The sequence below is a fragment of the Rhinolophus sinicus genome, linkage group LG14, assembly GCF_036562045.2.
Source record: "Rhinolophus sinicus isolate RSC01 linkage group LG14, ASM3656204v1, whole genome shotgun sequence".
In the NCBI taxonomy this organism is placed as follows: Eukaryota; Metazoa; Chordata; class Mammalia; order Chiroptera; family Rhinolophidae; genus Rhinolophus; species Rhinolophus sinicus.
Window position 1 is genome coordinate 45620432 of NC_133763.1, and position 110962 is coordinate 45731393.

General features: G+C 33.8%; 2 protein-coding genes across 3 annotated transcripts; both read left to right on the forward strand.

Moving 5' to 3' along the window:
- The first annotated feature begins 206 nt into the window (after nt 1–206).
- Nucleotides 207–81250, forward strand: SYCP1 (synaptonemal complex protein 1). The gene is made up of 32 exons (XM_019730552.2): nt 207–331; nt 1599–1683; nt 1868–1911; nt 2079–2135; nt 3238–3402; nt 4105–4172; nt 7653–7726; nt 12109–12167; nt 14010–14079; nt 14660–14733; nt 17241–17349; nt 25966–26060; nt 26553–26737; nt 27999–28066; nt 33913–33974; nt 44641–44745; nt 45673–45776; nt 47234–47351; nt 48156–48226; nt 50819–50900; nt 53261–53323; nt 54669–54731; nt 54900–54962; nt 58026–58142; nt 58566–58676; nt 59810–59902; nt 60994–61068; nt 71214–71273; nt 74718–74897; nt 79827–79970; nt 80649–80738; nt 80827–81250. Exons 1-32 carry the CDS (start codon nt 224–226, stop codon nt 80962–80964), a joined length of 3000 nt encoding a protein of 999 aa, XP_019586111.2. The 5' UTR covers nt 207–223; the 3' UTR covers nt 80965–81250.
- Nucleotides 81251–95220: 13970 nt separating this feature from the next.
- TSHB (thyroid stimulating hormone subunit beta) lies at nt 95221–106615 on the forward strand. 2 transcript variants are annotated; one of them, XM_074318832.1, is made up of 3 exons: nt 95221–95924; nt 105666–105828; nt 106281–106615. In XM_074318832.1, the coding sequence occupies exons 2-3, from the start codon at nt 105667–105669 to the stop codon at nt 106533–106535; spliced, it is 417 nt and encodes a 138-aa protein (XP_074174933.1). In that variant the 5' UTR covers nt 95221–95924; nt 105666; the 3' UTR covers nt 106536–106615. The 2 variants fall into 2 exon arrangements, with proteins under 2 accessions (XP_074174933.1, XP_019586108.1); XM_019730549.2 differs by lacking the exon at nt 95221–95924 and adding an exon at nt 102706–102757.
- Nucleotides 106616–110962: the final 4347 nt, after the last annotated feature.

Consider the following 110962-nt stretch of genomic DNA (forward strand, 5'->3'; position numbering starts at 1 on the left):
GATGGGGGGATGGGGGATGGTGGGGAGGGATGGGTGGGGTGGGGGATGGTGGGGAGTGGGGTGGTGGGGATAGCAAAGGTTCCATGCATTCCTTTAGATGGTTACTGAGTATACAAACATCACCTCTTAAAAAACAAAACAAAAAACAGTGTATTAATGAAACACGTGAAACACTTTTTTTGCCCCTTTGGAGCAATAGGTCCTCACATCTGGAAGAGAGAAAATGGAAAAGCAGAAGCCCTTTAAATTGTTTGTACCACCGCGATTAAGCAGCAGTCAAGTGTCCGCAGTGAAACCTCAGACCTTGGGAGGAGATGCTAATTCCTTCAAGGTAAATTTGCCTTTGAGTCTTCATTTCACTATTCTTAGCTTTAGGTAAATGAGGCAAAACGTGCTTTCTTACCGGTGATATTTTCTAAGTATTTCTTTTCAGTAAGTGTGGTCTGATTTACCCAAGAATTTCGAATAACATTGCTTGGAATAAATACTGAGCATATTTAATGTACATAGGCACCATTCATTTAAAGAAATAATCATTTTGGCTTTAGAACTTTGCATATATACCGTGTTTCCCTGAAAATAAGACCTAGCCGGACAATCAGCTCTAATGTATCTTTTGGAGCAAAAATTAGTATAAGACCAAGTCTTATTTTATTATAATTTAAGACCGGGTCTTTATAATATAATATAATATAATATAATATATATATAATATAATATAATATAATATAATATAATATAATATAATGTAATACTGGGTCGTATATTGATTTTTGCTCCTAAAGATGCATTAGAGCTGATTGTCCGGCTAGGTCTTATTTTCAGGGAAACATGGTACTAAAATATAAATTAGGAGAATATTAGGATCGAGGAAAATTAAGAACATTGGGACTAAAATGTTGACACACTGGTAAAAATTAGTGTGTGACAGCTTAAAATTGAACTCTGAGCTTCCTGGTCAGCAGGATAAAAAGGGAAATTCACTTGTATAATAGAGTTCTTATGGGAAAGGAGGAATTACACCAAGTTACTCAGGCAAATCAGCTTTTTCTACTAAATTATTTAAAAACTTTTTCATGTTGAACTTTACATTGGAGATGGAATGAAGCAATAAATATTTAAATTTTATATGCTGTAGAAAAATTCTAATGTCTCTAGCCAAGAGTATAACATTAAAATGCTATTCAGTAGATTATTCTCAGTTTTATCAAGGGAAAAATCGTAATGAAGTAGAAGAAAACTAGTACTTTATGCTACTACTTAAAATTACTAATGTTATTCTTGAATATTTACAATGCATGTATTGCATAATTTATAGTTTAGTTTCATCTTGTAAGTGAAAATACCTAATTAAAAATTTTTTGCTTTGTTTATGTAGAAAAAGCATTTGCTATTTTATATATATATTTTTTCAGTTACAGTTGACATTCAGTATTATTTTATATTAGTTTCAGGTGGCATTTGATATTTTGAATACTATATATAAATTACAGGGTTTACAATAGTCACTTCTTTAATCAGACATATATATGTAATTACATACTACACTGCATGTTATCAGTGGGACAGTATGTTTAAGAACTTCTTTGTGTTTCTAGAATTTCAGCAAAAGTGTTGAAGATGATTTTGGTTTTCCATTTGCAATGACTAATCTCTCCAAAAATGTGGAAAACATTGATTCAGGTAGGAGACTGGAAAAGCAATATATCACATTACATAGGAGCATTTTAAAAATAACCCATTGCTAGATACTGAAAAATATAACATAGGTACTATATTGATAGCCTTGTCATAAAGCTAGATGTCATCCTTAATATGAAAAATAAAATGTTGATATGTTTAATACCAGTTGTCTTTTATCTTGCAGATCCTGCTTTACAGAAAGTTAACATTTTGCCCATGCTTGAACAGGTTAGTTAAGTGTGTATCGATATAATCTGTCCAGGTGTTGAATTGCTTGCTTGAAAAAGAAAAATAATTCTTTAGTTGTTGGATTATTAGTTTTCAGTATTTAATTGTTATTATTTGAAACTCATCAGAAATATTTTCTTATAGAAATCATTTATTCATGTTTTTAGGTTGATAATTCTGACAGTTGTCACTACCAGGAAGGACTAAAAGACTCTGATTTTGAGGTCAGAAGATTTCCCATCCATATGAAATTTCTAGTCATTAGAGTACCATTTATTATTATTTGCATATATTTTTCTTTTGAAGCTTCAAAAGGATTAATATTTGGTTAATGTTTTAATTATATCCTTTAAAACCTTTTCTTCCTCTTTGTTTTTCTTTTAAAATTGCTGAAACCCTAGGCCTCTGTATTTTCCTGGGTTATAAAAGCATCCCTTCTTTAGGGGCAATTTAATTTTAAACCACAGAAATCAAGAATGGAAGAGCAGAGATAGATGCAATATGTGAAAAGGCTGAGAATCAAACCAGTATTTTACAAACAATTTTTTAAAATTAATGTATAGGTATGATTGTTTGGCTTGTTTACAGTCTAAGAAATTTGTAGGACATGTTATATTTTTGATTTTCGTTATAAAAAATATTCTTACTAATAGCACATAGGTATCTTTAAAATGAGGAGAAATTCTGTGGCCTGATACACTTCTGTATGGTTGTGGTTTTAGTATCACAGAATTTAAAAATATGGAACTTATTCATATATTTTGAAATCAGTGTGATTTTCTTTTTAAATAAATTCCAACATTTACCTTATAATGTGGAAATGGATAATACAGGAAATGCAAATAAAATCCAAATAAAACCTCAGACTAAATGAAAGTTAGATCTTGTGTTCACTATTGTTTTTCTTGTTATCATATTTTAAGCTTCATGTCATTTAGTTAATCTTCAAACTGTTTATATAAACAGAATGTCTCAAGACCATTGTTAAAATTTATAGATTTCTTATAGATTACTTTAGCTTTTAATGAGCCAGAATTACTCATTGACTAAAATATTTCTAACTTCTGGATTAAGTACATTTTGAAGTTATTTGATTTTATTCTGCAAGGTATAATTTAGTCAAGTGACCAATAACTTTAGTGAAGTAGCTAGTACTGCCTTAATAGTCTAAAAAAAAAGTGTAGCTTTCAGTATGCTATTAGGGTATAAATTGAGAGATTTGGTCTTAACTATCAAGATACTATTACTCATGGATATTTTCAATAGGCCGATGTAGTTTGGTTATACTAAAATTTTGAATAATTAACAATCTTTGATTGTTAATAGAATTCAGAGCCAATGAGCAGACTATATTCAAAACTGTATAAAGAGGCTGAAAAGATCAAGAAGTGGAAAGTGAATGTAGAATCTGAACTGAAGCAGAAAGAAAATAAGTTGCAAGAAAATCGAAAGATAATTGAAGCACAGCGGAAAGCCATTCAGGAACTACAGGTATGAGGAGATTTGGAATTGAAAAAGCAGTATAGTAAATATTATAATACTTTTTAAAATAGAGTATTATTTCAGGGTAAGTTGTGTTTATTTTGTTTCTGTGATGTGGATTTTAAGGACAGTGGTTTTTTGAAGTTATATTATTAGTTGCATTTCAACTTTAGAACGAGCAGAGAGGGCAAGTTGCACAAAACAATGCAGGTGATTAGGGAAATAATAAATTACTTTAGATAAAGATTGATTTAATGACTAATTTATTGAGTTTCATTTTTATTATCGATGATGTTTTGTTTAATATAAATAACTTACTATATTGGAATATGATATTTATAGATAAAACTTGACATTTGAAACTGTTTAGTTTCCATTTTATGGCATAGTGACAAAAAACGTTGAGAAAATGCAGCATTGGGTTAGGACAAAGATACAACATCATTTCAAAATGTTTAGGGACGATAATACTACATTAAAATACTGTTGGATTTTTTTTTTTGGAAATGATTCAGCAAACTTGATTTTAGATTGATGAAAGTAAGACCGATATTCTTATCGGAAATCCATACGCTGTGACTAAAAAGTTCTTATAAAGAATTCTTATAGACCATTGTAGCATGTTAGCAAAGAAATGCTGCTTAATGATTATACTCATGTTTATTTTGCTAAGCAAAATGTGATGAACTGTTCTTCTGTTTTGTAAATTAGTTTGAAAATGAAAAAGTAAGTTTGAAATTAGAAGAAAGAATTCAAGAAAATAAAGATTTAATAAAAGAGTAAGTAATAATTTAATGAATTTGTTCTTTCCAAATTTATTATTAAAATAATTTCCAAAAATATATTGTCTGTTACACAGTACTAACTTATATGTGGGATTCTACTTGGGTACTGTGGAAAATGAAGACATACTTTTTTTCAAATTCTTGCATTTGGCAAACTGTGGTCACTGACTACTAATAATGTCTCCATTTTAAAAATGTCAAGAAGGAGATACCATAACGTGTGAAAAAGGTATCTGATAATCCTATAGCTATAGCTGACCACATCTATTGTCTACCTTTCTGTTTGACTATTGTTTTAGGTGCAGTACTTGCAAAATAGGGCTCAACTTAGTTCCAAGCTAATTCTCACTCTCAAATTCCTGTTTTTGCCAGTGGCCCAGTGATTCCTCCATTTACTTTCTTTTTTTTGTTTTTTTCCCCGTCTTCTGCCTCCCCTCCCTCCTACTCCGGTTCAAGCCGTTGTTTCTCAGTCCAGTTGTGTAGGACACAGCTCCCTGGCACATGCTACTATTATGAGCCTTGCCCCCCAGGTAGTCGGTCACTGGTTTTTGGTCGGCTGCTCACGGCAGCTTTTGCCAGCTGCCGGCCACTCATGGCAGCCCACAGCAGCACACAGCAGCCCACAGCAGCACTCGGTAGCCCACAGCAGCTCACGCCAACCTCTGGCTGCTCATGGCAGCCCAGCTCCAGGGAGAGCTATTGTTCACAATCTTAGCTGTAGAGGGTGCATCTCACTGGCCCATGTGGGAATCGAACTGGTGACCTCGGTGGCTCCAACCACCTGAGCCACTGGGCCGGCCCCCATTTACTATCACTTAAAACTTTAGTATCATCTTTGACTTTTCCTTCCCTTTGTTCTAGGCTTTAGCTATGCCTTATTTTATACATTTATCACCTCATTCAGATTATATCATGCAGAATTTAATAGAAAATGTAATTATTTAATACATCTGCCAAGTAAATATTGAATAGTTAGAATGTAATGTATGGATGGGTCCACATAGAGTGCCAAATTTGTTTATTACTACTTGCTTTAAGTTAAACATAATGCTAAACATAGTTCCAGAAGCCGATCACTTTGTTAGTGAAGTTTCTAAGTGAAAAATGCTATTACAGTGGATTGTTTTAGCCCAATTGAAGGACAACTTGTGACTTCCCAGATAAAATTTAAATGTTACACCTTAATTTTTTTCCTGCCTAAATGAGGTTTAGCTATTAGGGGGACAGGAGAGAGAAGAGGAAGTTTCTAATATTGTGTGCCTATTGTGTGTTTGTTACTTACTGGTCACTTTTATGTGGGTATGTGATTGAGTTCCTATACTACTATCTTAGATCCTGACTCATCCCTCCATACCCTTGGAATTTCCTATGTGTTGAGAGTGACAACGTTTGTTGTCACTTTTCTTGTTATTTTGTTGAGATGACTTTTGGACCCCACCTAAGGATGGGTGCTGAATGCCAGGAGAATCTACCATGTAATTAGAGGTTTGGAACTTTCAGTGACCCCTCTCCCCACTACCCCCTCCAAGGAGGGGAGAGGACTTGGAGGTTGAATCAGTCACTGATGGCCAGTGATTTAATCAATCATGCCAATGTAGTAAAGCTTCCATAAAAACCTAAAAGGACAGTGTTCACAGAGCTTCCTTTTTGATGCATTTGTAAATGGGATTATTTTCTTAATTTCTCATAGCTTGTTATTAGTGTTCAGAAATGCAGCTGATTTTTGTATATTGATTGGTGAACACATGGAGATTTGGGGAGAGTAGTGAACTTGGAGAGAGCATGGAAGCTCCTCATCCTTTCCCCATACCTTGCCTTATGCATCGTTTCCATCTGGCTGTTTCTGAGTTATATACTTTTATAATAAACTGGTAATCTAGTAAGTAAATTGTTTCTCTGAATTCTGTGAGCTGTTCTAGGAAATTAATCAACCTCAAGAAGGAAGTTGTGGGAACCTCTGATTTATAGCCACTTGGTGAGAGGTACAGGTAACAACCTGGGCTTGTGACTGGTTTCTAAAGTTTAAGGAGTGGGTCATGTTTATTGAAGAGGCTGTCCTTTCTCCACTGTATATTCTTGGTTCCTTTGTCATCAATTAATTGACAATATATGCTTGGGTTTACGAGTCTTATTGGGCTCTATTCTATTCCATTGATTAATGTGTCTGTTTTTATGCCAATAAATACTGTTTTGATTACTATAACTTTGTCATATAGTTTGAAGTCAGGAAGTGTGATGCATCCAGCTTTGTTCTTTCTCAGGATTGCTTTGGATATTCAGGGTCTTTTGTGTTTCCATACAAATTTTAGGCTTGTTCTACGTATTTCTGTGAAATATGCTTTTGGAATTTTGATAGGGATTGCACTGAACCTCTAGATTGCTTTGGGTAGTATGGGCATTTTAACAATATTAATTCTTCTAATCCATGAGCACAGAATGTTTTTCCATTTATTTGTGTCTTCTTCAGTTTCTTTAATCAGTGTCTTAGAGTTTTCAGTATATAGGTTTTTTACCTCCTTGGTTAAATTTATTCCTAAGTATCTTATTCTTTTTGATGCATTTGTAAATGGAATTGTTTTCTTAATTTTCTCTTCTAATAGCTTGTTATTAATGTACAGAAATGCGACTTATTTTTGTATATTGATTTTGTATCTTGCAACTTTACTGAATTAATTTATTTTAACAGTTTTTTGGTGGAATCTTTAGGGTTTTCTATATATAATATCATGTCATCTGCAAATAGTGACAGTTTTACTTCTTACTTTCCGATTTGAATGCCTTTTATTTATTTTTGTTGCCTAATTCCTCTGGCTAGGATCTCCAATACTATGTCGAATTAAAGTGGCAAGAGTGAGCACCTTGTCTTGTTTCCTGATCTTAGAGGAAAAGCTTTCAGCTTTTCCCCCTTGAGTATGATGTTTACTGTAGGCTTGTCATATATGGCCTTTATTATTATGAGGTACATTGCCTGTATACCCACTTTGTTGCGACGTTTTATCATAAATGAGTACTGAATTTTATCAAATGCTTTTTTAGCATCTACTGAGGTGATGAGGTCTTAGTATTCACATAATGAATGGGTAGTCAGAAATTACCTATTTATGTTCTAAAGGTAAGACAGAGTGTTTCTGGGGATAATTAGTAAACGAAAAGCCCAATCATCTCTTCTAATTTTTTTCCTTAGGCACGTCTGGAACTGTTTACTAAAAGGTTGTTGATAGCTACTTGGGTAGAAACTTGTTAATGAGTTATACTTTTTACTTTTGAAGAGAGGCAGCTACTAATTCATCTTTTCTAATAGTAAAGTCAACCCATTTTTTCTTCATATAGTCATTTAGGAGCAATATGTAATATATACAAAATATAATGTTTAAGAATTTCTTTTAAAATGGTAACAATAATATTCATAACTTTTATGTATGATTTTGCTTTGTAATCAGATAACACTTAGGCAGACTCTTTCCTTTGTTTCAGGAATAATGCTACAAGGCATTTATGTAATTTACTCAAAGAAACCTGTGCCAGATCTGCAGAAAAGACAAAGAAATGTAAATATCTTTCTTATTCTATGTGATTTTTAAAATCAGTTTATTATTTATTATTTTAATGGTGGGGGTGGAAAGGGGAAGAAATTGTCTTTTTACATTTTGGAACCAGTTTTTATTTAAACAAGTTATATGTGCCTCATATGTCATTTCTTTATATATGTGTAGTAACTAGGTTTCCAATTTTTTGAGCTTTCAAAGCTCAAAGCTTTTTGAAAGATAATATATTTCAAAGGTATATACTTGGCATTTGTAGTTAATTTCCGTTAAATGTGATCTTGAGACTAACCTTCTCATTTGTCTGGAACAACCAGGAAATTGAATCAAGAATATTGTATGTAGTCATGTTCAAGTAGAAAATACTGGTGGAGGGCTATGCCGAAGTCGTAGAACTTAAGAATAGCGGTGCAATATTTATTTCCAATCTAAGTAGAATTCTTAAATTTCTCTTAAAGAAACATTCTTTATTATAATAAGGTTATGATATATACTTATGTAAAGTGCACATTTTATTTTATGCATTTTTAATTTTAATTGTAAAGTAGGAATTTTTTTCATTTTGAAGAAAATAAAAAAATCCGATGTTCAAAAATAGTAGTTTTTATCTTTGTTATTAATTTGGCACTAGCTCTGTTTTGTTTGTTTTTGCCAAGAATCTATTGGGAAATACTCTCTACCTGCTTTTTTAGAATAGCGCTATGTTTCTTAGTTAAAAATGTTAATTGATATTACATCTCTTACTGCTTAAGAGTTTGGGATTAAGAGTTAGACAGCCTATGCTCAAATTCAGACTTTCAGTTGCTGTCTGCTTGACCTTGGATAATTGAATAAATTATGTAATCTTTCTAATCCTCTGTTTATTAATTAATAATTATTGGTCCCTGCCTGTAGTACTTGCTTTTAGAACTATATATATTTTCTAGTATGTACGGCACCACTACCAGTTCCTCCACTATGTCCTATTTATTTAACTTTCAAGATTAAGTTTTCTGTCTAGATATAAAAAGTGGTCAAAAGTATATGGATAGGGTTAGAGGGATAGTATATATTGACTGCCCTGACCAAAGTAACCGGGGCTACAGACACAAGTCTGTTAGTTCTTTCCTCCGTTTAGTTTTAGGCTCTTGAGGTCAGCAATCAGATGGTGGTTTGAAAAATATTTTAAACATTTTTAGGTGATTTCTTAAATGAACTAAATAGCATATTTTGATGTGACACTTAGATTTTTATTTCTTAATCGTGTTTCCCCGAAAATGAGACCTAGCTGGACAATCAACTCTAATGCATCTTTTGGAGCAAAACTTAATATAAGACCTGGTGTTATGTTATGTTATATTATACAAGACCCAGTCTTATTTTACTGTAAGACTGGGTCTTATTTCATTTTATTAAAATAAGACTGGGTCTTATAGTAAAATAAGACTGGGTCTTATTATAGTCAAATAAGACTGGGTCTTATGTTAATTTTTGCTCCAAAAGACGCATTAGAGCTGATTGTCCGGCTAGGTCTTATTTTTGGGGAAACACGGTAAAAATCTTAATACTTACCTTATTATATGTGTGGCCTGTTCTTTCATTATGACTGTATCTCCCTCTTTCATTGACACCAATTTTTCTTGGTTCTGTTTAGAATACCAAGTAGTTTTTTGAAATGTCTATATGGATTCTCTAGAGTTCATTTTCAGAGATAGGCTGTTCTTTTGAACATCTTTCATGTTGTTTCCTTTCCTTTGTTTGACATTATTTTTCCATAGCATCATGTAGGCTTTCTCCCCATATACATCAGTGAAAAAGTCAAGAACTAGCCAGACTAAATAAAAAAAAAACTAGGTGATAAACTGACAGGTCCTAATTTATCTCCCTTGGTTCAGTGGTTGAATCCCTTTTTCATGTTTACAATTGTATGGTGGGTCATTGAACAGATTCTAAAGTTTTCACCTTGAATAACTCATCTTATCATGGCTGAATCTTCTTTCTGTCCCTTCTGCATGGTTGTCTGGGGCTCTGATAAATTTTGTAGAATGCGTAATTTTGAATAATTTTAATCAACAAACTCAATCATGCACAAAATTTTTGTGTCTTAAAAATGTTTTAAAAAATCTTCATGTTTAAAAATCATAAAGCCTTGATTCTTCTGCTGGCATGGAAAAACTTAATCTGAGTAAATCTGGGAATTTTCCTCCTTTCCCTGGGGTTGTATCTAAATTTTGAGGTACCCATATAGTACCATGTGGTAGAGAGGGATGTTTGTTTCTCAGTCATCTGTCCATTGAGACTTTCATCATTTCGATTGGTATTCAGTTATTGGTCCACATTAGCTACTGTTGACTTGTTCCTCATTCCTGTCCTCAGGCCCATTCAGGTCCACTGTGCTTTATTCCACCACGCTCAGTTAGTTGTGCAGGATGTTGGGACAAGGGAAACTGTGACGCTCTCTAAAGCCCCATCTGTCTAGGTATATTTCACAGCCATTTCTTCTCAGGTTTTGTCATCTTCCTTGAGCCCTACTGAATTTAAAAAAAGCGCAGTCTTATTCTGCTCTTGGTTTTCCCAAACTATCTGTGGTCTCTGTGGTCCCCAACCCTGAAGCTTAGCCTGGTGAGTGCAGAAGACACCCCTTCTTAAGTATCTGCCAGAATCTAATAAGCTCTCTGAGCTTCCCCTTCTAAAGGCCTTTTCACAAACTAGTAAATATTTCTTAGGTCTAGAGGATGGGAAGCTTTGTTCTGATCCATATATTTTTAAAATCTATTACTTGTTTATGTCTTGGATCATTTTCCCAACCCCAATCTGGGCTTTTGAAACTTTTTCTTTGCTTTTGATTGAATCATCTCTTCTTTAAGGCAATGAATCCTGCAAGATATAGTTGCCCCAGTTGGGGCAAAGTAAGGTTTTGTGTGTGTGTGTGTGTGTGTGTGTGTGTGTGTGTGTGTGTGTGTCAGAGAGAAGAAGGAGGAGGAGGGGGAAGGGGAGGGGGAGGGGGAGGGGGTAGGGAAATAGATAGATAGATACATGGATTGATGGATAGATAAATAGAAAGAAAAAAACCCAAAAAGGTAGGCTTATATTTTTACAGTGTTATGTCACCACATTAGAGCACTGCTGCCAGAATCCCTTTCCTGTGCCACCTGTAGCAGCTTGCTCCTGACAATTGCAAAATATATCTACATCAGTTTCCTTTCTTTTCTATAGTCTTATTTATTTGATTCCCAGTACCTGCCTGTTGAAAGAATGGCTGGAGGGTATTTAAGAAGTACTGGTGGTGGTGGTGGTGGGAATAGTGGAGGTGTTGACAAGAGAATGCAGTTCTTTAGTGCAAATAGTTTCTGAGGAATTAAGGTTTGTTGTTAAGTGTGTTAGATAGTGAAAATGAGAGTGAACAGATGGAGTAAGAAGTATGAACTGTCTTTCTATTGAAATGCTAATGTGTTCTGCTTCTATTTCCTTAAATTTTCCAGCCCTTTAATATTCAAATACAAATGGTTCAGCTCTTGTTCCATGTGCTGTAAGTCCAGAGTGCTCTCCAGGTTTTCTGAGGGGTTAGGATACTTGTATTCTTCCAGAGCCAGTTCATGTGCCCTCTTTTTGGCTGTTTGGCGCCTCATTGACATTTGAGTCTGTAATAGCTGCCGTTCTCTGGTTTTGCAAATTGTTACTGAGAATCTGGGACTAATACCCTCCAATTCAATGTGGTTTCCGTGATGCTGACCTCATTTGGGGGAATGATAAAGGGACTGACACATTTTCTTTTACTGCCTTGTACCTTGATCCGTACAGCTCTTCCTACCAACACTAAGTTTTACTGACTTTACAGAAGGCTGGAGTATAGCAGAAGGAATCATTGCTCACATAAAAAACCTAAAAAAAAAAAAAAAAAAAAAAAAAAAATCATAGAGGTTTCAAAAGGGATTTCTCCCTGGGGCCACACCTATTCTTAACCTTGCTCTTCCTGTCTTGATGCTTCTTTTCCTTTCTGCCTCCTCAGGGATAGAGCAAGAGACAAGAGCAAGCTTTACCTTTCATGAGTACCTCATGAATCTGATATATACAAAGGGAAAAATACTTTATAGAGTAGTTGTTAAATCCCTACTCCTGGTAAAGGCTAAAACTATAAATATAGTTTTCAAAGTTTGAATAAATTCATGAGTAGTAATTCTATAAAAGGAAATTAGAGCTAATTGAACAGCACCATGCTTTGAGGTTGATATCATGAAGTACAATCATGCCTTACTATGAAACTGCTTTTGATGCTATTTTAAAAGACTGAAAAGATATGCCCTTCACTCACCTAGAATTTTAAATATTTTTATGTTTTTTTGAGGTATTTTGGGTATTGTTGACATAATTATTTTAAAATTTAATTTTGAAATATTTTATATTAATAGATGAATATGAACGAGAAGAAACTAGACAAGTTTATGGGGATCTAAATAATAACATTGAGGTAAGTGGTGATGAAAATTTGAATATTTTAAACAGGCATTTTTACGCAAAGTAGAATGATAGCTACAGAGATGGAAAACTGTTCTTGCTAAGGGATTATTATTTATTTGTTGACATATGAATTACCAATAAAATTACCAAGATTCTGTACTGAGTGTTAATGTTTTGTTTACTAGCTTTTGAATTTACATGTTAGTGACACCATTTAACTTAATTTATCAAATATTTATTAACTCTTGTCAAAGACTAGCACACTGTGACATATAACCATGAATTTGAAAAACATACAAAGTATTTTAATCTGTGTCTGGTTTCTACTTACCTGTCTTATCCCATCCTATATTGTTCTCCACTTTCCTTCTCCGCTATAGTTGCTCTTTTCTTTTTTATATTTCTCAAACTTGCTATGCTCTTTCTGATTTTGGTTCTTTGAATTTGTCCCTTTTGTCTAGAAATTTTGTTTCTCCAAGATCTTAGCCAAATTCATAAGCTTCATTCTGCTTTTTTATTATCTCCTTTACTACTTTATGTAAAATATCTTTTCTGAAGAGCATTTAACTTTTCTGAAGCGCACTTCAGAAAAGTTAAATGAGATGAGGAGATAAAGAATATTGAACAAAGAGATATTTTAGATAACGTAGTAAGGGTGGGGTAATAAAAAAGCACATTGAAACTTTTGAGTTTGCCTAAGATCTTGGACACACAATTTTTAGACAGAGGGAGCAATATTACATGGCCATAAGAGAAGATGAAATACTGCCATTTGTGACAACATGGATGGATCTTGAGATTATCATGCTAAGTGAAATAAGTCACACAGAAAAAGTAGAGAAGTCATGTCACAAATGGCAGTATTTCGTCTTTTCTTAATGGCCATGTAATATTGTTCCCTCTGTCTAAAAAATATGACTTCACTCATATGTGGGATATACCGTAAAACTGAAAGCAACAAATGAACAAACAAGCAATAAATCGTAGACACAGACAACAGTTTAGTGGTTACCAGAGGGTAAGGGGGTAAAGGGATGGTGGAAGAGGGAAAAGGGGGCCAAATATATAGTGATGGAAGGAGAACTGACTTTGGGTGGTGTGAACACACAATGCAATATATAGGTGATGTATTATAGAATTGTACACTTGAAACCTATATAATTTTACTAACCAGTGTTACCCCAATAAGTTTAATAAATTAAAAAAAAACTACATGACAATTATTTGTGTGTGTGTGTGTGTGTGTGTGTGTGTGTGTGTATTCGTATTCTTACACTGGAATGTAAGTTAGTTCCAGTAGGATAAAGACTTTATCTTATATCCTAAGTGCCTAAAACATTGCCTAGCACACAGTAGACATTCAGTAACTATTTATTAATTATGTAAATGAATTCATCCAATTTTGCAAATCAAAACTTGTTGAATGTTGAATGAACTCATGCTGCCAGATGGTGCATATGTAATCTACACTCCTGTGGGAAGAGACCTCATAGAGAGTTTATGCTTTAGTGGGGAAGACAGATATTAAATAAGTAAAAATAAAGAAAATTATAGATTTTGATATAGGCTATTAAGTAAATGACTAGAATACTAACAATTGTTTTGTTGCTGTTAGATGATAGATAACATGTCTCCAGTACCTTTAAGTGTTTGAAAAGCTAACATAATAGGCACTTTTAATAAGTTTTTAGAAAATTCAGTTATTCAAAGTAATAGAATTTTCATTATTCAAAATTGTGTGGTTTTAAATCTAATGACCATATGAAACAAATTTATTAATATTTTTATAGTGTGAAGAAATTTATTTAAAAAGTCTAAGTATGATTCTTAAAAGTTAAACTTTATATTTCAGAAAATGATAATAGCTTTTGAGGAACTTCACATGCAAGCTGAGAATTCCAGACTGGAAATGCATTTTAAATGTAGGGACCTGTTTAATTTTTATAGTATTCTTCTGCTGTTTATACTTTTATTAGATTCTGTTAATGTTTTCATACCTTCAGTTTGATGTCTGAGCTATTTTAAATTTTGTATTGTATGTGGTTTTATAAGCCCCTCCATCTTGTGGAATGTGGCAGGGTATTGAATTATGCTAAAAATACGTTTTTGGCTTCAAAGCTACATTTTCCCTGAAATCAGACTTATTATGGTTTGTATTTAAATATTTAGAAGTGTGATTTGGTGTTATTTTTATATTTCTTGGTGAAATTACATGTAAAGATAACTATATTTAAAGGTTGTTATTTCAGATTAGTGTGTTATAAATAATAAACTTTTATATATGTTATTACAAAAATTAAAGAAATTTAAGTTATTGTAACTTTGATATTATTTAAGTTCACTATTTTACTGAAGTTAGCAATAAAATTGCAATTTTAGTTTGTTAGAAACCTTTGGGGTTTAATATCTAGATAAATAAGAAAGTGAAATAAAATACCAGAAACTTTAAATTTTGTTTGTTATACAATTATATTAAAATATTAAAGTATATTGGTTTTATAGTAAAGGAAGATTATGAAAAAATCAAGCACCTTGAAGAAAAATACAAGAAGGAAGTAAATGACAAAGAAAAACAGGTATATTTTAAAAATCAACTCTCTGTATACTTTGTGCTGATTTACAAAATATTTAAAATTTCAAAAAATTTATATTTGCTGACTGCATGATAAATTTCTACTAGATAATCTTAATATTATACATATCTAAATATTGAGTCTTTTGCCTAGCAGAATTAATTTTCCTTGACTCAGATATGCACACACAAAGAATGCTAGCGTTTTTTTTTTTTTTTGAATGCTAGCGTTTTTTTAAAAAAAATCAATGAGTCTTCTGCAATATTTATATTAGTGGGTAATAGGACATTGCTGCAAAAATGTATCATTTTGTGAGAACTGTTTTTCAGACAAAAACCTCATGAAATGTAAAGATGATCATTGACCACTCAACTCACATTTCATAGTTTATTTTGAAATATACTATTCATGACATAAATGAAGCTGAACTAAAACACTCTTTTGTTACTTTCTATTAATGTCACATAATGTAAGACTTGAAAATGGTGAGTCTGTGTTCTTTGATAGTCACAAGAATGTTGGTTTCAGATTACTATTATGCCACCTTTATCGGTTTCTGCTTCCCAAGTGGAAATCAATATGTAGAAAGGAATCCACTTCTCTCTGTTTTCCTGTTTTTTCAGTTTTTCTTTTCTAATTTGCCACAAGATACCTTGTAACGGTACATAACAAGGATATATACTTAAACAATAATACAGAGAAGATAGAGTTTTCTTTAAGTTCTGGTTAAATGATAGAATTCTAATTTATGTGTTATGCTTAGATATTTTGAAAGAGTTAACAATTTTCTGTATTTTAACTAAATTTTAAACCTAATTTCTGAAAGGAGGTCTTTTAAAAAGTTAACGTGTGCTTTAATATAAAGAACACAAAAATAGAATATAGTGCTAAAAAGCTTGTTGGAATTCTGGGTGCATGGGCAGAACTTACAGATTTGTTGTTCCCTGTAACATGATGGTGTGGCCAGTTAGTGTTTTTGCTGGGGGCTCCTAATGTCATTATTTTTAAGATTTTTTTTTTTTTTTTGGAGTTCTCCAGGTTTCTGCCTGGGGATATAGACTTGGCTGATGGCATTTTGGAGCTGAGTTGGCAGGGTAGGAAGACAGGCTGCGTCTCTTCGTTCCATATGCTGTCTTTTTGGTTATATCCTCCTCCCCACCCCCCACTCCTGTGCCTGAAATACCCTGTTTTAAAGATTCTCTTTTTCAATTTGACTGTGCCTGTTTCTCTTGCAAAGATAGAGTAGGGTTAGTTTTCTGCCTACATTGGCTATCAGGAAGTAAGAGTCCAGGAAAGGAGGGTTAAGTGAACCTGGGAGGTCTTCCACTCTTTACAAACTTTCAGATACTCTCCTTATCTTTAGTTTCCTTTTTCATACTTACCCTCCACAGTATCTGTTGCCTCTAATTCTTAAAACATTTTGGAGTTCTTTGGGGGTGGACTTACCTTGCTTCTCATTAGTATCCTTCCTTGTGCAGGCTTTGGGTTTGACCTTGGGTTTCTATACTAAATCATTTTCCTTTCCTTCCAACTGCTTTCCTTCTTTATATATTGTGGTTTGGATTATAGAGCCGCGTGGTTTCATGGAAGATGAAGTCTGCCTTTGTTGTTTTCTTGGTTATTTTTTGGGTGGTTTGGAGATGAAAATAGGACAGAGAGGCCTTTCTGCCATTTTGAATCTGCAAGTCTTTAGGTAATCTTTGTTAAGTTTATCTTTTACCTTTCTTCACATGCACTCTATATTCTAACCATCTGAGTATTTTCAGTTTTCTTAATGATCTCTTGACGCTTTGTGTTCTTATATGAGTCTAAAATGTGTATTTTCTCATGTTTGCCTGCTTAATTTCTACTTGTCCATCAAGACTTGATTCAGTCTTCTGAGAAGGATTAGTTTTTGATTATATCCCCCAAGAGTGACATAGGTGTTCCTTTCCCAATCCCTGTGACATTTTTGTCCTTTTACTAATATTCGAGTAGAGTCTAGGCTACGGGTTTCTTGAAGGTGAGTTCCCTCATCTCTGTATAGTTAATACTCATTATGGTTTCTGGAAAGGTGTAGGTACTCAATATTATTTATGGTATAAATGAACAAAGTAGATTTTATTATATAATCTCAGTAATAAAATGCATACTATAATATTGGGTATATCACATTACAGTAAGTCCTCAATGTCATTGATAGGTTCTTGGGACTACAGTGAAACAATGTATAATGAAACCAATTTTACCATAGGCTAATTGATATGAATTAAAGTTAGGTTTCTACAGCATCTTATCAAAGTTATAATGAAACAACATTGAAAGAAATAACGTTTTTGAGGACCTGCTGTAGTTTGTTCATTCATTCATTTAATAAAAGTTTATTGTGCAAGCATGTACTAAATGCTGACCACAGCCAGCTGAAAAGCATATAAACAAGTACATGAAATAATTGTAAGTGATGATAAATGCTAAGGTGTCGTATTTAATTTTTCATATCTATAATGTGTTATTTAAATATTTTACTTTAGGTATCATTGCTATTGATCCAAAGCACCGAGAAAGAAAATAAAATGAAAGATTTAACATTTCTACTAGAGGAATCTAGAGATAAAGTTAATCAATTAGAAGAAAAAACAAGTAAGAATTTATATAAGAAAATATAACAGTGTGTCTTATGTATTCCTCTTGTTATGTTTTAATTTTTGGCTTCATTACAATTTTGTTGTAACATTTTCTAGTCCTACAGTTCCCAACTGGTGAACGAGTTCAAGGAGGACATAACAGTCATTTAGGGAGCTTTTTCAAAGAACATATGCTCTTCTTTTCCCTTTTCATACTCTAACCTTCTTGAGTTTCAGCAACGTGCTCTTTGAAAACAGGGATCTATGTCTGTCTTTTTTTTTTCTGTTGTTGTTGTTCACTGATGTATTCCAGGAACAACACCTGGCACATATTAGGCACTCAATACATATTTTATGAATGAATGAATATTCTGGGAGCATGATGGAGGGAATTATTACTTATTCCTGGAACAAGACATTTGGAAAGGCATTAGGGAGAAACTATGTTGAACTAGACCTTAGGTCACTAAAGGTTCACTAGACTGTATATTGGAGGAGTGAGTGTACACAGAAGAAATGGCTTGTGCAAATCATGGAAGTGTGAAAATTAGGATACATTTGAAACACTGATTGGTGTGCCTATATCTTGAACTCAGGTAGAAGAGATTGGAAAAGAATGTTAGGTCAGACTATGAAGGATCTTGGATGTCAGTTACGTTTAGACTTTTTTTCTTTAAGTTTTATTAAATTTATTGGGGTCACATCGGTTAGTAAAATTATATAGGTTTCAAGTGTACAGGTTTATAATACATCATTTATATATTGTATTGTGTGTTTACCACCCAGAGTCAGTTCTCTTTCCATCACCATATATTTGACCCACTTTACCCTCTTTTACCATCCTCATTCCCCCTTACCCTCTGGTAACCACTAAACTGTTGTCTGTGTCTATGATATTTTGTTTGTCTTGTTCCTTTGTCGCTTTCAGTTTTATATCCCACATATGAGTGAAGTTATATGGTTCTCAACTTCTTCTGTGTGACTTATTTTGTGTAGACTATCTTATAGAATTTTTTCGAATTTGTTCAAGTGGCAGGGCACTTGGTAGGTATAATACACTTTGTGAAACACTGCACCTTTCAGAACATCATAGGGATCTTGTGGCATTTGTCACTTTTCTCTTAAAAAACTTCTTCATGTAGCAAATAATGAACTAGTTCTTGCTAACTTATGCCTATTCATTTCACATTACTGTCATTACTATATTCTATATGCCAGATATATTGAAATTGTTTAACTTCCTCTACGTTTTATGTTTTTCCTATCTCACCATCATGCTCTTGGTTACATTTTCTGTGGTGTTAGGTTGTTGTAGAGTCTTCCAAAGCTGCCCCTTTTCTTGTCCTTTTGCTAGAGAGAGTGGACTTCTTTTGGAGCTTTTCACGTCTGTTCCCGTTGGTGTTTCCAGGTTGCTAGCCTCTTCAGCTCTAAGTCTGGGATGTGCAAGGCAAACAAACACAAAATAAAACAAAATCCCAAACAAACAAACAAAAAATTGAAACAACTCCCTACCCTCAGGGGTCATACCACTTGTTTCTCAGGTCCAGAGGCCCGTAATCTGGTCTTCTTTCTCTCAACCTTTCAAAGTCTAATATTTCATTTGCATATAATGTTGAGGATTTTGTTGTAATTGGGAGGAATAGGGAAAAGTATATCTATTTCATCTTCCCCAAAGTGGATGTCCTAGTTTTATTACTTTTTATTATTCCAATTTTATCCTTGACCACTTTGAAAGCTATTAATCTGTTTCTGTTTTTTTTTAGTGATTATTAGAGATATTACAACATTGATTGATTGCTCTTCAATATATAGAGTTAATCAGTACATTTACCTTCTTGGGTTATTCAAGACTTTAGAACATTAATTACATTTAGTTCTCCTATTTTTGTTTTGTATTTAAATTCTATAAACAAGACATTATTATTATTACTGTTTTATGTAGACAGTGTTTATTTGGTTTTACCTATGTATTTTCCTCTTTCTTTGCTCTTAATTTTTCTTTTTTTGTATGTCAGACCTTTCATTCAGATCATATCCTTTCTGCCTTAAAAAGGAATACTCAGAATATCCATTAGTGAAAATATGCTTATGATGATCTCCCATTTTATTTGTCTAAAAATTTGGTTATTCTCATCTGTAAAGGATATTTTTGAAGAAGACATATTTCTAGGTTGGTGCACTATTTGTTATCTCTAGAAATTTTTTTTTTAGCACACTGAAGATATCATCTTGCTTTCTTTGGGCTTCCTTTTGATTTGAAGAAGTCAGTTGTCAATCTCACTGCTGAACCTTTGAAGATAAGGTATCTTTTGCCCCTCTTGTGGCTTTTCAGATTTACTTCACCTTTGATTTTTAGCATTTTCAGTATGATATAGTCACATATGGGTTTAATTTTATTTTACAGCTTCTTGAATCTTTAAATTAGTATCTTTTATTATTGCGTTTCTTTAAATGTATTTGGTCTAGTCTCTGTTTCCTCTTTTCCTGGAACTTGGAGTAAAACCATATGTTAATTTTCTAACTGTATTCTGTGACTCTTAACCTGTTTTCCATATTTTCAGTTTTGCCTTTCTGTGCCTTATTCTGGATTTCTTTTGACATTTCTTGTTGTTCACTAATTGTCTGTTTATTTGTTCTCATCTGCTAGGAACATTTCTATTTTATTTTCAGTTATTAAGACGTTTAAAGTCTTATTCTAACTTATTTTTCAAATCTGTTGTTCTACTTTATGTGGTTTTCTGTTTCTTATTATTTTCAAGGTTTTTTTTTGTTTTGTTAAACATACTGAGAATATCTGCTTAAAGTTCCTTTCTGATCATTCTTCATCTTAAATGTTTGTAAGCCTCATTCTGTCTTTTCTTTTTGATACTTTTTAGTCAAAGTGCCTTGTTTTCTTGTGTGCCTTGTTGTCTTTGACTCCGTGCACATGACTTTTCTTGCAAAAATTATTTGTAGGAGTAATTTAAGGTCTGCCTAGAGTGTAGGTAACTTAACTAAATGGGAATCCTTCCAGGAGAAAGTTTTGCCATGTACATGGTGGATTATCTGGTACAACCTTAAATTAGTTTCAAAGCTTGGGGTTTCTTGGACCAATCAGGTGATGTGAACCTGGGCTGCAAATCTCCTTGAGAGTTGGTTTACTTTTGCTTCCTTCTTACATAAAGAGTGCCCCAGCTTATTGTACAAAGGCTTAATTCTTGACTCTCTACCTTACATATGAGATGTGATAAAAAACTATGGTGAATATTTAAATTTAAAAAATTTATTACAGTAAAAGACACATTGCTATTAATCCCCCTCAAAATTCTACCCCTTGCTTCAAACACACTTATCCCATAGTTCTTTCCACTTTCTGAAGCAGTTCTGGAAGTCCTCCTTCATGAGTCTCTTTAATTGCGCTGTCGTGACTGCCTTGATGTCCTGAATCAACTCACAATGTTTACCTTTCATGGTCATTTTGACTTTGGGGAAGAGCCAGAAATCTCATGGCACCAGATCTGGTGAATAAGGTAAATGAGGATACACCATAATGTTTTTATTTGACAGAAATTGCTGTACTGGAAGCAATGTGTGACATGGAGCCTTTCCATTGTGTTCAAAAACTACGGTGAATGCTGCTGCTGAGTGCCATCCAATGGAAAGGCAGGAGGATCTTCAATACGGGAAGTGGTACATCAAACCTTAGAACAGTGTGTGACAAGCTTCAGCTTGTTTGGTGCAGTCAGTTGGGTGTGAGCTACGGTTGAGAGAAGGTGTGTTTTAAAGTGTATGGTAAATTATCCTCTATCATGACAACGCATTTGTGTCACACGTCACTCTGGTATATAGCAGTTTCTGTCAAATAAAAACATTATGTTCTCATCCACCTTATTCACTGGATCTGGCACTGTGCGACTTCTGGCTCTTCCCCAAAGTCAAAATGATTTAGGACATTGAGGCAGCCACGACAGGGCAACTAAAGACACTAACAAAAGAGGACTTCCAGAACTGCTTCAGAAAGTGGCAAGAATGGTGGGATAAGTGTGTTCAAAATGAGGGGGAGTATTTTGAGGGGGATTAATGGCAATGTGTCTTTTACTGTAATAAATTTTTAATTTAAATATTCACTGTATTGTTTGAGCACACCTCATAGTCTTGGGATGTTCATTTTCTTTTTCTCACCCCACTGTGATTTCAAATTGAAAGTCCAATTTTTCCAGGATCTGGAAATGCCTGCAGGGTAAAAGCAAGTTCTGTGCTTATCTTACTTCTCCAGGTTTCTATTTTTTCTTCGCTTTTGGCCTGGTAATTTTTTCTTATTTTGTCAGGAGTTTAATGATTTTAATATTCTTAATATTTGATCCTGAATTTTCATTTCTTTTTAGAGGAGTGTTTGAGTGACATACCTCACCCATTACTCCAATGGGGTTTTCAGTTTCAGTTTTATATGTCATTTCTAGAAGTTTTATTTAGTATATGGACATCTTCCTTACCTCTTTTAGTATTTAAAGATTGATATAATATTTATTTTTAAAAATCCATAGGCAGTAATTCTAACATCTGAAATCTTTGAAGGTCCAAGTCTACCTTTTGTTCATTCTTCTGACTCTGCTTATGGTGTTTTGTTTCCTCTTGTGATTTTTGATTGTGAGGTCATGTAACTTCATCTGCAGAAACTTTTTAAGACCTGGGTTGCAACTATATTTTTATATGAAAATTTACATTTGCACCTTCTGGGATCCTGGGGGAACTTAGGGGCACTTCATATTAAGTTTTGGCTTGGAGCTTTTTTTAGAACATTCAGGCAGCATAAATTCAGTTCCTGCATGTGCCAACCACTAATCTGTGATTATGATTTCTAGAGGAGACATTTATTACCAGACTATGATGAATAATATAGTGGATACCACAGTGTTATCATTTTCCTCTCTCCAAATTTGCGTTCCCTATTTTTTCTCCAGAGTTGGACCACTATACAAATTTTTCTACACAAATTTTTCAGAATGGAATTTAAAAAAATATAACAAGATCATTCTGTTACTAAACATACTTTATTTTTAATGGTCTTCCTGGCTTATGAAGCCTGCACCTCGCAGCAAGTCGTGTAAACCCTTTTATGATCTTGTCCTTATTATCTTTCCAATCATATGTGCTATGATGCCTCTCTCATACTTTATTTTATCCTATTGAAATACATTTCCTTTAGACCCCGGAATGTGTCATTCTCTCTCTCCCATGTTTGCCTTTGTACATGCTCTTTTACCTGTCTGTGGTCTTCTTTTCTCCTTCTGGCTCCCATAACTCTTGTTAATTCTTATTGGCATTCAGATGTTTCAATTCAGCTGTCACTTTCTGGAAGCCTTCCTTGAATTTTCCCTCTCTATGTCTGTCTCCCTTTATCTCTAACACTTGCTGATCCTATTTGGCTTAGATATCCCCCTGTGTATATTTCCAGAACTCCTAGTGAATACCCATCAGCACTTATCATTGATTATTTATTTGCCTGCCCAAGTATGTTGTAAATACCATGAATTTTAAGGTTCATTTTGTAGCATACTCCTCCTCTTCCATCATCATCATCGTATTTAACATTTACTGACTATGTGCTAGATGCTGTGGTTAAACATCTTAATTTGCATTATCTTGTTTAATCCTAACAGCAGTCCTTCAAGATATGAGTAACTATTATTCTTATTTTCCAGTAGGAAAAGTAGAGTCAGACTGGTTGAGTATCATGTTTAAGGCCAGGTAACTATTAAGAGGAAATAGAATAATTTGAACCCGTGACTTTTTTTCCCCTAGTGGTTTTATGGTGTTTAAAAGTGAATGCATATTTAAATCTTTAACATATTTTTAGTTTATTTATATGGTGTAAGAGAGTGGTCCAGTTTCATTTTTTGACATGTGTCTGTCCAGTTTTCCCAACACTGCTTGTTGAAGAGACTGTCGTTATCCAGTGTATATTTTTACCAATCTTTGTCATGGATTAGTTGACCATATAAATGAGGGTTTATTTCTGGGCTCTCTATTCTGTTGCATTTATCTATGTGTCTATTTTTGTGCTGGTATCATACTGTTTTGATTATTATAGCCTTGTAGTATAGTTTGAGATCAGGGACTGTGATACCTCCAACTTTGTTCTTCTTAAAATTACTTTGGCTATTTGGGGTCTTTTGTAGTTCCATATAAATTTTAGGATTATTTGTTCTAGTTCTGAGAAGAATGACATTGGTATTTTGATAGGAATTGCATTGAATCTAAAAATTACTTTGGGTAATATGGTCATTTTAACAATATTAATCCTTTTAATCCATGAGCATGATACATCCTTCCATTTATTTGTGTCTTCCTCAGTTTCTTTCTTCAGTGTCTTATACTTTCAAGAGTATAGATCTTTCAACTCCTTAGTTTTTTCCTAGGTATTGTATTTTATTTTTTTGATGCAATTGTAAAAGGGATTGTTCTCTTCATTTCTCCTTCTAATTGTTCATTAGAAGGAATGCAATGGATTTCTGTATATTAATTTTGTGTCCTGCTATTTTACTGAATTCTTTCAAACAAGGAAAACAAAAGCAAAAATCAACAAATGGGACTACATCAAATTAAAAAGCTTCTGCATAGAGAAGGAAACCTTCAACAAAACAAAAAGGCAACCTACTGAATGGGAGAATATATTTGCAAATGATATGTCCGATAAGGGATTGATATCCAAAATATCTAAGAAACTCATACAGCTCAATAACAAAAACAGTAATTTGATTGAAAAATGGGCAGAGGACATGAAAAGACATTTGTCCAAGGAAGACATATACATAGCCAGCAGACATACAAAAATATGCTCAACATCACTAATCATCAGGGAAATGCAAATCAAAAGCAGAACAAACTACTCCCTCACACCTGTCAGAGGGCTATTATCGAAAAGTCAACAAATAACGTGTTGGCAAGGACATGGAGAAAAGGAACCCCTTATACACTGTTGGTGGGACTGCAAACTGGTGCATGCCCTATGGAAGACAGTATAGAGATTCCTCAGAAAAACTAAAAATAGATGTACCATGCGACCCAGCAATCCCAATTCTGGGTATTTATGCAAGGAAAGCAAAAACATTTATTCAAAAAAGGTAAATGCACCCCTTTGTTCATTGCAGCATTATTTATAATAGTCAAGATATGGAAGCAAATTAGGTGTCCATTGATAGATGAATGAATAAAGTAGAGGTGATATGAGTGTGTATATATGTGTGTGTGTGTATATATATATGTGTATGTATATGTGTATATATACACATACATGTTTTTTAATGTTTATATATATGATATATATACACACACACATATATACACATACACCCCCCCCATATACACACGCATATACACACACAATGGAATATTGTGCAGCAATAAAAAAGAATGGAATGTTGCTATTTGTTACAAAATGGATAGATCTAGAGGGTATTAGGCTAAGTGAAATAAGGCAGAAAAAGAAAGACACATACCATATAGTTTCACTTATATGTGGAATCAAAAAAACCAAAAACCAAAAACAATGAACAAAACAAAACACAAACAGGCTCATAGAAACAGAGACCAAAGGTCTGGTTACCAGAAGGGAGGGTGTGGGATGATGAGCGAAAAGGGGGAAGGGAACAGTTAATTGTGATAAGATTACATGGTGCCAGATAATTACTATAATTAGTGAGATGATCACATTGTAAGGTATAAAAATGTCAAATCGCTATAATGTACACATGAAATTAATGTGACCAATATAAGATTGTATATCTACTTAAATAAAAACATGAATTTAAAAAAAAACTGAATGCACACATAAAAGCACAGACTAGTACCTGACACTTAGTATTTAGTAAAGATTAGCATTAATTGGAGTCAAAGCTTTTTATTTTATTTTATTTTTTTTTTAAACTTTTATTTATTTTAAGTGTGTTTTTCCAGGACCCATCAGCTCCAAGTCAAGTAGTTGTTTCAATCTACTTGTGGAGGGCAGCTCACACTGGCCTATGCAGGGATCAAACTGGCAACCCTGGTGTTACGAGCATTGTACTCTAACCACCTGAGTTAACCGGCTGCCCCAAAAGCTTTTTAAAATAATATTTAAATAAATGTATTTTAGAAAATCTAAAAATCAAGATAGCAATAATGAAAACAAAATCATGAATAATTTCATAATTAGGAGATAAATTTTAATATTTTTGCACATATCCTCTCCTTTCATATGCAGTATTTATATAAGTACTGTTTTTAACTTGCGCTTTTTATTCTATGATATTTTATAAATATCTAAATTAGTAATCAATAAATAAAGTCTGTATAGTTACAGTGGCTACATGTTATACCATTGTATGTGTGTGCCACTATAATCTATCTCCTGTTGGATAGTTAGGTTGTTTCCAATGTTTAGCTATTATTAAAAATGTAGCACCAAAAATCATTTACCTTTGAGTGCTTGGGAGATAACAGTCTTGAGTAGTCAATAAAAGTTGATGATGACCAATATAAATGCATCTATGTTTGCATAATTCTCCATCATTGTGGAGTATCTAATGGGGGAAAATATAATTGTTACAAATAATTTGTTTTCTTGGTATGTGTTTTCTATTAAGTATTACCTATCTGCAACTTTCTCTTTTAGAATTACAGGATGAAAACTTAAAAGAATCAAATAAGAAGCAGGATCATTTGACATCAGAGCTAGAAGACTCTAAAATGTCTTTGCAAAGAAGTGTGGTATGATTTAAAATCTGATTAGTGTGTGATAAGTCTCACACTGTCTATCAGTCAACAAATATGTGTTGAATGATAATACTAGGTACAAGAGTTTCGAACAGAGACGATACAATCCAAGTCTACAAACTGGTTATAGTTTAATTGGAGACATTGAATAAAAACACGTCAAAAGTATAACTAAAATACAAGACCGTGCTAGGTACCAACAGTGTGATTTAAGCAAAAATTATTACAATAGTTATAAGAATTGGAAGAACATTGCATGCTAGATTGGCTAGGAAGACTCCATGGAGAGGCTGGGAATATAGGTGGGCTTTGGAGGAATGATGAATTGAAATAAGAGTGGTGGGTGGGCATTCCAGATTGGCCAGGGTGGGGTAGAGGAGAGGATCAGGGAGGGAGGGAGTGACAGCAAATTACAGAAGCAGATGAGTTCAGCTTTTTTTCTTAAGGCCCTTGGATCATAACTTTTGTTCTGTACTTTTCATTTAGAGTACTCAGAAGGCTTTAGAGGAAGATTTACAAATAGCAACAACAAAAATTGATCAGCTCACTGGAGAAAAAGAAGCTCAAATAGAAGAATTTAATAAAGCTAAAACTGCTCACGCATTTGTGGTAACTGAACTTAAAACTACTATCTCCAACTTGAAAGAATTATTGACAACAGAACATCAAAGGTAAAACTATTTCTTATTTAGCTGAATAAAGACAGTTTATTTCTAATATTCAGTGCTATTTTCTATTCATTGTCAATTGACTTGTAATTTCTAAGAACCATAACGAAGTCTTTTTTTTTAAATATATAAAGTGGGAATATATTTTAAATGTTTGTATTGGATAGGCAGGTATCCTAGGAAAAGACAGTATTCTCTAGGATAGTTCCCATGCCTGCATTTCCAGAGTCAAGCTAAATAAACAAGCTAATAAGTGCTGATGCAGTGATATGACATATTTAATTAAACTCTTGTTTATTATTAGCTTCACAGAAATAACTTCCTATGGGGAAGTGAGGTTTATTTTGCTGGGGTTGGTAACCTCTCTGATTTATAATATTAGCAACTAGCCTGGTACAAAGTAGGTACTCAAACATTTTTATTAAATTAATGGGTTAATGAGTATGATTAACTACATATAAAATAAACTTCATTTGCATTTCATCTAAATAGTAGTTTGTCTGAAACTTGAGTTAAAAACTTGCTTTGTTTTTCACTATTTTATATTAAGGGAAAATTCATATAAAGCTGTGTTATGAGGCCTACATAATTATTCTTGTCCCATTAGCATTAAGGTTAATTAAATAGGATGAAAGAGAGAAACAAGTTTCCCTTTGAAGTCATGACCTGGGACTAGCAGTATACTCTACTGCTCGTGTATGGTAAAGGAAGAAAAGCTAGCTTTTCTAGCTTAGCTAATCTTCTATATATTCTTGATTGACCTGTCCAGTTGATTTTCAAATTTTAAAATTGTAAGTGACCTTAGATATCATCTGTTCCAATTACCTCAGTTTTACCAACAAGGAAACAAAAAGCCAGAAGAGCTAAGCAAATTGCACAAGTTTTCATATTTATATTGTTCCTAAGGCAGAATTCAGTATAATAGTAGTTACACACTCAATCACTCTTGAAGTTCTAGGATGCATTAATTTGATTATCACCAGTAGCTAAGAGATAAATTGTGACTACAAGCTTTAATTAAGGTTTTATGTAGATTTAATTAATATACGACTATGTATTTATAATAGTAATATCTTATTTTGAAATGTTACACTCAAAAAAAAAAAGAAATGTTTCAAGCATAGAGTAGGTGCTCAAAAATGTTTAATAGTTGAATGAGTGAATCTGTGCTAAGATATATTGTTACTAAATTGCCCCAGTTTTAGTTATGAATTCTGACTAAAAGAATATTTCACATTGTAAACTAATAATATATTTTTACCAGAGTGGAAAAAAGTGAAGATCAATTGAAAATATTTACCATGGAGCTTCAGAAGAAATCAAGTGAACTGGGTAAGATTTAGAGAATAATATGTGTACATGATAATATTAGCTAATTATAAAATATAAACACTATTTCAGAATAGAATATAGTTTCTTCTCTGTTATTTACCAATAGAGATTATTTAATAATTTTATATTTGATTTTTAAAGATAGAAAATTTAAACCTTAAGAAAGACTATTTGGTTTCATTACACAGTTCATAGGTACCTAGAAGTAAAAGGAGCTTAAGGGATGTTTATAGTCTGTTTTCCTTATTTTAAGATTCAGAGGCCTTAATAAGTCTTAGTGAGAAATGTCTGTTATATTTTAATTGAATTTTGAAATGTCATTGATTAGTCATGTTGGATTATGAACTATTTATAGGAAAATGTGATCCTATTTTACCATGTGGTGGTATTAATATTCAACAATTTTCATGGACAAAAGAGACAGAAGTTCTATAGTTACTCTGTGAATTTATGACCATTTAGTTAGATAATTTTAATAACTCTATGCTTTATATTTACAAACCTTCATACCTACAAATGTGGAGAATTATAAAGATATAAAAAACACTTTTTTTAACCAATTTTGGCGAAAAGAATTATTTTTGTAAATTAAAATAATTCATGAATTGGCATATGTTATTCTTGAATATCCCAATAACTTTCTGTAAGCTTTATTATATGCTTTGAATACTTGTATGATTAAAATAATTGTAAGTGAGTGATAATTCCATGTTAGGATATTTGGTTGAATTTTTAAACCCTATTTATTATTTTCCTTTTCTAATGCTTAACTTTCCACTATAGACTGACTTTTGAGCATCCAAAATTGTACTAGCCAATGGTAAATAATTTTATAATCTTATTATTTTAGTATTATTTTATATTACACTGGTTATAAATGCATTTTTCATCCAATTTTAAATCTTCCTTTATAGCATGAAATACTATTGTAAATCACTGCATATATCTGCTTTCTTTAGAATCGTTCAATTGAATATTGTAGACTAAGGAATAATTTTAATCCTTAAAATATCTTTAATGGATATATATTTGTAACAATTCAGTCTGATATTGAAATTAAGTGACTGTTACTGTTATATTAAAAATCAAATGCATAATGTGGTTTTTCTCATAACAGTATATTAATCAAGAACTGTGGAACAGTTCTGTATGTTCCTCTTTGCATTATCTAAGATGATGGGGGAATATAAACAAGAAGTAAAATACCGTGCTCTTGAGAAATCTCTAATTACTGTTGGAGAAAGTTTGAACACATAAAACCATTAGAGCAATATTTCCAAAATGAGGGGTGAGCAAGATTTCTATCAGAAGGGAAGTAAATATTAGAACTTCTATTTATTTTTTATGTTTTAGATATTTTTTTTTGTTTTCCTTTTTTACATGTTTTATAATGAATAATATAATGCAATTTATATTTTACAAATTTATATAAAATGTATTTTATACATATTTATATATTTGGGTGAATGCTCAGAGATTTCTTATTGATGAAGACATGTTAATGATGATAACAAGAGGAAACCAGTGATACCAATGTGGATTGCAGAGTTGGAAAAGGCTTTAGAAGAGGTAGATTTCACAAGTAGACTTTAAGGTACAGAGAGGCTTTCAATAGTTGCGGAGAATGATGGAAAGAGGAAAGCATTATGTGTAGGAGAGAAGCCCTGACAATGACGTAAGCACTCAACATTAGTTTATTTCCTTCTTTGGCTAATGCTGTACAGTAGTTCTCAAAACCAAACGTCTTGGTTTCACTTCTGATGATTATCCAGTACTGTTGTGTTTAACTCTTAATATCTAGCTCATAAAATCTAACTAGTCCTCATTTCCTCTTTCCTGGTTTTTAGAGTTTCATGCGCGTTTCTCTTAGCCTAGCAGAGGAGGGATGCATGTGAATAACATAATGGAACACAAGTTGTATTTGGCAGATTAGTCATCAAACCATGCTTCATATTACCCTCGTTTGTTTTCATCTTTGTTCATCCCTTGTTATATTTATTAGGCTTTTATTTGCTTTGCCTTTTTTTTTTTCTTCATAACCTTCCTTCTTACTGCAATAGTCCTCATTCTTACTGCTTTGTTTCCTGGCTATACTTTGCATTCTTCCTTGACGGTATTTTCTTAGGCTAATGTCTTGGTTTGAGTATTCCTTCGTCTGCCTGCGTTGTCCCCCCAGTAGTCTCAATTATTGAGTAATCTTAAAATCACTTTTTTCTGTGTACTTCTCTGCTCTACCCCTTTCTTATATCTTGGCATTAGACATCTTTTACCAGAACTAATTGTAGTAGCTTGAGAATTCATCTTTTTGTTTTCAGTTTTGTCTGCCTTTTGTTCTTTCTCTGCACTGATGCTAGGTTGTTTCTTTAAAATTAACAGATCTGACTATGCTGTGTTGCAAATTTAAGAGCCATCTCATTGCCTAAGTTTAAACTCTTTAAATATCAGCTTTTCATTGTTCATTTAAAGAGTGAGGTAGTGCATTCCAAGTTAGTTAAAGCCAACTGTAAATACAAAATCTTTGTCAAATAATTTTTTCTCAGTTTCTTGGTACAGTTTGCTTTGATTCTTATGCGTCTCCCATCTTGAATTCAGTCTGGTACTGCTCTAAATAGGTTTTGCTCTTGTGGTCGTTTTTCTATCTTTATACCTATGTTTGCTTCCACTCTGATTATGTAACAGATACCCCCTCTAGTGTTTTCTATTTCTGCTGCTCATTCTTATTAGATAGTATATTGATATTAGATAACATAACTATTGAAGTTAGACTAAGATTTTTATTCCTCAATTAGCTTGGGATATATAATTAGGAACATAACAGATATGGTCTTTGTTCTAATGAGATCTACTTGGGGAGACATAAAACAAATAATCACAAATAAATATTTAATTACAAATTGGGGTAAGTACCATGAAGGAAATGAAAATGATGCAATGTAGGAAAATAATAGGGCCTAATTTAGATTTGGTGGTCAGGGATGGCCTTCAGCTGAGACCTAAAAAATAAGTGAAATTTAGTTAGGTAAGACACGTGAGTTGGAGAGAGTTTTTCAGTCAGAAGGAAAAGCATGTAAAAATGCTCTGAGATGTGAAGGAACTTAGTTAATTCAAGTGACTGAATGAAAGCCTTTGTGACTGAACGTAAGAAGTGATATAGAAAGGGGAATGAAATGAGTTTGGACCAAATCGGGGTGAAGGAAATACATTTTCATTTTATTCTAATAGTGAAGGAAAACCATTGAAAGATTTTAAATAGATGAATGACATGATCTGATTTATATTTTTAAAGGATCACTGTAACTTCTGTATGGCAGATGAATTTGGCTGGTAGTGAGAAGAGTAGAATTGGAGAAATCAGATTGATAGAAATAAAATTGGAGAAACCAAATCAGATTTGAATGGTGCAGGTCTGAGAGGATTTCTGTGAAAAATGGAATCATGTTACACTTTTGCTAGCATTTGGTGAAGCCATTAATCTATGGACAGTTTGTCTATCTTCGGCTCTGAAAAATTTTCTTCTCTTCTAGTGTCATCATTGTTCTCTCTCTCTGTAAGTCCTTGTAGGTTGATTTTGGAAATTTTGGATCCGTTCTTCATGTTTTTAAGTTTTTCTCTTATGCTTTCTACCTTTTAGTTCTTTTTCTGGGGAATTTGGGGAAAAATATTTTTTGACTTTCCCCTGCTAATTCAATCTTTAGCTATGTTTATTTTGCTATTTTTGAAATCGTACCGTGTTTCCCTGAAAATAAGACCTAATCGGAAAATAAGCCCTAGCATGATTTTTCAGGATGACATCCCCTGAACATAGGCCTCAATGCATCTTTTGGAGCAAAAATTAATATAAGATCTGGTTTTATTTTACTATAATATAAGACCAGGTATCCTATACTATACTGTAATATAACATAAAATACCATGTCTTATATTAATTTTTGCTCCAAAAGACGCATTAGATCTGATTTCGGGGAAACATGGTATGTTACAATCTTCATCTGATTATGGAGGAGAGATGGCAGATGCTGTAAGGAAGGGTGGGCTTCGTCCTTGTCTTTTAGGTATAGGGGATGTTTATCTTGCTTAGAGATCATGAGCTGTTTGGGGCACTGCCACGTACTTTTAGCTCTAATTCTTAGAATACTTGATTTAACCTGAGGTGGGCTGTGTGGTGGGAGATGTGGTCACCTGGTCTTGTTGTTCCACATAGCCTTCATTGAATTAATGTGGGGTTCATCCCCACAAGGAATCCTCAACTTTTCCGTTTGTTAATGGTAATGTGTCTTTTTATGTGTATATTATATATGTATGTGTATATATAGATCTATAACATATACAAAGGAGATATATATATATATATATATATATATATATATATATATATATATATATATGAAGAATATGTATATAAAAATATATGTATTCTTTTTTTGTGTCTTTAAAGAAAATTATGATTGGGAGTGAGAGAGAGTGTGGAGACATGCTCAGTCTACTATTTTTAACCAGTCCTTGAGTTATTTTTTTAATTCAATTTATTGGGTGATGATAGTAAAATTATATAGGTTTCAAGTGTACAATTCTATAATTTATAATCCTTGAATTTTAAAAAATTAACTGTTTTTACCTAAAATGAAACTTTGTGATTAAATAAGCTTTTCATGTGACAGGTTTTTATTTTAGATTCTATGTTGGCATTTCATATTTTGTTGATTTTTTTCCTTAAAGACTGTGGGCAATTATTACAAGTTTTTTGTTTTTAATGTACAAATGTATCTTTAATAATTAATAACCCTAATGGTGAGGAAAGAATAATGTTTCAGATGTAATAAAATTTTAGGTGACAGCTAGATATCATTTGTGAACTTCGTAGGCAGTTAAAAAATGTAAGAAAGGAGAAAAAGGAGGCTTGGGCTGGAAAGATTTTATAATTCATTAGCCTAATGATGAATTCATGGAAGTAAAGAAAAAAGCATTGTAAAGCATTGTTATTTAGGGTGGCAAGAAGGAAGGGTAACAGCAGAGAAAACAGAAGCAGGAGTTAGAGAGGAAAGAAGAAATCTGAATAATGTAAGGTCTGGAAAGTCAAAGGGAGTGAAGTAGAGTGGTTAATAGTATCAAATGCCAGGAGGGTCCACAATGATGAGGACTAAGAATTGCACTACTAAATGGTTATTGGGGATCTTTGAGATCATAATTTTATTAATGTCATGGAGATAGGCATTAGTTTTGCATGGGATTAAGAAAGAAAGAAATTTGTAGGTGATAAATAGGAATTTGTCTGTAAAACAAAAAAGAAATTTGACAGTAGTAGGAAAGGGCAGAAAGGTCAATCAGATATTTTTGTTTTATATTCAAATAGATGTGATGGGAAAATTTAAAGATTTCTCTACAGAGAGTCAATGTATATTGGTAGTATGACAACTAAGGTCTCTGAGGAGGTAGGAATGTTGGGACCTAGAGTACAATTGAGTTAGCTTGAATTAAATGGATCACGTTTTTCAAGTTTGGAGTGGAGATTAAAAGACCAGATGTTTAGATAGTGATGAGTTGCAGGTACAGGCACATTCTGAGTGACCTATTTCCAAAAATACATTTATATAGCTTGATTATTTTGTTTAATGAACTTTGGGCTCATTTGGTTGTGGAATTAACTTTATGGAAATATTATTGATATTTATCCATTATTATTTTTGTATAGTTCCATTTGGGTTTCCTCTGTACTTTACAGTATGCTAGTTGCATTAATCCATCTCTTTTAAGTTTTTCCCCTTTCAAATGGTATTATTCTTATTTCTTGTCTTTCCTATTCTTTTAATCCAGCTTTTAACACATTTATATTCTTTTGCTTATTTTAGAGGAGATGGCAAAGCTTAAAAATAACAAAGAAGTAGAACTTGAAGAATTGAAAAAAATCTTGGTAAGGATATAGTTTCTCTTATTAATATATAGCAATTACTTTTCAAATCCACTGACTTAGACTTTCACACTATAGATGTTTCATGCTAGTTTTTTCAGCTAAAATATAAAAAAAAATTACATTTGGTTTTTAGTAAAGCCACATTCTTATCTGTATTAATTTTTATACATCTTGACAACTGTCTTGGTGTCTTTATACTGTTTTAACACATGTTGAAAGTATGTTTAAATAAGATCGAATATGCATATTATGTGTCTGATTGTAAATTTGGTGTACCTTTGATACCTTTGAGACACAGGGCTGCAATTTTGAAAAAGATGTGTATAATATATATTTAGTACCTATAGAATCATGTTTAATGAATTTGTTAGGATAAGGCTTCATTATATTTTAATTGATTACAATGTGTAGATCATAGGTTGGCAAACCTTTTTTGTAAAGGACTAGATCAGAAATATGTTAGGCTTTGTGGGGTATATGCGTATACAGAGTGTTAATTCTGTCTTCCTCCTCTCCCTTCCATGTCTCTACCCACTTCTTTGTCCTCTTCCTCTCATTTATTTTTAACAACCTTATCAAAATGTAAAAACCATTCTTAGGTCAGGGGCCTACAAAAAGAGACTGAAGGCTGATTTTGTCTCGTAGGCTGTAGTGTGCTAACCTTTGCTACAGAAAACAATATTGTTTATGATTATAGATATTTGGTTTGGGGTTTAACCTATCACATGTCTACTTGATTTTGATTTTGTAACTCCTAATTCTTCCATCTCTTGGGCAGCATTATTTTCAAATGTTTATCCTTTCTGCATTGAATTACTTTTGCACAAACTCTTGTAAATAATCATCATGTTTACACTGCTTTCAAATTTGATGATGCATATTTATACTTCAAGTCTCAGCTTAAATATCAATTTTTGGTCCCATAGCACTCTGAACTTTTCCTTTATAGTACTTACACAAATGAAATTAATTTATTTTTGGTATAATTACTTAAAGCTACACTTACCCTTTGGACTCCCCTTAGCAAAGTAGATGCCACACAGTAGGGGCTCAGTAAATAAATAGTGGCATGAACGTGTGCTCCAATAAGGTCTAAGAACCTATGTCCTGTTTACTCTGTAACCCCAGTACTTAGCGCAGTCACTGATACTTTGTGAGCACTTTATAAATAATTGTCCAATGAATGAATACTAAAGCACTAGTTTACTATAAGGATTCACTTCTATATGGACAAGGATTGGTTTAGGGTTTTCTTATATTTGAACCAGCAATAGAGCATAATTAATTTCTTGGTTGTAATGTTTTGATTGGTGTTCAGCTCTTTACTTCTTAGCTGTATGACCTAGAGCAATTTTCCTAAACTCCGGATGCCTCAGCTTTTCCATCTATGAAATGGGGAAAATAATTGTACATAGCTCACAGGGTGGTTGTGAGGGATAAATAAAAACACATTTACTCATTTAACAAACATTTGTTGAGTTCCTATTATGTTATACTCTGGGGATACAGTGGGGAGCAAACAGATGCATATTCTACCTTCATGGAACTATAGTCATGAAACAGTTACACCTAAATACAAACAGTCATTCAAAGGTAATATTGTATAGGGCAGTAAGGATAAGTTCACAATACTGTGAGGCCTGTAATAAAAGGATTTGAGCTACTTAGGTCAGGAGAGGCTTTTTTAAAAAAGTAAAGATTGAACTGAAATCTAGAGAGGAAGGGAAGAGCTTATCAGGTAGAAAAAATATTTTTTGCAAAGGTTCTTTGATGGAAAGGAGTATGGTGAGTACAGAAGAAATGAAAGAAGAGTCGTTCAAAATGGCTAGAGTTAGGTAGTAGGAGTCTGGCAATTCATGGCTTTTGAAATCATATCAAGATAATTTTGTATTTATCCTAAGAGAAACAGGAAGTTCTAAAGAATTTTAGCAGGGAGTGACTTGGTCAGATTTGCATTTTGAAAAGCTCATTTGACTTGCAATGTGGAGAACAGTATATTAAGATAGAACAGTTAAGAGTAGAGAGACAATCACATTAGTCAGAGAAGAGATGATTATAGCTTAGGCTGAGAGGTGATAGTGAGAAAAAGTAGATGGTTTTGACAGATATTTAGGATTTAAACACTTTGGATTGATGTAGGGTGATATTACTATTTGTTGAAAAGACTCATTTTTCCATTGAGTTGCCTTTGTATGTTTATAAAAACTCACTTGGTTGTATTTGTGTGGGTCTATTTCTGGACTGTTTTTGTTTTTCTTGATCGATTTGTCTATCCATTCACCAATATATCAGTGTCTTGATTCATGTAGCTTTATAGTAAAACTTAGATTTGGGTAGTGTGATTCTTCCAGCTTTATTATTCTTTTTTTTTTTAAATTTTTTAAATTAGTTTCAGGTGCACAAAACAATGTAATATTAGACATTTATCATTTATATCCCTCAAACAGTTTCAACCCCCCATGCCCTATCCAGTATCCTTCTGACATCGCACACAACCATTACATTTCCACTGTCTCTATTCCTGATGCTGTACTCCGCTTCTTGTAAATATATATATATATATATATATATATATATATATATATATATATATATATATATATATAAAATTGTGGTTGACATTCATTTATTGTTCAGCTTCAGCTTCAGGTATATAGTGAAGTGATCAGGCATCTACATCTTTCCCGAGGGGGTCTCCCTAATGAGACAAGTGTCCATCGGATATCCTACAAAATCTTTATAATGTTACTGATTACATTCCCCAAATTGACTTTCGTAATCCCATGGCAATCTTGTGGTTACTGACTGTGCTTTCTAATCCCCTCATCTTCCCCCTTATCCCCACCCCCCTCCCGTCTAGCAACCCTGTTTTTCTTCTATGTCTCTGAGACTGTTTCTGATTAGTTCATTCATTCTTTTCTTTAGATTCCCCATATAAGTGAGATCATATGGTATTTGTCTTTCTCTGTCTGACTTATTTCACTCAACATAATGTTCCCTAGGTCCATCCATATTGCTGCAAATGGTAAGATTTCTTTTTCTCTTTATGGCTGCGTAATACTCCATTGTATAAATGGACCACAGTTTCATAATCCAGTCGTCTACCAATGGGCATTTTGGTTGTTTCCATGTCTTGGCCATTGTGTATAATTCTGCAATAAACATAGGGGTGCATAAATTTTTTTGGATTAGAGTTTTGGATCTCTCCAGATAGATACCTTTGAGTGGAATTGCTGGATCATAAGGTAGTTCCATTTTCAGATTTTTGAGATACCTCCATACTGTTTTCCATAGTGGCTGTACCAGTCTGCAATCCCACCAACAGTGCACAAGGGTTCCCTTTTCTCCACATCCTCGCCACCACTTGTTGTTTGTTGATTTATTGATGATAGCCATTTTGACTGGGGTGATGTGGTATCTCATTGTGGTTTTTATTTTCATTTCTCTAATGGTTTGTGAGGTTGAGCATTTTTTCATATGTCTGTTTGCCATCTGTGTGTCCTTTTTAGAAAAATGTCTCTTCGTGTCCTCTGCCCATTTTTTAATTGGGTTGTTTGTTTTTTTGGAGTTGAGTTGAGTGAGTTTTTTTTTATAAATTTGGGTTATTAACCCCTTATTGGATATATCATTGGCAAATATCTTTTCCCATTCATTAGGATCCCTTTTTATTTTATTGATGGTATCCTTTGCTGTGAAAAAACTTTTTAGTTTGATGTAATCCTACATGTTTGTTCTTTCTCTTACTTTCCTTTCCCAAGGGGATATATCAGTAAAAATCTTACTCTGGGTAATGTCTGTAAAGTTTCTTCCTATATTTTCTTCTAGGAATTTTATAGTTTCAGATCTTACATTTAAGTCTTTAAGCCATTTTGAATTTATTCTTGTATATGGTGTAATGAGGTGGTCCAGCTTCATTTTTTTGCATGTGTCCGTATTTCCCAGCACCATTTATTGAATAGACTGTCTTTACCCCACCGTAAATTCTGGCTTCCATTGTCGTAGATTAAATGACCATATAGGCATGGATTTATTTCTGGACTCTCTATTCTGTTCCATTGATCTATGTGTCTGCTTTTATGCCAGTACCATGCTGTTTTGATTACCGTAGCCTTGTAGTATAGTTTAATGTCAGGTCTTGTTATACTTCCCACTTTGTTCTTATTTCTCAAGATTGCTGAGGCTATCCAGAATCTTTTATGGTTCCATATAAATTTTAGGATTATGTGTTCTATTTCTGTGAAAAATGTCCTGGTAGTTTAATAGAAATTGTGTTGAATATGTATATTGCCTTAGGCAGTATAGACATTTTAACTATATTAATTCTTCCTATCCATGAACATGGTATGTGTTTCTATCTATTTGTTTCTTCTTTAATTTCTCTCTTCAGTGTCTTACAATTTTCTGAGTACAGATCTTTTACTTTGGTTAAATTTATTTCCAGGTATTTTATAATCTTTGAAACAGTTGTAAATGGGATTGTTTTCTTAATTTCTCCTTCTGATATTTTATTACTGGTATATACAAATGCAACTGATTTCTGAATATTAATTTTGTATCCTGCTGCTTTCTTAATTCATTTATCAGCTCTAATAGTTTCTTGGTGGAGTCTGTAGGGTTCTCTCTATATAGTATCATGTCATCTGCATATAATGACAATTTTACTTCCTCCTTACTAATTTGGATGCCTTTTATTTATTTTTCTTGTCTGATTGCTGTGGCTAGAACTTCCAGCACTATGTTGAATAGAAGTGGAGAAAGTGGGCAACCTTGCCTTGTTCCTGATCTTAAGGGGAATGGTTTTAACTTTTCCCCATTGAGTATGATGTTGGCTGTAGGTTTATCATATATGGCTTTTATTATGTTGAGATATGATCCCTCTATTCCCACTTTCTTAAGGGTTTTTATCATAAATCGCTGCTGGATTTTGTCAAATGCTTTTTCTGCATCTATTGATATGATCATATGATTTTTATTTTTCATTTTGTTAATGTGGTGTATCACATTAATTGATTTGTGGATGTTGAACCACCCTTGCATACCAGGAATGAATCCCACTTGATCATAGTGTATGATCTTTTTAATGTATTGCTGAATTCTGTTCGCTAATATTTTGTTGAGGATTTTACATCTATGTTCATTAGAGATATCGGCCTGTAGTTTTCTTTTTTTGTAGTGTCTTTGTCTGATTTTGGGATCAGGGTGATAGTGGCGTTGTAAAAAGTGTTTGGGAGACTTCCCTCCTTCTGAATTTTTTGGAAGAGCTTGAGAATATGTGATAATTCTTTTTTGAATGTTTTGTAAAATTCACCTGTAAAGCCATCTGGTCCAGGGCTTTTGTTTGTTGGGAGATTGTTGATTACTGATTCAATTTCCCTGGTGGTAATCAGTCTATTCAGGTTTTCCGTTTCTTCTTGAGTTAGCCTTGGAAGTTTGCATGCTTCTAGAAAATCGTCCATTTCTTCCAGATTGTCAAATTTGTTGGCATATAGTTGCTCATAGTAATTTCTTAAAATTTTTTGTATTTCTGTAGTGTCTGTTGTCACTTCTCTTTCATTTCTGATTTTATTAATTTGGGTCCTCTCTTTTTTTTGATGAGTCTGGCTAAAGGTTTGTCGATTTTGTTTATCTTCTCTAAAAACCAACTCTTGGATTCATTGATGTTTTGTATTGTTTTTCTGGTTTCTATTTCATTTATTTATGCTCTGATCTTTATTATCTCCTTCCTTGTACTCCCTTTGGGCTTATTTTGCTGTTCTTTTTCCAGATCCCTTAAGCATGAAGATAAACTGTAGATTAGTGATTTTTCTTGTTTCTTTAGGTAGACCCGTAATGCTATGATTTTCCTTCTTAGGACTGCTTTCATTGCATCCCATAGATTTTGGGTCATCGGTGTTTTCATTTTCATTTGTCTCGAGATATCTTTTGATTTCTTCCTTGATCTGATGGTTGACCCATTCATTACTTAGTAACATGTTAATTAGCCTCCACAAATTGGTGTGTCTCCTAGTTTTTTTTCCTATAGTTCATTTCTAATTTCATAGTACTGTGGTCAGAGAAGACAATTGGTGTGATTTCAATTTTCTTAAATTTATCAAGACTAGTTTTGTGGCGTAACATGTGGTCTATCTTGGAAAATGTTCCGTGTGCGCTTGAGAAGAACGTGTATTCTGCAGCTTTGGGGATTAAATCCAAGTGGTCCAATGTGTCATTAAGGCTGTTGTTTCCATATTGATTTTCTGTCTGGAAGACCTGTCCCTTGTTGTCAAAGGTGTGTTGAAATCCCCTACTATGATAGTGTTACTATTGATCTCTATCTTTATGTCAGTCAATATCTGTTTTATATATTTAGGTGCTCCTATGTTGGGTGCATAGATGTTTACAGGGTTATGTCTTCTTGTCAGATTGATCCCTTTATTATTATATAGTACCCATATTTGTCTTTTAATATAGTCTTCATTTTAAAGTCTATTTTGTCAGATATAAGTATTGCAACTCCAGCTTTTATCTCATTTCCATTTGCATGAAATATCTTACTCCAACCTTTCACTTTCAGCCTGTGTGTGTCTTTTGATCTGAGGTGAGTCTCTTGTATACAGCATATACAAGGGTCTTGATTTCTTATCCACTCAGCAACCCTATGTCTCTTGATTGGAGCATTTAATCCATTTACATTTAAAGTGATTATTGATAGGTACATAGTTATTGCCATTTTTTAAATTTGTAGTTAGATTGTTTTCATCTTTCTTCTGTTTACAGAAGTCCTTTTAATATTTCTTGCAATGCTGGCTTGGTGGTAATAAATTCCTTTAGCTTATTCTTTTCTGGGAAGCTCTTTATCTCTCCTTCAATTTTAAATGATAGCCTTGCTGGATAAAGCAATCTAGGTTGTAGGTCTTTGTTTTCCATCACTTTGAGTACCTCCTGTCACTCCTCCTGACCTGCAATGTTTCTGTAGAAAAGTCATTTGATAGTCTTATGGGAGTTCCCTTGTATGTAACCCTCTGTCTTTCTCTTGCTGCTTTTAGGATTCTCTCTATGTGTTTAACCTTTGCCATTTTAACTATAATGTGTTTTGGTGTGGACCTGTTTGGCTTTATCCTGGTTGGAACTCTCTGCACTTCCTGGGCTTGTATGTCGGTTTCCTTCTCCAGGTTAGGGAAGTTTTCGGACATTATTACTTCAAATATATTCTCCATCCCTTGCTTCCTCTTTTCACCTTCTCTTATTCCTATGACGTGCATGTTGTTGTGCTTGATGTTATCTCGGAGGTCTCTTAAACCATTTTCATTGTTCTTTATTCTTTTTTGTTTTTATTGCTCCGCTTGGGTGATCTCTGCTAACTTGTCTTCTAAGTCGCTAATTCGATCCTCTTCTTAATCTAACCTGCTGGTAATTCCTTCAGGTGTGTTCTTTATTTCAATTATTGTGTTCTTTAGTTCTAACTGGTGGTTCATTATGATTTCTCTGTCCTTCTCTATGTCATCACTAAGCTCCTTAAACATTCTTATCATCAGTGTTCTGAGCTCTGTCTCTGATAGGTTGGTTACCTGTATTTCATTTGGTTCCATTGCTGGAGGTTTCTTCTGTTCTTTTATTTGGGACATGTTTCTTTGCTTCCCCATTCTGGCTGACTCTCTGTATTTGCTTCGATGTATTAGGTAGATCCCCTACGGTTCTTAGTTTTTGCTGGGTTATCTTATGTAGTATGTGTCCTTTATATTTGACTTGCACTACTTCCTTCTTCTCCTCTGCGTGTGCTCCAAAGGTGACTCTTGTGTTGTGTATATTCTCCTATTGATCTTTAATTGCTTTTAGCTTGTGAGTAGGTGGGATTGACTCCTAGGCTGACTAGTTGTGAGACTTGGCTCTGCCCACAGCAGGATGTTTTGCTGCGTGAGGGTTGAACGCTTTAACGAGGCTTGGCCTCTATGGGCTCTTGTGCCTGTAGAGAATTCCCTCTGGGTGTGTCACTTGTAGGTCAAACCCGGTAGTACTCTGGTTTGGTCTGGAGTTGGCCTCTGGGTGTGTTGAATCTTGAGCTTCTTGGGCTGGGCCCTTCATGTAATCCTCGTACGAGTCTCTTAGGTGTTCTATGTGATGAGGAGAGAGTCCTTTGATGGGTTATAGAAGTTCAATTTGTGGTAAGCTCCAGAGGAGAACTCAAGAAGTCCGCCTCACTGCTGCTATTCATTTCAGTCGATTTCTGCTTGATGAAGGAATATTTCATTGGAAGAGTGAGTTTTTGTGATCCTGTTTGCCTGATGCCAGCAGAGTGTCTCCCTCTACCCTACCCGGGCAACTGAGAAGGCGATGCACGCAGGAGCCGCAGGTGGTCTGCGTGTAGAGCAGCCATCCTGGGTGGCAGTGGCAGCGGCAGCAGTGCCTCCACCTCCTCCACTCAGGCGTCTGGGCTCGTGACCCCCGCCACAGAGGTCCAGCTTTATTCTTTTTCAAAATTGTTTCAGGTGTTCTAGTTCCTTTACTTTTCCATGTAAATTTTAGAATTAGCTTGTCTGTATCTAAGAAAATCCTACTGGAATTTTGATTGGAGTTGTGAGAAATCTATAGGTCAAGCTGGGTTGAATTGATAGCTTTACTATGTTGAGTCTTTTAATATATGAACATGGTATCTATCTCCATTTATATAGATGTCGATTTATTCTTTTATTAGCATTTTTAAGTTTTCAATGTACAGATCCTGTACATGTTATATTATATTTATACCTAAATATTTCTTTTCTTGAAGGTATTTTAAGTAATATTTTAGAATATTTTTCCAGTTGTACATCACTAGTAGATGGGAATATGATTGCTGTGTGCATTGACCTATATCTGCAATCTTGCTAAATTTAAATTTACGTATTAGTTCTAGGAGTTTTTTCCTTCAAATTTTTTGTAATTTTCTGTAGACAATCATTTTGTCTGCAAATAGGGACAGTTATATTTATTTTTTTCTTGCCTAACTCACTGGCCTAGACTTCTAGTATAATGTTGAATAGGAGTAATGAGCATGTACATTGTGTACATTGAGGTACATAACCTTAAGGGAAAAACATTCAGTTGTTTCACCATTAAATATGATGTTAGTTGCAGTTATTTTGTAGAAGTTCCCTTCTATTCCTAGTTTGTTGAGACTGTTTATTATAAATTTATGTTAAATTTTGTCAGATTTTTTTTTTTATACTTTTTTTTCCTTAAAGTTATTGGGGTGACAATTAGTAAAGTTACATAGGTTTCAGGTGTACAATTCTGTAATACATGATCTATATACTTTTTTTTATTACATTAGTTTCAGGTATAAGATGCTTTTTCTTTGTCACTTGATATGATCATGTGGTTTTTCTTCTTTATACTATTAATATGGTGTATTACCTTGATTGATTTTCAGATACTGAACCAGCCTTGCATTCTGGGATATACCCCACTTTGTGTGGTGTATTACTCTTTCTATATTGTTGAATTTGTTTTAATATTTTGTTGATCATTTTTGTTCTTATATTCATGAGAACTATTGGTCTGTAGTTTTCTTTACTTGGATTGTTTTTGTCTGGTTTTGGAATCAGGCTAATGCTGGCCTCATACAATGAGTTGGGAAGCATGTATTTCTATTGTCTGGGAGAGATTGTGTAGAATTAGTGTTATTTCTTCTTTAAATGTTTGGTAGACTTCTCCAATGAAGTCATCTAGACCTAGAAATACCTTTTTGGCAAGATTGTAAACTATGAACTTAATTTCTTTCATTGTTATAGAGCTATTCAGGTTATCTGTTTTGTCTTGGGTGATTTTTGTAGTTTGTGGTTTTTAAGGAATTAATCCATTTCACTGAAGTTGTCAACTTGCTGTGTATAGAGTTGTTTGTAGCATTCCCTGTTAACCTTGTAGTAAAATTGTATACTTTTTGAGCCATGTAGTCTCTGTTGCAGCTGTATTCAACTTTGCTGTTACAGGGCAAAATAGGCATAGATCATACACAAACAAATAGATTGGCTATATTACAGTAAAGCTTTGTTAAAAACAGGCAGTGGCTGGATTTGGCCTCTGGGCTGTGTTTGCTGACTCTTGGTTGTCTAGAACATTGAATTTAATTCTTGGCGCCTTATTTAAGATGGTATATTGACAAAGTGAGCCCATCCTGATGGTATGAGGTAATTTAAAACTATTTCATAGGAAGAATGATAATAAGAATTAAGGATTTTAGAATAGTTAAGAGAAAAGTTAAGGAGTGATAACTCTCTTCAAAATTTATCACTTATCATATGAAAGAGGAATTAGACTTCTATGTGATTAAAGAAGGCAGAACAATGATTAGTGCATAAAGTTACAGGGAAGCACATTTTTTGTTAACATAAGGATAAACAGGATTGATAGAAGATTGAGTGACTAATACATGCTAATAAATTGGAGTGATTCATGCATAAGTTAAGGTTTGATTTCAGTGGCCTGTATAATTTTTTTTATATAAAAAAACTTTAGGGCTCTGTCCATTAAATCCTTGATCATCATATTTAGTTTTAAATTTTACTTTATAATGACTTGTTTTCTCTTTTTAAAAAATTTTAGCCAAAGAGAAACTCATAATTTTCTCTTCAACTTTATTTAGGCAGTTTGATTATTTTGAATATGTTGTATGCTTTGGTTGTCATGATTTGTTAATGTCCTTAAATAGGCAGAAAACCAAAAGCTTTTAGATGAAAAGAAACAATTTGAGAAGATTGCTGAAGAATTAAAAGGAACAGAACAAGAACTAACTGGTCTTCTCCAAACAAGAGAGGTTTGTTTAAAAAGGATACACTTTTCTTTCATGTATTTTGTTAGTAAAGTACAGATTTACAGAATAGATTGTTATAGCTATTAGCTTTGTGAAAGATTTTTTCACAAAATTCCTTTAAAAAGTGTGCTCCTGCTACATTTAATATGCTAACGATTGATATAAAACATACCTAGAGAGCCTCCACATTATATATAATGTTGGAGAGAAGGTCAGCATTTAAAATATCAATAGTATGTGCATAATGCCATGGCTTATAACAATTACATTTCTTAATGTCTTGAGTATTTCTTAATTGATACATTGAAAAGTTAGCCTTCATTAAGTTCTTAGTTTACAATAGTTTTTATAGTGCTCATGTTATAATTTTAGAATTTTTTTATTTGAAAAAGTATGTTTTTTAAAAAATGTATTGGGGTGACAATTGTTAGTAAAATTACATAGATTTCAGGTGTACAATTCTGTATTACATCATCTATAAATCCCATTGTGTGTTCACCACCCAGAGTGAAAAAGTATGTTTTCAGTCCATAATAGTATTCTGTTATAGCTGTCTTTTTATTATAGTAAGAACAGCTTAGTTTTTAAGATACTATCTGATTTTATTAGTTAATATAGTCTTAATAATATAACATTTTAATTGAAGTTAATTACTTGGTAGCATAAGTGATAAAATATTTTATAATATATAAATACAATTTTACGGGTTAAGCTTCAGAATATCAAGATAGAATTTACTTATATTGCATTTGTCATTGTTCGTTTTAAAATTATAATGGTTATGGGATTAAATCAACTTAAATTTAAAAATTTGACGTATTCTTACTAAAATTTTGCCAAATATCTGATTTAATTACATAGAATAACCAAGATTTTTAAGTGTGAAAATTGTAAAAACATTTGCTGTGGTTATACATGTTTATTTTCCAGAAAAAAGTACATGATTTGGAAATACAATTAACTGCCATTGCGACAAGTGAACAACAGTATTCAAAACAGGTTGAAGAGCTGAAAACTGAGCTTGAAAATGAAAAGTATGTTTTCTACCTATCATAAAAAGCTTATGTATTCAATTCCTAAGCTTTATGGTAGTTAATAATAAATTAGTAAATTATGTTCAATATTTGAATGGGCTTAAAGTTGTGTTTTATTCCTAAAAATCAAAATAATTTATCAGTTTCATTCTAATGGAAGTATGCAACATTGACATAAAAAGAGAACATCATGAAATTGAAAACTGCTTTAGATCAATATATTATTTTTCTTGGAGATATTTGGTTTCTCATGAAAATAGTTATTTGCTTGTAGCCAGTTGTTTTGGTTGTCTTCCTAAATTATTGCATAGATTTGTATTGATGAAATGACAAAATACAAATTCATTCCTTATATTGTCCAAATAAAATATTTAATGATTCATCTACTCAGTAAGTTTAATTTCGAGAGAAAGTGGGAGAAAATAATTATTGTGTTGTTACTTAGAGAGAAGTAAACTCAAGTAGCCAATCTAGTGGTTGAGCATGGTTTTTCCTTTTTGGTTGCTTTTCAGCCTAAATAAAAATGAGAAATAAGCAGTTTACTCAGCATCTTGTTTCTTCCCTTTCAGTTCCCATTCTCTGCTTTTTAACAGTACTTTTTTAGGGGCTGAGGGTAAAATTCCTCTATTAACCAAAATTTCTTTTAATGAATAGACTGATTAGTTATTTATACTTTAGTATAAATTTGTTATCCTTGGTGTATTTGCTTTTTCAACCTTTAATTTTTTAATGAAAACTTTTATCTACCTTTTGATGACTTTCCAGTATTAGTAAAATAGGAGATAATAGGTGCTCCAAAATCATTCCATAGAGCCACACATTCCCCTTCCTTCATTTAAAATTGATCCCCATTGAGTCCAATAACAGCAGTCTTTCCAGCGTAGAGCATTTGAGACCTTGTTAAGAGCAGTTTGTGTCTACACAAAAATTAACCCTAGTTTTCTTTATTTTAATTAAAAATAGTTCATGCCTTATGTACTAGTTTAATAAAATCATCAGAAGTTTGAGACAGTATCTAAGAGGCAGTCTACTAGAGAGAAAAAATTATATGAAGAAAATAATATACCCTTCAAAATTTGTGGAAGAGTATGTGGGATAAGGTGTGGAGAATATGCAAGGAAATACATGACCGCTTCAAAAATTTATTATAGAAAAATTTCAAATGTGTACAAAGTAGAGGGAATAATGTAATGAACTAGCATGTACTTAACCACCCAGCTTAAGAAATTATTAACTAATGGCAATCTTATTTCATTTATACCCCCAGCCCTTCATCCCTTTCCCCTAATATTATTTTGAATTAAATTTTGTATCATGTAATTTCATATGAAATAACTCAAGTTGACCAGTCTAATAGTGAGCATGATTTTTCCTTTTTGGTTGCTTCTTAGCTCTAGATAAAAATAAGAAATAAGCAGTTTACTCAGGATACTATATGACATGTTTTTTAAAAACAGGCTTAAGAACACTGAACTAACTGCAAGCTGCAACAGACTTTCTCTGGAGAACAAAGAAGTAGCACAAGAAACAAGTGAGATGGCCCTAGAACTCAAGAAGCAGCAGGAAGATATTAATGTGAGTTGAAAAAGAAAATACCAGCAACTTAGTTTTCTTACCTGTAAAATTAAGGGGTTAGAATAGATGACTTCTAAGAGATAGTTTTAGCTTTGAAAGTCTGGTTATGTTAGAGCTGATACTTTGTTTTAGAAGAAAAATATACACATTGATTTTAGATGGTGATAATGGGCAACAGAATATAGATGCTACCCATTGATAATGTTAATTTTAAGCATCAAGATTTTTATATAGTATTTATTCAACAAGTATTCATTAAGTAAATCATATAGTGGAGAATACAATGATGAATAAAATACCATTCTTCCTCTTTAGGCATTTATAACTCAGTAGAAAAAAATACATGTTCAAATAACTTAAACAAAATAGTATATGTGTTGTTTTGCGGACAAAATGTTGTTATCTGAGTTCACAGGATCAATTCTGTCTAGGTAGAAGAGAAGTCTTCAGAGAGAATATACCATTGATTTTAGCCTTAAAAGATGAATAATTATGAGTTCAGTAGGTAACAATGAGTGAAAAAGCATCCCTTGGAGCCACAACAATATAAACAAAAGATACAAGTCTAAATTATCACTGGAGACAGCAAGTAAGACTTGTTTTGTTAGCTGCTGTATACAGATTGTTAGGAGAATAATTAAAGACTGGAAAAGTAGTATGGAACTAGGCAAGTTAAATAGCTCATTCTCTTAATTTATATATAACTAAATGTATTTTTGGTGACAGATAAAGGTCTTAAATATTAGTTTCGATTTTATTTTTGTTGAAACAAAATAATATAAACAACATCGATTATTTCTTTAGAACCACAAAAAGCAAGAAGAAAGGATGTTAAAACAAATAGAAAATATGGAAGAAACAGAAACACAGTTAAGGTAAGACTAATAATGAGTTGGCCTTTTTGTCTGGCAAAAGAATTTAGCATTTCTTTTCTATTAACTTGTTAAAGTTAATTTAGATTTATTTTATGTTGAATATAATATAAAGTAAAAAATTAGACTTAAATTACTGCTTTGGAATCCTGCTTAAAAATAAAGTTTTGTAGTAATGTCTAATTTACACTTAGTGTTGAAATAGTGAGATTAGGCAAAAATTAATTCTAAAGCATCATAAACTTTCTAATACTTAATATTTATCTAATTAAGAAAGTACACTAGTCATATCCAATGTTGTATGAAAATGCTGGTTCCAAAATGTTTTAATTGATTTTGAGTATTATTTTTAATTTATTTGATATTACAACAGATAAAAACACTGTTTTTGTGATTGTAATTTTCATTTTTTGGGGTAGGCTTTAGAATTTTTCATGTTTGCTAGAATTCTTTCTAAAATTACTTATACCTGTTGCCCACTCATATTTTGAGATCTTGATTTTTTTTTTTTTACTAATTTAGTTAAGCTTTCACTAAATATATTTTTAGTTAATTTTAGTTAATTTTAACTAAAATATATTAATCCCTTCTTTTGTTTTATTTACAGCACAGATTTTCCCCAACCTGTTGTTTTTCTTTTACTTTGGGTAATTTTTTTGTCATACCAAAGATTTTGATTTTTGTATTAAATCTAGTTGTCCTTCCTTTTGTAATTTTTCTCATTGGTTATACTTAGACATTTTTTGCCTGCCTGAAATCAAATATTGATCTTAACTTTAGTTCTTTTAAAAATTTTATCTTTTTCTTTTTCAAATAATAAAAATATTTCAAGAGATTGGTTTACTTCTTTTTTTAAATTAGTTTCAGGTGTACAAAACAATGTAATAGTTAGACATTTATACCCCTCACAAAGTGATAACCCCCCTCCTTAACACAACTGTGGATCTATGACCTGGTTATTGATATGCATTGTTTCATGTTTTTTATTTTTTAAATAATCTGTTAGTATTTAGATCATTCCCAAACATGTAGGGGTTCTTGCTTGTACTTATATTCTGAAGTATTAAGTTTTGATTTTTTATATTTGGTTAAAGAATGTGGTCATTAAAACTAACCGGTATTTTAAATTATTTGAGATCTCCTTTAAACCTAATATATCTCCCTCCTAGGTTTGTTTGTTATGTGAGTTAATGTTAATAAAGTACTGAGCACAGTGCCTGGCATATAACTTACTGTTTTGCAGATTTGGAAAGTCATCTTTTATTATACTTCTAATGATGGCTTTGTTCTTTTTGCTCAATTTTCTTCTTCAGAAGTAGCTGTTATGTATAGATTGAATCTCTGTGATTAAACCACTGTACATTTTGGGGATAAAAAGTGAGACATATTTTAGGTAGAGGCTGCTTTTTATTTAAGAGAACACAAATTATTGGGATAATATTTTTTGTACACTTACCTACTCTGTGAACATATAAAACTCTAAATGTAAATATTTTTAGGAAAAGTAAGAATATGCTATAAAAATATACTAGTTAAAGATTTAATACTCAGTTAAGAATAAATATCCTGGGTTCAGTTTGCACAAAGCCAGTTATTCCACACAATTGAGTACTATTCCATGCATACAGGTTAGACCCAGAAACATATTAGTGGTAATAAGAGAGAGTACAACTAGAAATAGCTTCAAGTGTCCATCTGAGACAAAGCTCCACAGTTTTCAGGTGTAACACACAGATTTTTAATTAAAAGATTTTTTTAAATTTATTGGGGTAACATTGGTTAATAACATTATATAAATGTCAAGTGTACATCGTTATATCACATCTGTATATTGCATGCTCACCACCCAAAATCTAGTTTCCTTCTGTTACCATATATTGGTTCTCTTTTACCCACTTCATCTTCTCCCAACCTCCTTAAAATTTTTTGAAAGGATGATATATACTTATGGTACAAAGTTCAAAGGGATAAAGGAACACATGAGAAAAGAAAACTTATGTTTTTTGCCCTTTGTCTTCCTACTATCTAGTTTCCCTCCCTAGAGGTATCACTGTTTCTTGTGTATGTTTCCAGAGATACTCTATTACGTATATAAAGGCATACGTATGTGCAAATATCTCATTCATGTAGTTTTTCATTAAAATCACTTGTATTTGTGTCTCTATTATAAAATTATGACTGTCTTAGAATGATGACTGATTTATGAGTAACAAAACAATAAAGCGAAACCTTGACTTAAATAAGAAACAAATATTTCTTTCCAGAAGTTTTTTAAATGGAAAAAGGACGATAAGGTCTGCATAATTTCAAAATAAATGTATAAGTTTTTTGTGGGTTTTATTTTATTTTTATTTTTTTTATTTTCAATAACAGTTGACATTCAATGTTACTTTATGTTAGTTTCAGGTGATTGTATAAATTAACTTAAAGATAGGAATGAAGAGTGCATATTTGTATGAATGCATGAAAATTCCCAAACAAAATGAAAATAAATGAACCAACAAAAAATAATAGTCAACTATTTTAGAAATCCAGAAAGGGGATAAAATGAAAATATAAATTTTATCACGATGTCACTCTTTCATTTCCCTTAAGGAATGAACTGGAATCTGTGAGAGAAGAACTAAAGCAGAAAGGAGATGAAGTTGAATGCAAATTGAACAAGAGTGAAGAAAATGTACGTTATATTTAATAATAGATCATATCACAAAATTTCAAATTATAAAGCAACACCATGTGTCTAAAAAAATAAAGTGATGTGTACTCTTGTATAAGTAGTAATCTAGGGACTATTGTAGGCTGTTGACCTTTAAAATATAGGCAAAGTTTGGTTATTTTGCTTATATGGTATATATCTAGAAGAAATAGTGGCAATTCTAAATTTATTTTATAAATGTTTAATATTTATTATTGATTTACTTTTTAGGCTAAACAAAAGTCTCATGCTTAGTAATATAGACTATATTGATAAATTGAGTAATAAGTTTGTGTTGCGCTTTGGTGGATTTGGTTTTAAAGTTGGGATAGGAAGAAGGTTTTTACGGAAGAATATCATGAAAGTGGAATAGTACAAATGTTGTGACATGATTATAGAATATAACATACATAATGGGAAAAAATTGTGCCAAAATAGGTCAAGCTAGATTATAAACACCTTCACTGTGTTTTTCATTCATTCAACAAATATTTTTGACTACTTACTATGTGCCTGACACTGTTCTGGGTACTGAGTTTGAATTTTATTTGTTTTGGCAGACCGTGGTGATCCAATTAAGGTTTTTTTATTAGGAAAGTGACATTTTTAATTTTTAAGTATCGAACGGGGAGAAGTGGAATTAGTTGAAAGGCTATAAAAAAATAGTCTTGAAAGCCCTGAAAAAAAGTCTTGGAGTGGACCCTGGCCTAGTTTAGTTTACTTATTTCTGAGCCAGTCATTGTGGTTTGGGGATATAATAAGTAATCTGGTCAAGCCTGAGCTGTGTGTCCACTTCTGGAGACAGATCATCCTCCATCAAACTACTACATGGACTGAGCAGGACTACTGTGGAATTTACGCTAAAGGAGTCTTTGCAGGAAAGGATCGTAGCCAGACCAAAACACAGATCCTCTGTATAAATGCTGATGGGAGACCATAGAAGGGCCATCTAATCCAAAGTTGAGTTAGGACAAGCTTCCTGGAAGAAGTGAAATTTAGTTTGAAACCTTAGATTAACAGAATTAGTGAGGGCAGAGGAATGGACACAAGTATATCAGGGAGAAGAAGAGTATTCCAGGTTACACACACAGACACAGACACATTATATACAAAGTTTGAGATAGCTCAGAAGTATGACAGAACCTGTCAGATTTAAGCAACTATAAAAAGTTCACCTTGGCTTTTAAGATAGTAGTGGAATTTAAGATAGTGGTGATAGTGGAAAGAGTAGGAAAAGATGAGATTGGGGAGAGAATGAGGGTAGATCACTTAGGCCTCATAAGCTATATTTAGGAGTTTGTGGTTATTGACGAGTTTTGATCCTGAGGAGTGTCATAATTATATTTACACTTTAGGAACTTGAATTAGTCCAAGGATGAGATGAGATAATATTGTTAAGGGCTTACAATGGACCTAGAACATTCTAGGTTCTTTATATATGTTATCTTATTTAACTGGAAGTCATTTTTGTTCTCATTTTATAAAATAATTGGACCTCCAAAGGGTAAAAAACTTAGAAAGGCTACATGACTAAGAAGTAGTAGAGCTGCCCTTCTAACATTCTTTAGACTATTCCAAATTTTTTCCTCTCAAAAAGCAATTTTTTCTTTCAGTTTCATATTAATTAAATTCAACCAGGAAAAATGAATTTAATTTTCTCAAGACTTAGTATGTAATTTACTACTTTAAAATTTATATCAGAGGCCACTTCAAAACACTAATCTTATTGTTTGTGATGGGGAAAAATGTGAATTTGATGTTTAATGTAAAATAAAAACCCTCCACTAAGAATGTAAATATATTAGTGATAAAATAAGAAAAAAAAAGACAAGTTGCTAGTATATTTAAACTTTCCATTGTTAGATTTCAATTTACCTATTGAAACAGTTTTCCAGAAAGAATTCGTTTCAAACATTTCTCAAATATTTTGTCTGACATTGAAATTCATTGCATTTCCTCATCTCTAAAATGGAGATAATACCTATCGTTTCTATATTATTGGGTTGTTACAAGGTTCAGATTAATACATGTTTGTGAAAGAGATGTATTTGAAAGATTATAAACATTTATATACAAGACAGGTTTTAAAAATTCAAGGTAAATTGGGAAATCTGATAAAATATTGCAAAGTGATACTGGGTTAAGATACGAATGACAAACATTAATATATAAACATTAACACAAAGACAATTTTTTTTAAAGGATACTGGAATAAACTGGGAAAACTGGTAACTGTTTTGGTAGAAACAAAAAACTGAGCTTTATAATTCCATTTCTAAAAGATACTTGTAGAAGAAACTAGTAATTCTGTTAACAATCTGATGTCAAATAATATTTTTTAGGTTCGAAGCATTGAAGGTGAAGTTTTGAGAAAAGATAAACTAGTGAAGACATTAGAAAACAAGGTACTGTCAAATTGTAAAAATGTTTGGGAATAGAGACTTTATAGCAATATATGGATGACTAGATTATTTAGGGTGAGTCTTTACACTTTTAACAGCTTTTACACAAAGAAACTTAATTGGCTTTTGAAGGCTTTGAGGAAACCATATAGAGTTTTTAGTGTTGGTTTCTTTGAAGAAGCTGTGGGTTCAGGAGTTTTGCACAATGTTTCAAAGAGCAAGTTTCATTAAACTCTCCTTTAAGTATCTCTTCCCTCTCCCCAAATTTTATACTTTCAGCAGCTGCATTTGTTGTGGGTATCTTTAAGAGTGGAAGATGCTTTGAAAAGTCATTCTTAGACATCTCTCCCATCTCTCAAGAGAGCTGCAGAAAAATTTCTGCTTTCTTTATGTGAAAGAATTTCTTTATGTGGGCTGCTCAGCCCAATTCACTTCTTCCTTCTCTGTACCTCACCACACACTGGTCCTAAACTTGACGTTCTATATAGTGAGTAGTCCTCTGGAAAATATAATTCACTTTCTGAAGTTCTGACCTCTATAATAATCAACACCAATTTGTTTATATCCAGAAGTTTGGTGAATAAAATTAGTTTTTATGCACAAGAATTATTTTACTTAAAAATGAAGTAAAACCTTTTCAAGAATTTTGTGAGCATTCCACAAAATATATTTATCTTAATTAGTCCTAAGTTTTGAGATTATTTAAATTAAAAGAATTGAAGACTTAAGTTACTTTAATTTTCATTAGCTTATTAAGAAAGAGGGAAGAGTGAGATGAGGCAGTCAAAATGACATTTAATACTGGTATTTCTGATGTCATTATCATTTTAGTACGTTTATCATATACACACACAGTGCAAAAAAAACGTATACACAGTTTAAGAAAGGTAAAAACTGTATTAAAATTGTAATACTCAATATATACTAATAATAAAAGATGAATACCTACAAGTCACATTTGACTTCTGCAATTACAAGAAGTGCTCAAAGGGGTTACCATCAGCATAATTTTAATAATCTTTTCCCTTCTTAAAATGTATATACATTTTATTGGCACCCCGTGTGTGTGTGTGTGTGTGTGTGTATGTGTGTATAGCACTTTGTTTTTAAAGTAGTTGAATTCAGATGTTCTTTAAGTAGATTAAGAATTCAGAATTTCACATTTGTATTGAGATAATCTTTATTAAAATTTGTACTTGTTCACATAAATTTAGACATTACTGGAGTATTTAATAACATGATTTTTGAAGTGACCTCTGTTATTTTATGTAATATTTTTATTAGTTTGAAATTACTTATTTTGACTGGAACATTGAATAAACTAATGATAATTTCTTATTTTTTTTAGTGTAACAATTTAAGGAAACAAGTTGAAAATAAAAGCAAGCATATCGAAGAACTCCAACAGGAGGTATGTGTTGATTTTCAATATCAAGCTATTAAAAAAATGTTGTTTTCACTACAGTTTTAGAAAATAATGCTTTCCTTTCTTTTAGTAATTTTAGTCTAATTCAGGTGGCAGTACAAGTTTGAATCACTTTGGTACTAAACATAATTCTTTATTTTTAACTTTTTACAGAATAAGACCTTAAAGAAAAAGGGTATAGCAGAAAGCAAGCAACTGAATGTTTATGAGATTAAGGTATTTGGAATCTTTAAAATACAAGTAAATAGAGGAGAAATTAGCAATTTTATACCCTTTATATTGTAGCAGTTATTTTCTAACATCATCTTTGAGGTTGTGGGAATCAACCCTTTTAATTGTAGTAGATGCTCATTTGTGACTTAGCTGTGTTAAAATCATCTAAGCAGCTTAAAAGTGTGTGTGTGTGTGTGTGTGTGTGTGTGTGTATTCATATTCCTTACCCATATATTGAAAATTGAGGTTGAGTAGGTTTGGGATGGAGCCTTGGATTCTGCATTTTAAAAACACCATATGGCTATGCTGCTGCACAAGGGGTTTGAGAACCATTGACTTTGTAGAAAACAAATTAAAATCCTGGAGTGTAAACTCATGATGGTCAAGGCTATATTTGGTTTGTCATCTTATTTGCAATTCCTTGAGATACAGTTTACATATAATAAGATGCATGATTTTAAGTATACAGTTTGATGAGCTTTGATAAATGTTTTTACAACCATGTAACAACAATAAAGATATAGGATCATTTCCATCATGCCAGCAAGTTTTCTCTTGTCCTTTTTAAAAATTTTTATTAAATTTATTGGGGTGACATTGATTAGTAAAAATACATGTTTCAAGTGTGCAATTCTGTATAATACATCATCTATATATTGCATTGTGTATTCACCCAGAGTCAGTTCTCTTTCCATCACCATATATTTGACCCCCTCTACTCTCTTCTACCACCTCTCCTCCCTCCTTATCCTCTGGTAACCACTAAACTGTTGTTGAGTTTTTGATTGTTTGTTTACGTTGTTCATTTGTTGCTTTCAGCTTTATATCTCATATGAGTGAAATAATATGGTTTTCGACTTTATCTGTCTAACTTATTTTGCTTAGCATGATATTCTCAAGATCATCCATGATGTTTCAAATGGCAGTATTTCATCTTTACGTACAGCCAAGTAATATTCCATTCTATATGTGTACCACATTTTGTTCTTCTCGTGTTCTTTTGCAGTTTAAAACCCGTTCCCAAGAGACAACCAGTGTTCTTTTTTGTCTCTATACATTGGTTTATCTACTTTAAAACTTCATTTAAATGTAATCATGTCAAATATATTCTTTTGTTATATGCGTTATTTTGCTCAGCATATTCTAAGATTCATCCATGTTCCTGTAGGTATCAATAAATCTTTTTTACGCCTGAGTCATATTCCACTGTATAAATAGAACTAATTTGTTTACCTTGTCTCCTGTTAATGGACATTTGAATTGTTTCCAGTTTTTTAAATCATTATGAATAAAGCTGCTCTGAACATTCTTGTACAATACTTTTAATGGACATGTTTTTATTTCTCTTAAGCAAATCTAGGAAAAGAATTGCTGGGTCATAGAGTAGATATATGTTTAGTTTTATAAGAAACAACCAAATCATTTTCCAAAGTGATTTTACACTTCTCATAGCAATGAATGAGAGGTTTGGTTTGTCCAGATCCTCGCTCACATCTGGTGTTCTCAGTCTTTTTAATTTCAGTCATTGTTGTGGGCAGAGCCCAGCTTCATGGGCATGAGACCTGTGTAGTCATGGAACTGCCTTGCTCTGTTGTTGTTATCTTGAAATTTTAAATAATTTTTTAATTAGGTGTCTCCCCTCTTTTCATTTTGCATTGAGCCCTGCAAATTATGTAGCTGTTCTTGCTTATAGGTATAGTGATGTCCCATTGTGGTTTTATTTTTCATTTCTTATAATAGTGTTGAACGGATTTTCATGAGCTAGTCATTTGTACATTTCCTTTTTGAAGTGTCTGTTCAAGTCTTTTTAAATTTTTTATTGTGGTAAAATATACATAACATCTTAACCTTTTTTTAACTATATAGTTCCTTTACATTGTTGTGTAACCAATTCCCAGGACTCTCTTCATCTAGTAGTAATATTGAAATTCTATACCCATTAAACAACTCCCCATTCTCTCCTTCTCACAGTCCCTGGCAACTACCATTCTCTGGCATATGAAGTTGACTACTCTAGGTACCTCATATAAGTAGAAAAATATATTTGTCTTTTTGAGACAGCTTCTCCATTTCTGATAAAAAAGCAGTTAGAATTTTGATAGAGATTGCATTGAAATCTTTTCACTATCTTGATTGAAAGACACTACCAAGAGACTGAGAAGACAACCCACAGAACGGGAGAAAATATTCACAAGTCATATATATGGTAATGATCCAATATCTAGAATATATAAAGAACACTTCTAATTAAACAGCAAAAGCCAGTTACAAAAGGAAAAGTAATGCATGATTCCATATATATGAGGTACTTAAAATAGTCAGACTCATAGAAGTAAAGATAACAATGGTGATGACCAGGGGTTGGGGGGAAGGAGAAATGGGGAGTTCCTCAATTTGTGTAAGGTTTCAGTTATGTGAGATAAATTGGTTCTAGAGATCTGTGCAGCATAGAACCCGTAGTCAGCAATAATGGATTGTGCACATAAAGTTTTATTAAGAGGGTACATCTCATGTTAAGTGTTCTAATGACAGAAAACAAAGGGACAAAAGGAAACTTTTGGAGGTGATGGATATGTCTGTTACCTTGGTTGTGGTGATGGTTTCATGGGTGTATTAAGCATATGTCCAAACTCATCAAACTGTATAAATTAAATATGTGCAGTTTTTTGTATTTTAGTTATACCTCAATAAAGATTCTTTTTTTAAAAAAGGAAATAAGCTTTCTTTTTTTTTAATCACATGGGTGTTCTGTCCAAATGGAAATTACTTATTATAATAAAACATACTGAACAGAGACTGAATAATTTAAATATTGTTAAGGAATTCATAAAAATTAAAATATAGTTGCTTTTTAAACATTACTTGTCAAGTCTAAATATGTATTTTAGGGGAAAAGATAGATTTTGTGAAAAATAAGTACATCTGACCATATGAAAAATGTAAGGAAAATGATCCAACCATGAATAAGTAATCTTTCAAGATTCACAAAATCACAAAATGAATACAGGATATTTTCAGAAAATCCACAGCATTTGCTAATGTTCATGTTTTTTTCTTTACACAAAGGTCAGTAAATTAGAGTTAGAACTACAAGGTGCGAAACAAAAATGTAAAGAAATGACTGACAGCTATCAAAAAGAAATTGAGGACAAAAAGGCACTAGAAGAAAATCTTTTGGGAGAGGTAGGAGAAACTAAATATGTTTGAAAATTTGTTATACTAAACTCTATATTTGTTTATTAATATTTTAAGAGAAAAATAGTTATTAATTTTTAAATTATGATTTTTAAAGATTTAATAAATTCGTAATAGGGACAGTTAGTTTCTTATAGAAGCTGAAAGTATCCTTGTTATTCTAAGTATTTGAGTATCAACTAATATATAGTTATTTTGAAAAGATTAAATGATCATTATAGTGTTATACTGTCATCTTACTTGATAGAGTACCCTAAAATAAACCAAAACAGTAATGCATTTTCTACTTGGCTTTTCAAATTTTCTGGTGTTTGATTTCTGCATTTTATATAAATAGAGCAGATGGTCTCTACATTTAAGTTAATTTTTTTGTGCATTAATTTTAAGAAACACTTTTAATTGATTTGATAGGTTGAGAAAGCAAAAGTAATAGCTGATGAAGCAGTAAAATTACAGAAAGAAATTGATTTACGATGTCAACATAAAATAGCTGAAATGGTAGCACTTATGGAAAAACATAAGGTAATTTTTTCTTTTTGTGTAATGAAATTTATTGGAGCCATTCTTATGCATGAAAATGGTGACATTAAGATAGCATTCTGGTTTGATAGAGAAAATTATTGTCTGTGCACTAACAACTAATTATAGCTGGAATATCCTTGATCTCCCATTTCTCGAAGTTTGAGTCTTAACCACACAAAGCTGAGCTTGGGTGTAATTTCTTTGCAGCAATCTCTCCTTTATAGTCTATGATAGATGGAAGTGCTCACTATCTGAATTTTCCTAGTAGACTCTTACAGTACTTTCCACCTTATATTTATTTGAGTACATACGTAGGATATGTTTCCTGTTAATATTTGTGTCCTCTATGTGTCTAACATGGATGAGGCTAAATAAATTTTTATCAGTGGAATAAATGTATGAAAAGCTTAATGTTTGTTGTGTTTGCGAATGTGCTGTATTTTTAATAAATGTGTTAAAGTAGTCATTCTGATTCTGTTAGCAAATTAAGCCTTATTCCCATCAAGGTTTGGAGAGAAGGTGGGCTATACTTAACCTATTCATGTTTAAAAATTGTTGCTGGGATGTAGTATTATGAGATAACCAATGAGGATTTAAAAAACTTGTAAAGTAAGTTTATGAACTCATAGGTTTAAACATATTTGATATGTCTCTATTCAATACAGTTTTTATCCATGCTGATACTCAAATTGTCTCGTCTTTGGCCAGTGAGAGCCTCTTCAAACTGGCTGGCAAGTTCTTTTGACTTGCCCTTATAGTGCCTGATAGCTTTCTTGCTTTCTGTTATGACAAAATGTTCAACTCATCTTGTATTTCCTGCCCCAGAAATGGAATCATCCAGTTTTCTAAGGGGTCCTGGTGTTTCTAGCCTATTTTTAAAAGTATGAAATTCAATGTTTCCAATTAAAAAGAATTACATCTTGTTCTTATGATAGGTTATTTCCAAGACAGTTATTTTATATTTCATTGTTTATGTAATTGAAAAATTAGAAAAATATGCTCAAATATATATATTACTGAATTCATAAACATCATTTTCTTCAAATATTAAATGCTCAAGGATTCCAGTCATATTACAACATCATCTATTTGGGTTCTCATATTCTTAAAATGTTCTTTTCTGTTTAATATAGCACCAGTATGATAAAATTGTTGAAGAAAGAGACTCAGAATTAGGACTTTATAAGAATAAAGAACAAGAACAGTCAGCAGTAAAAGCATCTTTGGTGAGATATAGAACAAATAGCCCAAAAAGCCAATTTTCATGTCAACAATGTTAAAGAATAATATTAAATAAAACCATAATTTTTCAGCTATAGAATCAAAGAATCTGAGATCTTAAAGTGCTCTTATAGATCTTTTAGTTAAGTGGGTTTCCAATGTATTTATTTATTTTTGTTTGTTTGTTTATTTATTTATTTATTTATTTATTTATTTGGGAAAGGGGAACAGGACTTTATTGGGGAACAGTGTGTACTTCCAGGCTTTTTTTTCTCTTTTATTTATTTATTTATTTATTTATTTGGGAAAGGGGAACAGGACTTTATTGGGGAACAGTGTGTACTTCCAGGCTTTTTTTTTTCCAAGTCAAGTTGTTGTCCTTTCAATCTTAGTTGTGGAGGGCGCAGCTCAGCTCCAGGTCCAGTTGCCCTTTCTAGTTGCAGGGGGTGCAGCCCACCATCCCTTGCAGGAGTCGAACCAGCAACCTTGTGGTTGAGAGGATGCGCTCCAACCAAGTGAGCCATCCGTGAGCTCAGCAGCAGCTCAGCGGCAGCTCAGCTCAAGGTGCTGTGTTGAATCTTAGTTGCAGGGGGTGGAGCCCACCATCCCTTGCGGGACTCGAGGAGTTGAACCAGCAGCCTTGAGGTTGAGAGCCCACTGGTCCATGTGGGAATCGAACCGGCAGCCTTCTGAGTTAGGAGCATGGAGCTCTAACCGCCTGAGCCACTGGGCCGGCCCCCAGTTTAGGTTTTGAAATGGTAGAAAGAACTCTTTTTTTTTCAAGTGAAAAGTTGTAAACTCTAAGTTACAAATAACTTTGGAGCTCTGATTATGAGATTGGGAGAGGAGGGATGGGATAGATTGGGAGAGGATGAGGAGGAAATTACATAGTGTTAAATATTTCTTTAGAGCAAACTATAATATAAAAATTGTATAAATTAAATCTTTAGTTATGTTTAACTAGCAGCCTTCATATCAGTAGGCTTTTAAAGTGTATATATTTTATGAGTGAACTTTTTTCTCTATAAAACAATGTATTTGAACCACTAGTTCGCATTTATATGCACTTTCAAACTTCGTGTTTCTTTTTCTTTAGGAGATTGAACTATCTAATCTAAAAAATGAACTTTCGTCTCTTAAGAAACAACTTGAAATAGAAAGAGAGAAAAAAGTAGGTTTGTGGCATTATAAAATAACTAATTGTAAGGTTTAGGTGCAACTTTTTGTTTGTATAAACATGTCTTATTAGAAAATAACATTTGGATAACTAGGGATTAAAAATACAGTTTCTCCCCCATTAGCTTTTTTTGAGAAGTGTTTAGCATATTGCCTTATTTAAATACAGAGGATGCAAAAAAATGCATTAAAATTGTAATACTCAATGTATACCAATAACAAAAGATGAATACAAGTCACGTTTGACTTCTGCAATTACAAGATGTGCTCAAGGTGGTTACCAATCAGCATCCAGACACTTCTGATGATGGCGAACTACTGCTTGAGCAACATTGATTAAAGGGTCCACTTGTATACATTTTTTTTGGCACCTCTGGTATTATACACATATAAATATAGGTAGACTTTAGGAGTAGCAGTGCTTTCAGATATAAGTATTTGAGAAATATTATCTCATAATAAAATGCTTATGTATTTAGATATGTTTTTTAGCTATTCATGTTTCAGAAGAAAACAATGTCTTATGTTTTTGTAGTGTTTGCAATTTACAAAGTGATTTGACTCATACTTTAAAATGACAAACACTTTTTATTTCTTTTTGTATTATTGGCAGTATGCTGAGTTCCCTACTTAAATCTAATTTAATCCTTACAACAATGCTATAAGCAATACTTATCATCTTCATTTTTACAGAGGTTAGATTATTTAGATCAAGATCACATAATAAAAAATAGAAATGCTTAGAATTCAAACCTAGGTCTATTTTGTATGATTCCAAATCCTGTTCTTTTAATCACTGTTCAACAGCCAGATAACATGCACTTTCAATTTCAAGGCATCTTTGCAGTTGTTTACTGTGTCTCCTTCATTTAATTCCTTTCTCCACCTATGGAAAAATCTCACACATATTTCATCATGCAAAGGTGACCTTACTGTGTATAAGTATTCTCATAGCACTTTGTTCTTATATTAAATAGTTATGTCTCTCTGTGCCCCCATTATATTTCAAGTTCTTCAGGGGCTAGGATTATGTTTTATTTGTCTTTGTTTCCCTTAGCACAGTGCTTTTAAAAATTTTCTGTTTTCAGTAAATGTCTTTCAAAGGAATAACTAAATGGCTTTTCTTTACCTGTAATAGTAACATACATGTTTGCCTTTATCCTACTGTTTCAGTAGAAGAGGAATCCTTCCTTGTCTTTGACTACTCCTGAAGTTCATTTTTCACAATTTTTTCCAGTTTTCTTGATATATAATTGACATACAACACTGTATAAGTTTAAGGTGTATAGCACAATGATTTGATTTACATATATTATGAAATGATTACCACAATAAGTTTAGTTAACATTCTTCATCTCATATAGATACAAAAAAGGAAAAGAAAACATTTGTTTTTTTTTCTTGAGATAAGAATTCTTAGGATTTACTGTCTTAACAAATTTCAGATATTCCATTCAACAGAATTAACTATAGTCATGATATTATACATTGCATCCCCAGGACATATTTATCTTGTAATTTGAAGTTTGTACCTTTTGACCACCTCTATCCAATTCCCCATCCTCCTTCTCCACTCTAATCACAAATCTAATCCCTTTTCTATAGCTTTTTAAAAATTCCACATATAAGTGAGATCGTACATTATTTGCCTTTCTCTAATTTATTTCACTTAGCGTAATGCTCTCAAGGTTCATCCATGTTGTCACAAATGGCAGGATTTCCTCTTTTCAATATTGCTGAATAATATTCCATTTTGTGTGTGTGTGTGTTTATGTATGTATGTGTCGATACATACATACATATATATAAAAAACACTTAGGTCATTCCCTTATTTTGGCTATTGTAAAAAATGTTGCTGTGAATATGGATGTACAGATAGCTCTTTGATTTAGTGTTTTTGTTTCCTTTGGATATATTCCCAGAAGTGGAATTGCTGGATCCCATGATGGTTTTTTTAAAAAAAGTTTTTGGAGAACCTCCATACTGTTCTCCATTGTGGCTGTACCGGTTTACAGTTCCACGAGCACTGCATTGGGGTTCCTTTCATCCTTGTCAGCACTTGTTATCTCTTGTATTTTTGATGACAGCCATTCTCATAGGTGTGAGGGGATATTTCATTGTGGTTTTGATTTGCATCCCTGAAAATTAGTGATTTTGAGCACCTTTACATGTACCTGTTTGCCATTTATATAACTTCTTTGGAAAAATGTCTATTCAGATCCTTTGCACATTTTAAAAATTGGGTTTTTGGTTTTTTGCTATTGGGTTCTTTATATATTTTTTATATTAACCCCTTATCAAATATATGATTTGCAATTTTCCCCTGTTCTGTAGAATGTCATTTCATTTGTTGATTGTTTTTGTGTGTGCAGGAGCTTTTTAGTTTGATGTAGTCCCCCTTGTTTATTTTTGATTTTGGTGTCATATCCAAAAAATGATTGCCAAGACCCATGTCAAGGAGCTGTTTTCCTCTAGGAGTTTTGGGGTTTCCAGTCTTACATTTAAGTCTTTAACCCATTTCATGTTCATTTTTGTGAGTGGTGTAAAATAGGGGTCTTGTTTCATTTTTACATGTGAATATTCAGTTTTCCAAACATTGTTTATTGAAGAGACTGCCTTTTCTCCATCGAGTATTCTTGGCACCCTTGTCAAATATTAGTTGACCATATATGCATGGGTTTATTTCTGGACTCTCAATTCTGTTCCATTGGTCTATGTGTCTGTTTTTATGCCACTACCATAGGTTTTATTTCTGTAACTTTATAAAATAGCTTAAAATCAGGATGTGTGATACTTCCCACTTTGTTCTTTCTCAGGAGTGTTTTGGCTACTTGGGGTCTTTTATGGTTTCATACAAATTTTAGGATTTTTTTTAAAAAAGATTTTATTGGGGAAGGGGAACAGGACTTTATTGGGGAACAGTGTGTACTTCCAGGACTTTTTTCCAAGTCAAGTTGTTGTCCTTTCAATCTTAGTTGTGGAGGGCGCAGCTCAGCTCCAGGTCCAGTTGCTATTGCTAGTTGCAGGGGGCGCAGCCCACCATCCCTTGTGGGAGTCAAACTGGCAACCTTGTGGTTGAGAGGATGCACTCCAACCAACTGAGCCATCCAGGAGCTCAGTGGCAGCTCAGCTCAAGGTGCCCTGTTCAATCTTAGTTGCAGGGGGCGCTGCCCACCATCCCGTGTGAGACTCGAGGAATTGAACTGGCAAATCTTCCTGTGGTTGAGAGCCCACTGGCACATGTGGGAATCGAACCGGCAGCCTTCAGAGTTAGGAGCATGGAGCTCTAACCGCCTGAGCCACCAGGCCGGCCACGGAGTTTTGTTTAACGTGTGTAAAACGTGCTAATGTAATCTTGATAGGGATTGCATTGACTCTATAGATGGCTTTGGATAATACAGACATTTTAACAATATTAATTTTCCAGTCCATGAACACGGGATACCTTTCCAATTTTTTATGTCTTCTTTAATTTATTTCATTAATGTCTTGTAGTTTGCAGTGTAGATATTTTTCACTTCCTTGGTTAATTTATTCCTAAGTATGTTATGGTTTTTGATGCTGTTGTAAATAAGATCATTTATTTATTTTTCAGATAATATTGCTAGTGTATAGAAATGCTACTGATTTTTGTATGTGAGTTTTGTATCCTGCAACTTTGCTGGATTTGTTTATCAGTTCTAACAGATTTTTGGAGATGTCTTTAGGATTTTCTATATAGGAAATCATGTCATTTGCAAATAGAGACAGTTTTACCTCTTCCTTTCCAATCTGGTGCCTTTTATTTCTTTTTCTTGCCTGATTTGTCTGGCTGGGACTTTCAGTATTATGTTGAATAAGAGTGGTGAGAGTAGGCATTCTTGTCTTGTTACTGACCTTAGAGGTATATGATCCTTTTAATGTGCTGTTGAATTCTGTTTGCTAATATTTTGTTGAGGACTTGTGCATCTATTTTTGTCAAGGATATTGGCCTGTAATTTTCTTTTCTTGTAGTGCCGTTCTCTGGCTTTGGTAACAGGATAATGCTGGCCTTGTAAAATGAATTTGGAAGTGTTCCTTTCTCCTCAAATTTTTTGGCAGATTTTGAAAAGGATTGGCATTAATTCTTCTTTAAATGTTTGGTAGAATTCACCAGTAAATTCATCAGGTGGTGGACTTATATTGTTGGGAGATTTTTTAATCCAGTTTTCCTTACTTGTTATTGGTCTGTTCACATTTTCTATTTCCTCATGATTCAGTTTTGGTAGGTGTATGTTTCTACGAATTTACCATTTCTTTTTAAAAATAAGTTTTTTATTAAAATATAGCCTACATACAATATTATATTAGTTTCATGTGTACACAATAGTTATTCAACACTTATATACCTAAAGAAGTGATCACCTAAGTCCAGCAACCATCTGACATGGTACTGTGCTATCACAATATTATTGACTATATTCCCCATGCTGTATATTACATCCCCATGACTTACTTGTTGTATACCTGGAAAGTTGAACCTCTTACTCCCCTCAACCCCAACCCCTTCTTAAAATTTTTCAATTACAGTTGACATTCAATATTATTTTATATTAATTTCAGGTGTACAGCATAGTGGTTAGACATTTATATAATTGACAAAGTGATCCCCCTGACTAGTCTAGTACCCACCTGGCACTAAACGTAGTTATTACCATATTGTTGACTATATTCCCTATGCTTTACTTTACATTCCCATGACTGTTTTGTAACTACCAGTTTGTACTTCTTAATGCCTTCATCTTTTTCACCCTGTCCCCCTATTTATCTAACACCCTTCCCATCTATCACTGTAATAAATCTAGTGCCCCTCTGACACCATACGTAGTTATTACAACATTAGTGACTATATTCCTTATGCTGTACCCTACATACCCATGCTACCCAGTAGCAACCAATCTGTACTTCTTAATCCCTACGCCTTTTTCACCCATTCCCAACCCCCCTTGCATCTGGCAACCATCAAAATTTTCTCTGTATGAGTTTGTTTCTGTTTTGTTTGTTTGTTTATTTTGTTCTTTAGATTCCACGTATAAGCAAAATCACATTGCATCTGTTTTTCCCTGTCTGACATACTTCACTCAGCACAATACCCTTCAGGTCCATCCATGCTGCTGCAATTGGCGAGAACCCATTCATTCTCTTCCATTGCAGAGAAATATTCCATTGTGTATATATGTATCACCTACTCTTTATTCATTCATCCATCAATGGACTCCTAGGCTGCCTCCACATCTTGGCCATTGTAAGCAATGAACATATGGAAGTACGGTTCCCCTTGAAGTAGAGTTTTGGGTTTCTTCGGATAAATGCTCAGAGGTGGGATTATTGGGTCCTTCTTTGTCTTTTATTATAGCCTTTGTTTTAAAGTCAATTTTGTCTGGTATAAGTATTGCTACTCCAGATTTTTAAATTTTTTTTTATTTTTTGTTTTCATGAAATATCTTTTTCCATCCCTTTACTCTCTGTCTTTGTGTGTCTTTCAATCTGAAGTGATTCTCTTGTAGTCAGCATATGTAAGGGTTGTGTTTTCTTACCCATTCAGCCCTTCTGTGTCTTTTGATTGGGGCATTTAATCCATTTACATTAAAAGTAATTGTTGATAGATATGTAATTATTGTCATTTTATTATTCATAATTTTGATCTTTTTTTTCCATCTTAAAGAAGTTCCTCTAACATTCCTTGTAATACTGGTTTGGTGGTGATGAACTCCTTTAGCTTTTTCTTGTCTTGGAAGCTCTTTATCTGTCCTTTGATTTTAAATGATAGCTTTGCTGGGTAGAGTAACCTTGGTTCTAGGTCCTGACTTCTTATCACATTGAATATTTCTTGCCAATCCCTTCTGGCCTGCAAAGTTTCTGTTGAGAAATCAGCCGACTATTTGTGGGAGCTCCCTTATAAGTTACTGTTAGGGTGGAGCAAAAATAATTGCGTTTCTTGCAATTTTTAACCTTTTAAACCGCAATTACTTTTGCACCAATATAATAGTTACCTTTCTCTTGCTGCTTTTAGGATTCTCTCTTTGTTTTCAATCTTTGCCATGTTAATTATAATGTGTGTTGGTGTGGGCCTGTTTGGATTTATCTTGTTTAGGACTCTGTGGTTCCTGGACCTGTATGTCTGTTTCCTTCGCCAGGTTAGGAAAGTTTTCAGTCATTATTTCTTCAAATAGGTTCTCAATCCCTTGTTTTCTTCTCCTTCTGGTACTCCTCTGATGCAAATGTTAGCTTGCTGTTGTCCCAGAGGTCTCTTATCCTCATTTTTTTGGATTCTTTTTTCTGTTCTTATTGGGTATTTTCTGCTACTTTGTCTTCCAAATCACTGATTTGACCTTCTGCTTCATCTAGTCTACTCCTCATTTAGTTATTGTATTCGTCACTTCTGACTGGTTCTTTTTCATGGTTTCTGTGTCCTTTTTTATGCTTTCTATCCCTTTGTTGAAGTTCTGACTAAATTTGTATGGGCATCTGTATAACCATTGTTTTGAACTCTGTCTCTGGTAGGTTGTTTGCCTCCATTTTGTTTAGTTCTTTTTCTGGAGTTTTCTGGAGTTCTTTTATTTGGGAAGTGGTTTTTTTTGTTTCCTTATTTTGGCTGCCTCCCTGTTTGTGTCTGTGTCTGAGGTAAATCTGCTATATCTCCCAATCTTGGCCAGGTGGCCTTATGTAGTAGGTGCCCTATGTGGCCCCGGTATAGTCTTTCTGGTCACCTGCTCTGGGTGCTCCAGGAGTGTCCCTTGTGTGGGTTATGTATGCTCTCCTATTATAGTTGAGCTTTGATTGCTATCGGCATGTCAATAGGTGGTATTGACCCTCAGGCTGATTGGCTGTGGGGTTTGGCCACGTCAACAGCTTACAGGCTGCTGTGTGTGTGTGTGTGGGTACTTACCCTACTGAATGGGATTTGCCCCAGCGGGCTCTGCTGCCTGTTGAGACTTCCCTTTGTGTGTGCTACTGTAGGGCTAATTGGGTTGTCCTCTGCTGTGGTCTGAAACAAACCTCCAAGTATTAGGTTGGTGCAAAAGTTATTGCGGTTTTTGCAATTTTTAACCTTTTAAACTGCAATTATTTTTGCATCAACCCAATGTGTCGGTTCTTGGGGCCTCTTGGGAGGCTCCGGTGCAAGCCCAGGTCACCCACTGCCTGTGACTGGGCAGGGACTACCTGGTAGGAGCTACAAAGCAATCCACAATTGTTCACTCCCTGTGGCAAACCTGGAGGTGTGTGGGAGAGGCCACACTGTGAACTGAGGACATCTACCACCAGTGCTGGGCCTGCGGTAGCTCTGTAAAAAGCCAGGACACCCGAGACCTGTTGCCACCTTCTGGCTCTCTTGAGGTTCATCAACTGATAAAGCATCGTGTGGTACAGAAGTTGGGGTAGGCGGGGTCTCAGGGAGTCACTAAAGTGGGAAGAGTTGTGGTCACCAGCTTAATGTAGATTCTTGTTTGGTGCCAGTGCTGAGTCTGGAGCTATGCAGGAAAAGTCTCAGAGCACACCGAGATCAGCCGCCACCCACCTGGGGCCCGCAGACTCTGATAGTTTTCCAAGAAAGAGTGCAGTGTGGGCGGGGCTGGATACTTGCTGAGAAAGTGTCTCTGGCGTTGGGGTAGTTGGGTGGGGCTGAGTCCCAGCAGAGCTCATCAGACCAATTCATGTTCAGATTTGGCTATACTGTGGGGGAGGACTCAGCACAAGAAAGATGGCACCCTCCTGCTGACTGCACAGGAGATGGGCCCCTCACAGGGAAAATGGCAACTGTCCTCCAACACTTGCCTCGAGGCCAGATACCTCAGTCTGCCCCTTCTATGCCTCCGATGCCCCCCAAGTCACTGTCCCTCTGTGGGAGCCCAGGATGAGTTCCTGCAAGTGAGTGAGTCTGTGCACGGGCCCTGGTGAGGACATCTTGGTTTCCTGCAGCCCTCTGTCCCACCCGGATTGTCAGAATCCTCACTGTTTTTCATAGCCAGATGTGGAGGCTCCTCTTCTCGGTACCAGTTCTCCAGGCTGGGGATCCTAGTGTGGAGGTGAGGTTCCTTGCTCTTCTGGGGGGAAATTCCGCAGCCGAGATATTCCTCCTGATTCTCAACCACCACACGGAGGTTTGGGGCTAGTCCATTTCACGTTTCTACCACTTCTACCAGCCTTGATGTAGCTTCTTTATATCCTTAGTTATAAAATTTCTGTTCAGCAAGACTTCAGATTGTTCTCCAGGTTGATTGTTGTATAATTTAGTTGTAATTTTAATATGTTCAGAGAAGGAAGCAGGCACGGTGTTTATGTACTCCACCATCTTGGCTCTCTCTCTTCTTTTTTGTTTATGTAGGTGTTTATTGCTGTAAACTTTCCTGTTAGAACTGCTTACTTCCAGTAAGGTTTGGTATGCCATGTTTCCATTTTCACTTGTTTCAAGATATTTTTGACTTCCCTTTTGATTTCGTTTTTACCCATTAATTGTTCATTGATTGTGTTGTTTGATTTTCACATGTTTGAATTTTCAAGTTTTTCTCCTATTACTGATTTCTAATTTCATACAATTGTGGTTGGAAAACATATTTTGTATGATTTCAGTTTTCTTAAATTTATTAAGACTTGTGACCTAACATAGGATTTATTCTGAAGATGTTCCATATATATTTGAGGATGGATATTGTTTTATTGGATGGAAAGGTATATCTGTTAGATCTGTTTGGTCTAAAGTATAGCTGATGTCCAGTGTTTACTTACTGATTTCTGTGATTTATCCCTTGTTGAAGGTAGGGTACTGAAGTTCCCTACTACTATTCTATTGTTTATTTCTCTCTTCAGATATATTAGTATTTGCTTAATACATTCAGATGCTCCTCTGAGGTGCATGTATTTTTACAATTGTTATATTTTCTTGATGAATTGACCCCTTTATCGTTATATAATGACTTTCTTTGTCTCTTGTTACAACTTTTGATTTAAAGTCTATTTTGTCTGATATATGTATAGCAACTCCTCTCTTTTGGTTTCTATTTGTATGGCATATCTTTTTCCAGCTCTTCGTTTTCAGGCTATGAGTGTCTTTAAAGCTTAAGTGTAGGACAGCATATTATCATAGACAGCATATTATTGGGTCATGTTTATTTATCCATTCAGCCACTCTATGTCTTTTCCTTGGAGAATTTAGTCCATTTGCATTTAAAGTAATTATTTTTAGGTAAGGACTTACTAATGCCATCTAATTTTTTTTCTGGCTATTTTGTAGTTCTGAAGATCAACCATTGGTGGTTGATAGGATATATAATAAGAACAATGACTACTGTTATATCAGCTTACTGCCATCTTCTTTCATAGTGAAGTGGGTTCTCTGGTTAGGAACAACACAGTGGGAGAGATACAATGGTGTACACAAGGCATTCAGTGAAGATAGATATTAGCACAGGCATCATGGGCAGGCAAGGCAAGTTTTCCTAACCTTCTGTGCATTAGAACTTTTCCTTCTCTGAGAACTTTACGGCTCCTTGGGGGCTATACCAGTTCTGTTTTCTAGATGACTGTCATATTAAAGCATACTACATATTCTTTCTGTAGTCCAGGGTTAATTTTTCTTTTTCTTTTCACTACTGAATACACACACTCTAGTCCCTAGCAAGAGTGATATATCATTTCCTCTGTATTTTGTACTTTTCTCTAAATTTTTTTTAATCCCTGATCTCTGTTAATTTCATGTTGAAAGTTCATTATACAAAGTCAACACACACAGAAAAAGTGAATTTTGCCTCTAAAGGCCCATAATATTTTGGATCTCTTTGCAGCTCTTCACTGTTAATTATTTGTGTGTATCCCTTAGTTTACAATCCAGTCTCTCCACTTAATTTTATGAATGAGAAAGTTGAAATTCAGAGTTTTGCAAGACTTAGTTAAGATTCCACAGATACATGCTAGAGACTTACCAGAATTAAAAAAAGGTAATTCAAAACCAAATAACACATTTCTATAGAGAAGAACTAATTTTTCTATTTTCTTTTTATTGTTTTTTATAAAATTTAGAGGTCAGTACTCTTTCTTGTTAATACTTCTTAAGAAAGATTTTGATAATATGAGCATTTGTGATAATAGTAATGACTACATTTATGTACTTGATATTTTCATAGGAAAAACTCAAAAGAGAGGCACAAGGAAACACAGTTACTATCAAAGAAAAAAGAGACAAGGTAAGAATTTTAAATAATTCTCAGTTTTTCTTTCAACCAATTCATTTTTCTAACATCTTAGACAAATTTTTTTGTTCATAAAAAGGAAAAGAACATGTAAGGTATATCACACAACTTCATTTCCTACATGTTTCTTGCTACTTATTAATTTAAAAGCATTAGCTAAAAATTTAAAGCATTTGTCATTTGGAGATTTAGAGATTTCAATCTTCTGTAATTAAAATTATCTTAAATTAGTTAGATACTTATGTGTTTCTGGGGAAATTTCCAGTGTTAGAGGAAAAATATTTTCATTATATATTCCAAAGCTTATGTTTAGATTATGTCTAATTTTGGGTTTTGAGAGGGCTAAGTAAATGATATTGTGCTTTCCCCACTTAAGTCTGAACCAATTGAGAAAGACAATGAAAACCAAAATAATATCTTTATTATTGATAACTAGTATTGGGAAATTTAGCTTATATTTAAAGGCAAAAAGATTTCTTAATCCTGAATTCCAAATTAGACAAATTTACCTTCTCTGTCACAGGTAAATCTGGACTGGGACAAATCTATACACTTAATGGCTTGCCTTTGTAAAGCATATGGCATAAAGGAACACAGCAGAATGTGTGCTTCCTCTGGTACCCAAGAGGAAGAGTAAGGAAGGGGCTGGACTATATATGTGCCCAGTTCCTCCTTCCAAATTCACCAATCCCAGTAAGTCATTGCTTCTTCCCTGAGGAAACAGGTTAGGAATGTTACCCTACTGGTGTTCCCCATGAAAGGAAATAACCAGGTGTGTGGAAAAGGGGTACCTCAGCCTCTAATCCATTTGGTAATATAAGATTATTACAGAATTCTAATTGCAAATTACAGTTAAAATGATTAAGTACTATTTGTACAGTGATGTAGTCTTCTAAGTCCCCACAGAGGTTGCTTTGCCTATAAACTAAAACTGACAAGAGTAGTTCAAAACAGTTTATTTGTTAGGTATAGACAGTGCTACATTTTTTTACATTTGGGTTTAAAGAAAGAGAAGAAGGAAAGAAATATTGTATATTTCTGTGAGTGAATATTGAGTGCTTTGTATGTCCCAGATACTGTAGTAGGCACTTGAAAACATATTTGGAGAATTATTATCGTATTAAAATTAGGCAACAGGGCTAGATATAGTCTAAGGGAAGTGTCTGATGAAGATAAATCAGTTGGTTAAACTCTAGTATTCGTTTCTAAATGTAGAATATTTATATCATAAAAGTATATATCCCATAGTGTTGTAGAGTTATTTTGATTCATGTATAGTTCCAGTATTATGTGCCTATTATTTTTTATCTGCTATCAAGTAGATTACTAATTTTACCTGGTGTTCTGGATAGATATATTGCAAATAATGAGAAAATGAAAAATTTAAACAGGCTTTCACTTGCTATACTTTATTCCAAAAATATTGAAATATCATAAGCCTTTTATATATAATCATTGAGTTTATCAAACATTTCTGAGTTTGGGCAAGTTACTTCTTCATGCTTCAGTTTCCTCATCTATTAAGGGATAATAATAATACCTATTTCCTAAAGTTGTTGTTAGGATTAAATGAGATAATATTTGTAAAGCATTTAAAATAATGCTTGTTGGCACAAGGGAAACGCCATATAAATGTTTGTTTAAAAAATAAAAGAGAGGAAAACCTAAATGTTTTATATATATCTATCACTGGAAATGTAACATTTAGAAAAGAATGTAAATTGTAGAAAAGTGAATACGTTTCCATGATGTGTTATGAAGAGGGTTATTTCAGTATTCTAGAATGAGGGGTATATTTTTTTTAGTCTACCAGGGAAATGTTAATTCTCAGACATGGCCACAAGGTGGTGTAGTTGCCATTCTCAGTCCTTTTGGGGGAGAAAAATTTGTCCATGAAAGCAGTTAAATTTTGAAGATTCTCAGGATGACTCCTGACAAAGCCAGAGAGCAGAATAAATTTGTTTTCATCAAAATTGTGTTATTAACTATAATATAGAAAAATTTATGAAAAAAGATACATAAATGTAACTGTGAAAAAATGCTACTAAAATTCATACCTGCTGGAAAAAGGACTGAAGTAAGATTACTAGAACTGGGGGAAAAAAATCTACAAATCACCTCATTTTAGCTCCTTGATTATATAGGTGGATAAATTTAAGCCTGGAGATACTTGGAGATTAACTTACAATCAACCAGCAAGGTAGTAATAGATCCTAGAGTAAAGAGTGTGTTACTTGACACATAGTTCCATGTTTTTATAGCACGCGTGGTCACATCGCAATCCTGCATCCTGTATCCTCCTAATTTAAACTCATGGCAGATTCAACCACTAAGCTTTTGAAAGTAACCGTGTGTGTGTGTGTGTGTGTGTGTGTGTGTGTGTGTATACGTGTACACGTGCGCTGTATTCTTTCTTGTGAGTGATTGCCATGATTTGTATTCATGGATATGGTGGTCACCAAAGGAAGTGGTAAAATAGAAAGTGGTAAGGGGGAAAAGGGGGAGAGGGGTAGTACATGAGGGTAAACGGGATCAAATATGTGGTTATGGAAGGAGAACTGACTCCGGGTGGTGAACACACAATGTGATATATAGATGATGTTTTACAGAATTGTACACTTGAAACCTATGTAACTTGACTAACCATATAAACTTTAATTAAAGTCACCCCAATAAACTTTAATTTAAAAAAAAGTGATGGACATGGGTTTCACATAGGATTCCACTAAATCAACTATTGCTAGATTTTACTGGAAAGCTAGGTCAGGTGCTGAAAGAAAATAAGTATATATAAAGGTAGAAAGAGAAGTGAAGAAATTGAGTTCAAATAATATCTAAGTACTTAGAGTAATTTTGTAATTTGTTTATTTTCAGAATTGAAGCAAGTAGCCATTTTATCATTTTTTTCCTGAAAATTTCTCTAGTTCTTTACTATCATAATATTTGCCCCACTCCCCCCCCTTTTTTTGGAAGGGAGTAAAGCTGGTGGATAGGAAAAGGATGATTTCTAAAAATAGATAAGTGAGAACATATGAAAGTATAAAAGAGAATGAATAGAAATGAGAATAAATTGCGGGTTTTAGGCTATTGGAATGAACCACAGGTTAAGCTGTTTTGCCACTAGGAATAGAGATTTTTTTTTTAGAGAATCCTCAATTTTTGGTCAGATAGAGAGTTGAAATATCATATATGTTCTCACAGCAGCTCTCAAGACAGAGAGGGGCAGATGCCATTTTCATCTTAAATGGGAAATTAAAGTGACAAAGAAATTTAATTTGTTATTTAATCAATTATTATGTAATTTATTCAAAGTTATCAAATCAATAACAAATTTGGGGGTAAATTCTAGTTTATTCCAGTGTTACATCTACTAGTTGCTGCTCTTTAATTAAAATGACATTTAATGATGATTTTATGCACTTCTGTTGTTCAATATAGAAAACACAGACACCTTTATTGGAAACACATGAAACTAGTTACCGGAAATTTGATTCTAAAGCAGCTCCTCCCAAAAATATATCTCGAAACTTCACATCAGCTGATCAAGGCAAATCCAAAGGTACAAGAGACATTCTGTGGACACCTGCCAGAAGTACTTTACCTACACCATTACCAAAGGTTGGTTGCTAAAATTTCAAAAAAAGTAGTAATTTTTTAAATTAAAAAAGACAGTTCTGGTATCATATACCATGTATCTAGTATCAGACATAGAAAATCAATTTCTTGAAAGTTTCAATTTTTTGTGATACCAGCATGAAATGGTTTCTTTTCTTTTTTCTTAAATCACTGTCTACAACTTGATGGCATCTTGGGCAGATTCCATAACTTTCTAGCATTCACCAGTGCTTAGGTCTCTGATATGGGAAATCTGGTTCTGGCTTGACAGTTTCCAGTCTCATCCTAGTTACCTCCATCTGCTGTTTATTCCACATCATCTTGCTACTGGATCCTTTACTTAGCCATCTGCTCTTGTAGAGCAGAGACTATCAAAGTAGCTCAGTTCTAGCTATCTTCCACATGTCCACTTAATCCTTAGGGAATTCATTCAACCTTTCCATGATAAATGGCAGTGCAGAATGCTCCCTGCTTGAAGGCACTCCTAGTCTTTACAAGGCTGCTGTTAGAGTTATCTTCTCACTTGTCTTGGGAGTAGAGGAGAAAATTATCTCCACCTGTCTCTACCCCTCTTAAGATGAAATTTCATATCTTCCCCTCCCAGTTTTCTTAAATAACTGAGAAGAAGGGAGTTGTTTGGTGATTGTAGGGCCTGCTTTGACCACTTTTTAGTAAGACCCAGAGAAGGATCTGGCTTAAATCATAGGTTGCTTCCTTTAGAATATGGGTTGCTAACCCTTTTCCCCCTCGGCTTTGTGCCTCCATTGACAATTCTAGAGAAAAAGGAAGAGTCCCACTCACATCCTCATATCTATGTTGTTCACCTCATGGAAATTATGAAAATTAGTCCACATAGCTTAGAGAAGCTTTTATATAAAGTTATTTCGTTGTATTTACTATTATATTATTCAGAATATGAAATTATCTCCATTAAAGAATGGCCTTACTTTAAAAAATTTTTTTAATCTTTTTATTGAAATATATGCACAGATCTTTATGTAAGTTGATGAATTTTTATAAACCACACATAACATTATAACCTGTCCCTAGGAGTGAATTTGCTGGGTTATACATAATATGTTCCATCTTAATAGATACTGCCTGAGCTGTTTTCACTCGGATACAAAATGTGTGTGTTTTTCCCCCACATGAACCAATTCACCAACTCTCCTGACACCAACTGGGTGTGATACGATTTAATTAACTTCTGATAGTATCTGGAGTTAATGTAGACCCCACAGGTTAAGGACTTAGTCCGACAAGACTGCCCCTACTTCAGAGGCCAGTCACAGTTCTGGCTTGCCGCTTGTACTACTGACCAACTGGCTATAAATTGGGGCTACCTATAATTTGGTTCAGTAATTTGCTAGAATGACTCACAGTTCTCAGGAAATTACCTATTTCCAGTGTATTATAAAGGATACAACTCAGTAACAGCCAAATGGAAAAGATGCATATAGGACAAAGTATGAGTAAGGGGAACGGAGCTTCCATGCCCTGTCTGAAAGTGCCGTCCTCCTGGTACTTCCATGTGTTCACCAACCTGGAAACTCTCTGAACCCCATTGTTTAGAGGTTTTATGAAAGTTCTTTAACTGGCACGATTGATTAAATCACTGACCTTCAGTGATTAATTCATTCTCCAATCACTGCCCTCCCAGGAGGTCAGGGGTAGGGCTGGAAGGTTCCAAACTTCTAATCATACCTTGCTCTTTCTGGAGACTACTCACCATCCTGAAGCTATCTAGGAGCCCCTTATCACTAGTTATTAGCATAAAATCAGGTACAGTTGAAAGGAGCTCATTATGAATAACAAAACACTCTCTCATCACATTATTGGGGCCCAAAACCAAATATTATACCAAAAGTTGCTCCTAGCTCCCCTATCACTTAGGAAATTATTAGAGTTTAAAAGTTCTGTGTCAGAAACCAGCGACAAAGACCAACTATATATGTCTTATTGTATCACACAGCAAATTTTGTGTTTTTTGTTTGTTTGTTTTTTTTTTTAATGATAGTACCAATTTACATTCTAGCTAGTAGTGAATGAGAGTTCTACTTGCCACCACATGGTGTTTTTCATCTTTTTTATTTCAGCCATTCTGGTGGCTGTGGTGACCTTAGTTTTTTTAAAAAATAAACTTTTATTTTACAGTTAATTTTAGATTTACAGAAAAGTTACAAAGATAGTACAGAGAATTTACATTTCTCATCTAGTTTCCCCATTGTTAATATCTTACATTACCATGTACATTTGTCAAAACTAAGAAACATACATTGGCACATTACTATTAACTAACTTTCAAACTTTATTTGGGTTTTATAGTTTTCCATTAATGTCCTCTTTCTCTTCCAGGATCCAATCTGGGGTATCATGTTGCATTTAACTGTCATGTCTCCCTAGTCTTGATCTTAATTTTTTTTTTAAAGATTTTATTGGGAAAGGGGAACAGGACTTTATTGGGGAACAGTGTGTACTTCCAGGACTTTCCCAAGTCAAGTTGTTGTCCTTTCAGTCTTAGTTGTGGAGGGCACAGCTCAGCTCCAGGTCCAGTTGCGGTTGTTAGTTGCAGGGGGTGCAGCCCACCATCCCTTGTGGGAGTTGAACCGGCAACCTTGTGGTCAAGAGGACGCGCTCCAACCAACCGAGCCATCCAGGAGCTCAGTGGCAGCTCAGCTCAAGGTGCCGTGTTCAATCTTAGTTGCGGGGGACGCAGCCCACCATCCCTTGGAAGAGTGGAGGAGTCGAACCGGAAATCTTGTGGTTGAGAGCCCACGCTCCAACCAACTGAGCCATCTGGCCACCTGGGAGCTGAGCGGCAGCTCATTGACTTCATTCTAGTTGTGGAGGGCACAGCTCGCTGGCCCATGTGGGAATCGAACCGGCAGCCCCATTGCCCAGAGCTTGTGCTCTAACCAACTGAATGATCTTAATTTTTAATACAGGCATTTATAGATATAAAGTTCTCTCTAAGTACTGATTTCACTGTATCCCATAAGTATGTTGTGTTTTCCTTTTCATTATTCTCAAAGTACTAATTTCCCTTGTAATTTATTCTTTGACCCATTGGTTATTTAGGAGTGTGTCATATTCCCACACTTGTGAATTTCCTAAGTATCCACCTAGTTGGTTTATAGTGTTGTTCCAGTATTATATTTCCTTACTGAGCTTCTGTCTAGTTGTTCTTTTTATTATTGAAAGTGGGGGTATGGAAGTATCCTGCTATTATTGTTGAATTATCTAATTTTCCCAGTTTTTGGTTCATATAGTTGGGGGCTATGTTTTTAGGTGTATATATACTTATAAGTGTTATCTTTTCTTGGTGGATTGACCCTTTTACCCTTATAAAATGTTCTTTTTGTTTCTAGTAACATTTTTTGTTTTTAGAGTCTATTTTGTCTGACATTAGGATAGCCATTCTAGCTCTCTTTTGCTTACTATTTGTATGGTTGACCTTTTACCACCCTCTTACTTTTAACCTACTCTTGTTATTGAATCAAAAATGTGATTTTTTTAAACAATATATGAATGTTTAAAAAAATTGCAGTAAAAGGCATTACCATTAATCCCCCATCAAAACACTCTCCCTCAATTCAAACAAACTTATCCCATTGTTATTGCTACTTTCTGAAGCAGTTCTGGAAGTCCTCTTTTGTGTCTTTAGTTGTGCCGTTGTGGCTGCCTTGATGTCCTGAATTGATTCAAAACATTTACCTTTCATGATCATTTTGACTTTGGGGAAGAGCCAGAAGTCGCACGGTGCCAAATCTGGCTGCTCATGGCAACTCAGCTCCAGGGAAAACTGTTGTTCACACAGTCTTAGCTGTAGAGGGCACAGCCCACTGGCCCATGTGGGAATCGAACCTGTGACCTTGGTTTTATTTAAAGTTTTTGGTTAATCTGTCATTTGCCCCAACTGTTAATCATTGTCTCAGGGAGCTGCAAAGATAAAACACTTGCCTATAATTGTTTTTGACAAATGCTACTCCCTACCCCACACACACCAAGGATAAAACTTTTTGTAGTGAGTGAGCTCTGAGACAGGTCAAAAAAAGACTGCCTTATAAGTGAGGTCTTCCAGAGAACCACTAGATTGGTCAAGTAATGACAACTCTTTGGGAATAAAGCTTTGAAAGAACTCCTAGTTCTGTTCTGCTCTGTCTAGTGGCTGCCAGGATGGATCAGAAATGTGAGCTGTTATTTTTTAAGGTTAATGTGGAGCTAGAGTGGGGGATGGGAAGGAAAAGTTAAAATACCAAAAAACTTGCTGTTTTTACAGATGTTCAGCCATTTAAAAAAATAATCTCCAGGTTATGCCAAATAGTACCAGAACCAGAGTTCTGATACTATATCAATATTTTCTTTGCTTTCTGGGAGAGTGAATTTTGGGGGCTACTTACTCTGCCATTTTTGCTCATGTCACTGACCTTATTTTTTAGAGATACTTAAAAAAAATCATTAAACTTACTGGATAATATGGAATACTGGGTAAATATTGACTAATGTGAATTAAGGTTCCAACAAAACATAAGCAAACGTATTTTCTTATAAATCAGTAAGGATTTTTGTAGAAAGAGCAATGTTCATTCAGCTCTTTGGTATTAATAGTTACAAAAATTGAAGTCCCCCTTAAGATGTTTGACTGCTGAAGCTGTAGTGTCTTCCTCTCCTTCTCTCCCTCTGTCCTTCTTCCCCTTCCCATATTTTAAGCTCAAGGGAAGGAGAAAGAAAGTCCACTATTGTATATTTTTTGAAGAAACTTACAAAAGTTTTATTACCAAGGACATCTGAATTAAATTATTATCCAAAGTTCACACTTCATATACTTGCCAATAATAATGGAGAGTTATTGATTACTAAAGACTCAACTTGCTGTATTAGTAATGTATGTTTTATTTGATGTGATAATGTATTGCTTTTCTTTTTGGATAGGCATATACTGTGAAGACACCAACAAAACTAAATATTCAGCAGAGAGAAAACAGGAATGTATCCATTGAAGGAAGTAATAAAAAGAGAAAAATGGTCTTTGAGTTTGATTCTAATTCAGATAGTTCAGAAACTACTGATCTTCTGGTAAAAATATTGCAAATAGCATTTATTATTTGTTTACATTATTTGTCTACTTTATTTCTTGATATATACGTATAATAAGTGTACATAATAGCTATCATTGCAATACTGAAATACGGTGGAGCTCTACTGTAACAGAATTCTATGCTTTTGCAGCATTTTTTTAAAAGTTCAAATAATTGCTCTAAATTTCAAAAAACATGGCATTTTGAAATACTTGATATAGCATAGTTGGCATATGAGATTAACTATATTGTTTTTCAGCAGCGTGTTGTAAAGTAGTTTTAACCACATTTGCTTTTCTTTCTTTTTTCTTTTAAGAAAAGTTAGGTGAAAATTTTTAATCTTGCTGCAGTCAAATTTGTTATTCAGAGCCTCTCTTGATTTTGCATAATTTTACATGTTCCTTTATTTTACACCACTTATTGGTTGAAATCTTTATCAAGGTATTACTGTTTGACAATTATAACAGTCTTTATTTGGCAGATTGAGGTTATTTTGTCATAGTTTTCTTCCATCTTTCTTCTTTCTTCTCTCTCCGTCCTCTTCTCGTCTCCTTTTTTCTTCCTTCCTCCTCTTCCTCTTCATATGGTAGGTAAACAGAATGTTAATAATATTAATGATTAATATTAATATTAATGATGGCAGCCCCCAAATTATATTTTTGTATATTTTTTTAAGAGCATGGTTTCAGAGGAAGAGACGTTGAAAAAACTACACAAGAATAATAATTCACCAGCTTCGCATCTTTATGCCAGAACAACAAAAAGGGTAGCTTTTAAATTTTATTTCAGACAATTTCAAAAATGGGGCTTTATTTTGTTTAATTAAACATACTTTGATTTTATTTTGTATTCAGACCCCTTCATCTCTAACAACCCCTGGATCTACACAGAAGTTTGGAGCTATGAAGAAAATGCAGGAGGACCGTTGGGCTGTAGTTGCTAAACTGGATAGGAAAAAGAAACTAAAGGAAGCAGAAAAGTTATTCGTTTAATTTCAAAGAGTCATTATGATTATGGAGCCTAAAAACAAAATTTGTAGTTAATTTTTTCTCATTTTCTAAAGAGCCAAATTTTTTCTGAAATTGATACTTTTATGATATTTGCGTAAATTATTTATTTATTTATATATTTATATTTTGACCTAATGTGAAATAACCACATGTTATCTGAAAACTTGTAATTGTATTCAGGTAATTAGATGATTATATTTTGTCTTTATCTTTTCTTGTATTCATGAAAACTGTTTTGGCTAAGTTTTCAAATTAGTAAAATTAGCCATTGAATGCTAGGAACAAATTATTGAGATATACTCTTTATTCTTTATTAAAATAGTTTGGATGCAAATAAATTCTTCTCCTTGATTCTGTGATGTCATCTGGATAGCTAATCATTAACATTCATTTTTAAAATCTTGAGATGAGATCCTTTTAGCCAAGTTGCACAGTTCTGAAGCAGCTTTACCTATTTATAAAATTGACAGATGGCTTTTAGTTGCCGGAAAAAGGGCTACACCAGTATGATTCCTTAAATTACTTCATTTATTCAACATTCATTAAGCAAATACTTATGGAGTATCTACTAAGAATGAAGCATGGTTCTAGATACTGGGGATACAACAGTGAACAAACAGAAAAATAAATAAACCCTGTTCTTCTAGAGCTTACATGTTACTGAGGGAAATAGATAATAAAGTAAATAAGCAAAACATACAGTAATATATTAGTTAATGATGATTTCTAAGGAGAAATAAAACAGGGAAGAGTAAGTGTTAGGGAGTATGAATGGGGTTGAAATTTTATGTAGGGTAGTCCTCACTGATATAACAGTTGAATAACAAGCCTGTAGCTATCTTGGGGAAAATATTTTTGGCAAAAGGAATAGGAAGTACAAATGCCCAGAGGTGGGGTGTGCCTGGTATAGCTGGGAAGCAACAAGCAGCAAGGAGTCCATTGTAGAGAGAGCAGGAGAAAAGACCTGGTAGTTAACAGGATGGGAAGTTGGGGTGGGCAGGTTGTATAGTGCTTGTAGGCCACTGTAAGAACTTTGGCTATTACCCTGAATAAGATGTGAAATTGGTAGATTTTTTTGAGCGAAGAAGAGCTCTGAATCATGTTTTAACATCAGGATCTTTCTGACTGCTATACTGAGAATAGATTATGAAAAGAGGACCAAATGCTGAAACAGAGAAAACAGGAGGTTATTTTAATAATGCATATGAGAGATGGTAGTGACTTGAGTAAGAGTGAGAGCAGCATGGGAGTAAAGCGGTCAACTTCTGGATCTATTTTGAAGATTAGATGTGGGATGTGATAAGAAAGAGAAAGGACCAAGGATAACGTGAGTATTTTTTGCTGAGCAATGTAATTTTGGACTTGTTAGGTTTGAAATGCCTATTAGACATTCAAATGGAGCTGGTAAGTTGGCTTCCAGACAGGTCCACAGGGTAGGGATATAAATTTGGGAGTCAACAACATATTTAAAGCTATCAGACTGGATGAGAACATGTATAGTCATGAGAGTAACATTACCTAGAAAGAGAAACGATAAGAGAGATGAGAAAGAACCATCAAAGGATTCACCAGAATGATAGTGAAGCCAAGCAAGAAAGTATTTCAAAGAAGAGGGAGTGATAAATTGTGTTAAATACTGTGCAGAGATAAAGTAAAATTGATTAATGTGTTGTTAATGCGGAGATCTTTGGTGATCTTAACAATGGCAGTTTCAGTGAACTGGAATTTGATTGGAGGAGGCAATTAAGGAGATTAGGGGAGGAGAGAAAGTGGAGACAGTGATCTTCATCGAGAGTAAGAAATTCAAGAAGCTATACCTTAAAGGGAAAAGGATAAATGGGACAGTACCTAGAAAGGGAGTGGGTTAAGAGAAGATTTTTAAAATAAATTTCTGTTTCAATTACAGATGACATACAACATTTTATTAGTTTCAGGTGTACAAGATAGTGATTTAGAGATTTATATATTCCTTCTGCTATACTTTACATCTGTGACTATTTTGTAACTGCCATTTTGTACATCTTAATCTTTTCCCCTTTTTCACCCATCCCCTAATCCCCTTCCATCTGGCAAGAATCAGGTTTGTTCTCTTTGAGTTTGTTTCTGTTTTGTTTGTTCATTTACTTTGTTTTTTTTAGATTCTGTGTATAAGTGAAATCATATGGTATTTGTCTTTGACTCTTTTCACTTAGCATAATACTCTTTAGGTCCATCCATATTGTTGCTAATGGCAACGTTTCATTCTTTTTCATGGCTGAGTAATAATATTCCATTGTATTAGGTTGGTGCAAAAGTAATTGTGGTTTTTGCAATTTTTTTGAACCTTTTAAATCACAATTACTTTTACACCAACCTAATACATATGTACCACATGGAGAAGATTTTTTTTAAGCTATAAGAATTAATAGCGTGTTTAAATAATTAAGGAAAGATTCCGGGTAAGGGGAAATGATTATGGAGGAGAGAACAGGAAGATTTCATTTTTGTTTTTGTAGAATGTCCTATAATAGGCAAGAGGGATGGACTCCAGTGGAAAACTAAAGTGCTGGGCCTTAGCTGGGAGAATAGACTTATAGTAACAAGACGAGAGGAAAACTATGTGGCACAAGGCAGTGGTAAGTGGATGGCAGTTTGTAGAGGTTTTAGTTCCATAGTTTCAATTTTCCTAGTGGAGGAAAAAATGTTGGAGGTTGTGGAAAGAAGAGTAGGCATCATCTAATAAAATAGGGAAGCGAATGGACTTTATAAAAACAACTGAGGAATGGATAAAAATAGTTTTAGACTTGTCTATAACAATTTTGTTGTAGTAGAATTATAATTCTCTTATTGTGGGGAATTGTGTTTGTAGGAAAGATTAGCCAAGAAAAAATGGAAATGCAGAAATTATAAACATTACAGAAATTATATTCCTCCTTCAATTTGTATGCCTCTGATTACTGGCTATGGTCTTGAGATTTCTAGTTTTTGATTCTCTTAATTGGAATTCTCTTAATCTCTTGATTCTCTTAATTGAATTTTATAATTAATCTCCTGAGCAGGTATTTTCTTGGAGGATTATTAGTCTTGATAACATATTTCACATGTAAAGTTAAATATTTTCAAACATTTAAAAATAAAGACAGTTGTATTAGTTAATACTAGGTTCTCTGGCTAATCTTTCATCAACTACTCACTTTATCTGAAGTCCAATATAAATGTTCCTATTTAGGGAGCAGCATTCCTCCAGACAGTGATTCAGGAACCCTGGCTCCTTCCAACTTCTAGTTCTGCCATCTTCAATCACTGGCTTTCAAGGCTGCTGCAAAGGGAAAACACCATGGTGGATCCACGTGGGAAGTTTTTAATGATCCAGATCTGCAATGGATGTGCATCTCCACCCATATTCCACTTTCTGGAACCACATCAGATGAGCACACCCAACTTCAAGATAGTCTGACCCATTTTTATTTATTCCTCAGGAGATCAGGGAATAGGGTCAGGTAGACAACTAATCAATCTGTCATAATTAGTTTACACTTCTGTAAATTTTCAAATATTGTATATCCTTGCTTTAACACAGGATGAGTTAGTTAAGGCTCTTACATTTTAAAAGATTGCTTCTTGCTGTCATAGCCCATTTTTAGGTTGGTAGGAAACTCTTGCTGTCCTTGACTCATTCTTTGAAGGAGTGACTTAATCAGATTGATGGGCATATGGAACCCAGGCTTCTCTTTTTTCTTGGGTGTGGAGCTTCCTGCAGAGGGCACATGATTTGCTCCATGCTGTGTTTTACAGGGCAGTCTTTGCCCCTGCAGGTGGAAGGGTAGTTCTATAGTGAGGGGATAAGTTTAATTCAGGAGAGTATTAGCAAATCCCAGTATTTTGATGAGTAGGTAAAATATTTTGAGAAGGAAATAGAATGGAATTTGGGGGAGCTAACTAACATACTAATATTGAATCTTGGCTGTGTCTTTGGTGGTTCTGTTCTGAACAGGAGCCCCATAGAAGTTTCCAATTGGTGGGTCATTGTAATCTATGGTAGCCTTGTTTGTATATGAATTCCATTTTTATAGTAATAGATTGTAGGTTCTGGATATTGAATGAATGGTATATTCAATAAGTTTTGTCTGAAGCAAAAATGAACACCTCAGGGTGCCTGTATGCCACAGGCTCCAGGGGGTAGGAGGGTAGGATGAGGGCAAAATCTGTAAAAGGGGTCAAATGTATGGTGACGGATAGAAACTAGACTCTTGGTGGTGAGCATTCCATAGTGTGTACAGATCTTGAATTATAGTGTATACCTGAAACTTATATAATGTTATTAACCAATGTTACCGCCACAAAAAAGAAAAGGATGAGAAAATCAAACCAGAAGAAATAGCAACATAAAGAATGAGATGAAGAATAATTAGGAAAATCAGACCAGGGTGACTTCATATAGGGTGTTGTGTGTTAATATTACAAAGCTTGGACTTTTTTGGTATGGAAAATAGAATAGACTTTAAGCAAGGAAAGTAAGACTATTATCTCAAACATGGTATTTTAAAATTTAAATTTTACAAAAGGGTATTAAGTATAAAGTCTCCAAACTCTGTCATTTATCTCTCCAGTTGCAAACAACTTTTGTTTTAGAAAGATCATTTAAGAAAGATCTTTTAGAAAGATCATTTAAGGTAAATTGGTATGAAGTATGGGCTATTGCAGCTGTTGAAGTAGTCCAGGTGAGAGATGGGAAAATTTCTTAGGCTGAAAGTTTAAGTTCCAAACTTTTAGATTAGATCTAATATGTCTTAAGAAAAATATCCATAACTTTATCTCTCTACTTCTAAAATATCTACTTCATGTAAATGTAAAAATTAATGATGTCAAGAGCAAGTTGCTTTGGTTGATATAAAGGTTAGAAATAAATTATTCATAAATCAGGCAACCAGAATTCAGTATAATTAATAGTCCACAGGCTTTAGTAGTACATCAGGAACTTTAATCAGGGCAGGTCAACTGTGGGTTAGAAGTAGGAAATGACAAACAGGAGATAGATAAGACTTAACATTATTTAAGTTATGAAATCATAGAGTTTAGAGCTGGAGGGAACTAAAAAGATCATTTAATTTCAATAGATAATTTGAGGCCTATAAAAGCAATCAAAATTAAAAGGAAAAGATAGTTCTAAAAATGACTTAATTTCTGTATTCATATACAAAATTTACATCAATGCATAATCACATAAAATCTTAGTGCCCTCTTTTTCTTTTACTTTTTTCCTTACCTACTCTCTTGCCATCTCCACACACATCAGGGTTCCCCTCCACCAAATTCCCCTCTCGTAGGTAACCTCTGAGAAGAACGTAGGATATATCCTCCCGTTTTTCCCCATGACATAGATGTAGATATAAATGTAATGTATTTAGTTATATTTTTACATATGCGTGCATATACACAGTGTTCTCTGGTCACGGTTAATTTACAAAAATGGGATAATGAATACTTTTAAGAATCTTGCTTTACTCAGTATCTTATGGAAATCTCTAAAACGTTATGGTTCTGATTCATTCTTTTGAATGGCTGTGTAATATTTCATGAAGATACCATCATTTAGCTATGTATTAGAGTGTGGTAGAAACTTTTATGACCACTTGTATCTAGCTCTTCTCTCCTTCAAGGCACATGAGAAGATTACACTTCTCCTCCACTTTGGTGAGGCTATATGATAAGTTCTGGCCAATGGATTTTAGGTGGAAGTGATGTGCATTAATTACTTCTGTGCCAGAGTGTTTGATTAAGAGCGTGAGACCCTCTATCACACTCTTCCTCTGGCTGCAGCAATTTGTGATGTTACAGATGATAAAACCTCTGTCATCCCTAGGTCCCTGAGTAAAAATTACATGGAATAAAGTTCCTCCATGAACCCATCATGGTCATGTGATATGAATAAGAAGTAAGACTTTGTGATCTTAAGCCCTTGAGAGTTTGGGGTTGTTTGTTATTGTTGGCATAACCTATTCTATCTTCACTAATATAATGGAAACTCAGTTTTCAGTTTTCTGCACTACAAACAATGCTAATATTAGTGCTTTTATTTCTAGAGGATAAATTACTAATTTTGAAATTCATTGACCTATAGATATATATTAAAAATTTTAATAAATGTTGCCTAGGAGTGATAGTAAAATATATAATCACTGGTGTGGAAATATGTATTAAATGTGTAAATCATTACGTAAATAAAACTTGAAAATATGTTCTATGATAAAGATATATCCTACAAATTAAAGATTATCATAAAACTGCTAACTAAGTGATATAAACTTTAGTATAGATCATTTAATTATTCTAATTTCCAAATTATTTTTTAAAAATTATTGCTGTTATTTACTTGATGTGGCTGTCTGTAGTTAAAAGAAGCCTCTGTCTGAACTATGATTTGTGCAAGTAAAATGCAGCATTTTTCCCCCAATGACTTTCCCAGTAAATTGATAGGCATTAAATGACCTAGTCTCAATAAGTAGAGAATTTCTCTTTTTACCAACAATATTGTTCATAGTTCCGGTGCTGAATCCTCTGTCAGCTTATATGAAATTAACAGCTATTAAGTTAAAACTTCTCTAGCCCTTATAATAGTACCTGAGAATTTTGTATATTTTGTTTATCAGCTAAATCACAAATATATCTTATCAGATTATCATGTTTAATGAACTCAAAGCTAATTCTTCAGGCCAGACCACAGGTAGGGTGTGTCAGTTAAAAATACGGGGTTTGTTTGACCGGCTGAGTTTGGGATCCTAGCTTTGCCATTCAAGTTCTGAGTGAGCTCTCTGCGGCTCAGTTTTCTGGTCTGTAAAATGGTGGTGATTATAACTAGAGAAAATGAGTTAATAGACATTTTGAAAGGTCTAGCACAAAGCAAGTGCTAATAATAGTTCTCATTTTTATTAATAAAATCCATGTTATGAATGCCCACGATAGATGGGCTTTCAGTGGGTTTTAATGAATTTGGCTTACCATATGAAGGTGAAAATTCAACAGGGAGAGTGAAAAAGGAGGACCTGTACTGTAGGAGATCCCTAGCTCCAAATTGGCCCTGTGGTCTCTCCCCATCCTTAGAAGCCTCCTTCTTGTCATGGAAGTACCTGAAGTGTCAGCAGAACCCATACTGCTAGACACCAGTAGCTATTATCACCCACGTGCTTCACCCAGGTGTTTTGAAAACTGATGTTAACTTGGAGGTTGCAGTTCCTACAGATGCACACATGATGGCTACCCCAGGGCAGTTCTGGCCAGTAATAGTTGGCGACAGTATGAAAGGCCCATTTGGCATGGAATATTGGTCTACTGGTGCCAGCTCCACTGGTTGAGTGCTCTCTGCCTTGCGCAGTCTACATCTGCTTTAGAGGCCTCAGGGAATGGTATCTGGTGCATGGGAGCCAAGTCAGGTTAGCTGGCAGGCCAGCAGGTGGCTGGACCCAAGGATAGCCCCAGGCAGCATAATCTGCAGCACCCAGGATCCAGAAAGGGGGCATGGGTGTGGCATGGTCTGGCCCGCCAGATACCCTGTGGCAGAGGGAAGATGATGATACCTGGGGGGGCTGAAGATTTTTGTCTAATGAATTTGTATCCCACAACCTTGATAAGCTCACTTATTTGTTCCAATAGCATTTTTGTAGATTCCTTAGAATTTCTGTGTAGATGATCATATCATCTATGGATAAAGACATTTTTACTTCTTCGTCTTCAACCGATATGCTTTCTATTTCTTTTTTGCCTTGTTGCATAGGCTAGTATGTCTAGTACAATGTTGTATACAAAAGGTGAGAGAGGGCATCCTCACCTTTCCCCAATTATTTAATCATAAATTGATATTAGATGGCTTTTATGAGGTCAAAGAAGTTCATTCTTTTACTAATTTGCTTGAAGTTTTATCATGAATAAACGTTGAATTTTCTCAGGCATTTTCTGCATTTTTGGGGATAATCATGTGGTATTTCAATTTTAGTCTGTTAATGTGGTGAGTTACATGGATTTTTTCATCTGAAACCAATTTTGCTTTCCTGGGATAAACCTCACTTGGTCAAGATATATTATTATTTTTGTATTTTATTGGATTCCATTTGCTAACATTTTTGTGAAACATTTTTGCATCTATGTTTTTGAAAGATGTTGGCCTCTAGTTTTCTTGTTTTGTATGTTTTTGTTTGGTTTGCTTCAAGGTAATGCTGGCCTTATAACATGAGTGGAGGATTGTTCCCTCATTCTCAATTTTTAGAAAGAGTTTGTGTCAAATTTGTATTATTTCTTTCCTAAATGTTTGATAGACTTCACCAGCAAAATCATCTGGGAGTGGAGTTTTCTTTGAGATAATATATTTAATTATAATATAAGCTTATTTGATAAATATGTGGCTATTTAGAGTTACTAGTTTTTCTTGAACTAGTTTTGATAATTTGTATTCTTCATGAAATATGTCTTTTTTCTTCTAAGTTGTTGAGTGTATTTCTAATAAAGCTGTTAATAATATTCTCTTATCTTTTAATGTTTGTAGGATCTGTAGTGAGGGCTCTTTTTTATTCTTGATTTTGGTGACTTGTGTCTATTTCTCTTGAGTGGTTTACTTAGATATTTATGGATTTTATTGATCTCTTCCAGAAAAACTTTCAGTTTTATTGATTTTTATCTTTTTTATTTCTTTGATTTCTGTTGTCATATTTATTTTTTCCTTTATTTTGCTTAATTTGGTTTTAATTTGTTTTTTTTTTTTTTTTAAAAAAAGGTGGAAGCTTAAATAATTGATTTGAGACCTTTGTTCTTTTCTAGTTTTTACATTTAAGGCTATAAATTTGTTTCTAAGCACTACATTAGCTGCATCCCACAAAGTTTAATATGTTGTGTTTTCATTTATGTTTAAAATAATTTCTAATTTCTCTTCTGATTTTTTTTCTTTGAACTATTGAATATTAAAAGTATGTTGTTTAATTTCCAAATATTTGGGGATTTTCCAGATATCCTCTGTTGTCGTTATTTAGTTTGATTCCATTTTGGTCAGAACCTACACTCAGTAGCATTACACTATTTTAAAATTTTTTTTGACACTTGTTATATGACCCAGAATATAGTCTATCTTGGTGACTGTCCCATGTGCACTCATGTGCATTTGTAAAGAATATACGCTCTGCTATTGGTGGGTAAAATGTTCTATGTATGTAAATTAGTATAAGTTAGTTTATAGGGTTGTTCAAGTTTTCTATATCCTTTCTGATATTTTGTGTACTTATTCAATTACTGAGAGAAAAGTGTTGACATTTTAATTATCATATGTACATTATCTGTTTCTCCTTTTAATTGATCAATTTTTATTTTATATATTTTGAAGTTTGATTTTAGGTGCATCCACATTTAGGATTGCTTTTCTTCTTGAATTTGCCCTTTTATCATTATAAAATGTCCCTCCTTATTCATAGAATGTGTATTGCTTTCAAGTTTACTTTAATATTAATATAGCCATTTCAACTTTTTAAAAATCAATGTTTGCATAGTATATCTTTTTTCATCCTTTTATTTTCAAACTATATGTGTCTCTATATGTAAAGTGGGTTACTTGTAGACAGAATATGGTCAGTCCTGATTTTTAAATCTAATCCAATCATCTTAGTATCTGAATGTTTAAACCATTTACATTTAATGTAATTATTGATATGGATAGGTTTAATTTTACTATCCTGCCATTTTTTTATATTCGTTTTCATCTGTTCATTGTTCCTTTTTTCTAGGTTTTTATTTTCCTTTGGATTACTTTAATATTGGCATGATTCCATTTTATCTTCACCATTGGCTTTTTAAAAATTAATAGACTTTATTTTTTAGAATGGTTTTAGATTCATAACAAAATTGAGTGGAACATACAGAGGTTTTCCATAACCATGTGCACCCACACATGCATAGCCTCTCTCTCTATTAACATCCTGCACCAGGGTGGTACAATTATTATAACTGATGAACCTTTATCAATACATCATTATCTAAAGTCCACAGTTTACATTAGGATTCACTCTTGGTGTACATTCTGTGGGTTTTAACAAATGTATAATGACATGTAGCCACTATCATAGTATCATACAGAATATTTTCAGTGCCCTAAAAAGTCCTCTGTGCTCTGCCCATTCATCCTTCCCTACCCCCAAACCCTGGTAACTGCTGATCTTTTTAATAGTTTTGTCTTTTCCAGATTGTCATATAGATGGAATCTTACAGTATTTAGCCTTCCCAGATTGGCTTCTTTCACTTAGTAATATACACTTAGGCCTCCTCCATATCTTTTCATGGCTTGATAACTCCCTTCTTTTAAGCACTGAATAATATTCCATTGTCTTGATATACCACCGTTTATTTATCTTTTCACCTCCTGAAGGACATTTGGTTGTTTCCAAGTTTTGGCAGATATGAATTAAGCTGCTGTAAACATCCATGTGCACATTTCTGTTTGGATATAAATTTTCAGTTCCTTTGGGTAAATGACAAGGAGCATGATTATCTTATGGTAAGATATGTTTAGTTGTGTAAGAAACTGCCAAACTGTCTTCCAAAATGTCGGTACCATGTTGCAATCCTACCAGCAATGAATGAGAGTTCCTGTTGCTCCACATTCTCCCCAGCATTTGGTGTTGTGAGTGTTCAGATTTTGGCCATTCTAATAGATGTGTAGTAATATCTCATTGCTGTTAGATTTTGCAATTCCCTGATGACATCTTCTCATATGCTTGTTTGCCATCTGTATGTCTTTTGTTTGTTTGTTTGTTTTTTTAGGAATCCACATTTTTTTTGGTGAGGTATCTGTTCAGGCTTTTTGTCCATTTTTAAATCAGGTTGTTAGTTTTTTATTGTCAAGTTTTAAGAGTTCTTCGTATATTTTGGATAATAATCTTTCATCTGTCTTTTATTTTTTTGGTAAAAAAATGAACAATCCAATTTATTGTCATTGAGTACAGATGTAAATGTGTTCATTCATTCAAGAAATATTTATTGAGTGTTTTCTATAAGCCAGGAAGTAAAACAAAAGATACAATCCACTCTTATGCAAACCTTATCTATAATGCTAATGCCATGCCTTCTACAGAAATTTGGGGAGAAGGCATTCCTAACATGAAAAAAAGCTGTCATTTTCTGATGTCATACTGCTACTCTATCATGTGACTATTAATTTATGCTGTGAATATCTGATATGTCTTTTGCAAATATTTTTTCCCAGTCTGTCTTCTCATTCTTTTGACACTATTGACTTTTTAGCTTACTTTAATTGTTAGTGGTTGCTCTAGGATTGTCAATATACATCTTTAATGTATCATAGTTTACCTTCAAATACTATTATAGTACTTCATACCGTGTTTCCCTGAAAATAAGACCTAACTGGTCCATCAGCTCTAATGAGTCTTTTGGAGCAAAAATTAATATAAGACCTGGTATTATATTATGTTATATTATGCTATGTTATGTTATATTGTATTACCCAGTCTTACATTAAAATAAGACCAGGTCTTATGTTAATTTTTGCTCCAAAAGACTCATTAGAGCTGATGGTCCAGCTAGGTCTTATTTTCGGGGAAATGTGGTATATAGTATAAGAACCTTACAGAAATATATTTCTATTTCCCATTTCTGTCCTTTGTTCTGTTCTTGACATATAATTCACTTCTACATATGTTATAAACCCCATAATACATTGCTTGTTATCTTTGCTTTAAGCTTTCAGTTGTCATTTTTTAAAGTTAGGTGAAATTCACATAATAAAATTACACATTTTAAAGTGAACAATTCTGTGATATTTAATATATTCACAGTGTTGTGCAAGCACTGCTTTTATCTAATTCCAAATCATTTTCCTCACCCCAAAATGAAAGCCTGTACTCATTAAGTTGTTATTTCCCATTTCCCACTCCCCCCAGCCCATGATAACTACCAGTTGACTTTCTTACTCTATGGGCTTACCTAGTCTGTATGTTTAAAATAAATGCAATCATACCATATGTGATCTTTTGTGTCTAGCTTCTTTCACTTCAGTTTTTTTTTTAATGCATATTTGGTGAAGCAAGTTAAGTGCATTATTTATTATTTATTGGCTACCACAGATTAATTTGCTAACAGAGTCTTTTATTGATTTTTACATATAACAATACTGTGAACTTGTTTGGAAATAAAAGGGTACTAAACAAAGATGAGAAAAGTTAAAATAATTTTTGATGAGATTAAAAATATTGTTGATTAGTTGCTGAGAAGTGATTACACATATTATTGTGAGTACAGTTAATACTGCTTATATTATTCAGCCACAGAAATAATATCTAATTACCATGAGGTTATATAAAGTAACAAAAATAGAGTAAATGATATTATATTAGGTTGGTGCAAAAGCAATTGCGGTTTAAAACGTTAAAAATAATTACAAAAACCGCAATTACTTTTGCACCAACCTAATACTAAGGAATAGAGAAATACAGGAAGGAATACTTAATACTGACCTGACTTTATAATACTATGAATTTTATTGCAGAAGATGTTAGCAATTCCTATTAACATTTATATATGAATTTAATTTCAAAAATGTTTGAAATGGAAAAAGCTTTTCTAAATTCATATTAATGTGGCAGATTAGGGGCTTTAACCTGTTATCAAAAGAAAGAAGTAAATTTACTTAATTTTTATACATATTAAATCAGCTTTGTCTCTCTACTTGAGAGCTTCAAAATAATAAATTGATCAATATGCACAAGGTCCAACTCTACTTGCTATCAATAATCTGTATTGTTTAAGAAAAGCATTAAAAGGAGTTTAATAAATGGATTTTGTTTCAAAAGGCAGACTATTCTAATGTGATTCTTATAGATAACTCAGACGTCAGATGGATAAACTGATTTTTAAAAATATATCTGTTGCACAGTAGAATTTCATGGAAGTAGAGCATCTTGCAAGCTAGAAGAAGACTCTTTGAGAAGGGTAAAATATTAATAAGTCTGATTCATATTCCAGTGTCACTCCTCTGTTTAGTTAATTGAAGATAGGCTTTTTTTTTCTTTGAAAATGAATTAAAAATTTTTAATGCAACAAAAAGTTTTTTAGGGAACTTGGATATTAGTCTGGCTTTGCTGTAACTATAGAACATCAGAGCAGTTAGTAACCTATCCATGTATGTAATTATAAACTCTGGAAATAACATCTGTATGTCCATTTATTTATACATTCAATAAATATTTACTGAACATCTAATATATGAAATAGGTAAACCCCTCCATTTATGCTGCTTATATTCTAGTGGAATGGGGAGAAACAAAGAATAAACATGTAAAAATAATTCAATAGTGGAAGTTATAAGTGCTATGAGGAAAGTATGAGAAGGGATTAAAAAGTGACAAGTAATTTTAAAGCGAGATGATGAAGCCATTTGGAGATCTGCTGAAAGAGCCATTATTATGTTGAGGTACGTTCCCTCCATACACACTTTGTTGAGAGTTTTTATCATAACTGGAAGTTGAAAATTGTCAGATGCTTTTTCTTTATCTATTGAGATGATCATGTGATTTTTTATCCTTCCTTTTGTTAATGTGGTATACTAATGTTGATTGATTTGCAAACGTTGAACCATCCTTGTATCCTGAAATATATCCCACTTGATCATGGTGTATGATCCTTTTAATGTACTGTTGAATTTGTTTTGCCAGTGTTTTGTTGAGAATGTTTACGTCTATGCTCATCAAGGATATTGGCCTGTGATTTTATTTTTTGTAGTGTTCATGTCTTGTTTTGATATCAGGGTAATGCTGGCCTTGTAAAATGACTTTTGAAATGTTCTCTGCTTCTCAATTTTTTGGAAGAGTTTGAATGTGTGGTGGAATTCACCTGCGAAGCCGTCTGGCCTGGACTTTAGTTTGTTGGGAGGTTTCTAATTAGTGATTCTTCTCTTTACTAGTAATCAGTTTACTCAGATTTTCTATTTCTTCATAACTCATTCTTGGAAAGTTGTATATTTCTAAAAATTTAGCTATTTTTTTCTAGGATGTCTGATTTTGGGGGCTTTAATTGTTCACAATAGTCTCTTATGATATTTTGTATTTCTGTGGTATCAGTTTTAATGTCTCCTCTTTCATTTCTAATTTTATTTGAGACCTCTCTTTTTTTTGGTGAGTCTACCTAAGGGTTTGTCAATTTTGTTTATTTTTTCAAACATTGAGCTCTTAGTTTTATTGATCTTTTCTATTGTGTTTTTAGTCTCTTATTTATTTCTGTTCTGATCTTTGTTATTTCCTTTTTTGTACTAACTTTGGGCTTCATTTGGTCTTTTTATAGTTCTTTGGGTGTAAAGTTAGGTTGTTTACTTGAGTTTTTTTTTTCTTCTTTAATTCTTGAGGTAGGCCTGTATTGCTATGAATGGCTCTCTTAGGGCCACTTTTGTTGAATCCTGTAGATTCTAGTATGTTGTATTTCTGTTTTTATTTGTCTCTAGATATTTTTAAATTTCTCCTTTTTAAAAAATCAATGACCCATTTGTTTCAGTAGCGTGTCCCAAAAAAATGTATACACATTTTAAGAGATGCTAACTGTGTATTACTTTTCAAATTTGAATTACGGTAGCAATGTGTAATATGATGTTCATTCAAAAGATGGCGCTAATCAAATGAATGCCAGCGTCTCCATGCGACAGGAAGGACAGTCAAAGAAAATGGCAGAAGCACAGTTGTCTTTCAAGGAGCACAAGACCATTTTGAAGTAGTATTTGAAATTCGAGAATGTTCTCCTGACTTAACACTCCTTGACTTCTACCTATGTTGGACCTGAAAGGATGTGGTGTACCACAGAAAACCGGCTGCACTGGCAGTTCTTCTGGAAAAAATTGAAACGGCATGCGCAGCAATACAAGTGGACACTTTGGTCAACTGTAGCTCAAGCAGTAGTTCGCCGTAATCAGAAGTGTCTGGACGCTGATGGTAACCCCTTTGAGCACCTCTTATAACTGCAGAAGTCAAACTTGACATGTATTCATCTTGTGTTATTAGTATATATTGAGTATTACAATTTTAATACAGTTTTCCTTTCTTAAAATGTGTGTACATTTTTTTTTTGGCTACGTGTGTGTACATATATATAAATATAAACATAAATAAATATTTATAAATGCATATTTATAAATGTTTATATCTTCTTGTTAGATTTACCCCTTTATCATTATGTAATGCTCTTTGTCTTTTATTATAGCCTCTGTTTTAAAGTCTATTCTGTCTGAGCTTTGCTACACCAGCTTTCTTTTTGTTTTCATTTGCATGGAATATCTTTCTCTATCCCTTTGCTTTCAGTCTGTGTGTGTCCTTGCTTCTGAAGTGAGTCCCTTGTAGCCAGCATATAGGTGGGTCTTGTTTAATTATTGAAGGTATGTACTTCATGCCATTTTGTTAATTGTTTTCTGGCTGTTTTGTAGTTTTTCTTATTGCTTTCTTCTCTTTCTGTCTTCCCTTGTGGTTTAATGGCTTTTTTTAGTGTTATGTTTTGATTTCTTTTTCATTTTCTTTTGTGTGTTTACTATGATTTTTGCTTTGTGGTTACCATGAGGTTCATATATAATATCCCATGTATATAATGGTTTGTTTTAAGTTGATGTCAACTTAAATTTGAGCACATTCCAAAACTTTACATTTGTGCTCCCACCCTCCCACCTGCCACATATTACATTTTTTATGTCATAGTTTATATCTTTTTATTTTATGCATCCCCTAACTAGTTTTAGTTATTTTACTACTTTTGTCTTTTAATCTTCATACTTTGTAAGTAGTTGTTCACTATCTTGACTATATATTTACCTTCACCAGTGGGATTTTTACTTTTGTGTGTTTTCTTGTTATTAATTAGTGCTATTTCTTTTCAGCTTAAAGAAGTCCCTAAATTTCTTGTAAGGCCAATTTAGTAGTGATAAATTCCTTTAACTTTTCTTGCTTGGAAAACTCTTAATTTCTCCTTCAATTTTTAATGATAATGTTGCCATGTAGAGAATTGTTGGTTTGAAGTTTTCCTTCCAGTCATGTCATGCCACTCCCTTCTGGCCTGCAAAGTTTCTGCTGAAAAATCTGCTGATAGCCTTACAAGGTTTCCGTTGTATGTAACAAGGTGTTTTTCTCTTGCTGCTTTAACATTCTCTGTTTAACTTCTATCATTTTAATTATACTGTGTCTTGGTGTGGATCTCTTTAGGTTATGTTATTTGGAACTCTCTGAGTTTCCTGGAACTGGGTGTGTGTTTTATTCCCCAGATAAGGAAAATTTTCAGGCATTATTTCTTCAAATACATTTTCTGGCTGTTTCTCTCTCTCTTCTCTTTCTAGGACCCCTACAATGTAAATGTTATTCTACTTGAATTGTCCCAAAGTTCCCTTAAGTTATCTTCACTTAATTTTTTGTTCTTTTTGCTGCTGTTTCTGAGTGATTTCCATTGCTTTGTCTTCTAGCTCACTGATTTATTCTTCTGCTTCATCAAGTCTTCGTTGAACCCCTTTAGTGTATTTTTTTAGTTCAGTTATTGCATTCTTCAGCTTTGTAATGTCTGCTTGGAACTTTCTTATATTTTCTGACTTTTTGTTGAAGATCTCACTGTGCTCATCTATTCTTTGCCTGAGTTCAATGAACAACTTCATGACCATTGCTTTGAATTGTTTATTAGGTAGATTGCTTATCTCCATTTCATTAAGGTCTTTTTTTCTGAAGCTTTTCGTGTTCTTTTGTTTAGAATATATTCCTCTATCTCCTCATTTTGCCAGACTTTCTGTGTTTCTATGTATTAGGCACATCAGCTATCCCTCCCAGTGTTGAAAGAGTCATTTTGTGTAAGAGATGTCCCATGGGGCCCAGAAGTGCAATTTCTCCTGGCCACAAGAGACATGTGCTCAAGGCGTGTTCCCAGTGTGGGTTGCATATGCCAGCTTGCTGTGGCAGGGCTGTGGCTGCAGCACAGGTGGGCTGGGCTCTCATGCAACTTGGCTGTGGTGTGCTTTTTTTTCTTTCCTCAATGTAGGCATTTATGACTATAAAGTTTCCTCTTGTAACTGCTTTTGTTACATTCCACAAGGTTTGGTATGTTGTGTTTCCATTTTCATGTGTTCCAATTGTTTATTTCTTCTTTAATCCATTGATAGTTCAGGAGTGTGTTGTTTAATTTTCACATATTTGTGAATTTTCACCAGTTTTCCTACTATTGTTGAAATCTAGTTTTATACCTTTGTGGTCAGAAAAGATGCTTGATATGATTCCAATCTTCTTAAATTAGTTAAGACTTGTTTTGTGACCTACCATATAATCTACATTGGAGAATCATCTGTGTGTGCTTGAGAAGAATGTGTATTTTGCTGCTGTTGGATGGAATGTTGTGTATATGTCTATTAGGTTTGTGTAGTTCAAGTCCATTATTTCTGTATTGATTTTGTCTTGATGATCTATGCATTGTTAAAAGTGGGATAGTTAAGACCCATATTATTATTGCATTGCTGTTTATTTCTGCCTTCTTATCCATTCATTATTCTTCAATATATTTAGGCACTCCAACATTGGATGTGTGTATATTTATAATTGTTATATCCTCTTGATAAATTGACCCCTTTGTCATTATATAATGACCTCCCTTTTCTCTTGTTAAGAGTTTTGACTTACAGTCTATTTTATCTGATATAACTACCCTTGTTCTCTTTTGGTTTTCATTTGCATGGAATATCTTTTTTCATCCCTTCACTTTGAGGCTGTGAGTGACCTTAAAGCTTAAGTGAGTCTCTTGTAGGCAGGATATCATTGGGTCCTATTTTTTTTTTTTAATGATTCAGCCACTGTATGTCTTTTAATTGGAGAATTTAAACAACTTTGTATTTTGAGTAATTACTGATATGTAAGGACATACTATTACCATTTTGTTAACCTGTTTTCTGATTGTTTTATAGTTCTTTTATCCTCTTCCTCTTCTGCAGACTGTCTTTGATAATTGACATTATTTTTTTATAGTGGTATGCTTTGATTCTTTTTAACATTTGTGTATCTATTCCAGGTTTTTCTTTGTGATTACTCTAAGACACTTATATAAAATATTTCATATTTGTGACAGTTTATTTTAAGCTATAACAACTTCATTTGCATAAAAAAGTTTTACACATTTACTTGCCTCCCCCATTTTATGTTATGTGGTGCTCCAGTGTACTTCATTTTATATTGTGTTGCATTAACAAAATATTATAGCTATGGTTATTTTCAACAGTTCTGTGTTTTAGCTTACATGCTAGAGTTCAATATGATTTACATATTCTTCAGCTGCAGAATTTCTATTTTTCTTGTTTATGATTTCTATCTCTTTGTTGAATCTCTCATTTTGTTCATGCATTGTTTTCCTGAGTTCGTGGAGTTATCTGTCTATATGCCCTTCAATCTCACTGAGCTTCTTTAAAATAATTAATTAGGATTTTTTTTTTTTTTTAGGTTACTTGCATTTCCATTTCTTTGGGATCAATTAACTGGAAACTTATTGTGTACCTTTGGTGTTGTCATGTTTTGATGTCCTTTGTTTACTAATTCTATTATCTGTACCATTTCTGGGTCAGTTTTAATTGATTAATTTTCTCTTCATTTTTAATAATATTTTCCTGCTTCTTTTCATGCTTAGTAATTTTATATTGAATGCTGCATATTGCGGATTATACCTTTTAAGTGTCAGATATTGTTGCATTCCTATAAATACTCTCCACCTTTGTTCTTTGACTCAGTTGTGTTCCTTGCAAATAGTTGATCCTTTTGGCTCTTGCTTTTAAAATTTGTTAAGCAGGACCAGAACAGTATTTAGTTTAAGGCTAATTTTTCTCCACAATTGAGGCAAAACACTTCTAAATATACTACCTGATTTTCCATGAATTAAGAAATTTTCCACTGTTTCTGGTTGTAACAAACCCTATGCTTATCTCTGTGTGAGTCCCAGAACTGTTCTCTTGACTCCTTTGAGGTATTTCTTTCCCCAGCCTGATCTGGTTTCCTCACCTGCATGAGTTTATCCATTTTCAGCTGAATACTCAGAGAGCTCCTCTGCACAACTCTGTGCAGTTCTCTTCTCTCCAATACTCTTCCCTGTGAATTCCAGGTGCCTTGGGCTCTATGGATGCCCAGGTCCCTCTCCTCAATCTGGGGACACTTCTGGTCTCTGCCTTGATATCTTTCCCTGTGCCATAGGTCAGAAGCTTTCTTCAGGCAGTAAGCTGTAGTTCTCTTGTTTGTTTCCTGTCTCTTTGGGATCACTTTCCTTTGTTACCTAATGTTCAATGTGTGTAGAATCATTGTTTCATGTATTTTGTTCTGTTTATAGTTATTTGAGATGGAAGAGTAAATCTAGTCCAGATGTGAAAGTTCATTCTGCCTGGATTCTTTTAACAGTATCAGACCATACATGAGAGCCCCTATTACCCAAATATATGATTTAAAAAAACATTTTTTTATTGGAGAACAGTGTGTTTCTCCAGGGCCAATCAGCTCCGAGTTGTCGTCCTTCAATCTAGGTGTGGAGGACGCAGCTCAGCTCCAAGTCCAGTTGTCGCTTTGAATCTTTAGTTGCAGGGGGCGCAGCCCACCATCCCATGCGACGGCAACCTTGTTGTTGAGAGCTCGCGCTCTAACCAACTGAGCCATCCAGCCAATAGATGATATTTTTTGTAGTTCTTCTAGTAGTAGGCCAAGTGTATATCAGTTACCTATTATGTGTGTGTGCATATATTTCCCAGGGATATGTATATAAATCTGCTAGAAACTGAGTTCATGAATCAATATTTTGTACAACAGAGGCACTACTTTTGTTAGAAACAAACATCCAAGATTCCCAGTTACTGTACTGTTGTCTTACCATCTTGCCTGGAAGCACATGAAACAGGTTAAGTTGGCCATCCTCATTTTCACTTGACCTGTTTTCAGAGTTCTTCTCTTACTACACACTGGTAGCAATATTCCCAAGATTTGGGGGCCCTTGGAATGGCTATTCCTGGTATATATCCCAAACTCTGCCTTGACTTCTTCATCCCACCTCCAGGGAGACTCACTTATACCAGGCCCCATTTTTTTCATTAACAATAAAGACTAGAACAAGTAAAAACTAATGGGGTTGTCAATCTGTAATAATATATATGACTTACTGAGCATCTAGCATGTGTCAGACTTTCTATATATTTTGTCTAGTTCTCTTAAAACAACTAATCATGAGGAGGGCCTTAGGGACTCAGAGAAGGCTTTGCAGAAGGCGTGCTTTTCAGTGACGTCATGAAGGATGAGTCATAGTTAGGTGAGATGAGGCATGGAGTGGTGGATCGAGCAGATGTTCCAGATGTAGGGAATGGTACGAGAAAAGATTTGGACGTAAGAGAGTATGTGACTAATTTGAGGAACTCAGTTCCGTTTGACTGAAGAACATATTATAGAAAGGGGAGAAAGGGTGGAGAAGACGGGGCAGGGTTGGGAGATGGGTAAAGATGAAACTAGAGATATAAAATAGATTGTGAAAAACTTTGTAAATGATACTAAGAAGTTTGGACTTTTTTTCTGAGGGCAATGGGAAATTCTCATTGAACTTTGGCATATTTTGTTACAGTGAGGCAAATGGATTGAAGGGTAAAACTGAGTTAAAGCTATGGAGAGGGAGAAACATATATGTTAGTTTAAAAAACTCAATAATTATTTATTCATGCACTCTCTTAGCCTTTATGCATTCCACAAATACAATGAATGCTCACTGTGTACTAGGCACTGGGACTAAATACCGTATTTTGCTGTGTATAGTGCACACTTTTTTGCCTAAATTTGCGAGGGAAAAATAAGGATGCACATTATATATGGGTAGTACTAATTCCATTTCCCTGAAAGTTTGGGCCAAAAACATGGGTGCGCATTATACACGAGTGTGCATTATACATGGGAAAATATGGTATTTGTTGAATTAATAAATGTTGAATTATTATAAATTAGCTCTCATTTATTAAACACTTATATGCCAGACACTGTTAAGTGCTCTATATAAACACAAACAATGATGATATCTTTAAATAGATGAAGAAACTGAGGTAGAGAGAGCTCAAGCGTGTCAATGTCACATAGCTAGTAAGTGGTGGAGCCAGGATTTGATCTCAGATCAGTTTGACATCCTGTCAGATTTGGTCATTTTGCTTAAATGACTATTGTTTCACATGTAAATTTTATTTATTATTTTTTTAATTCATAAAACAAAATATTTTTAACTAATTAATTTTTTTGTTTGTTTTAAGCAGCAACATATATGCCAATTATCCTGAATTTCCATGAAGAAATTGCCTTTGCTTTGTAGATGAGCATTGATTTTTGTATCTCTAAATGGGCACGTAGGTAAAATTTGGGGCACTGAAGCCCCAAGTAAATTTTCATTCCCACATCTTACTTAGATGATGTTAAAGGTTTTTTTTTTTTGCCTGTGTATATCCTTTGTTAATATTAATAAATATTACTGAAGGATATATTTAAAAGGGTAATTTTATTTTGAAACAGGAAAGAGGAAAATTTATGCTGCAAAAATGTCAGAGTTTCCAGAGGAAGGTGTTGTGAAAATGTTTATCTAAACACATTTTATTTGGGGTTCAGTATGAATTTTCAATAGATGTTTTCAGATAAGGAAGCTGTAATTCAAACGCAATTATATAAACAAGAAGATCAGAGAGGAATTATTCTAAAGGGTATAAAATGAACCAAGAGCTTTTAGTCTGAGTCATTGCAGCATCAGCTCACCAATGCAAAGTAAGGTAGGTGTCTCCACAGAGAAAGCTTTGTGAAAGGAAATGTTCTTATTCTAACTTTTTTCACTTTCACCATTTTAGCATGTATTCAAAAATGACAAATGCTGAGTGATAATTTGCTCTGGTAGGCTCTAAGAATTTTAATTATTGCTCCAAAATAGTTTACTGTTGTGTAAAATTGAGTAAACTACATACATAGGATAAGAAAAAATTCCATTGACTTAAAAGAAGAGGAACAATTATTTCCCTAATGAAAGCTGATTGATGTTCATGGCCTTCTCTTTCTATTTACATTTTGATTTAAATATTTTTGTCAATCGGATAATGTGTTTATCAAATCCTGTCAATTACTAATGGTTATCTTTGATGATAATATACTTCTGGGAAAACTTAGAGTAAATTCAATTTTGAGTACCCACGAGGATAATTTACTCTGTATTATTTTAGTTATTTAATAGCTAAATCATCTTGCATAGTGTCCAGTGCACACACCTGCTTTGTAGTACATTGGCTTTCTAGAAAAATGTATTGCTTTAGGAAAGTTCCTGGATTGTTTATAGGGTGGGCAATTGATTCTTTTCATAGTTGTATTAAGGGATTTGGATAGAAAAGACTGGTGAAGGAAATTAGTAGAGCAGAGAGAAATGTGTTCATTAAGCATAAAGGTAGTGAGAGAAAAGGTGAATTAAGGGACAAAAAAAGAAGCTATCTTAGAAGAAGGAAAAACACTGAAAGTTTATACATATATGGTCATGCCACTTGAAAAAGGCATCTCTCCTTATTTAAGGGCCTGAAATCATGGCTTCTTTGTTTAGCTGCTCCATAAATAATTTAGAGGCAATTAAGTTGCAGAGATGAGAATCCAGGTGATAAAAGAGAAATTGTGGAAGACTTTATATATATGTTTTTTAATATATGTTTATAGTCATATATATATATATAGTTAAATAGTCCTCTATAGTATGCTGAGTGCTCCACATGTGTTGTTGTATTTCTTTGTATGAATTTAGAAAGGGGAATATGGAAAAATTAAGTTCCAAAGATATTAAATTGCTTAGTTACATACAATTGCAGTGAAACCTGGGAGCAGAATTCTAGATCACTAACTCTTAGACAAGGAATCTGGCACTAATTTATTACATAGAATCATAGACTATTTGTGCTGAAAAGTCCTTCCTGATCATCTTTTAGTTTTAATGATCTAATCATCTGATCATCCTTTTCTAGATGAGGAAATTGAAGCCCAGAAAGCTTCTGTGGGTGAAGTTTTACTATTTGCAATAAAGGAGAAAGGCTAATTCTTGGTTTTCTTACATCTACAAAGTTATACAGCTACTTTGCTGATAATCCAGAACTTTTAACGTTTTTTGTTGTTATTTTAGAGTTTTACACTTACAAGAGGAACTTTACAAAAAGACAGTGTCCATCGTGAATGTGACAACAATAGGTTGAAGTTCCAAAACAGTTTTTCATTCTACAATTTAAAAAAGGGTCAGGTGTAACTTGTCTCTTTCTGTTTTGCAGATGGGAAAATAAAGCCTAGATTAAATATTTTAGTCAATTTCTCATAGATACACAGGCGATCGTGAAATAGAATTCTTTTCCTTATCTCTAGGACCAGTATTCTTACCACTAGGTCACCACACACCTATTTTGTACAGAATCATAGAGCTAAAAGTTAAAATATGTGAAGTTAATTATCTCCTATGGGAAAAATCCAGTAGCTGTCTGGCTAGATGGGCAAGAACATACAATCATGACAGGTGAATATTTTATATAATTTACTCAGTTGTTATTTTTAACATTCTGCAGAGGATCCTCTAAGTCTGGCTCTAAAATAATGGAACCAACTTTACCATAGAGGAAGCTCTCATTTGTGTAGCACTAGAGAAAACTAGACTCCTTGAGCAACAAATTCTTCTATCTTCCTTCCCAAATAGAAATACCAGGAAAACTTCCAAGGAATAATTGCATATGCAACATTTTATTTACAACGGTTCACCAGAAAACCCTTCTTAATGGGTTAGTTTGCTTTCTTGTCTATACAGAAGGAATTTTTGATAATTGTTGGTTTTAGAGTCATAATTTGGATTCTTTCAGAGCACTTAGAACAATATGTATTTTCATTAGTGCTCATACTTATCTCTTCGACTAGATTGTCAGCCCTTGAGATCAAAGAGCAGAGCTTATGCATTTTGTATATCTCAGTGCCTAGTTCAAATGCTCACTATATGAGGTCAGATGATTAGGTTCATGAACTCATCCTAGAAAAAATGCTATATATCTCATTGCTGAATATCACAGTGATCACCTTCGAAGTGCTCCCCTTGGGAAGTTATGCACCAACACCAGTGCCTAGTCCACCCTTCAAAGCAATTTTGGAACTCTTTTTCTGGAATGGCACTCAGAGCTGTCGTATTACCGTTGATGTCCTGAATGTCATCAATATGTCTTTCAATATTTCCTTTATCTTCAGGTAAAGAAAGAAGTGATTGGGGGCCAGATCAGGTGAGTAGGGAGGGTGTTCCAATACAGTTATTTGTTTACTGACTAAAAACTCCCTCACAGACAGTGCCGTGTGAGCTGGTGCATTGTCGTGATGCAAGAGCCATGAATTGTTGGTGAAAAGTTCAGGTTATCTAACTTTTTCATGCAGTGTTTTCAACACATCCAAATAGTAAACTTGGTAAACTGTCCAGTTGGTACAAATTCATAATGAATAATCCCTCTGATATCAAAAAAGGTTAGCAACATCGTTGCAACAAGTTTGCAAATTTGTCAGACCTCGTACATGTATGTATGTATATATATATATATATTTATACATATGTGTATTAAAATATGTATTTTAAGCTCTTTCCAAATGTCCTAAAAGATACATCTAATAGGTTCTTTAATTTTGTCTTTGATTTAGCATGAGTGCTATCTTCCTGATGTCCATACTTTTTGGCCTTGCATGTGGACAAGTGACATCGTTTTGTATTCCAACCGAGTATATGATGCATGTTGAAAGGAAAGAATGTGCTTACTGCCTAACCATCAATACCACCATCTGTGCTGGATATTGTATGACACGGGTATGTAGTTCACCTCACTTCTTTCGGCTGTAAATTAGACAAACCTGGACACAGTCCATTTCTGTCCAGAAAAGAAATGAGATAAATCACAACCTCATTTCCCAAATGTAATGGTTATTGGCTCCTTAGAGGTAGAGTGCACTGGTTACAATATTATATGGATCTACTCAGCACAATGGGTACAGATAATTTTCTAACACTTGACTTCCAAACTTTATTTCAACCTTATCTTGTTCCTATGATCAAGGATAAAAGGGGTGTGTGTGCCACTTTTGTCTCCCTGGGATTCAATGAGGGTGTGTTGAGTTGGTATTCGGGAATGGGACTAGGCATCTTCCCCCAGTCCTATTTGTGACAAAGGAATATAAGTGAATTAACTTTTATTTGTTTCCATTATCTAGATGTGTCCTAAAGTCCTATCACACTATGTTCCTTTTTCTATTTTTCCTCAGGATATCAATGGCAAGCTGTTTCTCCCCAAATATGCTCTGTCCCAGGATGTTTGTATATACGGAGACTTCATGTACAAGACGGTAGAAATACCGGGATGCCCACACCATGTCACTCCTTATTTCTCCTACCCTGTAGCTGTGAACTGTAAGTGTGGCAAGTGCAATACTGACTATACTGACTGTGTACAGGACGCCATCAAGACAAACTACTGCACCAAACCTCAGAAGGCGTATGTGCTGGGACTTGCCATCTAACTTCAATAGTGATGTAATGTGCAATTCAGTTACATGTGTTTGTGTAGAATAAAACTAACATATCAATATATTTCACAACACGTTGTGTACATTTCGAGTACTGTTTCATCCATCCCCATACCCATGCTTGCATGAGAGAGCTTGCTGAGGGGCTTCAGAAGACAAGGTGACTGAAAAAGCCTTTGGAGCTCATATGAAAGATGGTTTCCACATGAAAGGGCAGAGTGCAGGCAAACAGGGACAAGAAATACTAACGAAAGCCAGCCTTGAGCCAGCTCTTTTAACAGAGGGCCACAAAGTTTGTCTTGACATAAAAAATGAACATGGGAATGCTACAGAATTATAGGAAAGGGTAATGTGATCGAAGCTGAAGGAATATGTGGCATTAGGGTACCCGTTAGATTTGAACATTAGACTTTTTACTCATTAATCAAATATTATCTGTATTTGATATGTAGTTTTCAGAGGGGATGTTATAATCCTGCAGTTTTAAGTGTCCATGTTATCAAGTGATCTGAGAACCCAAAACCCCAGATTGGAGACAGTGCTAATATCAGGTTCCAAAGGACTGGAGTGGATGGAGGTGGAGAGTAAGGAATACGTGAAATCTGCAATATAGTACTTTATCCTCATCATTCAAACGCACAGGATAAAACTTACCACAACTCATGAAGCAGTGTATCCATGCTAAGAACTATTCTCTTTAATTACTCTGGTGGTCTAACTGACATGAAAGTTATACCCCCAAAGCCTAGAAAAGAGGCCACGATCATTTTACATGTGGAAGTCTAAATCCTTTGTAGTCGTTCAAGTAATAGGAGACAGTTTCCAGCATTTATACCAAAAGCAACTTGTGTTGTTTTCACTTTTGATGTCATGAAATACTAGTATGATTATGAAAGATTTTAGGGATCGGGGAGAGTGCTCAGGGATGTAACAGAGTAGAATCATGCTAAATTCTAATCTAAACCTTCATCAATATTGAAACCCTGTGTCCTGGAAAATGTGCTTGGTAAGGGGCTGTTTATTTTTCTTTTCCTTCCTTAGGTACTTTTACATGACAGAGTTTCATTTCAACAGATGCATGAAGTGGGACAGACCTAGTACCCTGCATACTTGACTTCAAAAAGATGATTTGTCCTGTATTTGTTCATTTCTCTTCATCTAAACTGCTCCTCTCAGGGTGAAAATCAATTGTCAGTAGGGCCACTTGGCTTTGTTGTATCCCACCGTCCCAGGTTGCATTCAGTTGGGCATTTTGGAAATGCCTGCAGGCTGACAGAATGGCTTAGTATCAAGGCCATGCTCTGCAAATCGGGAGGGAATAGTACATTTATATACAAAATCAGGAACTTAACATTATTTCTAACCTTAATACCTGAAGTTGATATTAGCATGGTCTCCAAATATTAATCTGGGTCTTTGGGTTCTCAGATCACTTGATAACATGGACACTTAAAGCTGCAGGATTATAACATCCCCTCTGAAAACTGTATATTAAAGACAGATATTTGATTAACGAGTAAAAATTCTAATGTTCAAACTTAACTGGTACCAATCACATATGACTTTCATGGAATCTGAAAAATATTTTCCAAGGATTGATTTGTGGAAATGCTGAGAGGTTTAGGGACGCCCCTTGTCAATAGCCCAGCTCAGAAGACATTACTCACGTGGGCTTCCTCAACCCGAAGGGAGGAGGGTTGACGACGTCATGCGTGTGGTGGGCCCGTGCCACCTTGGGCCGCAGAACCCCAGAGTTGGCACATCAGAGACAACTGGTTTCCTTCCACCGATGGTGATCCATTTGGGATAGATGCATGTATCATTTATATTAAACTATTCCTGAAAGTGGAGTAATGAGCTTTTACTCATGGGATAATAATTATCATAGCCCTTACTTTAGGGTAATTATACTTGCCAGCTTTTTTTCCACTGTAAGCTTCTTGAAAGCAGAGACTGGTCTTATTCATCTTAGCATATCAGTATTCTTATAAAAAGTTTTTTTTAATGCACAAAACAAAGTAAAGAAAAAAATTCTAATATTAGACTGAGATGCATCTTATAAGGCAGAGCAGGCCCAGAGAAAAATATAGGACTCTGGCTAGGGCTATTAATATCAAGTCTTTGAATTAAAATAGAATTGGGAAATATATCAAAAGCTATTTGTTGATTCAACAAATTAATATGTTCAAATAGGTAATTTTGGAAGTATCTTTAGTTATACTTGATTACATATGTTTGATTTATAATTAACCCAAACTCTCCCTGTCAACATAATTATAACAGTGGGTAATATTCATTAGTTGCCAGGTATACTAAGTACTTCGTCGGTTATTTCTTTCAATTTCAGTTTCTTCTGTTTAATATAAGTAAAACCATAATAAATTGTGTAGGAAGAAGAACCCCAAAACAAATGCCAAAGCTTTGAAAAGGATTCTGGTACATTGGTACATTCATAACTTTATGAAATCAGCATAGGTTTTGCTTTGCAACATTCAAGATATATTCTATTCTTCTTGCTTTCCATGTCCCCAGGAGATAGCCATCTGAATAGTGGATTCCTGGAATGTATTTAGCCTCTGTTGTTATAAAGAGGATACCAACCAAAATGATTAATAACATTTTGCATTGCTGTAGTCTTTTTACCTCTCAAAGGATACCTATATGAAATACCTTGCAGACACATTTTATAGGAAAAAAATAATGAGTCATGTTAAAAGAAAATAGAAACGTTTTGTCTTTCTTAAAATATACCTTAACACAAATTTGATTTTGATGAGTCCAAACTAAGATGATGTACTTAATTGACTATCTCCAAGGGCCCATGAGTGCTTCCTCCTAGGGGTAAGGATAACGGGGTTGCTAAAATGGACGGGTTGCTGGTCAAAGGGATGTCAAGGGAGCAGTGAACCAGGAAAGTTGGGGTGCACCTCCTGAATTCACAATTGCTGCCCTTCGTTGGGGCCACGGAAACTATGTTTTACCCATGACATGGACGCCTCTTCCTTTTAATCTTTGATTGATAAACTTACTTTGGAAAGGAGACTATGCTATCTCCTTCACTGCCATCTTCCCATGAGCCTTGTTCTCACCAAGCCAGACCTATTAGCACTGCTCACCGAGGAAGGAGCGCAACTATCCTCGCTGACTGCATTGGAGACCACTTTGGACCCTGTATCAGTTTTACAGACTACACCTTGGATAACAAAGGAACTATTCTGGGGAAGAGCTATAATGTGGGTGAAACAATATTAATTGCAAGGTAACTATATGCAATGAAAGTCCTTAGGGTGTTTAAGTCCAGCTCCCAATAGTAACACTAGAGAAGGGTTACTACTATTTCCCTTTTTCATCATGTTTGGGTTGATTGGTAGTTGGACCTTTAGATGAGTTGTATGAAGATGTGTATGAAGATATAATAGGATTTTAAGATAAATCAAAGAAGCAATTCCAGTACATAGAAAATTTAATTTGAAATAACTTAAAATATTTCATGAAGAAGATTTAATTCAGTGTCTTGGCACCAGATACTTAAGAAAATGTTTGGGTCTGACCTCAGATTAGTTCAGGTAAACAGACATAACCAAAAACTTATATATATATATATACACACACATATATACACATATATATGCATATATATGTGTATATACATATATATGTGCACACACACATACATATATTGAAGTTATATATGTATATGTATTCAAGAGATATATATTCAAGATATATAGGAATTCAAGATATAGATATATATTCAAGATATATATAAATCTACCCTCACTCAGAGGTGGAATTTTCTAATTTTACTCATGGCACATATTTTGGAAAAATTATTCCTAAAGGGGCACATTAATCCTATATGGAACAGATATCTACTCTTCCACTTTTAACTATTGTCTTCTTTTTTAAGGTTGTTAATTCAGATATAGAATGAAACTCATTTTTGTTGAATCAGAGACGAGTCTGAGCTGGAAAAAACCTGAGTATGCATTGGGGCCCTTTTCTTGTCTTCAGACAGATGAACTAAAGCCACCAAGAGAGATGGACTGTTTGGTTCTTTGCTTAAAAGTTTATATTTCTCAACTCCCGGGGTATACATATCTATTTCATGAAATGGTTTTCTTAAAATAATAGTTTCATTAACTATAGACACAGTAGAATAGCCACATACAATTCAATTTTTAGCTTACTTCCAATCTTGACTTTTTTTTTCTAGAAAAGCTTCCTCCAAAGTTAGTAGCAGTAGCAAGTATGGCAGGAGAAATGTGGTTGTCTGTGGGAGTGAGACTATTTCAAATGGTTAAGCCTCAGAAAAATGTTTTGTAAAAGTTTCTTGGAAGCACACATTTTCCTTTAGTGCACACCCAAAGACTTGTGTTCTCACATGTGTACAATCTTAGGGGTCTCCAAAGTTCCCCATA

What these genes read in the sequence shown, in the direction of transcription:
- TSHB (XM_074318832.1), top strand. Translation starts at nt 105,667, where the DNA reads ATGAGTGCTATCTTCCTGATGTCCATACTTTTTGGCCTTGCATGTGGA. An exon ending in CTGGATATTGTATGACACGG is followed by an intron (nt 105,829 to 106,280) that starts GTATGTAGTTCA and finishes ATTTTTCCTCAG; the next exon opens with GATATCAATGGCAAGCTGTT.
- SYCP1 (XM_019730552.2), top strand. Translation starts at nt 224, where the DNA reads ATGGAAAAGCAGAAGCCCTTTAAATTGTTTGTACCACCGCGATTAAGC. An exon ending in AAGCCATTCAGGAACTACAG is followed by an intron (nt 3,403 to 4,104) that starts GTATGAGGAGAT and finishes TTTGTAAATTAG; the next exon opens with TTTGAAAATGAAAAAGTAAG. An exon ending in TCAAAGAAAAAAGAGACAAG is followed by an intron (nt 71,274 to 74,717) that starts GTAAGAATTTTA and finishes TGTTCAATATAG; the next exon opens with AAAACACAGACACCTTTATT.